The 144,179-nt window shown below is 47.8% G+C and overlaps 1 protein-coding gene and 1 non-coding gene across 2 annotated transcripts; one reads left to right on the top strand and one right to left on the bottom strand.

Moving 5' to 3' along the window:
• Positions 1-33,492: 33,492 nt before the first annotated feature.
• Positions 33,493-33,565, bottom strand: trnak-cuu. Its single transcript has one exon. It is a non-coding gene; the product is annotated as a tRNA-Lys (tRNA).
• Positions 33,566-36,669: 3,104 nt separating this feature from the next.
• fam174c (family with sequence similarity 174 member C) lies at positions 36,670-101,583 on the top strand. The gene is made up of 3 exons (XM_038805191.1): positions 36,670-37,128; positions 46,365-46,499; positions 96,782-101,583. Exons 1-3 carry the CDS (start codon positions 36,827-36,829, stop codon positions 96,783-96,785), a joined length of 441 nt encoding a protein of 146 aa, XP_038661119.1. The 5' UTR covers positions 36,670-36,826; the 3' UTR covers positions 96,786-101,583.
• The last annotated feature ends 42,596 nt before the right edge of the window (positions 101,584-144,179 follow it).

Genomic DNA, 144,179 nt, shown 5'->3' with positions numbered 1-144,179 from the left:
TCAATTCTAACAGAAAATGATACTGTTCGATTCAGACTTCCTGAAGGAGGTTGGTCTGACATTGCTCATATCATTAGGCAATTCTCTCCCAGATCTTATCTGATTAAAACATCAGATGGCAACATCTATAGAAGAAATCATTGTGATCTACTTCAAGTCAAAGATCAAACACAAATTTTTCCTCATCTTGACTTATGTTGCACAATCTCAAAGTAAGTTGAACAACAACTACATTCCAATCTGACAAGCAACAAGGACATTGAAACGTCTTCATCACCTTTGAGATTAAGAAGATCCCCAAAGAGGAGAAGACCAAATTGACTGAATTTGAGAAATTTTACATAACTCTAGCAATTGCTGTACTGTGTAACCACTGCATTTCAAATGTAACATTTTATTTTAATATTTGCAAGAAAATGTTAAGACAAAGGGGATGTAGTGATCTCTGTATATCAATACACATGATCAATATATATAATGTTAGTACAGGCAATTGAACACGAGATGTCACACTATCAGGACCTATATTAATAGCTTTCCCGCTTGAGATACCCTCAATTATGACTCGGGAGAGAAGATTGGTAATTCAAAGGCTTTAATTACCAGAGAACCGGACAGCTGCCAAGAAGTGTGCTCACAGCATGCTGCCCAGTAAGCATCACCTTATATACAGTTTCCTGGGGGCGGAGCCAGAGGCGGAGTCCCCCAGGGTTCCAAGCCCAGTCTTAAAGGGCCAATGTATTAAAGGCAAGGTACAGTTACAGCAGTTATACTGATACCATTCATCACACCGCTCTTACTGAACGAGTGTGTATCAGCAGTGCAGAGAGGACAGATATAGGAAAGCTAGAGAGAGAAGTTATTAGTTACCAAGGCTTTGTATTGTATAATTTAATTAGTTATCTCTACAATTGTTTCTTTGTTTTACTAGTTTGGTATTAAGTAAAAAGATCTCATAATATTTATTTATATTACTCAATAAATTAGTTTATCTTTACAAGAAGACTACTGCTCATTTCAGCTGCTGGTTCAAAAGAGTAATATATGTATTGCACAAAGTAATATAACAGGATGGCTGGGGACAGGGACTGATTACTGTGTGTGAGATGGTAGGGGGAGGGGCTGATTACTGTGTGTGAGATGGTGGGGGGAGAGGCTGATTACTGTGTGTGAGATGGTAGGGGGAGGGGCTGATTACTGTGTGTGGGATGGTAGGGGGAGGGGCTGATTACTGTGTGTGAGATGGTGGGGGGAGGACCTGATTACTGAGTGTGGGATGGTGGGGGGAGGGGCTAATTACTGTGTGTGAGATGGTGGGGGGAGGGGCTGATTACTGTGTGAGATGGTGGGGAGGGGCTGATTGCTGTGTGTGAGATGGTGGGGGGAGGGGCTGATTACTGTGTGAGATGGTGGGGAGGGGCTGATTGCTGTGTGTGAGATGGTGGGGGGAGGGGCTGATTACTGTGTGTGAGATGGTGGGGAGGGGCTGATTGCTGTGTGTGAGATGGTGGGGGGAGGGGCTGATTACTGTGTGTGAGATGGTGGGGGAGGGGCTGATTACTGTGTGTGAGATGGTGGGGAGGGGCTGATTGCTGTGTGTGAGATGGTGGGGGAGGGGCTGATTACTGTGTGTGGGATGGTGGGGGGAGGGGCTAATTACTGTGTGTGAGATGGTGGGGGAGGGGCTGATTACTGTGTGTGAGATGGTGGGGGGAGGGGCTGATTACTGTGTGTGAGATGGCAGGGGGAGGGGCTGATTGCTGTGTGTGAGATGGAGGGGGAGGGGCTGATTACTGTGTGTGGGATTGTGGGGGAGAGGGGCTGATTACTGTGTGTGAGATGGTGGGGAGGGGCTAATTACTGTGTGTGAGATGGTAGGGGAGGGGCTGATTACTGTGTGTGAGATGGTGGGGAGGGGCTGATTGCTGTGTGTGCGATGGTGGGGGAGGGGCTGATTACTGTGTGTGAGATGGTGGGGGGAGAGGCTGATTACTGTGTGTGAGATGGTAGGGGAGGGGCTGATTACTGTGTGTGAGATGGTGGGGAGGGGCTGATTACTGTGTGTGAGATGGTGGGGGGAGGGGCTAATTACTGTGTGTGAGATGGTAGGGGAGGGGCTGATTACTGTGTGTGAGATGGTGGGGGGAGAGGCTGATTGCTGTGTGTGGATGGCAGGGGTGATGCACGATCAATTGTACAAAGACTCAGATTGGGTTCAACTGCAGCTTTATTGCAGTAAGATGCATGGCCTCCTACAGCAGCTGGCGAAATGGCAGTTGGATTGGATTGGATTGGATTGGATTTGTTTATTGTCACGTGTACCGAGGTACAGTGAAAAGTATTTTTCTGCAATCAGCTCAACAGATCATTAGAAAAGGGAATTAAACAAAATTCAAGAAAACACAAGAAAATACATAATAGGGCAACACAAGATATACAATGTAACTACATAAGCATTGGCATCGGTTGAAGCATACAGGGTGTAGTGTTAATGAGGTCAGTCAATAAGAGGGTCATTTAGGAGTCTGGTGACAGTGGGGAAGAAGCTGTTTTTGAGTCTGTTTGTGCGTGTTCTCAGACTTCTGAATCTCCTGCCCGATGGAAGAAGTTGGAAAAGTGAGTAAGCCGGGTGGGAGGGATCCTTGATTATGCTGCCCGCTTTCCCCCGGCAGCGGGAGGTGTAGATGGAATCAATGGATGGGAGGCAGGTTCGTGTGATGGACTGGGCGGTATTCACGACTCTCTGAAGTTCCTTGCAGTCCTGGGCCGAGCAGTTGCCATACCAGGCTGTGATGCAGCCCGATAGGATGCTCTCTATAGTGCATCTGTAAAAGTTGGTAAGGGTTAATGTGGACATGCCGAATTTCCTTAGTTTCCTGAGGAAGTATAGGCGCTGTTGTGCTTTCTTGGTGATAGCGTCGACATGAGTGGACCAGGATAGATTTTTGGTGATGTGCACCCCTAGGAATTTGAAACTGCTAACCATCTCCACCTCGGCTCCGCTGATGCTGACAGGGGTGTGTACAGTACTTTGCTTCCTGAAGTCGATGACCAGCTCTTTAGTTTTGCTGGCATTGAGGGAGAGATTGTTGTCGTTACACCACTCCACTAGGTTCTCTATCTCCCTCCTGTATTCGGTCCCAGCGTTATTCGAGATCCGGCCCACTATGGTCGTATCGTCAGCAAACTTGTAGATGGAGTTGGAACCAAGTTTTGCCATGCAGTCGTGTGTGTACAGGGAGTAGAGTAGGGGGATAAGTACGCAGCCTTGCGGGGCAACGGTATTGAGGACTATTGTGGAGGAGGTGTTGGTGTTCATTCTTACTGACTGTGGTCTGTTGGTCAGAAAGTCAAGGATCCAGTTGCAGACTGGAGAGCCAAGTCCTAGGTTTTGGAGCTTTGATATGAGCTTGGCTGGGATTATGGTGTTGAAGGCGGAGCTGTAGTCAATAAATAGGAGTCTGATGTAGGAGTCCTTGTTTTCGAGATGCTCTATGGATGAGTGTAGGACCAGGGAAATGGCGTCTGATGTGGACCGGTTGCGACGGTATGCGAATTGAAGTGGGTCAAGGCGTTCCGGGAGTATGGAGGTGATGCGCTTCATGATCAGCCTCTCAAAGCACTTCATTACAACTGATGTCAGGGCCACCGGGCGGTAGTCATTGAGGCATGTTGCCTGGTTCTTCTTTGGTACCGGTATGATGGTGGTCTTCTTGAAGCAGGTGGGGACCTCGGAGTGGAGTAGGGATAGGTTAAACATGTCTGTGAATACCTCTGCCAGCTGGTATGCACAGGCTCTGAGTGCATGACCAGGGATCCCGTCCGGGCCCATCGCCTTCCGTGGGTTCACTTTCAGGAAGGCCGATCTAACTTTGGAAACTGTGATGGTGGGTATGGGTGCATTATGGGCTGCTGGGGCACTCGACAGCGGATTGTTGGTTACCTGCTCAAACCGAGCATAGAATGCATTAAGTTCATCGGGGAGGGGTACGCTGCTGCCAGAGATACTGCTCGGCTTCGCTTTGTAGCCCGTTATGTTGTTTAGTCCTTGCCACAACCGCCGAGAGTCTGTCTGTGACTCTAGCTTAGTTTGATATTCTCTCTTGGCATCTCGGATGGCTTTGCGGAGGTCGTACCTGAATTTCTTGTATAGGGCAGGGTCGTTTGCCTTGAACGCTTCAGATCTGTCCTTCAGTAGGGAGTCAATCTCACGGTTGAGCCATGGTTTCCGGTTGGGGAACGTACGTACTGCTTTCTTTGGCACGCAGTCGTCCACACATTTGCTGATGAAGTCTGTGACGGTGGTGGCATACTCATTTAAGTTAGTCGCTGAGTTCTTAAATATGGACCAATCCACTGTCTCTAAGCAGTCACGTAAGAGCTCTTCTGTCTCCTCGGACCAGCACTGCACAACCTTCTTAGCTGGATTCTCCCGCTTGAGTTTCTGCTTGTAAGCCGGGAGAAGGAGCACCGTCTTATGGTCTGATTTCCCAAAGTGCGGTCGGGAGATGGAACGGTAGGCGCCCTTGATTTTTAAGTAGCAGTGGTCAAGAATGTTGTCGCCCCTGGTGGGACAGGAGATGTGCTGGTGGAATTTTGGCAGTACACTCTTGAGGTTGGCTTTGTTGAAGTCTCCGGCCACAATGAACAAGGCCTCTGGGTGTTCTGTTTCATAGTTGTTTATGACTGTGTACAGTTCATCCAGCGCCTTCCTCACTTCTGCCTGGGGTGGGATGTAGACCGCTGTGATAATGGCTGAAGTGAACTCACGTGGAAGATAGTATGGGCGGCACTTTACGGTCAAGTATTCCAGGTCTGGGGAGCAGTAGGTCGCCAGGGTCACCACATCCAAGCACCAGGAGGAGTTGATGAGGAGGCAAACCCCTCCACCCTTCGTTTTGCCTGAAGATGCCGTGCGGTCCGCCCGGTGAATAGAGAAGCCTTCAGGTTGTATGGCACAGTCCGGTGAGGCGGGGGTGAGCCATGTCTCTGTGAAACAGAGCACACAGCAGTCTCTTACTTCCCTCTGAGAGGGACATTAAGTTCATCCAGCTTGTTTTCAATCGCTTGGACGTTTGCCAGGAGTATGCTGAGGAGAGGGGTCTTGAAACCGCGTTGCTTCAGTCTAACCTGCAGACCGCTGCGTTTCCCTTGCTTTCTCGGTTGGCGGCTGCTGCTGGATGATCCTGGGATCCGATGGGAGACGTCAGCCCTTATGGAAGGTAGGTGGTTGCGTCTGGCGGGGTCCAGGGCGCTAGCGAGGTCCAGGGCGCTGTTTACATTTCCGGGGTCGCGTCTAGCAGGGTCCCGGGCGCTGGTTGAGGTAGCGGGGTTGCTGGGGGGGGTGAGTTTGCGATCTGGATGGGTCCCGGCGTTCTGCGGGCGCGGGAATACCTTGCAGCGTGTTTGGGTCATCGCGCGCGGTCTCCATTGTTTCTGGGGTCCTGGGTCGTGAGTAGGGGCTTCCTGGGGCAGATTGGTCTGTTCCCTCCCTGGGCGCTCCTGGGGTCGGATCTTGAAGTCGGCACGGTGGGGCCTCCATGTGGATTTTTTCTTTCTTCAATCACCAGGTTGCTGGGCGGGCCTCTCCGGGTCGGGTCGGGTCGCTGGGCGGGTCTCTCGGGGTCGCGTTGGGCCGTGTCTTGCCATCGGGGGTCGGGTCGGGAGCTCCGGGGACTAGGCCGGGCGATCCGGGGCTTGCGTCGGTTGTTAGGCCGGGTTTGGAGCTCCGAGGCCCGGGTCGGCTCCAAATCGAGGTCGGGGCTTCACTTCCGGTTTGGGCCCGATCTTCTTCCAGGTCACGGTGGTCAGGTCGGGTCGGGTCAAAAGGTCTCCAAGGGCCTTGGGGGATCTTCAAGCCTGCAAGAGAAGATAAAAGAGAGAGGTTAGTAATAATATTAGCTTTAGAATTAATTTTTAAAAGGTTAGAACGAGTATAAGTTAAGTTAAAAGTGGATCTGTTGGGGAGAGCTTGCAGAGAGTCGCCTCGCTCCGGCGCCATCTTGAGACAAGATAGAGGACACACATATTTATACTCCTCTTCCTGGGCGGAGCCAGCAGGTCCAACCTTACATCACCTAATACAGGTGTAACAGTGGTTTACCACAAGGGGGAGGGGCTGATTACTGTGTGTGGGATGGTGGGGAGAGGGGCTGATTACTGTGTGTGGGATGGTAGGGGGAGGGACTGATTACTGTGTGTGAGATGGTGGGGGGAGGGGCTGATTTTTGTGTGTGGGATGGTGGGGGAGGGCTGATTACTGTGTGTGGGATGGTGGGGGAGGGGCTGATTACCGCATGTGAGATGGCAGGGGAGGGGCTGATTACTGTGTGTGAGATGGTGGGGGGAGGGGCTGATTACTGTGAGTGAGATGGTGGGGGAGGGGCTGATTACTGTGTGTGAGATGGAGGGGGAGGGGCTGATTACTGTGTGTGGGATGGCAGGGGAGGGGCTGATTACTGTGTGTGAGATGGAGGGGGAGGGGCTGATTACTGTGTGTGAGATGGTGGGGGAGGGGCTGATTACTGTGTGTGAGATGGTGGGGGGAGGGGCTGATTACTGTGTGTGAGATGGTGGGGGAAGGGTGGCTGATTACTGTGTGTGGAATGGCAGGGGGAGGGGCTGATTACTGTATATGGGATGGCAGGGGGAGGGGGCTGATTACTGTGTGTGGGATGGCAGGGGGCGAGGGGCTGATTACTGTGTGCTAATGGCAGGGGGTGAGGCGCTGATTACTGTATATGGGATGGCAAGGGGAGGGGCTGATTACTGTGTGTGGAATGGCAGGGGGAGGGGCTGATTACTGTGTGTGGAATGGCAGGCGAGAGAGCCAGATTACTGTGTGTGAGATGGCAGGCGAGAAGGTCTGATTACTGTATGTGTGGGAGGGCTGAAGGGTAAATCACTGGGCGTCAATTACTGTGTGGTGTGAAAGGAGCTCATTAGTGTTTGGTGACGTTGAAGGGAGATGGGCTTCACTGTGTTTTCTTTCATTGTGGAATATGCAGAGCTTGTCTGAAACATACATGAGTACATAAAATATTATCATTTTTACAAAGTACTTGAAAACACAGCTCTTCATATAGATTTGATGTGTTTATTAATATTTATTATATTCATAATATGCAAATTTTAATGATAAACTGAATGTTGCTATACATTGATTTTTGTTTTTGCTGACGTCAGGAGTCATGTTAATTTAAAAAACTTAATATTGGATCACATTAGGAAATAATTTGGGATGCACTGTCTTAATATATTAATAGTAATAAAATAGAGACAATTTAATTTTAAAGATAAAAACAAACTGAAGCACACTGTTAGAAACAGCATACTTTGGTTAACAGATTGTCACCACCCTTTCAGAGTATACTCAGACTTGTTTTCAGAACAGTTGCAGAACAGTTTCTGTTATTCTGGATGGGAGTGTTCACAGTCTTAGCAAGGATTGTGGAAGAGGAGGTGGACCCTTTGGTGGCGATATTTGGGGTCTCAGAGAAGCCGGAGCTCATGGAGAGGAGGAGGATATGTTAGCCTTAGCCTCTCTGATTGCACAGCGGCGAATTTGCTGGAGTGGCGGTCGGCATCACCACTGGAGGTAGCGGTTTGTTTGGCTAACCTGTACGACTTCCTGCGATTAGAGAGGATAAAGAATGAGTTAAGGGGTTCCTCAGGGGAGTTTGAGGAAAGGTGGGGGCTGTTCGTCGCGGGGGAGGGGGGGTGAAAGAGGGGAAAAATCTGTACCGACTGTATAGTTGATTGTTGAGAAGCATGTTTCCCGGTGTCCCGGGTGTCTGGCATCTTTGACTTTGTCTATATATGTTTCTGGAACATACCTCTTCATTCACCTGAGGAAGGAGCAGTGCTCCGAAAGCTAGTGTTTGAAACAAACCTGTTGGACTTTAACCTAGTGTTGTAAGACTTCTTACTGTGCTCCCGGGTGTTTGTTCACTGTAACCTGTTTTGATACAAGTTTGTAATAAAATACATTTAAAAAAAAAAACCTTTTCTGTCCTTCAGGCTCTGGCAGTGAGTGTATCAGTTTTGATTGCTGATAACTTAAATTGTGCACTTGTTTTATTAATATTGCATGTAATTTGTATCCTACGACAAATATCGTGAGCTGAAATTTAGCGAGCATTGAAATCCCGGTGAGCAACACTGAGTTAGAGAAGACATCCAACCTTTCTGGGCAAATTGGTTAATGGCTCTAGTGCTGATCATCGTACAGAATATCAAGGAAATGTGCTGCTGTCAAGGTTTAAACGAATGGATGCTGCAAGGAGGGAAACAGAGTGGAGGAAGTTGCAGAGAGAGGATGAGCCAAGGCCAAGAAGCGAAGTAGCGACGGGGAAACCTCAGAGTTAGGGAAGCCTGAGGCCACAAGGACTGACTATCAGGTGAGGATTTTAAAATTGTGCTAAAAGATGTGGAGCTCATCAAGAATTTTGAATTAGTGCTTAGTGGAGTTTTATGCAGAAAGCAATAAGTTTTCAGAATTTTAAAGGAGGTGAAGTTCATGTAAAATGAAGCTCAGGAGGCTAATGTCTGCAAATTTAGTCCAGAAGAAGCAATAGCATAAATGTGGGCTTCATTGCACTGGTATGTGATGAGGTAAAGTCGCCATAGTCCTAGATGACCATGGGCTGCTTTCCCCTTTGAGAGGGAGAGCTGACTGCTGGTGATTTAACCTGAGGATCACCATACCACAGGCGAGGGGCAAAGTTGAGAAGTTCATGAGAAGGATGGCTCCGTTGAAGTTGGAGTAGTCAGCCATGGTAATGCACTGGGGGACAGGTTATGAGTTTGAAGCTCAGTCCAGAGTAAAGCATAAGACCATAAGACATAGGAGTGGAAGTAAGGCCATTCGGCCCATCGAGTCCACTCCGCCATTCAATCATGGCTGATGGGCATTTCAACTCCACCTACCAGCATTCTCCCCGTAGCCCTTAATTCCTCGCGACATCAAGAATTTATCTATCTCTGCCTTGAAGCCATTTAGCGTCCCGGCCTCCACTGCACTCCGCGGCAATGAATTCCACAGGCCCACCACTCTCTGGCTGAAGAAATGTCTCCGCATTTCTGTTCTGAATTTACCCCCTCTAATTCTAAGGCTGTGCCCACGGGTCCTCGTCTCCTCGCCTAACGGAAACAGTTTCTTTGCGTCCACCCTTTCTAAGCCATGTATTATCTTGTAAGTTTCTATTAGATCTCCCCTTAACCTTCTAAACTCCAATGAATACAATCCCAGGATCCTCAGCCGTTCATCATATGTTAGACCCACCATTCCAGGGATCATCCGTGTGAATCTCCGCTGGACATGCTCCAGTGCCAGTATGTCCTTCCTGAGATGTGGGGCCCAAAACTGGACACAGTACTCCAAATGGGGCCTAACCAGAGCCTTATAAAGGCTCAGTAGCACATCGCTGCTTTTATATTCCAACCCTCTTGAGATAAATGACAACATTGCATTCGCTTTCTTAATCACAGATTCAACCTGCATGTTTACCTTTAGGGAATCCTCGACTAGCACTCCCAGATCCCTTTGTACTTTGGCATTATGAATTTTCTCACCGTTTAGAAAGTAGTCTATGCTTGGATTCTTTTTTCCAAAGTGCAAGACCTCACATTTTCTCACGTTGAATTGCATCAGCCATTTCCTGCACCACTCTCCCAAACTGTCTAGATCCTTCTGCAGCCTCCCCACTTCCTCAGCACTACCTGCCTGACCACCTAACTTCGTATCATCGGCAAACTTCGCTAGAATGCCCCCAGTCCCTTCATCCAGATCATTAATATATATGGTGAACAGCTGTGGCCCCAACACTGAACCCTGTGGGACACCGCTGGTCACCGGCTGCCATTCCGAAATGGCATAAAGCAGAACATCAAGCTTGTGCACTTGGAAGGAAGATGGTATCAGGCGATGGGCACAGATATTCTTCAAGCAGTTGAGTGCTTTGTTTTACAATAATGAACTCAAAGAATCCTAATTCTTTCACAACTTAATGTCAGATAAAGAAGTTCACATTTGCATTGTTTGGCTGACCCAATGGACACTGATTAACAGTAACAAGATAGGGTAGCACAATTCTATTGACCCAGTAGCTTTCCCAGAATACAGGAAGCCAGTGGTTGCCCTGATATTGTGATACTAAATCCAGTGTACAATGGATTTTGTTTCAATTGTTACGAGTCCTCCAGCATGCAATCATGCAGATAAATGCCTTTTGCCTTGGGCTCTCTTATTGTGCATTCATTTTTTTGAAAGAGCAGAAGAATTGATGGCTGCATATTGATAGAGAAAAAAAACAAGAACTGGAGTATATATTTGATGAAAAGATGCTGAACGATGTGGATGAATAGAGAGGCTTAGGGGTTCAATTATATGATTCTCTTTAAGTGTGAGTAAAGTGGATAAAACTGCAAAAAAGACAAGAGTATTTTGAACTCTATAAATCGGGAGATTACAAACAAGAGTAAAGAAGTAATAATAAAGTAATGCAAAATATTGATTAGAACACAGCAAGAGTAACTTGTGCAGCTTTAGGTGTATAGTTTGAATTCACCAAGATGATATCGAGAATAAAAAAAGAAGGTCTCTGGGCTCTGATTTGAATTGGTCTGGTAAAGAGCCAACATATATACGATGGGCTGATTTCCTTTATTCTGTAGTTTAAACTTCTATGCCAACCAAAACTAACCTTGCAGATAAAGCTCATATACTTTTTCCAGTCACAAAAGGTAAAAGCAGAGTACAATGAAACGCCTGCTAGAGCTGGGAAAATTATCGAGCATACCATAGGGATCTTAAAACAGTACTTCAGATGTCTTGACTGGAAGTGCCGCAGAGCACAATCTGTCCCAAGGGTCTCACAAATAATTGGTCTCTGGTGCACACTGACTGAATTTGTCCTACAAAGATGTCTCACCACGACTAGAAAAACCAGATGATGAAAGCATAGCAGAACAAGAGGATGAAATTTACAATTGAAAATGCAGCAAGGAAGACCTGTAGCTCAAACATTAATTCTGAATCTCTTCCAATGTCTGCCCCAGTGACACCATTTCTTGAAACTGAAACCCACAACTGCAAAGTAGTTGTCCCAAGTCACATTCACACATGTTTTTGTGTGCATCTCCTCAAAGCATGTGTTGAGTCTTCCTGGTGGGAGTGCAGGTTAAGGAACTGGGCATGGAGTTCAGGGCTCCTGATTTGTTACAGACCTAACATTTCAGCCATTAGAAGTGTGCTGACCAGTTGCCACATTTTACTGACAGAAGAGATTTTAGTAACTGTAGGCTATTTTCTGCTGTGTCATACAAAGGTCCTGCATTTCTATCTGCCACATCCTGTACTGTGGTGGCTACCTGGTTCTACCTGCTTAAATTTCTGGTATCTTCACTGTTACTTCCACAGTGATACTTACTGCCATAGCTTTGGCAATAGTTTGACAGACCGCCTCATTAATGACTAATCAATACATGCCAACATGGCTGGGCACTTCCTCAACATACTGATTTGACTACCGCAGAATTTTAGGCAGTTACAAGATTTGTAGATCCTTTCCTCAAAGTTGTCTGTGCATAACCTTTCAGCGTGTTGAAACAAATCCAGAGAATATTTGTAAATTTGACCACAAAGGCCTGTATGAGGGAAGACTGAGGAGTAATGGGATATACGTTGACAGTGTTCATGACCTGTACCACTACAGACTCTGCAGGTGTCACAGAAGTTGCCAGGGGCTATAGACAGGCTGAGTTCAGACAAATGTTCATCTAAGATTTTGCAGGTTGACGTGATGAACTCTTCTGTGCTCCTCCAATCCTTCCATTGTATATTGTACAGAACAAATAGCAATCCTGTCAGTCAGCAATCTAGAGTTTGTAATCCGGTCTCGTCTGGGCATTGCAGCAGAGGCAGCCTAATTGCTCCTTACTGGTAATTGCTCTACCTCGCCTGTGACTCCACAATGTGACTCCCTATATGTCCTCACTAACTTTGATACTTACATCCTCAGGGAGTGTGGCAGGGAGTTTAATTGTCTTGGTGGCTGGCAAAAGTTCTGAAAGTATGTCATTATGCCTTAATAGCATTTTCGGAGCATAGGTTGTAATATCCATCTGCCCTTCCATTACAGGAAAAGACAAGAAAATAAAATATCAAAATACAGCCTTCCATAACCACCTTAAAAAAACATTTGGTTATATATACTTTCGCTGTATATGTAACAGTTTTTCACTATAATATATAATTTAAACCACAGAAAAAGACCATACAGCCCATACTGGTAGGAACACACAAATATAGGAAATAGGAGCAGGAGTACGCAATTCATTTCTTGAAGCCTGCTCTATCATTCAGTTTGTACGTTCTCCCCGTGTCTACGTGGGTTTTTTCTGGGTGCTTCAGCTTGCTCCTATAGTCTAAAGATGTACAGGTTGGGTGGACTGGCTATGATAAATTGCTCCTAAAAGGTTAACTGGGATTACTGGGTTACAGGGATAGGGTGGGGGCAGCTGTCAAGATAGGGTGCTCTTTCAGAGATCTACGCTGACTCTATGGGTCAAATAGCCTCCTTCTGCACTGTAGATATTCTATGATTCAACAAGATCAAAGCTAATCCTCTACCTTAATTCCATAGTATTCATTGAATTTCAGTGCTGAATTTTGTCAATGAGGTAGTGTTCCTGCCAACACGATGAAAGTCCAGGACCGATCCTACCTCAACCATTTGGGGGAACCCCAGCTGCATTTTACATGTCAGGCAATTAATGAATTGCCATTAGACTCCCATCCCTTTAAAGGTCGGCCTCCCTCATCCATGAGCTGCCAGCCAAACTAAGGGCTGTTAGCTCAATTGGTGGCCACTGCTAAGTCTGCACCACCCCTATCATTTCCAACCAGGCCCTACAGTCAGGCAGTCTCCGACGAGGCATGTAGGAGAGTGTTGGTGAGGGCAGGGATGGCCATTGCTACCAGATGGAATGGCCAAATAGCAGGTCCTCCCCAACCCAATCCCACCAGGAGACCAGCAGGTTTTACCATGGACTCTCCCCAAATAGCAGAGGGTCTATCTGCTGCTGGTAAAATGCCAGCATCTGTAGGAAGAGACCCTTAATTGGCTACATGTGGTTCAATTCATCAGTGGATGGTAGGACCATCCCCGCCACTGGCAAAATAGCATAATGGAGGAAAGGCAATTCATGCTCCACCCTCTGGATTACCTTATGATTTTATGGGTCCCCTCCTCTACGAATCGATTAAGGGCTGGTAAAATCCAGCCACAGAGTCTTTATGGCAGATAAGGAGATAATTCAGTCCATCGTGTCCATGCCAGCTCGTTGTAGAGCAATGCAATCAGTCCTATTCCTCTGCCCCCTCCCCCACATCCGCAGCCCTGCAAGTGTATTTGACTTATGTACCTATCCAGTTTCTTTTTGAACTCATTCTGCATCTCCTTTGGCAGAAAGTCAGATCACTACCGCTCACTGTGTAAAAACATCATCCTCACTTCCCCCTGTATCCCCGTGTCCCTTAGTTGCTGTGCTATCAGCGAATGGGGACAGCATTTCCTTGTCTACCTTACCTAAATCTGTCAGGATCTTATAGACCTCGATCAGATTTCCCCTTGATGCTCAATCAGTGACCCCAGAAGCGAGATTGGACGACAATTTAAGGCTTTATTGGACTAGATGTTTCCCCCAGCAGCACAGGTACAGAATGCAGCTGCTAGGGAGACACAGGCTCTTATACTCCGCCTTACTGGGCGGAACCAGCAGACGGGCTTCACCAATGAACTTGTTGTCTCAGGTACCTCCCACACTAATGGTCTTACAGCATCAACCTGGGTACCGTAATACCTCGAATACCGACTACCACACCCCTCAAACTCCTTTGCTCCAAGGGGAAGACACTCAGCTTCTCCAACATAACCTTGTATATAAATTCCCTCATGCCTGCACCATGCTGGGAAATCTCTTTACCCTCTCAAGGACCCACGCGTCCTTTTTAAACTATGGTGGCCAGAACTGGTTGCAATACAGTAGTATGGCCTAAATAAAGCCTTATAAAGGTTCAGCATAAATGTCTTGCTTTTGCAATCAATATCAATATTCATGAAGCACAGGATCCCACATGTTTTTCTAATTACTCTCAATGTGTCCTGCCACTTTCAAAGATCTATGCACATAAATTGCAAAGTCCGTGTGTCAACGCACACACTATAGAACTGTGCCATTTAGTCTATATTGCTTCTCTCTATTTCTTCTGCCATAATGCAACACCTCTCACTTCTCTGTATTAAATTCTATCAGCCTTCTGTCTGCCTATTCTGTTAGCCTATGTATGTCCTGTTAAAAAGGAACACTCTCATTTATATAGTGCCTTCCATGACACGTCAAAGCACTTTACAGCCAAGAAGTATTTTTTAAGAGTATAGTCACTGGACTTCCGGTTGCGGCTATGCGGAGCTAAGCCACACTTTCGGCGGCTCCCGCCAGGAACGGACTTTTGGGCTCTTTTTAGGGCCCCCAGTGGAACTTTTTTGACGTTTCCCGACGTGGGAAGGAGTCAGCAACATTTCCCCAGTAGTATATGGCCTGGGCCAGGAGTGGGGCGAGTAAGAAAGTGGTTGCAGCGCCAAAGCAGAAGCGAAGGAAGAAGCACAAGATGGCGGCGGGCGGAGACCAGGAGGCATGGAGGCAGTGGCCGCAGGAGCAGCAGGAGGCTCTCCAGTGCTGCTTCAGGGAGCTTAAAGCGGAGCTGCTGGAGCCGTTGAAGGCTTCAATTGACAAACTGCTGGAGACCCAGACGGCCCAGGGGGTGGCGATCCGAGAGATCCAACAAAAGGCCTCCAAAAGAGAGGACGAGACCTTAGGCCTCGCGGTGAAGGTGGAGATGCATGAGGCGCTCCATAAAAAAATGGCAGGAGAGGTTCGAGGAGATGGAGAGCCGGTCGAGACGGAAAAATCTGCAGATCCTGGGCCTTCCGGAAGGGCTGGGAGGGTCAGACATGGGGGCCTACGTGGTCATCATGCTAAATTCGCTGATGAGAGCTGGGTCCTTTCAGGGGCCCCTGGAGCTGGAGGGGGCCCACAGAATATTGGCAAGAAGACACAAGCCGAATGAGCCGCCACGGGTGGTGCTGGTGCGGTTCCAACGGTTTGCTGACCAGGAGTGTGTGCTCAGGTGGGCCAAGAAGGAGCGGAGCAGCAGGTGGGAGAACACGGTGGTACGGATCTACCAGGACTGGAGTGTGGAGGTGGCAAAGAAGAGGGCCGGGTACAATTGGACGAAGGCGGTGCTGCACAGGAAGGGAGTGAAGTTCGGCATGTTGCAGCCGGCGTGTTTGTGGGTCACCTAAAAGGACCGACACTTCTACTTTGAGTCCCCGGAGGAGGCGTGGGCCTTTGTACAGGCCGAGAAGTTGGACTCAAACTGAGGGTTGGGTGCGGGGGTCTGCATGTAACTGTGTTATATTTTGAGGGGGGGGGTCTCTGTTTAATCTTGGTTCTTTGTTGTTTTCAGGGCGGGTGGGGCACTGTTTTCTGCTTGGGTTCGTTGGATGGGCTCGAGGAGGGGGGAAGACCTGCAGTGTGGGGGGCTGATGGTGTGAAGGGGGGTTGGGGCCCCGCAAGGGGACTGGGCCGGTAAAGGGAGCTGCTTTAGAGGAGGTGGGGTCGGGCAGGTGGAAAGTGCGGGCTTTTCCGGGATCACCCCCTGATCTGGCTGATAACCTGTAATGTGAGGGGACTGAATGGGCCGGTCAAACGGGCCCGCGTGTTTGCGCACCTGAAGGGGCTGAAGGCGGATGTGGCCATGCTTCAGGAGACACACCTGAAGGTGGCGGATCAGGTTAGATTAAAGAAGGGATGGGTAGGCCAGGTGTTTCATTCGGGGCTGGATGCAAAAAATCAGGGGTTGGCGATCCTGGTGGGGAAGAGGGTGTCGTTTGAGGTGTCGAATGTGGTGGAAGGAGGTATGTGATGGTAAGCGGCAAGCTGCAGGCAGAGGGGGTGATGCTGGTCAATGTATACGCCCCGAATTGGGAAGATGCAGTTTCATGCGGCGCATGTTGGGCCGGATTCCAGATTTGGAGGCGGGATAACGATAATGGGGGGAGATTTTAACACGGTGCTGGATCCGGCACTGGATCGATCCAGATCCAGGACGGGTAGGAGGCCAGCGGCGGCTAAGGTGTTGAGGGGGTTTATGGACCAGATGGGAGGGATGGATCCATGGAGGTTTGCGAGGCCGAGGGCCAGGGAATTTTCATACTTCTCCCATGTGTATAAAGCCTATTCCCGGATTGATTTTTTTCATTATGAGTAGGGCGCTGGAGGTTCCAGAGGAGGGATTGCTGAGGGAGCGGCGTAGTTTCCAGGCTGAGTTCGACTTGTTGACCACCAGAAAGGCAGAAGCTCAGTGGAGGAATGCACAGGGAGCGGTGTATGAATATGGGGAGAAGGCGAGCAGGATGCTGGCACATCAGCTCCGTTAGCGGGATGCGGCCAGGGAGATTGGTGGAGTTAAGGATAGGGGAGGGAATGTGGTGCGAAGGGGGGTAAACATTAATGGGGTCTTCAGGGACTTTTACGAGGAACTGTATTGGTCCGAACCCCTAGCGGAGGAGGGGGGATGGGGCGCTTTTTGGACCGGCTGAGATTCCCGAGGGTGGAGGAGGGACAGTTGGAGGGACTGGGGGCGCCGGTTGAGCTGGAGGAGCTGGTCAAAGGGATAGGGAGCATGCAGTCGGGGAAGGCGCCGGGACCGGATGGGTTCCCGGTCGAATTCTATAAGATGTATGCAGACCTGTTGGGCCCCCTGTTGGCTAGGACCTTCAACGAGGCAAGGGAAGGGGGGGCTCTGCCTCCGACGATGTCTCGGGCGCTGCTTTCCTTGATCCTTAAGCGGGAGAAGGATCCCCTGCAGTGTGGGTCATACAGGCCGATCTCACTCTTAAATGTGGACGGCAAGCTGTTGGCGAAGATTTTAGCCACGAGGATAGAGGACTATGTGCCGCAGGTTATTCACGAGGATCAAACAGGGTTCGTGAAGGGGAGGCAGCTGAACACTAGCATACGGAGGCTCTTGAATGTTATAATGATGCCGGCGGTCGAAGGGCAGGCGGAGATACTGGTGGCGTTGGACGCAGAGAAGGCCTTTGATAGGGTGGGAGGTGCTGGAAAAGTTCGGGTTTGGGGAGGGGTTTGTCAGGTGGGTGAGGCTGTTATATGAGGCCCCGATGGCGAGTGTGGCCACGAATAGGAGGAGGTCGGAGTATTTTCGGTTATACCGAGGGACGAGGCAGGGGTGTCCCTTGTCTCCCCTGCTTTTTGCGCTGGCAATTGAACCCCTGGCCATGGCACTGAGGGAGTCGAAGAACTGGAGGGGGCTGGTGCGGGGTGGGGAGGAACACTATGTGTTGCTTTATGCGGTGACCTAATGTTGTATGTGGCGGACCTGGTGGGGGGAATGCCGGAGGTGATGAGGATTCTCAGGGAATTTGGGGATTTCTCAGGGTACAAGCTCAACGTGGGGAAGAGCGAACTGTTCGTTGTACACCCGGGGGACCAGGAGGGGGGGATTGGTAGGCTCCCACTAAAAAGGGCGGAAAGGAGCTTCAGGTACTTGGGGGTCCAGGTGGCCAGGAGCTGGAGGGCCTTGCATAAGCTTAACCTCACAAGGCTGGTGGAGCAAATGGAGGAGGAGTTTAAGAGATGGGACATGTTGCCACTGTCTCTGGCGGGTAGGGTGCAATCAGTCAAGATGACGGTGCTCCCAAGATTTCTGTTCCTGTTCCAGTGCCTCCCCATCCTTATCTCGAAGGCCTTTTTCAGGCGGGTTAACAGGAGCATTACGGGGTTTGTGTGGGCGCACAGGACCCCAAGGATGAGAAGGGTGTTCCTGGAGCGGGGCAGGAATAGGGGGGGGCTGGCGCTGCCCAACCTCTGTGGGTATTATTGGGCTGCCAACGCAGCAATGGTGCGTAAGTGGGTGATGGACGGGGCAGGGGCAGCATGGAAGAGGATGGAGATGGCGTCCTGTGTGGGCACGAGCCTGGAGGCGTTGGTAACGGCGCCGCTGCCGCTCCCTCCAATGAGGTATACCACGAGCCCGGTGGTGGCGGCTACCCTCAGAATTTGGGGGCAATGGAAATGGCACAGGGGGGAGGTGGGGGCCTCGATGGGGTCCCCGATACGGGGGAACCACCGGTTTGTCCCGGGGAGAATTGACGGCGGGTTCCTGAGTTGGCACAGGGCAGGTGTTAGAAGATTGAGGGACCTGTTTGTAGACGGGAAGTTTGCGAGCCCGGGTGAGCTGGAAGGGAAGTTCGGGCTCCCCCTGGGGAACACCTTTAAGTACATGCAGGTAAAGGCGTTTGTCAGGCGGCAGGTGGCAGAGTTCCCTCTGTTGCCGCCGGGAGGAGTCCAGGACAGGGTGCTCTCGGGGGTGTGGGTTGGAGAGGGGAGGATCTCGGCAACGTACCAAGTGATGCAGGAGGTAGACGAGTCCTCGGTGGAGGAGCTGAAGGGTAAATGGGAGGAGGAACTGGGTGACGAGATTGAGGAGGGGACGTGGGCGGACGCCCTAAGAAGGGTGAACTCCTCCTGTTCTTGTGCGGGGCTTAGCCTCATACAGTTTAAGGTGCTGCATAGGGCTCACATGACCGGGACAAGGATGAGCCGGTTCTTTGGGAGCGAGGATAGGTGTATTAGATGCTCAGGGACCCCAGCAAACCATGCCCAAATGTTCTGGGCATGCCCAGCGCTGGGGGAATTTTGGAAGGGCGTAGCAAGGACAGTGTCGAGGGTGGTAGGATCCAGGGTCAAACCGGGCTGGGGGCTCGGAATATTTGGGGTTGCAGTGGAGCCGGGAGTGCAGGAGGCGAAAGATGCCGGCATTCTGGCCTTTGCGTCCCTAGTAGCCCGGCGGAGGATTCTTCCTCAGTGAAAGGATGCGAGGCCCCCAAGCGTGGAGGCTTGGATCAACAATATGGCGGGGTTTATTAAATTGGAGAGGGTGAAATTTGCCCTAAGGGGATCAGTGCAGGGGTTCTTCAGGAGGTGGCAACCATTCCTAGATTTCTGGCAGAACGTTAGAAAAAGGCCAGCAGCAGCAGCAACCGGGGGGCGGGAGGGGGGGTTGCTAATGACGGGCGTTAATTTATTTCTTCCTTTTTGTATACACGGGGAGGGGAGTTTGTTCTTTCTTTTCTTAGTATTTTTTGTTATTGATATTTTGTGAAAATTTGAATAAAAATTACTTTTTAAAAAAAGAGTATAGTCACTGTTGTAATTTTGAAAATGTAGCATCTAATTTGCACCATTTGAACTCAGCAATGTTATAATGACCATTTTTATGGCATTGACTGAGGAATAACTATTTTCCAGGACATCAGCAATAATTCCACTGCTGCTCTTTGAACTAGCACCATGGGATCTTTTACATCCAACCGAGCAGACAGAATGGACCACAGTTTAATGTCTCATCTTAAAGATGGCAGCTCCAACAGTGCAGTACTCCCACGGGAGTGTCAGCTGTGATTTTAGTGCTGAAACCCTGGAGTGGGAATTGAACCTAAAATCTCCTGATTCAGAAATGAGCGTGCTACCAGCTGAGACATTGTTGCCGCACCTCTTAAGTTTGGAAACCTGGCAAATTTTACACTGTATTCCAAAATCCAAATCATTTACATCTTTAAAACATGTTCCATATATTACTATCCCAATATCCCTTGATTCCTTCAGTACCCAAAAGACCTATCAAACTCAGTCTTGAATGCACACACTCACCGCACATTTCAAGCTCTCAGGGTATTGAATTCCGAAGATTCACAACCTTTTGAGTAAAGAATTATCTTCTCAATCAGTTTTGAGTGACCAACCCCTCATTCTGAGGCTCTAAAATCCTGTTCCAAATTCTCTATAGCCAGGTTAAACATTTTCTCAGCAACTATTCTGTTAAACCTTTGAATAAATGTACATGCTCAATTAAATCACCTCTCATTCTACGAAATTCCAGGAAATATATCGGCCTTGTCTACTCAACCTCTCCTTGTAATTCAATCCCTTAATTTCAGAAACCAAACCAGTGAACTTCCTTTGTACTTCCCCTTAGCCAAGTATGTCCTGTGGTATCACCTGGGGTTGTGTACTGGAAGGATGGTAATTTTTCCATAAGATTCTCCAATTTCTTGACAGAGGTCACAATCTATTGGCCGCATCCTGGTGGAACCGGGCGCGATGCAGCCAGTCGATCCCAGGGGAGGCCTCCCCTGGGATTCCTGATGGTCATTACATCTCAGGGGATCTAACCAGATCTCGTGAGATGTTGTGATCTGAGTCTCACCCACAATGGGCGGGAGCCAGTCTCGCAAGGATAAATGAGTTGAAGAATGCCCTTAGCCGTGCTCATGCAAATCTAACGGCCTCACTGAGGAGAACCCAGCTGACCACCATTCAGTACTGGCTCCCACAAACGGAGTTCAGGTGGAACGGTACCTGTGGGTGGGTCACCCAGGTGATCGGGGGATCCCGGGTGGTCGGCCTTGGGGCAAGGTACCTTGGTACTTCTGGAGCCACCCAGGCACCTTGGCACTGCCAGCCTGCCACCTTGGCAGTACAACCCGGGTGCCGAGATATAGCACACAGTACTCTAGATGTAACTTCACCAAGGCCCTATGAAATTGTGATACATTTTTACTTTTGTAACTGCACTCCCTTTGTAACAAAGTTGCTGTACCTTCATGTTCACCTTTCGTGATTCATTGTCAAGATCTCTTTGAATGGTCTCTTTGAATGTCAACATTTCCTAGTTTTTTACCATTCAGAAAATATTTTGCTTTTTCATTTTTCTTACCATCCTATCTATCCCTTCATCCAAGTCATTTATATAAATGGTAAACAGACGAGGTTCCAGCATTGATCCCTGTGGCACACTACTTGATAGACCTTGCCAACCTGAAAGTGATCCTTTGGTACCTCCTCGCTGCTTCCTGTTAGCCAATCTCCTACCAATGCCAATATGTTACTTTCATTTTTGGCAATAACCTTTGATGTGGCACTTTTTAAAATACCTTCTGGAAATCCAGGAAATCCCTTATCCACACATCAAACCTAGTAATTTTCATGGAAACGTTTGTCATTAATCTCTCCTGCCCACCATTTTATATGCTGGTCATTTACAGCAACTTCTATTTTGTTTTAGATTTCTAGCATCTGCATCACAGAATCATAGAATTTACAGTGCAAAAGGAGGCCATTTGGCCAGCAAGTCTGCACCGTCTCCTGGAAAGAACACCCCACTTAATCCCACGCTTCTACCCCATCCCCGTAACCCAGTAACCTCACCGATCCTTTTTGCACACTAAGGGCAATTTATCTTGGCTAATGCACTTAACCTGCACATTTTTGGATTATGGGAGGGAACCGGAGCACCCGGAGGAAACCCACGCAGACACGGGAAGAATATGAAGACTCCGCACAGACAGTGACCCAAGCCGGGAATGGAACCTGGCATCGTGGAGCTGCGAAGCAACTCTGCTAACCACTGTGCCACTGTGCTTTTGCGTTTGCTTTTCTATTAATTTCTATTGGTGCTAGTAAATCATCTAATTGGTTCTGATACAAGGCTGCTTTGCACTTCGCACATCGAGAAATAGTGCTTTTAGTTTTTACTTTTTAAAATTTTCCCTCAGGCACATTAGTCACTGGTCCCAATTGTCTTTATTACTTTGTCTTTTCCTGAACCATTCTACTTATTTTTACCTAAATGCTGGTCTGCTCTACTATATTGACTTTCAGCTTTTAAACTTTATCCTTCCCCAAATCCTCCCACTGCATCTTTCCCTGCCAAGTAATTTGAAGCTTTATCTACTGCGCTAGCTATTCAATTTACTGGGACATTGGTCTCAGCTTACTTTAGGTGGTACAAGTTTTTCTTTTTGCAATACATGTGCCAATGCCCATTAAGTAAAACCCCTGGCTCTTACATCACTGTTTCGGACATACATTTAACCTACGGATCTGTTTATTCCTATGACAACTGATGTGTGACTCCGCTAGCAATCCAGGGATTAATACTTTTGAGGTTCTGCTTTAAAGTTGAGACCCTAACTCCACAAACATCCTCAGCAGTGTATTGTCTCTCTCTCTCTCTCTAAGCTCTGCCCAGCTCCTCAAACAAAGGTACTCTGGAGTTTCCAGACTTGAACCTATCATTGTTATCTTGGCTGTTTGATTGTCCACTCCTGTTTATACAAGAGAACAGAGCCATGCTATTGATAAGCAACAACCACCCATTGATGGACAAAGAGGTAATCAGACTCTGTAATGGGCTAATATCTGGTCAAACTGGAGTGTCCCAAAGAACAATGGATCTGGAGGCATCCTGTATATTCCCACTGATGAGTTTAGGTCTGACTGGGACTGGGGCAATGGAACTCAGCCAGGTCTGGGCATATCTCTCTGACTCCTTGTTAGCAGTATTTTCCTTGTTGGTTTAACCACTAAATTGTGTGCAACATCTTCATCCTCATTTTGGACCCAATTTCCTAATATTTCCCTCGCATAACATTTATACATATTTTAAACCTCCGACTGCTCATCTTTTCAAGTCTACATTCAAAACATTCCAAAGATTTACCCCACAAACGGAAACAGAGTTTAAAGAATTATGAATAGAACTTTTTAAAAGTTGTTTTAGTCCATAATCATAATGCCTTAAAGTAAACTTTTTTTTGCCAATTTTCAGGCAATAATTTTTTTTTTTAATTTATTCATAATCATTGCAGTTTTCAGTTCAACATGTGTAAACAATTTGTTTATATTTTCTTGAATGGTCACTTTACTTACAATTCTCATGGCTTTTTTCTGGAACATATAGGTAGGATTAATATTAGTTTTATATGACTTTCCCCAAACCACCAACAATAATTCAAACATGGAAGAAGAATGAGTGAACAATACAAAATGCACAATAATTAAGGAACCAATATACATTTGGTTTCACTCATTATTGAAATATTCTATGATAATTTTGTTTTAATATATGTGGTTTCTAACAAAACCATGGTCTGTTGAAACACCCAAAATATATTTACATATATGCTTTCAAGATTGACATTATTTAATATATTAACCTAAGTATTTGCTTTACCATTATCAAATAATAAATTTAGTTTTACTCGTATTCAATGACAATCTATTTATGGTAAACCATATCCTTAATTTATTGATCTGTAGAATTGGTTGACAAAATTGTTTGCATACTATAACATTAATCTGAATTTACATAGTACCTTTAACATGTAACAAGTGTTTCAAAGGAATATTATAAAGTATGATACCAAGACATATGAGGACATATTAGGCAGAGTGACCAAAAGCTTTGGCAAAGAGGTAGGTTTTAAGGAGTGTCTAAAAAGAGGAAGTCGAGGTAGAGGGGTAGAGTAGCTTACGGAAGGTATTCCACAGCTTGGGGCCAAGACAACTGAAGGAACAGTGAGCAAAGAAAGAAACATTAAAATTGGGGATGCAAAAGAGGCCAAAATTGGAGCAGCGCAGATAACTCGATGGATTCATAGAATTCTTACGGTGCAGAAGGAGGCCATTCAGCCCATTGAGTCATCGCCCCTCTGAAAGAACAACCTACCTCGGCCCACTCCCCTGCCCTATCCTCGTAAGCCACTGAACTTGCACATCTTTTGCACTAAGGGCCAATCCACCTAACCTGCACATCTTTGGACAGTGGGAGGAAACCACAGTACCCGGAGGAAACCCATGCAGAAACATGGAGAAAGTGTAAACTCCAGACGGACAGACTGCGGACTGGAGGAGATTACAGCGATAAGGAGGGATGAGACCAGAGCCTCTTTTCCCGTCAGGATCACTCTTACCTGGTCTGGAAGGTTGTGGATAAGAATTCTCATGAGAGCATAAATTCCAGTCTGCAGTATAGAGAGGTCATAATCACTTGAATCAGCATGGTGCTTAGTGAAATGGGATGGGGTAGGTGGGATTCATGGAATGGGGAGAGAAATGCTTGGCAATGAAATAGGAGTAGGTTAGGGAAAATAGGGAACAGGGGATTCGGAGATGAAAGGGGGAAAAAGAGTGGAGAGAAGCTAAGAATAATGTTTTGAGTTGAGAAAGAATGTTGTTATATTAATTTAGGAGGAGAACATAGTGCCAGTTTGAACAAGGGAGTGGAAAGAAAATACCAATTTGATGCAGGGAAATGTGCTGTTTTAAATTTTGTTAGTCAGAGGAGGAGCGAAACGTAGTGTTAAAGTATAAGGTATTGGACAGGGTCAGAGAGGGGCAGAAAAGGTCTTCAAAGGGCCAAGGAATGATTTAGAAAAGTGACTGAAAGTTATATCAGTTTTGCCTCTTTAACATTTGTATTTCTTCCTTCAAACTCACTATACATTTCTGTTTTTTTGCTCGAACACAAGTGAAAAAATGTGTACATTTGCTTATGTTATTTTTTCTTAATTTTTCTAATTAAGGAGCAATTTTAAGGTAGCCAATCCACCTACCCTGCATATCTTTGGGTTGGGGGGGGTGGGGTGAGACCCATGCAGACACGGGGAAATGTGCAAACTGCACACAGACAGTGACCCGGGGCCGGGATCGAACCCTCGGCACTGTGAAGCAGCAGTGCAAACCACTGCGCCACCGTGCTGCCTCTTCATTTGCTTATGTTATGACCACAGCAGATGTTAACTGATGAGGACACCAAATCCCATTGGGAAACTGGGCTTAATGGCACATACTCTTTGGTTTGTATTTTGAAAACGAGAAGAAAATGCATTAAACTCAGTAGCATGAAATCCAGCAACACTTGTGCAAATTTAAAAATAAAGGGCGAAATTCTCCGCCCCCCACGACGGGTGGGAGAATAGCGGGAGGGCCTTCCCGACATTTTTCCCGCCCTCCCGCTATTCTCCCACCCCCCCGCCGAAGTCCCGACCCGAATCGCTGCCGCCGTTTTTTTACGGCCGGCAGCGATTCACAGCTGTTAGATGGCCCGAAGTCCCAGCCCTTTCCGCCGTTTTCACGAACGGCAAACACACCTGGTCTTGCTGTTCGTAAAAACGGCGTCACCAACTCGCTTTTTATAACCATGGCACCGATTGGCACGGCAGTACCACGGCCGTGCCAAGGGTGCCATGGACCCGCGATCGGTGGGCACCGATCGCGGGCAGCGGGCCTGATGCCCGCGCACTACTTGTCCTTCCGCCGCCCCGCAGTATCCATTCGCGGGGCGGCTGGGGCAACCCGGCCCGCGCATGCGCGGGTTTCGCGCAAAAACGCGCTGACGTCACCCGCGCATGCGCGGGTTGGAGTCGTCCAAACTGCGCATGCGCGGCTGACGTCATATGACGCGTCAGCCGGCGCTAACTCCGGTAAACGGGCTTAACGATTTTCGTTAAGCCCGTCTTGCCGGAGCCTACGGCGTCGGGCTGCTAGCCCCGACCGGGGACCAGAATCGGTCCCCCGTCGGGAAGGGGCGCGCTGCCGTAAAACCCGCCCGGGTTTTACGGCAGCTTTACGATTTCTCCCGTTTTGGGAGAATCTCGCCCAAAATGTTTACCAAGAAGAAAAGAAAACTAAAGCAGACAAGATTACAGTTATACAGTTAAAATTAGTCTTGCAAAATATTCCCCCAAAAGGATTCGCTACTTGGTCAGACCCCGAGTAAACACCATCAAATCATCAATCCCTTATAGATGTTTAACTATAAAATTCTATTGCCCCAAGAAAAATTGGGCTGTTGCTTTGATAAGGCCTACCATACAGCCTCTCAACACCCTTCTTCCTTTTTATTGTGGAAATCCAAAACTTCAAAACAAGACTGCTTTTTGCAGCCTCTAGACTTTTCGGGCTTGACTGAGTAGCTGATTCAACCTGACCTTATCCAGCCCAAAACTGTTTTCAGTAGCTCTGCCACACACAACTAACTCTCAAGTTCTCAACATCTCTCCTTACATATCCTTTTTGCCTTTCATCGATGATTCCATTGTCCTCAGCACCTCATTGAACTTAACTGTTCCAAAATAAATATAAAAATCTTTCATGTTTTCCTATTATTCCCCACTTTTGCGTCAAACAAAATGTAATAATATTCTCTTGATTACTTTTGAAACTTTTGCAAGCTGTAACAACGTTCTTATGTTCCTTTGAAATTTAACAACTCAAAACAGCAGATCCCTAGGTATCTCTGAATGCAAATTGCTAAAACTAGTCTATTTACTTATGGACCACTTGGCCAGGAAAGTCTCATTAAAAATGCATGCATCGAGCACCTTTATTCCTTTTCCTTCAACTCTTCCAGAAAATGGTCTCCATTAATCTTCTCCCAGTTGAACTAAATAATTTACACCCACACAGCCTTATTTATAGAATAACAAAATGTTTCCCAAAAATTTATTTTTCAAAAATCAATTCTTACATCATGTGCAACCTGTTCTTAAATATCATAAAGGCTGTTCATATGCTGTCCACTTTTTTGAATCCATTGGTCAAATTTTGCTGGTTATTTATGTTCCTGGGCTGTAGAGCCAGACAAAACCACAACTTAACAGCATGAATCACATTCCATAATTCACTCTCATTATTCAGAGCAGGAATAATTTTTTTTTTAAATTTCCAATTAAGGGGCATTTTAGCATGGCCTATCCTGCACATCCGTTTGGGTTGTGGGGGTGAGATCCATGCAGGCATGGAGAGAATGTGCAAACTCCACACAGACAGTGACCCGGGGCTGGGATCGAACGCGGGTTTCCGATGACGTGAGGCAGCAGTGCTAACCACTGCACCACCGTGATGCCCCAGAGCAGAATTCATAGCAGAGAATCACATGCCTATACTTGCCTTAACCAAAAGTGAAGGGTCAAGGTCAACAGTTCAGGCCACTCCTAAGAGTTGTGAGGTAACAAGTTTTAGGCATAGTCAGAATAAACCTAAAGCAGGAATTGATCTTTTCTATTCATCTTAATTTAAAAGATTAAATTATCTCAAAATATCTTCATACTTAAAAATAAAGAAAGGGAACAATTCTTGATGCTGAACAGGATACATAATTGTTACGTTGCTGAAGGAGACCATTCGGCCCATTATATCTGCATCGCTCTCCGAATGAGCATTATGGCTTAGTGCCATTCCCCTGCCTTTTACTCGTACCTCGACACATTGTTTCTATTTCAGGAATCATCTAATGCCCACTTGAATACCCTGATCGAACCTGCCTCCACCACACTTCCAGGCAGTGGATTCCAGATCCAGCCCACTTGTGAGAACATTCTTTCACATCACATTTGCTTCTTTTGCAAATCACTTTAAATTTATGCCCTCTCGTTCTTGATCTTTTGACAATGGGAATAATTTCTTCCCATCTACTCTGTCCAGCCTCTCATGAATTTTGAACATCTCAATCAAATCTTCTCTTAGCCTTCTTCTGTCCAAGGAGAACAGTTCCAACTTCGCCAATCTATCCTCATAACTGAAGTTCATCATCACTGGAACCATAATTTTATACCTTTCTGCACTGTCTCTATCATGTAGCACCCAGAACTGTACACAATACTCCAGATGAGGTCTTGTATATGTTGAGGATTACCTCCTTGTTCTTGTCTGTCTGCGTGGATCTCGCCTGCAACCCAAAAGGATGTGCAGGGTAAGTGGATTGCCCCTTAATTGGAAAAAGTAAAAAAGATTATTTCTGCTCTGAATAACAAGAGTGTATCATGTTGTTAACTTGTGGTTTTGTCTGATTATAAAGCCCAGCAACATAAACAACGAGCACAATTTGACCAATGGGTTGAAAAAGATGGACAACATATGATCAGCTTTTATGATATTTAAGAAGGTTGCACAGGTTGTAAGAATTGATGTTTTTAAAAATATATTTTTGGGAAACATTTTGTTATTCTCTAAATAAGGCTGTGTGGGTGTAAATTATTTAATTCAACTGGGGGAAGATTCATGGAGATGGGGCAGCACGATGGTACAGTGATTAGCACTGCTGCCTCACAGCTCCAGGGTCCCAAGTTTAATCCGGCCTCGAGTGACTGTGTGGAGTTTGCACTTTCTCCCCGGGTCTGCTTGGGTTTCCTCTGGGTGCTCCGGTTTCCTCCCACAATCCAAGGATGTGCAGGTTAGGTGGATTGGCCATGCTAAATTGCCCCTTAGTGTCCAAAAAGGTTAGGTGGGGTTACTGGGTTGCGGGGTTCGGGTGGAAGCATGGGCTTAGGTAGGGTGCTGTTCCAAGGGATGGTGCAGACCCGATGGGCCAACTGCACTGTAAATTCTATGATCTTTTTCTGGAAGAGCTGAGGGAAAAGAAATAAAGGTGTTCTACGTACCTATTTATAAAGCCCAGGTTGCAATATCCTTTATTACCTGCTCTTGTCACCTTCAATGGTCTTTGCAATATACACCCAGGTCCCTCTGCTCCTGTACCCCAAGAATTTTACTCCTTATTTTAGTCTGTCCATGTTGATGGAACCATTAATTCAGCGAACACGTGTAGTTGGATCTGAACAGAGGCTTTAATATACTTACAACAGAGCCAGCCTATTCGTCGTTGAACTTCAGATGAACTGGCAGGCTGGCTCTAAGGCACTGATCTTTATACATCGGTCCCAGGGGGAGGAGTCCTGGGCGGAGCCAAGGGAGGAGCCCAGTACAAACTCTTGCGTACTTCCAGAGTGACTCCCCCTGGTGGTCGGATAGTGCAACTGCACTTACAATGGTGGATAGTGAACATATATACACGGAGTTATATTGGCAACTATATACAGCATTGATCTTACAACGGGTAGATAACGAACATATATACATGGAGTGATATTGGCAACTATATATAGTGTGAATCACATTCACCACACATGTTCCAAGTACCAAAATGCATTACCTCGCACTTCTCTACATTGAACTTCATACTTATTAAACCATAAGACATAGAAACAGAATTAGACCATTTGACCCATTGAGTCTGCTCCGCCATTCAATCATGGCTGATATGTTTCTCATTCCCATTCTCCCGCCTTCTCCTCGATCCCCTTCTTAATCAAGATCCTAACTATCTCTGAATTAAAGACACTCAGTGACTTGGCCTCCACAGCCTTCTGCAGCAATGAGTTCCACAGATTCCAGCCTCTGGCGGAAGAAATTCCCTTTCATCTCAGTTTTAAAGGATTGTCCTTGAGTCTTAGTCTCTCCAACCAGTAGAAACATCTTCTCCACGTCCACTCTATCTTGGCCTCTCAGTATTCTGTAAGTTTCAATGAAGTCCCCCCTCATCCTTCTAAACTCCATTGAGTACAGACCCAGAGTCCTCAACCAGTCCTCATATGACAAGCCCTTCAGTCCCGTGATCATTCTTGTGAACCTCCTCTGGACACTCCAAGACCAGCACATCCTTCCTTAGATAATAACAATAATCTTTATTGTCATGAGTAGGCTTATATTAACACTGCAATGAAGTTACTGCGAAAAGCCCCTAGTCGCCACATTCCAGTGCCTGTTTGGGTACACGGAAGGAGAATTCAGAATGTCCAATCCACCTAACGTCTTTCGGGATTTCTTGGAGGAAAGATGATAGATGAGGGAAAGGTGGTAGATGTTGTATACATGATCTTCAGTAAAGCCTTTGATAAGGTACCTCATGGTAGACTGGTACAAAAGGTGAAGTCACATGGGATCAGAGGTGAGCTGGCAAGTTGGATTTAGAACTGGCTTGGGCACAGAAGACAGAGGGCAGCAGTAGAAAGGTGCTTTTCTGAATGGAAGGCTGTGACTAGTGGTGTTCGACAGGGATCAGTTCTGGGACCTTTGTTGTTCGTAGTGTATATAAATGATTTGGAAGAAAATGTAGCTGGTCTGATTAGTAAGTTCGCAGACGACACAAAAATTGGTGGAGTTGCGGATAGTGAAGAGGATTGTCCGAGGATCCAGCAGAATATAAAATGGTTGGAGTCTTGGGCGGAGCAATGGCGGATGGAGTTTAATCCAGGCAAGTGCGAGGTAATGCACTGTGGAAGGTCCAATGCATGTAGGAATTACACAGTAAATGGTAGAACTCTTGTGAATACTGACAGGCAGAGAGATCTCGTCGTGAATGTCCACCGACCACTGAAAGTGGCAACGCATGTGGATAAGATAGTCAAGAAGGCATAGAGATGCAGGCCTTCATCGGTCGGGGCATTGAATATAAAAATTGTCAAGCCGTGTTGCAGCTGTACAGGACCTTAGTGAGGCCTCATTTGGAATATTGTGTACAATTCTGGTCGCCACACTACCCGAAGGATGTGGATGCTTTAGAGAGGGTACTGAAGCGGTTTACTAGGATGTTGCCTGGTATGGAGGGCATTAGGTATGAGGAGAGGTTAGATAAACGCGGTCTGCTCTCACTGGAACGATAGAGGTTGAGAGGCGACCTGATAGAGGTCTACAAGATTATGAGTGGCATGGACAAAGTAGGTAGTCAGATGCTCTTTCCCAGGGTAGGAGAGTCAAGTACAAGGGGATATAGGTTTAAAGTGCATGGGGCAAAGTTTAGAACAGATGTGCGAGGCAAGCTTTTTGTACAGAGGGTGGTAAATATATGAAACACCCTATCTGGGAGGTGGTGGGAGCAGGTATGATAGCAGCATTTAAGGGACATCTAAACAAATATATGAATAGGGTGGGAATTGAATTATATGGACTCTGTAAGTGCATACGGTTTTAGTTTAGGCAGATACCTTGGTCAGCGCAGGCTTGGAGGGCCGAAGGGCCTGTTCCTGTGCTGTATTGTTCTTTGAAATCGGAGCACCCAAAGGAAACTCATGCAGACACAGGGAGAATGTGCAGGCCCCACACAGACAGTGACCCAAGCCGGGAATCGAACCTGGGGCCTTGGCGCTGTGAAGCAACAGTGTTAACTACTGTGCTACCGAGTCGCCAAAAAACGGGGCCCAAAACTGCTCATAATATTCCAAATGGGAATATTTGCCCATTCCACCAACTTGTCTTTGTCTTTTGATGTTCTATATAATCCTCCTCACAGTTTACATTAAAAAATTAAAATTATATTAAAATAAGTACATCACAGACTTTCTACTGGACAGAAATGTATTGCAATATGGCAACCAGTCCTATCCCATTCTGTCTGCGGAACATAAATCATAAAATCACAGAATGGTTACAGGGAAGAAATCCTTCCTCATCTCCATCTTAAATGGGAGACACTTTACTTTGAAATCCTAGTTCTAGATTCCCCCACAATGGAATCAGCATTCTGTGGGCTCACTTCATTTAAATAATATTCTGCTTTACTATTCTTCCTGGCAAAGTAGACAGCTCACATTTCCCTATATTATACTCCCATCTGCCAAATTTATGCCCACTCATCGAACCTATCTATATCCCTTCGCTGACTTTTTGTATCCTTCTCATAACTTGATTTCCTGCCTATTTTTTTGTATCAGCAGCAAATTAGGCTCAAATACAATTGTTTCCTTCATCCAAGTCATTGATTTAAATCGTAAATAGTTGTGGCACCAGATCAATGTAGCACTCAACTAGTTACAGTTTTCCAACCTGAAAATAATTCATTTGTCCCAGTCCACTCTCCCAGACACAAATGTATTGTAATATGGCAGCCTGCCCTGTCTACTCTCGCAGACACAAATGCATTGTAATACGACAGCCTTTGGGGCTGCACGGTGGAACAGTGGTTAGTACTGCTGCCTCAAATTTCCAGGGACCGGCTTCAATTCCACCTTGGGTGACTGTGTGGCATCTGCATGTTCTCCCCGTGTCTGCATGGGTTTCTCGCTGTGTCTGCGTGGGTTTTCTCTGGGTGCTCTGGTTTCCACCCAAAGTCCAAAGAAGGCCAGGTCAGGTGGATTGGCCATGCTAAATTGCCCTTTAATGTCCAAAAGGTTAGATGGGGTTATGGGGATGGGGTGGAAGTGTGGGCTTAAGGAGGATGCGCTTTCCAAGGGCCAGTTCAGACTCGATGGGCCAAATGGCTTCCTTCTGCACTGTAAATTCTGTGATTCCCTGCCCACTCTCCCAGACACAAATGTATTGCAATACACAGCTCGCCCTGTCTACTCTCCCAGACACAAATGTATCGTAATAAAGCAGCCTGTCCAGTCCTCGCTCCCAGTCACATTTTATTGTAATACAGCAGCCTTCCTTGCCCCTTCTCCCAGACTCAACTATATTTAAGATGGCCACAAACGGACACAAAATGGAAGACTGCAAAGAGTGCAGGGTAAACGGACATGTTAAAGAGCAAACAGCTTGCAGAAGCAATTATGCATTGAAACAATTGCAGAAACCAGTTTCCTGGCAGCGGCAGAGAGCAGGCAGCGCTGTCAATGGGAAAGCCGTTAACATAGTAATGAGGTGATACCGGGCAGTCCCAGGTACAATGGATACAATGAAGTATCAATTGATACTTTTAATAGCAGCCCAGACACGATGGAGCCAGAGAAGCCCAGGACAATGAGTCCTAAGAACCGCCCCAGCCATCAAGGAACGGCCCTAGGATTGGGGGGTTCAAACCATATCGATTGGGAAGAGGCCTAATTGATCCCCAGCAGGCGAGGAAGCCCGCCCCAAGGGGCATGGACCCGTGGGACCTATAAAAGAGAGGTCCCACGCATGGTTCAGTCTTCTGATTCTTTCTCCTGTCTCCGGCCTCCGACTCCAGCCTCCAGACCCCGTCTTCTACATCAGCCGTCGAGCAGCAGCCGCCAATACGTAAGTGCCTAAACAACGACCGCTACCTGAAACCGGTATTACTGACACCCTTGCCGACTGATCGTGATCCGAAGCCTGCAGACCAGACCAGAACAAAGGTCTTGTTCCCTGACCTCGCAGTTCATTCTTAGCTAAGTATTAGTTGTTTAGTGGTAGAAGTAAGTTAGTCTTTAGCGTGTGCATGAGTGTTATTATAATTGTGTTATAATAAACTCTAATTGTTTTGGACTTACTAATTGGTGTACAACTGTATTGCCTTGAACTTCACCTTGAACTTGTGACGGTGTCTATACGACACCTGGCAACTCCACAGCATAGAATTTGAAACAGAGCCAAAGGGAGTGTTAAGCACACTCACCCAAAACGAGCAACACCCTGTCTACTCTCCCAGACACAAATGTATCGTAATAAAGCAGCCTGTCCAGTCCTCGCTCCCAGTCACATTTTATTGTAATACAGCAGCCTTCCTTGCCCCTTCTCCCAGACTCAACTATATTGTAATACAGGAGCCTGCCCTGCCCTGTCTCCCAGACACAAATGTACTGCAATACAGGAGTGTCTCCTGAACTCTGTCCCAAACCCAAGCGTATTGTAATACAGCAGTCTGTCCTATCTCCTGGACACACACCAGTATTGTAATACAGCAGCCTGTCCTATCTCCTGGGCACACGCCTGTATTGTAATACAGCAGCCTGTCCTCTCTTCTGGACACACATTTATGGAAACACTCGCCCAACGTGGGGCCCGAACCCACGACCCTGAGATTAAGAGTCTCATGCTCTACCGACTGAGCTAGCCGGGCCTTGGACACACATTTATATTGTAATACAGCAGCCTGTCCTCTCTTCTGGACACACATTTGTATTTAATACAGCAGCCTGTCCCCTCTCCTGCACGCACATTTGTATTGTTATACAGCAGCTTACCATATCTCTTGGACACATGTCTGTATTATAATACAACAGCCTGTCCTCTCTCTTGGACACACATTTGTATTGTAATACAGCAGCCTGTCCTCTCTTCTGGACACACATTTATATTGTAATACAGCAGCCTGTCCTCTCTTCTGGACACAATTTATATTGTAATACAGCAGTTTGTCCTATCTCCTGGACACATGCCTGTGTTGTATTGCAGCTGTCTGTCCTCTCTCCTGGACGCATGCCTGTATTGTAATACATCAGCATGTCCTCCTGGACACTGATGCACGATCAATTGCACGAAAGACTCAGATTGGTACAACTGTGGCTTTATTACAGTCAGATGTGTGGCCTCCAACTGCAGCTGGCGAAATGGCTGATCAGGAGGAGGTTACGCATATTTATACAGCTCCTTGTGGGCGGAGCTAGCCGGCAGGGGCTACCGGTGAACCTGTAGTGCAGGTCCTACCGTACATCCCCTAATACAGGTGCACAGTGGTTCACCACATTAACCCCCTGTTAAAATGAGTCCGGCGGGGGTGGCGTGGAACTATATACAGATTTACAAATAATTTACAGTGGAGAGGTGAAAAAAAATGTCCATTTTGGTAGTCCAGTGCCCGTCAGAGGTTAAGTCGGTCCGGTGGTTTGACGGTTCCCTGGGAGCGACGTAACGGTGGCGGCGATGTCGGTGCTGGCGGTGTTGTTGCTGGGCAGTAGTCGGATGACTCCGGGAGCGTACCGAAATCTTCCTCGTCCTCTTGCGTGGGCAGGGGAAGAAGGGATGGATCTGGTGGGGCTAATGTTGGGATCGCCGGGGGAGGGGAGGGTGGCGCGTGGGTGGGGAACTGTGTGGGAGTGGAACCCGAGGGAGCCAGGTCCCTGAGTGAGACCGTATCCTGGCAGCCGTCGGGGAACTCCACATAGGCATACTGGGGGTTGGCGTGGAGCAAGTGTACCCTGTCCACCAAGGGGTCTGCCTTGTTGAATCGGACATGCCTACATAGAAGGACCGGTCCTGGAGCTGCGAGCAAAGTCGGGAGCGACACCCCGGATGTGGACTTCCTGGGGAAGGTAAAAACACGTTCATGGGGTGTGTTATTTGTGGCGGTTTACATTAGAGACAATATGGAGTGTAGTGCATCAGGGAGAACCTGCTGCCAGCGAGAGGCTGGGAGGTATCTGGACCGTAGGGCCAGCTGGACGGCCCTCCATACCGTCCCGTTCTCCCTCTCTACCTGCCCGTTTCCCCGGGGGTTGTAGCTGGTCATCCTGCTGGAGGCGATACCCCTGCTAAGCAGGAACTGATGCAGCTCATCGCTCATGAATGAGGATCCCCTGTCAGTGTGGATGTAGTCGGGGAAACCGAACGGAGCGAAGATGGTGTTGAGGGCCTTGATGACGGTGGCGGACGTCATATCGGGGCATGGGAAGGCGAAGGGGAACCTGGAGAATTCATCGACCACACTGAGGATATATGTGTTGCGGTCGGTGGAGGGGAGGGGCATGGTGGCTCGTTGAGCTTGCCGGGGTGATACAAAATCTCGTAATTATAGGTGGAGAGCTCGATTCTCACTGCAAGATTTTATCATTTTTGATCTTGCCCCGCTGCGTGTTGTTGAACATGAAAGCTACCGACAGTTGGTCAGTGAGGAGAGTGAATCTCCTGCCGGCCAGGTAATGCCTCCAATGTCTCACAGCTTCAACGATAGCCTGGGCCACTTTTTCAACGGATGAGTGCCGAATTTCAGAGGCATGAAGGGTGCGGGAAAAGAATGCCACGGGTCTGCCTGCCTGGTTTAGAGTGGTGGCAAGGGCGATGTGGCGATATGACTAGGAGGTTTACGGTACCTATCTGCCATTGGTGCAGAACACTCGCTGGCCATTGGCTCAAGGCTGGTCATGTGCCTCTCGGCTGGTTGGTTGAGACTAGTCATGTGACTGCTCACCGATTGGTCGGGAGGTAAGTAGTCCCGCCTACGAGGCGGGGTATAAGAACTCGTAGGACCCGGCAGTCGGCCTTTCTCTGTAAGTCGACTGCCGGGCACACAACTAGTCAATTAAAGCCTAATGTTTGGATCTTCATCTCGACTCGTGTCCAATTGATGGTACATCAGGCGACATCTGAAGCGTCGCTTTCTACTTGAAAGGGCAGTGTCTCATCTACTGCGTGCATCCCAGCCTTGGCTATGTCTGCTCTAATATGGGTGAATGCATGTTGTGCCTCGGCCATGAGGGGAAATTGGGTGGACTGTATGAGTGGGCGAGCCTTGTCCGCGTAGTTTGGGACCCACTGGGCGTAGTAGGAGAAGAACCCAAGGCAGCGTTTGAGGGCCTCGGGGCAGTGGGGGAGGGGGAGCTCAGTGAGGGGGCGTATGCGGTCGGGACCGGGCCCCAGGAGTCCGTTTTGGACTACATAGCCGAGGGTGGCTAGACGGGTCGTCTGGAACACACACTTATTGTTGTATGTAAGATTGAGGAGAGTGGTGGTGCGGAGAAATTTGGAGAGGTTGGCATTGTGGTCCTGCTGGTCCTCTCTCCTGGACACATGTCTGTATTGTAAAACAACAGCCTGTCCTCTCTCCTGGACACATGTCTGTATTGTAATATAGCAGCCTGTCCTCTCTCCTGGACATATGTCTATATTGTAATATAGCAGCCTGTCCTCTCTCCTGGACACATGTCTGTATTGTAATACAGTCCTCTCTCCTGGACATATGTCTATATTGTAATATAGCAGCCTGTCCTCTCTCCTGGACACATGTCTGTATTGTAATACAGCAGCCTGTCCTCTCTCCTAAACACATGTCTTTGTTGTAACACAGCAGCCTGTCCTCTCGCCTGGACATATGTCTGTATTGTAATACAACAGCCTGTCCTTTCTCCTGGACACATGTCTGTATTGTAATAAAGTAGCCTGTCCTCTCTCCTGGACACACGTCTGTACTGTAACACAGCAGCCCAGACTGCCCTGCTCACTGTTCACGTGGCGAATTCTCAGGGGAAACAAACAATCGGAGCCAGTTCCGGGTTGGGTGACATCAGCGCTCGCGCCCTCCTGGTGACGGCGCGTGACCGCCAGGAACGGGAGGCCGAGGCTTCAGTCAGAGGAAGGCCGGCCTCACTCAGGTTCTGTCTGTGTCATGTGGCCGAGGCTGTACGGGAATCGGCTGCTTTGGCTGCTGATGTGGGTCGGAGATACATCCATGGCGTTGGCACCGTTGAGGAAGCGGCAGGGTAACAGGACCGACTCCGTCACGGTCAAGGCCCCGGGGTCCCAAGCCAACAGCAGCACCGGGCTGTCGACGGTAGGCAAGCGCAACAAGGGAGACGAGCACAGTAATGCGTCCCCTGTGGAACAGACCATGATGATCCAGCGAGCGCTCTATGTGCTGGTTGTTGTCACTGCCCTGGTCGTCATCTACTTCGTGGTGAGGACCATCAGGTGAGGGGGAGATAGAGGGGTTTCCAGGTAGAGCAGTGACCCTGGTTAATGATGACAGCCCAGGGTGGGCTGAGGTGAACCAGCAGTCTCCAACAAAACACAGAAATGTTACAGCACAAAGTGATGCCATTCAGCCCATCAACTCTGTGCCAACTCTCCGAATGAGCAATTTGCCAGTACCATTCTCCCATCTTCTCCCCGTAACCCAGCACATTCATTCTTTCGATCCACTTTTGAATGCCTCAATTGAATCTGCTTCCACAACAATCTCAAGACAGCACTTCCAGAACCTAACCTTCAGGTAGACTAGTTCTAGAGTTTCATTGAGAGCTGCCAACATTAGATACTGCAAACTCGAGCTCTTTCTTGAATAACGTTAGGAATATATAGACCGCAAGGACAACCCATAAATAATAGTATCTGCTGTTGGCAATAATAGGAGGAATAATACCAAACATTGACCACTAACTTTAAGCTCACTGTCCCTGAATCATATGGTGTCATGAGGGCTGGCTGCAATTTCAATAGTGACATTGTCATTGCGCCCTCAATCAATGAGTCCGGTCATCTGTGTTGTTGACTGTCGCTTCAAAACAGAATGTGCTGTCCTAATGTTGGATTATTCAGGTCAGTCATTGTGCAGTTGGTGGCACTCTCGCCTGTTGAGTAGGAAATTGTGGGTTCTCAAATCCTACTCATTATTTGAGTACAGTCTGAACTGACCCTTCACCACTCTCTTAGTACTACACTACTGTCAAAAGTATCATCTTTCAGATGAAGCACTCAAATGGGTGTAGAAGATTCCAGGGTACTATTTTGAAGAAGAGCCAGGAGGGTTGTCTCTGGCATCGTGGCCAATATTTATCCCTCAGTTAACATCACAAAAACAGATAATTTTTAATTATTACATTTCTGACATTACATGTTTTCTTGAATGCATATTGTTGCAGCATTCTTACTTTGCTGCAGCGCATTCTTACTTTACTGCATTTCAAAAGTATTTCAGCTGTAAGGACTCTGGGACATCCAGTGGTTGTGTCCAACACAATATAAATCTAAGCTACTTCTTATCCTTTTTGTAAGGAATTAAAAGAAAATAGAACATATAGTGCAGTTCAAGGCCACCGACCCACTTCACCCCCACTTCCAACCTATCCCTGTAACCCAATAACCAATCCCTCCTAACCTTTTTGGTCACGATGGACAATTTATCATGGTCACAAAGGGCAATTTATCATGGCCAATCCACCTAACCGGCACATCTTTGGACTGTGGGAGGAAACTGGAGCAGCCGGAGGAAACCCATGCAGTCACGGGGAGAATGTGCAGACTCCGCACAGAGAGTGACCCAGCAGGGAATCGAACCTGGGACCCTGGCGCTGTGAAGCTATCATGCTGCCCACTGTCATTTTGCCCTATTATGGTGGACACGCAAGATCGTCAATAGATCGCCCTGTGAGCTTATGGAATATGAATTCTCCTATTAAGGAGGCGGTAACTCATCCGGTAGGAAATGTTTGGCAGGAACTTAAAATCTCTGCTCCAACTGGCATAGATTGGGGATATGAATTGTAAGCTGCGGAAGCAATCTTTTTCGTTACTGTAATAAAGGGATTTAGTGTTTGGAAGACTGGCCTTGGAGAAGTGATTACATTGGCGATGATGATGGGATAATTATTTGGGAGTCCCGGGTAGTTGTCCCCACCCGGTGCGGCGGCCAATACTAATGGGATTGCGTAATGGCCAACCAGGGGTTTCTAAAATGGAAAAGTTCTCCAGGTCTCGACTCAGACATCACGGACTTGGTGAAGCAGTGTGATTCCTGCCAGGAGAATCAAAAACCGCCTCCTTCTGTCTCCCTACACTTGTGGGACTGGCCAGGCAGGTCATGGGCACGAGTGTACATGGACTTTGGGCCTTTTATGGGTTCCGTGTTTCTGATCGTGGTAGATGGCACAATCCAAATGGTTGGAGATATGCCGCATGGGCTCCATAACCGCCTATGCTGCGATCGAGAAACTACGGCAGAGATTTTGAACACATGGCACACCAGAGGACCTGGTTTCCAATAATAGCGCTGCCTTCACCAGTGGTGAGTTCAAAAGCTTCATGCAATCCAGTGGCATCAAACAGGTCAGTACAGCATCTTACCACCCGTTGTCAAATGGGCTGGCAGAACCGGTGGTGCAGATATTTTAAATTGGCATGAATAAACAATCTGCATTATCCATAGACACCAAATCAGGGTGACACGGTGATGCAGTGGTTAACACTGCTGCTTCATGGCACCGAGGACCCTGGTTCAATCCCGGCCCTGGGTCACTGTCCGTGTGGTGTTTGCACATTTTCTCCGTGTCTGCATGGGTCTCACCCTCACAACCCAAAGATGTGAAGGGTAGGTGGATTGGCCATGCTAAATTACCCTTAATTGGAAAAAAAGAATTGGGCACTTTGAAAATTTAAAAAAATCGGCACAGTTTTTATTTCATTGTAGGACCACTCCTCGTACTACAACAGTAATCACCCCAGCAGAACTTTTAATGTGACAGCAGCTTCATACGAGACTAAGCCTACTCTTCCCAAACCTGCCGAGGAGGGTGGAGTCTCAACAAGAGAACCAGAAAATAAATTATGACTCTGAGACTCAAAAATATATTCAAGGCAGGTTATCTCGTCTATGTGAGGAACTTGGGAGACAGTCCCAACTGTGTCCCTGGAGACATGGAGAAACCGGGGCAGTCTCCTCCAAAGTGGAGGTCAAGGATAAGGTTGTGAGAAAACACGTGGACCATCTCAGAAGTAGGGAGAATGTCCCTGTCCAAGCCTTGCTCAAGACTACAGATGTTGCCACCACGAGTGTAGGGCGATAGCCTAAAGCGAACCCTGTGTCCATCTCCCCTGATAACAAGGACACAGGGTCCGAAATGAAAGCAGAGGAAGCGGATGTTCCGACTGAAGGAACCCATGTACGTCACCGTTTGACATTCGCTCTAGAAGCGGAGCTCTCCAATTCAGTTCACAGATCCAGTTCAACCCTCGATGGACCTCCGACCGATTGCAAAGTGGCAGAAGAGACCCCCCTCGACGCAGGAGTACTGAGGGAGAAATTGACTTGAGGGAGGAGGGATGTTATGGTGGCCAAGAAGGTCAGAGGGAATCGTCAATAGATCTCCCCTTGAGCTTCGTGGAATATGAATTTCCCTATTAAGCGGGTGGTAGATCGCCCAATGGAAAATGTATGGCATTAACTTAGAACCCACTGCTCTAACCCGGACCGGCATCTCCAGAGGTCCCCGGTTTTGGACATGTATATTGTAAGCTGCGGCAGTGACCTTTTTCGTTATGTAATAAAGGGATTTATTGTTGGAAGACTGGCCTTGGAGAAGTCATCACATGGCTCTTGAGCTGCTCACTAAGCTCATGGCTGATCTGCACCATAACTCCATTTACCTGTTTGAATCTACATCCTTTGATACCTTTACCGAACAACTTATCTCTTCCGGAAGCACTAATTGCCCCAGCATTTACTGTCTTTTGGTAATGAAAGTTTCATATTTCTACTGAAATATTTGGTCTGAAGAATGTCCTTCCTGACTTGTTCCCGAATAACAACATTTTTCTGATTGCAACTTCATGTTCTTTCTTTTATCTCAAGAGGAAGTGGATTCTTTATGTCCACCTGAATAAATCTTTTTTATATTTGAAACACCTTAATATGAAATGTTTGTGGGTGTGATATATGTTGACCTCCAGAAGCATTCACTAAGGTCCCACAGAATGTTAGCAAAACTGAAAGCCCATGAAGTTGGAGATAACCTATTGACATGGATAGGGAATTTATTAGGGAGACAGAGGACAGAGTAGGTATAATGGATGTGTGATCCAATTGGTAGGATGTGGCCAGGCGTCGCCAACAAAAAGTTCAAGAGCTACTTGGTCATTAAGATTAAGATTATCAGTCACTTTCTTCCCTTTCTCTATTTTATCAGCTCAGATTTTCTGTAAGGATGCCCCCTCTCCTATCTGAACTACAATAATTTTTATCTATTTTCTCTTCTATCTCCTCTCAGTTAATTTTGCCCAATAGACTAACGTTTTGTTCCCTCGATACTATTCCCATACAACTTGCCTCCTTGACCCTCAAGTTCACTGATGTTGTCAATGGTTTTCTTGCCTCAGACACTGTCTGCCTCCTGTCGAAATCTGTCGTCTTCACCCATCTCAAAAATTCCTACCCTTGACCCCTCTGTCCTTTCATATATTCTCCCATCACTAAATTTCCCTACTCTCAGTTTGGGGCTGGCTTAGCACAGTGGACTAAACAGCTGGCTTGTAATGCAGAACAGAGTGCGGGTACAATTCTCGTACCAGCCTCCCCGAACAGGCGCCAGAATGTGACGACTCGGTGCTTTTCACAGTCACTTCGTTGAAGCCTACTTGTGACAATAAGCGATTATTAATATTAATAAAATTGCTGTCACCTTCTCAAATCTGTGGCAACTTTCCTGGAACTCTGTTTTTGAATCCTTCCAATCAGGTTGCTGCTCCTGACACAATACTGAAATAACCCTTCTTAAAATCACAATTTACATCCTTTGTAACTGTGATCATGTCTGCATTGCTTTACTGTTCGCTTTGTGAGGTCATCATCTGCCTTCCTCGTGATTTTGATCAAGTTGCTGTATTTGCTCACTAATTGCCCATTAAAAATGCCACAAAGTTAATTTGAATAATTAATGCTGACCTTATTAATAACCTTATTAATAACCTTTCAATTACGTAATTATTAATGACTGCTTTTTAACCTTGCCCAGAAAGTGAACAATTAAAAGCATGCAGTCCTCTTCTCGAAGATTATAATTGGAGATTTTGAAAGAATTAATTAATTGTCTCTTTTTAATGCTATCATACTCCTGTCATTCTTTCCTTCTCTTTAATTTTGTATATGATTGTATATTAAATTTGCCCGCTCTAATTTGTCTTTATTATCTGTCTTTGCCCTGTTTATTTCGAATCTTATAATCTCAATGGTTAAGGAGATCTATGGTTTGACCTGTGTTCATCAAGGTCCCAGATGCCCCTGCTGCACATTTAAAAGCTTGCACTCATATCAACATTAGTGAGTACAAAAACCCTAAACAAATCTAACTGACTGAGATCCCATGCTCCCGACACATCAAGGATACTGTTTATAACTATTTACAGCAGTGTACTAAAATATATATGTACTGTAAAGGTGATGTCGCCAGTCCTAGATGACGATATGCTGCTTTCCCTTTGAGGGGGAGAGCTGATTGGTGGTGATTTAACCTGAGGATCACCACACCTCAGGTGAAGGGCATGGTTGAAGAAGGCGGGGCCTTCATAGATAACCTCAGCCGGTATGGAAATTGAACTTGCGCTGCTGACCTCGCTCTGCAGTGTGAACCAGCTGTCTAGCCAACTGAACTAAATCGGCCCTGTATCTGCTGTTTTTCCCAATATGTCAGTATGCAAAGTACACCTTGCAATATCAGTCAACTCGATCTGTAATATCTCCAAATCTGCTGACATTAAAGGTTAAATTTGCCACATTTGGTTTGCTGAAGCACCTGTTAATTTTGTTATCGAATAGGAGAAATTAAAGGCAGTAATCGAGTCAAAGTATGAAATTATGTTGCATAAAATGACTCAAAGCTTAAACTCTTAAAGTTCAACGTGTCCCTTTCATACATGAGTGACGTAGCTCTAATTTTGAATCACAATTACTGTTGGGGGGAAAGGATGTTGATCAGTGTTAAAGATCCCAAAATCAAAGTTTATTTGTAATGAGGACAGTGAGTGGCTGCATTTTGTTTGCAAAATTAAACTCTTTGTGCAACATTTTTTGCACATTGAACTTTCTTTTTGTGTACTTTTATTTCTTTTCATATCTGATATAGATGAATGTTCAATAACCATGTAATACATCTCATGACCTAAGTGTGGTTTGTTCCATGAGTCAACTGTCTACTTTTGCTCACTTGGGGAATCCCACCCAATTTCGTACTTGCTGTATTTCTGGAGTACTCGTATATCAGTTGGATTATCTAACGTGATCATGTCAGGAAATTCCTAACTAGATGTGGAATCATAGTGTGGTCGTAGTAGGACAGGGGAGATTGAGAGGGATTCTCCCTTCTGGACAGACTCTTTACTTGGACAATGGAGGAAAGTCCTAGCTAGGGGTACAAGCGAAGGGGCTTTTATCGTTTACACTGGGGAGGGTTTGCTAAGACTACATTAAAGGTGGTAGCGAGGGCAGCACGGTGGCGCAGTGGGTTAGCCGTGCTGCCTCAAGGCGTCGAGATCCCAGGTTCGATCGCAGCTCTGGGTCACTGTCCGTGTGGAGTTTGCACATTCTCCCTGTGTTTGCGTGGGTTTCGCCTCAACCTAAAGATGTGCAGGCTAGGTGGATTGGCTACGCTAAAGTTGCACCTTAATTAGAAAAAATGAATTGAGTACTCTAAAAAATTTTTTAAAAGGTGGTAGCGTGGGAGTGGGTCGGCTTTATTAATGTAAGAACCTTGAAGATGTAGCTGGAATGCAAACAACCTTGAAGCTAACAGTGCAAATGGCATTTGAGTTTTGAGACCATGTCCTGGGCCAACTGCATGCACACTTGTTTCGTGCTGTCATTTACCTCCACACACACTCTGCTTCCTGTGGTTTGTGTGCAAATGGCCGGCTGTCTCCAGTCATGCAGGAATTGTGTTCTTTTAGTTATCTTTCTATTAGCCATGGCTTAAATCACATTGCTATAACTCAGTCAGTCCATGTGGATGCTAGAAGGCTGATTTCCAATGACAAAAACCATCTTGCCATTAGGATTGTTAAATCCAAGGGTTTGTTGTAAGCCATGTTTGTTATTATGAATCTTTGCTGTCCTATGTCTGTTTCAAGTCACGTGGAATTCTGCAATTCAAACACAATGGGCGGGATTCTCTCATCCCGCTGCAGAGTGCCCACGCTGTCGTAAACGCCGTCACGTTTTACGACGGCATGAACGGGCTGCTGCCAGGACTAATTCTAGCCCGGGCCAGCACGATACTGGAGCGGTTTGCCCTGCTCCAGCTGCCGATCCCGGCGCGAACTTGACACCGCGGGATCCGCACATGCGCAGTGGCGCCTGCGCCAACATGTACATGCGCAGTGGCCTCTTTCAACGCGCCGGCCCTGACGCAACATGGTGCAGGACTACAGGGGCTGGCTTCTAGGAAAGGAGGCCCCTAGCCAGAGAGGCCGGACCACCGATCAGTGGGCCCGATCGTGAATCAGACCGCATCGGAGCCCCCCCTCTCCACAGGCCGCCACCCGACCCTTCCATGCTGAGGTCCCGCGTGCTGAGAGCAGGTTAGAATGGCGTCAGCGGGACCCAGTGTTTCCATGACGACCGCTCAGTCCATACCGGCTCGAGAATCAGCAGGCTGGCCACGTAGAGCAGGCCGCGACTGGCGCCGCGCCAAACATGCCGACGCCAATGGTGCCGATTTTCCACTCTGTCGAGAACCGCGTGCCGGCATCGGAGCGGTCCGGCCCGGGGTTGAGAGAATTCCACCCGATCAGTGCCAGAATTCCACAAAATTTTTCTCAAATTTTTTTTACATTTCAACAAATATTTTTTAATTCATTTTTTTGTGGGCTGTGACCATCGCAGGCTAGACTAGCATTTATTGCCCATTTCTAACTGCCCTTGAGAAAGTGGCGGTAAGCTTACTTCTTGAACCGCTGCAGTGCATGTGGTGTAGGTATACCGCCAGGTGCTGTTAGGGAGGGTGTTCCAGGATTTTGACTGAGCGCCAGTGAAGGAGCAGGTGCTAGATATATTTCTAAGTTAGGATGTTGAGTGACTTGGAGGGGACTTGCAGTGGAGGCATTATCCTCTGTCTGCTGCCCTTGGCCTTCTAGCTGATAGTGGTTGTGCTTTTGGAAAATGCTTCCTCAGGAACCTTGTTGACTTCCTGCAGTATCTTGTAGATGGTGCACACTGCTGCCACTACTGGTCCATGGTGGAGGGAGTAAATGTTTGTGGAGAGTGTCAATACAGCAGGCTTTTTTGTCCTGGATGGTGTTGAGCTTCTTGTGTTTTTGGAACAGCACTCATCCACGAAAGTGGAGAGTATTTCACCACACTCCTGACTCATGCCTTGTAGATGGTGGCCAGGATTTGGGGAGCCTGGAGGTGAGTTACTTGGCACAGTATTCCCAGCATCTGATCTGCTCTTGTAGCTACAGTATTTATATGGCAAGTCAAGTTCAGTGTCTGATCAATTGTAGCCTCCAGGATGTTGATAGAGGGGGATTGGATTGGATTGGATTTGTTTATTGTCACGTGTACCGAGCAATATTCAGCAATAGTATTGCCATTGAATAGCAATAGATGGTTAGATTCTCTCTTATTAATGATGGTCATTGTCTAGCACTTGTGTGGCATGAATGATACTTGTTCAGGTCTTGCTGCATTTGGACATGGACTGCTTTGGTTACTGAGGACTTGTGAATGGTGGCCCAGAAAATATGTTGATCTAATTTAAAAATGAACATCATATTCAGTTTTCCATTTCTATGCTTAGCAATAAATTTTAAGATAAAAATGCGAGTGAAGGGAATTGAAGCCGCCCACATCAGGAGAATGTGAAAGAAAATGTATAAAGATAGTTTTTATTTTGACCATAACTAAACTTCAAGAAAGCAAGTGAGAGGCCGAGAAAGGTACAGTTTAGCTAAATGGCAGCCCCAAATTACTTATAGTTCCTAGATAACACTCTTATGGACCTCAATGGCAGTTACAAAGGTTTTGACAAGTGTACATATGTAGAAGTTGCATTATATGTTCTTGTTGAAAATCAGACACAAATCAATTTTTTTTTCAATTTCTGACAAAAAAACTATTAAAGATACTACATCAGTATAATGTTTAGTGCCATATTGTTATCAAAAGTACAAAATAGCAGACATTAAAATTGAGCTTAAACTGAGCTGAGTTGCATGCCTAAATTGGCCCCAGAGTACGTTCTGTGCCATTGCTGCAGGCTGTTAGAGAAGTCAAAGCAGTGCCCTGGGTGTGGTGGGGGGTGCTGTTGCTGTAGATATCCAAAATGCTCTGTTGAGTTAAAGGTAGCTTTTCTAATTATTACCGGTGAATGTCTTGTATTATGACATCCATTTGAAACTAGCTAAAATTAACTGCTGTTTTTTAAATTCTTAATTCAATCTAGGATGAGAAGAATTAACAGAAAAAACCGGAAGTATGGTATACTGAATACAAATCTAGGAAATATGGAAATGAAGCCTTTGGATCAGGAAGATGATGATGAGGATGATACATTGTTTGATGCACATCATGCAAGAAGGTGAGTGGTTAATCAAATAAATGCTCTGTTTAATAACAAAACAATCAAATGAAGTTAGTAAATTACTTCTCTTTCTCCAAGATCGCAATGCAAACACAAGAAAGGTTCCAATTAATGGGGGGAAAAAACTGAACACTTATCATTGTTTGCCTAATCAAATAGGTGTACATAAAATGGTACAAATTAAAAAATGCTTCAGCACATTCATGTCACATGGAATAATCAGCAGCAGCAATACTTCAATAGATTTATTCAGTTGAAAACTCCATTCTGGCACTCTAGCATGAAATTGTAAAGTGTGCTCGTGAAATTGTGCAGTAATTTACTAATAGTGTAAAACACTGAGTAATCAAGTAGCATAGCTCACTTCACATGATTGAATAACTAAGTGTATACTCCAGTTGTGACCAGAAATTTAAAATCCCAAATCTATTTCCTATGAACACTTATTATTCATTATAGCAGGGGTGGGCAAACTTTTCCGTGCAAGGGCCACATTCAGAAATTCACAATTTTAAAGGGCCGCATAGTATATTAAATAAAATAATTACTTCACCCGGTTATGATTCTGGGCGCCTCATATAGAATATAGAACAGTACAGCACAGAACAGGCCCTTAGGCCCTCGACGTTGTGCCGAGCAATGATCACCCTACTCAAGTCAACGTATCGATCCTATACCAGTAAGTAACCCAACAGCCCCACCCCCCCCATTAACCTTAAAAAAAATAATTAAAAAATTAAAAAAAAAAAAATCTTTAAAAAAATTTTTTTTAATGACTTGGTGGGCCACATAAAGACCTGCGGCCCGCGGGCCGTAGTTTGCCCACCCCTGCATTATAGGAAATGGAAGAGAATTTCAAAGTACTTTTTTATATTTGAATTTAAAAAAAACTTATGGCAAATCCAATTTTCGAAGTCTGTCTGAAAGCCCAAGTGAATGTAGAATTTCAAGTTAGGTAATCGTGATGTGTGGCATCTGTCTGGGGCTGAACTAAATTTCTCATAACCTTGGTGCAGTATTTGACCTCCAGGTGGGCCACGTCCATGCCAGCTCTAAAACTGCCTATTTCCACTTCCATAAGATTGCCCATCTCCACCCTTGCCTCATTTTATCTGGTGCTGAAACCAATGTCCATGTCATTGTTACCTGGGGATTAAAAAAATTTTTTTTTAGAGTACCCTATTATTTTGGGACCTGTTTAGCACAGTGGGCTGAACAGCTGGCTTGTAATGCAGAACAAGACCAGCAGCGCGGGTTCAATTCCTGTACCGGCCTCCCCGTACAGGCGCCGGAATGTGGCGACTAGGGGCTTTTCACAGTAACTTCATTGAAGCCTACTTGTGACAATAAACGATTATTATTATTATATTTTTATTTTTTTCCAATTAAGGGGCAATTTAGCATAGCCAATCCACCTAGCCGACACATCTTTGGGTTGTGGGGGTGAAACCCATGCAAACACGGCGAGAACGTGCAAACTCCACACAGACAGTGACCCAGGGCCAGGATTCGAACCCGGGTCCTCAGCGGCGTAGGCAGCAATGCAAACCATTTTGCCACATGCCGCCCAGTTATCTGTAGATTTGACTATCTCAGCGCACGCCTGCCCTCCTTAAACTTGAAGCCATCCAAAATTCTGCTGCCCATGTCGTAATTCTCAGCAATTCATGGGACATGGTGTCATTTATTGCCCATGATTCCCTAGTTGCCCTGGAGGGGGCAGTAAGTCAACCACAATGCTGTGGAGTCACATGTAGGCGAGACCAGGTAAGGACATCAGATTTCCTTACCTAAAGGACAGTAGTGAACCAGATGGGATTTTACAACAATCGACAAATGGTTTCAGGGTCATCATTAGACTTTAAATTTGTATTGAATTCAAATTTCACTATCTGGAGTGGCGGGATTTGAATTTGGGTACCCAGAGCATTGCTCTGGTTTTCTCATCCAGTGACACTGGAAGGGGGGGGGGGGGGGGGGGGGGGGGGGAAATCGCTCGGCACTGCCCCATAACATCGGTTGGCATTGCGAGTCTGTGCTAGTGTGCCAGCTTGTGCTGGGGCAGTGCCAGGTTGGGCCTTCTGGGAAGCCCAGTGGGGGTGTTGGGGGGTGGGGTGGGAAGGGAGTGTGCTGAGGCCTTTGAAGGCGGGGTCTTGGCAGTGACAGAGGGAAGGCCCATTGGGAGGAGCTTGCATTAAGCGGGAGACTCTTGCGGGAGAGAAGGCGGGGGGGGGGGTGTGTGGCAATACTACCACTTTGGTTGGGAGGGTGAGGTGGAGCCCGATAATTATGTGGTTGCAGGGGGGAGCCATAGAATCTATAGAACCATAGAATCCCTGCAGTGCAGAAGGAGGACATTTGGCCCATCCAGTCTGCACCAACCCTCTGAAAGAGCATCCTACCTGGGTCCATTCCCCTGCCTAAGGATATTGCGAGGCCTGGATAGAGTGGATGTGGAGAGGATGTTTCCACTAGTAGGAAAAACTAGAACAAAGGGTACAACCACAGATTGAAGGGACAATCTTTTAAAACAGAGATGAGGAGGAATTTCTTCAGCCAGAGGGTGGTGAATCTGTGGAACGCTTTGCCACAGAAGGCTGTATAAGCCAAATCACTGAGTGTCTTTAAGACAGAGATAGATAGGTTCTTGATTAATAAAGGGATCAGGGGTTATGAGGAGAAGGGAGGAGAATGGGGATGAGAAAAATATCAGCCATGATTTAATCGCAGAGCAGACTCGATGGGCCTAATTCTGCTCCTATGTTTTATGATCTTATTAAACCCCACTTAACCCAAACATCCTTTGTACATTAAGAGGAAAATGTGTGTGTATATATGTGTGTGGTGGGGGGTGGGGTCCCCTCCTGTTTTATGATTCAGCAGGATTATTCACTCTGCTTCTACCCACAGTGGGCTAAGCAGCTGGCTTGTAATGCAGAACAAGACCAGCAGCGCGGGTTGAATTCCCGTACTGGCCTCGCTGAACAGGTGCCGGAATGTGGCGACTAGGGGTTTTTCATAGTAATTTCATTAACGCTTACTTGTGACAATGTGATTATTATTATTCTATGTTGGGTGTAAAACCTATTTTAAAATGAGACTTGAATCAAAAAGTAAAAACAAGGCTATTTGCCTATTCAGAGTTGTCTGTTTATGGTAATTAACATCCACCGTTACATGCTCCTGCTTAAAATAAATGGATAGCAATGTCTCCTCTAAAAGAGCTCCCAATTCACTGTTGAAAACACTTTCATATTTTGTCTATGAGCAACACAATAGGTGATCAACAAAAGCAAAATAAATATTTGTGCTTTGATTGGGTGCCGAGGGAGCACATGACCCTCACAGTCAATGTGTGTACAATCAGCACACATCTCCGTTCACTTTACATTGCTTTACGGCATATAATTTCAGTGAAACCAGTAGAACAAAACCCGTGGATGGAAACCAGCAGAATGTGGTAACTCTGCACAAGGGAAGTGGCCAGCAGAATGTTTCATGGGCCACATTCAGAATCCTGATGGACGCATGTGGTCCACAGGCCGCAGATTGACCACTACTGCCTTAGTGCTTTGCCATCTACTTTTTGATATCCAAAGTAGATTACCTCACATTACATGACTGTTCATCTGGTGTCATTCCACTCAATCTGTCTGCCCTTTTTATAGAATCCCTACAGTGCAGAAGGAGGCCACTTGGCCCATCAAGTCTGCACCAACCCTCTGAAAAAGCACCCTACGTGGTCCCACTTCCCTGCCCTATCCCCATAATCCCGTAACCCAACTAATCTGCACATTTTTGGACAATGAGGAATGATTTAGCATGGCAAGAGAATCTAACCGGCACAACTTTAAACTGGGGGAGGTAACCGGAGTACTCGGAGGAAACGCATGCAGACACTGGGAGAACATACAAACTCTACTCAGTCACTCAAAGTCGGAATTGAACCCGCTGTGAGGTAGCATTGATAACCAGTGTGCCACCGTGCCGCCAATCTTCATTGTCCTTTCTAGCATTTGTAGACTTGGATATATTTCCCTCTGCTTTCAAACCAGGTCACTTATTTATGAGCACAAAGCTGAGGCCATGGAATATTGAAACTGAGTTTGAAAGACTTGGTAATGCAGTATCTGAACCAGGCATGCCACAGATCTCTATAGTTTAGATAATTGAGCAGTCTACCTGGCTTAAGGGGTTGGAGGGATAGACCTACTGTAAGCTGAAATTCCTTCCACTCCAATTCTGGTAAGTCAGCACACTGCTATTTTAATGTGATCAGGCTTGACAGATGTTTACTTGCTGGCTAGTATTATTAGGAAACTCTGGTTTTAGCTGGTTAAAATTGCAGCAGTGCTGTTGCACACACTTGAATCTTGCCGCTTGCTATCTGAAACCTGAGCTCTCTGGACCTAGAGAAAGAGGATTTACCTCTGTGATGAAAATGTATATTTTATATTGGGCAAACAAAATTTCTGTAACTTGGTTCTCAGTGGCTTGGTTTCAAGATTTTAAAATAAATTTTTGATCAGTTGTGATCCTTCACTTTCATAACCTGCAACTACATTCCACATCATCCATCTGACATTACACAAGACAGTTTGGACACATCTCAAAGATTTTGCTGATTTTCTTTAAAATAGTCTAAACAATATAATTGGAATGTTGACAGTGACAGCTCTTGTACCTGTGTTTCATAGTTTATACAGAGCTTGTTTCTGTCTGACTTCCTGGCATGTTTAATATTACAACAGTAGGGAGTTCATACTTAGTTTTTGGTTCTCGTTGGCCATTTCATAACCTCTGTTCTCGACCTGTTGCAAGTAATTTTGAATTTCAGTTTAACCCTATTCAAAGATATGTTTCCAGCTCGTCAAAGCCCAAATTGCTAAACTTTATTTGGTCAAATAAGTGGATATTAAATGCAACAAAACTATGAACAGGTTCACCAAATGTGTGCATACTTTCAGTATTCCCCAGCTTCTGGATGGGTAAACTCAGGACTAAAAAATGAATAGCTGAATTATCTGATTTCCGAACATTATGTTAGCTTTTTCACCCTGCACTCCCTGCCCCAACCCTTGCCCAAGGTGAGGTATCAAACAGTTGCACCAAAATATTTTGATCTTTGTAGGGCTGTCAAAAGTTTTCATACCCCACCAGTGTTGCTCGTTGTGCTAAGTGTGCTTTACACTTAATTTGCTCTGTTTAATCACCTTGCCAGTATCGCCAGGTATCTTTATGATACCACCACGAGGTTCAAGTTCAAGTGCTGATCAATAACTCAATACACCAGTTAGTAAGGTTAAAATCAAAACACATTTATTATATACACAGTCAATCTCTACTCATGCATAAAATACTACTCACTAGACTATTTCTAACACTAAAAGGCCAATACTTAGCTTTGGAAACTGGCCCACCAGGTCAGGGGAACAAATGGCTTTTCGTTCGTCTCTGAGTCTGCAGGCTTCCAGCTGGTATGGACTAAGGGTTAGGAGCGCCTATCTCGTAGCGTGCGTTGACTGGACACTTACTTGGTTGGTGCAGCTGCTAGGCAAGTCTCTCCGAGTTGAGAGTCACGGTCGAGTTCTTTGATAGCTGCCAAGAAGCTGTTAGGCCGGTCTCTCCTCTCTGAGAGCCAAGTGCCAAGAAGATCGAACTGAACTTGGGGACTCTATTTTATAGTCCCCAGGGGCTTCGCGTCCTTTTGGGCAGACCCCGTACCTGGTTCCAATTGATTGGACCACGTTCCAATCAATTGATTTGATTTCCCCAATACTGGGGCTGTTCCCTGACCGCTGGGCGGTTCCTAAGTGTCCGTTGGCCTTCCTTTGTCTTGGCTCCCGCTGGCGCCGAGGAGTCTGGCTTGGCCTCGATTATCTTAAATGTTTCCAATTGTTCCCGGGGGATCGATCATCAATATGTAGATGGTTGTCAGTTTCAGTGCTGTCTGGGTTTCTGCAAGTTCTAATATACGGGAGATTTTGCACCTGCTTGCTTTCCTGCGTTTGGCCATTTCTCCCTGCGTTCTTAGCGGATCTCCATTTTAAAGTCGGGAAGTGGCAGACCCAGGTCGCTACACCAGCCCAACAGCCACTCCCTTCTCCTTCTCCAAATTACTCCATGGATAGAGGCATTGTTTGGCAGTAACACTGTATTGAGCAGACCCAGAAAGCATGTAGTCGGATCATTAGTCTGCTGAGTTAGCTGATGTTAGCCATGTTGTGATAAGGGTGCTACAGTCACGTTTTTGGATCACCTGAGTGAGGTTTTCTTTTAAAGTTCAACCTCAATAAGATGGGCAAAGTACTGGATAGCTACTCGTATTGGTGGAAGGAAAGAACCTGCATTTATATAATACATTCATGAACTCGGGGCATCCCAAAATGCTGCACAACCAATACAATATCTTTGAAGTGTAGCTAGTGTTGTAGGGTTATGGAGCAGTCAGTCTGCACCCAACAAAATTCCACAAACAGCAATAAGATAATTGACCATATAACTTGTATTGGGTTTTGTATGTTTTTCAATACATGGTGTAGCTTTACTTGGAACTGGTGTACTTGATCACCGCCTTTGTTCCCTCCGACAAGGCGTGCTTGGCCAGTTCCCTGGGCAGCAGCAGGAACACGGCAGTCTGGATTTCCTAGGAGCTGATGGTGCTGCGCTTGTTGTCATGGGCCAGGCAGGAACACGGCAGTCTGGATTTCCCAGGAGCTGATGGTGCTGCGCTTGTTGTCATGGGCCAGGCGGGAACCCTCACCTGCGATGCACCCGATCATGTCATTGACAAACGAGTTCATGGTGCTCATGGCCTTGGAGGAGATGTTAATGTCACGGTGAACCTGCTTCATTGCTTTGTAGATGTAGATGGAGTAACTTTCCTTCCTGGATCACCTCCTCTTCTTGCTGCCTTTGGCTGGTGCTTTCTTCAGAGCTTTCTTCCTGCCCTTCTTGGGAACTGCCAGCTTCTTTTCATCACCCCCTCGGGTTCAATTTCACAAACGCAATAGTTTTGTTGATTTGAAGGGCTAAATATTGGTAGTATGATTACTGCTCTTTTTAATACATGCCAACGGATATATTGATACCATGCTATTTGAAAGAGCACAGAGGTTCTAGGTTTTAAAATTTTATCTAAAAATGACACCTCGGACAGGGCAGTATTCTCCTAGTCCTGCCATGACTTCTTAATCTCGACTATATACTCAAGTCTCTTGAGTGGAATTTGAAACCAGGATCTTCTTACTGACTGACTGGTCTGAGCTATTGTCCTAGTATTGGTGGAGAGGGCGTGGGAGAGCCCAGTGCCGGGCAAAGAATTCAGCATGGTTGAAGATGTGGAGGTGTCCCGATCTTAAGAGTAAGGCTTCATGAAGTTAATTTTGTGCATACTTAAGCAGATTGACAGCCTGACCAGATGGGAGCAAATATTATCAGCTGGAGGCTGCAGCTGGGGGACATATGAGGGCAAGTCCTGGAGGTTAGTAATGGAGGAAAACTCTAGTTACAAAGATAAATTTGCAAGGAAATTTCATCGAGATATTGAAAATCATGAGTGATCAGGAAAAACCTGTTTCCGGTGATGGAAAGATCAAGAACGAGAGGGCATAGATGAAGGCAATTGGCAAAGGAAACAATGGATGAAGAAAAGCTTTTATGCAGCAAGTGGTTCGGATCTGAAATGCACTGCATGACAATCTGGGAGAGGCTCGTTCAAAGGAGGTATTCAAGGAGGAATTGGATTATGATCTGAAAAGGAAGAATATACAGGGTTACAGGCAGGAGGTGGTACTAGGTGAATTACTTATTCAGAAAGCTAGTACCCACACGATGGGCCAAATGGCCTCCTGTGCTGCAATCATTCTATGATTCTGCCATAACGATTGGAAGGAACAACAAGGTCAGGTTAGAGTTGGATGTCAGAAAAACTGGAGCCGTAATCAGGTGTGGGGAGGTGAAGGCCCTTGGAGATACCTGTTGATATTCCAGTAACTGAAGAGAGCAATTAGTAGAATAGGTAAGGGTGAACCAGTGGATGTTGTGTATTTGGACTTTTGGAAGGCTTTCATTAGGCCCTGCATAAGCAGTCAGTGGGTAAAATTAAAGCTTGTGGCATAGGGGGTAATACATTGGCACGGGTTGAGAATTGGCTGATAGACAGGAATCTGAGGAATACATGGACTTTTTTCCGAGTGGCAGGCAGTGACTAATGGGGAACCGCAGGCATCAATTCCTGGGCTCCAGCTGTTCACAATATATATAAATGACCTGGATGAGGGCACCAAATTTAACATTTCCAAGTTTGCTGATGTCACAAAACTTGGTGGGGTTGTGAGGAGGAAGCGAGGATGGTTCAAGGTGAGTGAGTGAGCAAACACGTGGCAGATGTAGTACAATGTGGCTAAATGTGAAGATCTACAATTTGGTGTGAAAAACAAAAAGGAAGAGTATTATTTGAGTGGTGATATATTAGGAAGTGTGGATGTACAATCGGACCTGGGCATCCTTGGACACCAGTCAGTGAAAGTGAAGAGGCAGGTGTAGCAAGCAAATAGGATGGCAAATGGTAGTTGGCCTTCATTGCAAGAGGATTTGAGTTCAGAAGTAGGGATACCTTACTGCAGTTATACAGGGCCTTATACATGGCATCACAGAAAATACAGTGCAGAAGAGACCCTTCGGCCCATCGAGTCTGCACCAACACATGAAAAACACCTGACCTACCTTCTGAATCCCATTTGGCCCATAGCCTTGAACGTTATGATGTGCCAAGTGTTCATCCAGATACTTTCTAAAGGATCTGAGGCAACCCGCCTCTACCACCTGCCCAGGCAGTGCATTCCAGACCGTCACCACCCTCTGGGTAAAAAAGGTTTTTCTTCACATCCCCCACTAAACCTCCTCCCCCTCATCTTAAACTTGTGTCCCTTCATGACTGACCCTTCAACTGGGGGAACAGCGGTTCCTGGTCCACCCTGTACATGCTCTCATAATTTTGTACCCTCGATCAGGTTGCCCCTCAGTATTTTCTGCTCCAGTGAAATCAACCCAAACCTATCCAATCTCTCTTTATAACTTAAATGTTCCATCCCAGGCAACATCCTGGTGATCTGCACCCCTCAAGTGCACTCACATTCTTCCTACAACGTGGCGACCAGACCTGCACACAGTACTCTAGCTGTGTCCTCACCAAAGTTCTATATAACTCCCAACATGACCTCCCTTCTTTATAATCTATGCCTCGATTGATAAAGGCAAGTGCCCCATATGCCTTTTACACCACCTTATTAACCTGCCCTCCCGCCTTAGGGGATAATGGTGAGATGTGCAGGATGGAGCTTATGAAAGAAATTAGGAGCATTCCTCGGAACTTCCCAGTGTCACGGCATTCATTGAATACTTTGTTGTCAAATTTCTCCTTCCAAAGTGTATCACCTCTCACTTTTCAGGGTTAAATTCCATCTGCCACTTATCCTGCCCATTTGATCATCCCATATATCTTTCTGTAAACCAAGACACTCGAGCTCAATGTTAAACACCAGAAAAATCTTTGTGTCATCCAGAAGGTTACTGATCCTACCCCCCACATAGTCATCTATGTCATTTATATAAATGACGAATAATAGGTGACTCAGCATTGTGGTACCCCATGTAGAGTCTGCGGATCCAGGATTGGACTATTCAGCCACCGCAGAACCCACCTCCCAGGAGTGGAAGCAAGTCATCCTCGATGCTGAAGGACTGGCAAGAAGAAGACACCAGCAAGGCCCACTCGGTGTCTCAGTCCTTAAATTTAAAGTTCCAGCTGTCCTGTTCCCTTGTTCCACGGCAATATCTGCCTTGTTTCTCTCTGCCTGTGTCTCACAAAAATAGCTGTTGTTTTCTGTAGTTACTGTGTAACAGTGGGAAAATTATCATTTGACTTCAGTTACTTCTTCATTGAGTTTTACCCCCATGGCAACCAGAACACACACACGTTTCCAAACTGGAGTGCCTCTGGCATAATAAGGGTTAGTGATAATAACAGCGTCAGTACGTACCGTTGGCAGTAAACCGATTCATTGGTCACTATCCTATTGTTCCATATGGGAGCTTGCTGTATGCAAAATGGCTGCCATGGTTCCTACACCACAACAGTGATAACACTTCAAAAATAACTTCATTTGCTGTAAAGTGCTTTGGAATATCCAGTGCTCGTGAAAGATGCAATATAAATTTGTGGGGATTATTTTCAATAAATAATCTTACTTTGTTGTGTCAGTCAGGTTATAATAGTACTAGATTGCTCTGCATTACAAGCCCTGTGACTGAAGGAATGGAGATTTATACTCCGGTCAGGATGATTTGTAACTTGGAGGGCAGCTTGGGATATGCTGGTGTTCTGTTATCCTTCTTTCCATCATAAGTTCAGGGGTGGGCTATTCACTGATGACTGCACACAATGTTCAGCACTGTTTGCAACTCTTCAAATACGGATGCAGCTCATGTCCATGCGCAGCAAGACCTGGACATTCTTGCTTGGGCTGATAAGTGGCAAGGAACATACAACCCATCTCTAACCGTCTCTACTTGCCATCGCTAAATTCCCCACTATCAACATTCCGACCATTGACCAGAAATTGAACTGGACCAGCCATATAAATACGATGACATAAAGAGCAAGGCAGAGGGTTGGAATTCTACAATGAGTAACTCTCTTCCTGACGCATCAAAGCCTGTCCGCCATCTACAAGTCACAAGTCAGTTGTTTGACAGAATACTCTCCTCCTGCCTTGATGAGTGTAGTTCCAACTAAGTTCTGTAAGGGCTCTTTCTGTTGATTCCCTTATTTTCCTTTCTTTATTTTTGCTGTTATCATTTTGATCCATGGATGCTTAATGGACGTATGTTGAGTTGGGGAAGAAGAGAATTCAAAGGTTACAACATAATACACTCGACTAGCTTTGGACAACTTTAATCAGACCTTGTGGCACCTGAGAGATGGGGTGGGACTCGGTTTGATAGGTTGGCCGGTGGCCAAAGGGCCACATTTTGCTGGTAACAGTTGGTGATTGGATCCTCCCTGAGTGGGATGATTTCCAGAGACCTAAGGAAAGCATAGTTTGAATCCTGAACACTGGACAATCAGGAGAAAGGACCTGCTCTCTCTCTCGCTCTCATGTTTTCTCCAGAACAGCTGTTGTATATCTGAAACTGCAGAGACCTGAATACATCTGCAGCACGGTTGCACTGTTGCTTCACAGCTCCAGGATCCCAGGTTTGATACCCAGCTTGGGTCACTGTCTATGCGGAGTCTTCACATTCTCCCCCATGTCTGCCGGGTTTCATCCGGGTGCACCGGTTTCCTCCCACAAGTCCCGAAAGACGTGCTGTTCGGTAATTTGGACATTCTGAAATCTCCCTGAAATACCCGAACAGGCGCCGGAATGTGGCAACTAGGGGCTTTTCACAGTAACTTCATTGCAGTGTTAATGTACGCCTACTTGTAACAATAAAGATTATTATTATTATAAACGGAAAGAATAGATTGAAGGAAAAAAAGCTACAGGATCTATGAATCTACAGTGAAAACTCGACTGAAACTCTGAATTGAAACAAGGTGTGCTAGAAACAACAATTTGAAACAAAGACTCAACTTTTATTATAATTTTTTTGCATTTCTCTCCCCCTGTGTTTGTCTTGTGTATGTATGTAGAAGATAAAACGAGTTTAAGTGAGGGATTAGGAATTAGATGATAGTTGACCAATTGTCTTTGCTGCGTATTTTGTTAATAGTTCTTGTTATTAATCAAATTAATCGTATTTAAATTTATAAATTCTGTTGTGACTCTGAGCCAAGGTGGCTGGGATTGACCATGCCCCAGACCAGGGTTTAGCACATCCAGGACAAAACAGCCTGCATAAATGATACCTAAACCACCACCTTAAACATTCACTCCCTCCACCAGTGATGCCCTGTGGCAGTCATGAAATGAGCAAGGCCCCTTCAACAGCACTTTCCAAAACCACAACCTCTACAGCCTAGAAGGACAAGGTAAACAGATGTATGAGAAAATGATCACCTGTAGCTTCCTCTCCAATTTGCATACCAATATGACTTGGCACTATATCACTGTTCCTTCACTGTAGCTGGGTCCAAGTCCTGGAACTCCCTGACAACATTGTGGATGTGCCTATGCCACACTTGGTCAAATGCTGCTTCAATGTCAAGGCAGTCACTCCTACCTAACCTCTGGAACTCTGCTCTTATGGGCGGGATTATGCGGCCTCCCAGCCGTATTTCATTCGCTCCCAGCCATTCGCTCCCACTGTGGTCAATGTTGAAGTGACCCCCACCCCGCCGAGGCTGCGGAACCAGAGAAACCCTCCGCCGGCAAGCAGCCAGAAAATTCCGGCTCTTTTGTCCATGTTTGGACGAAGGCTATCATGATGTCTTGAAAAGAGCAATTCTGCAGAACCCAAACAGAATCACTGAGCAGGTTGTTGGCAAATAAACAATACTTGATTGCCTTGCTGACAACCCCTTTTGTCATATGATGGGCCCTGATCCATTAAAGATGCAGGTATTCATGAAGCCTCCTCCCTTTAGTTGTTCAACTGTTTTTGAGTTTTGGTATGATGCATTGGTTATGGGATTGCTTAACTGTACTGTTTAGCATGCATATAGTCCTCTGTTTTAGCTTCTTCAAGTTGGCACCTCATTTTTAGTTATGCCTGGTGTTGCCACTGGCATGTTCTACTCTCCTCATTGTTGGTTCACTAGCTTGAACTAAAGATGTAGGGGCTGCAAGACCATGAGGTTAGAGATTATGATGGAATACAATTCTACTGCTGATGGTCCACAGCTACGGAGTTTTGAGTTGATAGATCAGTTCTGAATCTACCTCACTTGGTATACTGATTGGCACTGGCCACCTCCTGAGTAGATAATATTTGTCCCCGAGGAGCAACCCCTTCAGCCGCTGCTCTCTCATAAAGGGCCTGGATCTGCAAGCACCCCAAGAGATTACTATCATGACTGTTCCCCCTGGGAAACGGGCATACACCTGCATGATGCTAATCACGTAATCACAGATGAGCTGGACATTGAGGGAGTGGTACACCTTGCAGTTCAAAAATGGAGCTCAATGCCATCATGGGGAATGCAGAGTCACATGGGTGCAGTCGATGCCGCCCTGCACCTGGGGCATGCCTGCAATGTAGATGAAGCCCATGGCCCTGGTGTACTGGCTTGTCTTCTGGCCAAAGTTGATGTACATATGTGCTCTTGCAAATAGTACATTTGTGACCTCCCATATGCACTTGTGCGCTGCTGATTGGTAAATGCTACATATGTCACTTGTGAAAATCTGAAACTATCCACTGGCATAGAAGGTCAAAGAGGCAGTAACCTTGAGGGCCACAGGCAATGAGTGACCTCCCAGACATATGGTGCCAACTCTTGCATCACCTAGCACAGTTGGTCAACTGTCCCTTGGGAAAGACACAGGCTTCTCCGACACTGAACCTCTGACATGAAAAATGAAATGAAAATCGCTTATTGTCACAAGTAGGCTTCAATGAAGTTACTGTGAAAAGCCCCTAGTCGCCACATTCCAGCGCCTATCCGGGAGGCTGGTACGGGAATCGAACCGTGCTGCTGGCCTGCTTGGTCTGCTTTAAAAGCCAGCGATTTAGCCCAGTGTGCTAAACCAGACATCAGGGGGTAAGACATTCTATGTCAGAACGCCAGTGACCAGAAATGTCTCCTCTGAGGCTCTGCCCTCTGTTTCCCTTCTCCTGGAAGATCAACAGGCAACGTCTCCTTCTCCTCTGAAGTGCGCTGTTTCTGGCCACATACAGCGGCACTCCGATGTTACAGCTCCTGGTCGATCACAATCAAAATAATTGCTAGGTCGACTGGCTCAATAATTCCCCAGAATCAAAAATAATGTCAAAATGAGCGATGAGTAGAACTGACAATCAGCACCTTTCCACAGAGCCTCATTTCCTCCCCTGTCACACAATAGCCACTTCCCCACAGTTGCCTCCCTCAAGTCCTCTTGAATGACACACTCCGACCCTTGAAAGCCTCAGTGCTCCCTCTTTGGACAAGGAGTGAGGACAGTTGAGTGCATTCAATTGACCTGCGTTCTAACCTCCCGGCGAACAAGATATTATCCCCTGCCGTCAGTCATCCCGAACGGTGTGACTGATGAGCAAATTCATCATAACGCCTTGCATTGGGGGCAGACATTTGTCACCTCTCTCTTATGCAGATATAAGGATTAGCTTTGGAGTTCAATGCTTGGGAGCTAAATTGTGTGCCAATCAATGGTACACTTAAGCATTGCAATGCTAACTAAATTGACCCAATTGACTCATCAAGGAAGGATCAGGGATCTGATTAGGCACTTGCCTTCCCCGTGTGACTGGCGAGGCACACCTGATGCATGTGAAGAACTGCAGATTAAACGAGCCTTCCAACTTGAACAGCCAACCACCTATACACAATCCCTGACAGCCTTGTCCCCATAACCAATGGCCTCAAGAGTCGCCAGGTATCTTTCTGATTCCGCCACAAGGTTCAAAACCGAATACTGATCAATGACTCGATACACCAGTTAGTAAGTTTGAAATCAATGCACATTTATTTACACACACAGTCAATTATTATTCATGCATAAACTCTTCTCGCTAGACTACAACTACGACTAAAAGCCTATACTTAGCTCTGAGTGGCCCACTCAGTCAGAGGAACAATGGGCGAAATTCTCCCAAAACGGGAGAAATCGTCAAACTGCCGTAAAACCCGGGCGGGTTTTACGGCATCGCGCCCCTTCCCGACGGGGGACCGATTCTGGTCCCCCGTCGGGGCTAGCAGCCCGACGTCGGAGGCTCCGACAAGTCGGGCTTAACGAAAATCGTTAAGCCCGCTTGTCGGACTTAGCCCCGGCTGACGCGTCATATGACGTCAGCCGCGCATGCGCAGGTGGGAAGACTCCACCGCGCATGCGCGGGTGACGTCATCGCGTTTTTGCGCGAAATCCGCGCATGCGCGGTCCGGGTTGCCCCTCAGCCGCCCTGCGTATTGATACTGCGGGGCGGCGGAAGGACAAATAGTGCGCGGGCAGCGGGCCCGCTGCCCGCGATCGGTGGGCACCGATCGCGGGCCCATGGCACCCTTGGCACGGCCGTGGTACTGCTGTGCCAATCGGTGCCATGGTTATTTTTTTCCAGGTGGTCACGACGTTTTTACGAACGGCAGGACCAGGTGTGTTTGCCGTTCGTAAAAAGGTCGTAAAGGGCTGGGACTTCGGCCCTTCTAACAGCTGTGAATCGCTGCCGGCCGTAAAAAAACGGCAGCAGCGATTCGTGTCGGGATTTCGGCGGGGGGGGGGGAGAATAGCGGGAGGGCGTCAAAAAAGTCGGGAAGGCCCTCCCGCTATTCTCCCACCCGTCGTGGGGGGGGGAGAATTTCGCCCAATGACCGTTGTCCGGTTCTGATACTGCTGGCTTCGAACTGGTACTGAATAGTAGCTAGGAGCGCCTATCTCGTAGCGTGTGTTGACCTTAGACTTACTTGGTTGATGCTTGGCGGCCTCTCGTTGCTGAGAGCCAAAAGCCAAGGTGAAGGTGAAGAGATCTTCCACGAGCTTCCAAGAGAGTGAACTGACCTTAGGGACTCTGTTTTTAGCCCCCAGGGGTTTTGCGCCCTTCTGGGCGGACCCCGGGCTTGGTCCCAATTAATTGGACCATGACCCAATCGTTCGTATTGATTCTCTCCAATAACGGGTTTGTTCCCTGATCGTTGGGTGGGCCCTATGTAACCATTGGCCTGCCTTTGTTTTAGCTTCAACTGGCGCCGGGAAGTCTGTCCTAGCACCGATTGTTTCAATGTTTCTTTTTGTGCCCGAAGATGGCTCATTACTATGCTAATGGCTAGTAGTTTCAGTTCTGTCTGGGTTCTGCAAGTCCTAATACACAGGAAACCTTGCACCTGCTTGTTTTCTCTAGTGCTGTTCATTTTTCCCTGCACTCTTTGCGAGTATCCATTTTGGAATCGGGACGTGGCCACCCCAGGTGGCTACGAAGGACAATCCCTCAACGGTTATATCGCCACAGGCCCAGCAAGGAGGACACTAAAGCACTGCCTACATACCGGTCACCTGACCCCTTTAAACCTAGAGGCTACCAGCCATGAAGGGCTATTAAGGCCTGGGAGTTACCCCTCTCCCCGAGATGCTGATGCTAAACCCCGGCCTGCCCCAAGGTGAACTTACATGGGCCTTCCACATTCTCTATGCTGCCGCTCTGCGACTGACACCCTGGATAATGGCAACCTGAGCTGTCACCTCCAATAACCCCTTTTGGAGGTGAGGTCGCCAGGTTCTTGTTTTTATACAGCTGTTGTAAATTGTGCCAATGTGCGGCGACCGATGAATATTCAGTGAGTGGGGAGATGTCCCGGCGTGAGTGCTTGCTAATGATATTACAATGTACTTAAATGAGGTTCCTAGCCTTCAATGGCATTATTCTTGTTACGCCCCTAGTCAGGGGCCAGGAAAATTGGAAAATGCAATTGAGAATCGCGTTTTTCGATTCTGGTTGTATTATCTGCCTGTGTCACTGTTCTCACTGAAGGCTAACATGGGCCTAAAATTCCGCCCAATGGTCCAAATGACATTGTTTTGTCTTGTAAATTTCTATAGTCTGCATAATTCGCTTCTATTTATTTGCTGAACTATCAAGAAAACAAAATATTCTTTTAACAATTACTGCCCTTATGAAAGGGGAGAAAGGAAATAAAGGAAAGTGACAATGTTTTTAAAACATTTGGGAAGGAAAAATATTTTGTCCCATTTTGGGTAAGACTTCTATTATGCTCGACCTAATTACGATACATTATTTGTAATTTTTCTTAATGGAACATCTTTTGAGCAAACTATAAATACGAGTATGCAGGCGTTTTCAAGTTCAGGCGATAAAGTCTGACATATCTCTTGAAATTCCATAGATCTATGGCACCATTGATAAATATCAAAGGGTCCCTCTGACCCATGCATCTTCCAGAATTCATGCAGCTAATTATTCAAGAAAAGATAGTTAGGTTTTATTCACTGAAAAATTGCAAACTGCTTCTGCGGCTTGTAATTAAGTTTAATTAACAATTTAGTAACGCTGAAATTACTTTCAGATTACAAATGATTGAATTGTTATACAATTGAATTATAATTGAAGTGAAGATACCGCAGTACTTTGCTTTCTGGCATCAAGCAAGAAGATATAGGGTGCAATCTTCCCAAAAATGCACAGAATGTTGGCTCAGACAAGAAAACCAGTGTGAGGCTTGCAGGATTCACAGCTGGTTTCTCTTGTCATATTGAAAACTTGTGCGACATTCAGATGGTCAGCTGGAGGGGCTAAGCCTAAAGATGCCGGCAATGCCAGGAACCCCGGGATCCAGGTGCTGATCTCTAACATAAATAAAAGCACCCCCAGGAAATCGGGAGCCCTCCCTCTGACCCCCAAGCACCAGATCATTACCCCCACCCACCACAACACCAACATCGTGGCACCACACCCCCCCCCCCCCATCCCCCACAAGAATTGGGGCTCTACCCTCTTCCAGGCCCCTTCACCACCACCAGCGCAGACTCTCCCCTTTTTTACCAAGGGGAACCTCTCCCCCATGAGCCTCCCCAGAGTGCTTGTCTCTGGCAGTGCCAATGCACTACCCGGCCATGTCCCTCAGTGCCCCGGGGTTATATTTACCTTCCGCACCCCCAGTGTGGCCATCATGACTGGTTTTCATTTTAGAAAACTAGTAATGATTCGTGCTAGCATGACTTCCTGCGGAATGGGTGAAAGGATAAGGCGTGGGCAGACACCACAGCGTCAAGGCCAGTAAGTACATATTAATTTATTAAAATGTATTGGAATCAGGTTACATTCTGGGTCTGAACCTGATCACGTCACTGGTGGGTAGCTGGAAAGATCTCAAATTCAGATCTCGTTAGCGCAAATCTTTTTTTTAAGCTCTCTCATGAGATTTAGCGGCTATTGTGGGATTTGGGTCTGTGGCTTATGCGGCTGCTGAATGGCGGCCATAAGATGCAAAAGGTATATGTGATGAAAAGAGTTTTCTCTCAATTAATATGTTTGTGTACTGTTAATGCCTCTTTATCTGGGGAAAAGTTGAATTCAAGTTTCCTTTCTGGAAAGTTTGTTGATCAGCAAGAAGAGACACAGATCAGATTTTATTTAACAAGACATTAATATTTTCTCTAAGAACAGCAAAGACATCCCTGTCTCTCAGCACTGAGATAGCTATGATTTTAATGACGAGATTAGCCTTTTTAGAATTTTTGAGGACGTGTGTACCTTCGTTCTATCTACAGATTATCACAGTTAATGTTTTTTATGCTTAAAGGCCAAATTATCAAATCATTGTAATAAAATAATTGAAATACTGAAGCACAGCAAAGTTTCAATACTAAAAATGTAATTAACTCAGCAATTTGAATGAAGTGACTTTGAATTACAGGATTAGACCTAGTAATCTAGTGCAGCTCAGCTGTGAAAACCAGTCCAAATGCCCAACTTTGATATATATGCTGCAGTAAAAATTCAACATTTTCACTGGGGGAAAATCTTCACCAGAAGCAATGTGTCTGTCTGCAGAAAATACAGATAATCTAATTCATTCCTATTCTACTGTTGTGCAGGTCAAACAATTTATGTAGTTGATAGCTGTGCAGTTTATCTTTATGTTTCAGAAGCCATACTATTGTAGAACCCTTTGTTAAAATTGTGCTCCAGGCCCCACAATTCCTAATGTAATACTTTTGGAAGTGAATCACAAACCTAAATCATAATAGTATTTTGTTTCTTAAAATGTACAGGACTTTTGTCTAGTTGTTATTAGAACATCTGGAACAGCAGGTTATCAACCTTCTGCTCATATTATGTGTGTACGGTGATTCTCATTTAAAACGTTGCATAGAGTAATTATTGAAAGATTTGAACTTGCACATCAGGTCTGCTACACAGAAACATTTCATTCATTCCAACTGGTTTATACCCATGTTTATGCCGTTTTGAGGCATCAGCATATCCTTCCATTTCTTGCTGCCTCGTGTGCTTATATAAATTTCTCCAGAATTTTTCATTTATTCATTGGAACAAAGAAGGAAACCAAGACTGGTTTTGTGGGCGCAAAGCATGCAACTGCTGCTAACATGCTTTCTCTCTGAGAGGCCATATAGATTGAGGTACAGGTAAAACAAATGTCAGACTGGTACATTAGAAGGATGAATAAAACTCAGTGTTGCGGCAACATTTCTCTTGCCTATGCTGTATCTAACCTGACCACATTGTTACTGCACACCGCAAGTGAAAAAAGGACTTAATTGAGGTGTACAAAATTATGAGGGGAAGAGATAGGGTGGACAGGATGAAATTGTTTCCCTTGGTGGAAATTACACTGATTCAAGATAAGTGGCTGTAGGTGTAGAGGGGACATGAAGAACAATCTTTTTACACAGAAGGTAGGGGGAGTTTGGAATTTGCTGACCGAGTTGGTGGTGGAGGCAGAGACCTTAAACTGTTTTAAAAAGCTACAGGGCTATGGACTGGGTGCAGGAAGATGGGATTAGAAAGGGCACCTGGGTGTCCTCAGGCTGGCATGGACAAGATGGGCCAAATGTGATATTGAGCTATATTTCACCGGAAAGATGAGCAAATAATACAGAGGTGATTTGTTCGATTCCACCCCCTCCCATATAACTGAGTCTTTTAATATAGCTACTTCAGATTTCACACTCAAGTATTTAAGTTCATATTACTTTTATCTCCTTTTAATGACTTTATTATGCAGGAATTCCGATTGTGGAAACCTATTGCAAGTCCTATGGTACATGTTACTGTTATAGAGCAGTTGGTGAATTCAGTCGGATGATGGGGTGAGCGCAAATGTAGGCTTTTTAACTGATAACCATCAAGAATTATGCATTGTAGAAAACGCCAGTCAATTACAACTGGAAAATGGCAAAATGTGGGAACATTTTAAAGAGTTGCTAATTTATATGTTTGTGTGTAGCTGCATCCTACAATTTCAGTTGGTGGAATAAATGCTTTGCCAAATGTAATCCACCACTTGGGAAACTGTCAGGACACAGGCATTTCGGAATGTGTGTTTGAATCAGTACAGGCTAACAGGATGAGTCTTAGGTTTTTAGGCTGCATAAACCTATTTGTATAATAGATTTTAGTTAGTTTCAATCCAAGACTGGTTCTGGGGACGCAAAGCATGCAACTGCTGCTAACATGCTTTCTCTCTGAGAGGCCATATAGATTGAGGTACAGGCAAAACAAATGTCACACTGGTACAACAGAGGGATGAATAAAACTCAGTGTTGAGGCAACGTTTCTCTTGCCTATGCTGTATCTAATCTGACCGCATTGTTACTGCACAGCGCAAGTGAAAAAACGTGTGGACATTAGCATTCTTCAGCTTGCTGAAGATTAACAAAAAGAAGTGAATATTAATTATCTCCAGTTTTCTTTATTGGGAGAGAAACAACTTGAAGGTTCAAAGCAGACAGTGATGAGAATCCCCTTGTACAAGATAGAAAATATATAAAGTGCAATTAAAATTTAAACAGGTTCAAATTGAGCTTAATGTAACAATTGTTATGGGAGCGGCGTTTTCAGAACCCCAAAATGTATCATGGAGTTCAACCAACCTTTCCCTTTAATGTATTGTTGCTTTTGAAGCACACAGCGTGGTCTCCAGGTGTGGAATTACAATTATGGACACGTGGGTTTTTAAACACAAAAGAATGTTTATTCCATGAATTCAACTTAACCTTTTTAAATAAACATTGGATCCCTTAACACCTCTTACTTCAAAGATAACCCCGAAAATGATACACTAAATAATCCCTCAAAATGTTCCTGCAAACCTCCAAAAGACTTAACACCGTTAAACAGAAACACATCAGGTTAAAGACATTACTATTATGAGTTCAAATCACCCAAATGATTCAGAGATAGTCTTTCCTGGCAGAGATCACAGCAGATCCAGCTTACTGCAAACACAGACACACCCAAGCTCTTTTTCTTCAGCTGCTCTCTGAAACTGAAACTAAAAGCAGAAGTGAGCTCTACTCAGCTACCCCCGCCCTCTGACATCACTTCAGTAATATGAGCTGCTCCATTTTTAAAGGTACACTGCTTAAACATCCATTTCTTAAAGGTACTCTCACATGACACAATTTTCTTATGAATATCTCATCGATATTGTGATTTAGTGTTTATTTTATTTCATGAAATGCATTATGTTGTATAGCAACAAGGTAAGCTAGCGATAAATGTAATGAGGACTGATATGCTAGCGGTTGGGAATGCAGACTTCAGGAAATTATATTAGATTAGAAACAGGCAAATGACCGACGTCCCACAACTTATTATCTTTGCCAAGTAGTCTGACATACATTTTTGATTCAGCAAATGAGTTCATCCACATTTAAATTTCTCTGTACAAGAAACCCTTTAGATGCTGTTTGGATATAATTCCAGAAAGGAGGAGCAGCATACAAAAATTTGTGGTGGGCATGGGAGTGGCTGCATTTTCCCTGAGCTGCATTGTCTGGTGAAAACCCACCTCTGCACGGTTAAGTTCCTGTTGCATGGCCTGTTGTCCGTGTGAGGAATTGGGGTGAGGAAGAAGGGGAGTTGATGAGGAGCCCGCTCATGCCTGGTGTCTCCAGTAAGGCATTGGAGAAGTTCCGAGCCGAGTTTGAGAACTAGCTGCCAAGGAAATCTTGACCTGGAGGCTGGGCAGCTCAAATTCAATGGAGCACATTCAATCCTGCCTCTGAGGCCTGGTCCCCCTGCTGGAGCCTATGTAGTTGACCCCTTGGGCCCGGTCGAGTCGACATGTTGGAAGTAATCTGATCACTGGAATCTTTGGAAGATCCTGAAAGGTCTCTCTGTCTCAGATCCTGCGTTATCCTGGTTGTTTACTTTCTTTGTGCACTATCGGAGTGGCCGTTATTCTGTTGACTGCCTTGTTTCTCAGTCGTTATCCTGGACTTTACTTCCTGATAATCACACTGTTGTCTGTTAGTTTTGTCAATTTATTTGTTTGCTGTAAAGTAAACATTTTGGGTGTGATGTCCTGCACCGTTGGTTATCCTGATTTAATAAGGTTTTATCATGTTAGGCTGAAGATTGATTTCAGGATTTGTCCAGTTTCTTTCTCCTAATATATCCTGAGAAGGAAGATGATCGTAGACGGATGATGGTACGGTTAGATTTCTCTTCGCTATATCTAAGGAAAGTCCCCCACAGTCAGAGTTTATAATCTTTTTTGGACTGTGCCTTTTTCTTCAGGCCCAGGCGGACTTTATATTTTCCTGTTGAAGACTGGCGTTTATTAGAGTCCCCTTTAGATAAGGGTGCCCTGTTTGACTGTTTAACCGCTGTCAGAACTCATGTGAGTGAGGTCAGTCTGAATATTATTTATTTGGTGGTAGGTGATGTGTCCAGTGGGGTGGTCCCTCCCAAGAGGGTTTCTTTATACTCTTCTGTTGGGGCATGGGGCATTGGTCCTGTTGTTGGTTTGCGTATTGGATGGTTTGAGGAGCAGGGGAAGGAAAGGTCACGTGTCCCATATGGGACAGAACTGGCTTGGCTTTGGATGGGTGTAGGGACAGGGATGCCTTGGAGCTAGTTCCCTGATGTTTTTTTCCATGTGGCAGTGCTGGGCTCAGCCAGGCTCGGGTTAATGGTCCATATCCTGTTGTTCCTTGGATGGGGGTACCTGTCTTGGGGATGTTCTGGGGAAGTGTGATGTGAGTAAGTCCAGATCCAGAGAAGTGATGATTGGGGAAGGCTTTGAATGTTGTGCCCAGTAATTATCCTTATTCTTTTCATCTTGGCAGTTGGAAGGAACTGACTGGGCAGTTGGTGGGCCGGTTCTCACCTAGTTGAAATATCTTAGGAGGTGTTTGTGGGACCAAGGGCTTACTGACGGTTCTTGTTGTTCTTCACTCTTGATTTTGAGTGGTGTTGGGGGCTTTGCTTCTACTTCTCTCTTCGTATTGGTACCTGTGAGGCTGGCTGTGGTGGGGTTGGGTGGTGAACCTTGGTGTCATAGACACTAAGATACAAATTTATGTTGGCTCTGTGATACAAAGAACAATACAGCACAGGAACAGGCCCTTCGGCCCTCCAAGCCTGGACCGGTCTTGATATCACCCTTGGCCAAAACACTCAGCACTTCTCAGTGCCATATCCCTCTATACCCATCTGATCATGTATTTGTCGAAATGCTTTTGGATGCCGTTAATGTATCTGGTTCCACAACCTTCCCTGGCAACACGTTCCAGGCACTCACCACCTGCCTCGCACATCACCTCCACACTTTGCCTCACGGATCTTAAACCTATGCCCCCTGGTGACTTACCCCTCCACTCTGGGAAAGAGTGCCTGCATATCCACTCTATCCATGCCCCTCATAATCTTGTAGACTCCATCGTTTTAATGAAAAGTCTGAAGGCGGAATTCTCCGCTCCCGCGGAAAATCGTGAATGCCGTCGTGAAATCGTCCGACTTTCACAACGGCCCAATACGCCGCGCTCACGAGCTAGTCACGCCCTGGAAATGGGCTAGGACCGGGGCCGCGGACCTCACGTGAAAAATTACGGCATAACCCTGCGACGCCCGAATGACGACCTGACGACGCCCACGTGACGCCGCTGTGCATCGTCAATAGGCGTGAGCGAGCACAGCAACGGGAGGAGAAAGATGTCGGAGCCACGGAGGGCCGCCCCGAGGTTTGGAGAGGCAGATATCAAAGCGCTCCTGGATGAGGTGGAGCGAAGGAGGAGCATCATCTTCCCTAGAAGAGGGCACCGTCACCCTGCCAGCGTAGTGCGACTGGACTGGCATGAGGTGGGCACTACCGTGAGCGCAGTGGGGCAGACCCCTCGGTCTGGGGAGAAATGCAGGAAGAACCTCCACGACCTCACCAGGGCTGTCAGGGTAAGTGCCAAGAGGATGCTCCCTGGTCACAACAATCTTTTCCCCCCCCCCCATGTACTGAATCACCCACCTTCCCCCCTGGCATGAGGGGGAGGGGGGCAGAGTGAGTGGAGGGTGGTTTACCAAGTAGTCACAGACCCACATGAGCACTGCGACCCCCTGCAGAGATGCAATGGTTTAGTTACAACTTGACCCCCCCAACCTTCTCCAATATGCGAATGTCCTGATGATACCTGCCGAATTGATGATCTATCTATACCCCCCCAACAGGACATGACCGCTCACAATACCCGGGAGCGCAACAGGACTGGAGGGGGTTCGCCCATTTTCCACCCCCTGACCATGTTTGAGCAGAGGGCACTGGACCTTGCTGGGGGATCGACCACCCGGGAGGTCTCGCAATGTGAGGTTGGAGGGGCTGAACCAAGTGAGACAACCCTGCATGACAACCCCCCCCCCCCCCCCCCCATCCTCTGTCCCTTCACACTCTGCCCACTGGACCGTCCAACGCCCGGCCGAGCGTTTCTAAATAACCCCGTTTAATTCTCTTCCCAAGGACGTGCTGCCGAACAACCAGGGCCGTCTGCGTCCAGGCAAAGACGAGCACCTGCCACCACCACCGCACCCAGGGCGCACGCCAGGGGGTGCCGGGAGCACAATCAGGGGTGCCATCCTCCCAAACAGATTCTGTGGAGCAAGAGGCGCAGAGGACGGTGACAGAGGGAGAGGGAGAAATGGGCCGCGAACGCCCTGCGGCCACTCATCAGTGGGCCGATGACCCCGACGGCATTTGTACGGACGAGGACCTCGAGCTTGCAGCACTGCTATCTCCCACACCATCCACCATCCCAGAGACACTCACCTCGGTTGGGCAATTCAGTGATGAGGCTCCCGGGTCACGGTCTGGTTCGCGCAACACAGCTCAGCAGGTACAGCAGGTGGAGGTCGGAGCAGCCGAGGGCCTGGACTGTCGGAGGGCAGGCCAGGCCCAGCATCCAGCTGGCTCCCAGACGTTTCCTGGGTTCCAGGATTTACTTGGCCCACCCGCACAGCCGATGCATCTCAAAACCCAGGGACACAATGACGGGATGAGGGCCGTCTTCCAGCAGCTGCAGACGCAGTTAGAGGAGTCGAACCGTGTCCAGCAGCAGGGAGTGGTGCCGCTCATGGCAGCCACCCAGGCCGACACCGCACAGGTGGCATCCACGGTTGAGGCAATGGGTGAAACGGTTTCGGCCATGGGTCAGGTTCTGCAAGGCGTTGGGCTTCATTTGCATGCGTCATCCTCGGCCCTGGACAGGGCTGCCCTCTCACAGGCAGCAATGCGCCAGAGCCAACGTGGCATTGCCGGCGCGCTGCGGGCCTTGGCCGAGTCTCACCAGGCCATGGCCCAGTCGCAGCACACCATGGCATAGTCCCAGCAGGAAATGGCACGGTCCCACCAGTCAGTTGCGGAGAGCATCAACCGCCTGACACACGTGCTGGATGGCGTCGCGCACTCACACGTTGAGGTCGCACAGTCCCTGGCGGGAATGTCTCACTCCCTGGACTCCGTCCCTGCGAACCTTCGGACCCTGGTCGAAACCATTGCAGGCCTCCAGGACTGGCAGCGCCAGGTGTCGGTGGGGCGATGGGGCACCTCCTCGCTCGCACCTCCATCCAAAAGTGAGGCCCGGGGGCCACCGGGCTCCCCGAGGGCGGTGGAGATTTCGGGGCCCGTCCCATTAACTCCATCACGGGACGTCCCGGGACGCTCGGCCTCCCCCCCCCCCCCCCCCCCCCCCCCCGTCCATCCCTGGTGCATCGGGTGGCAGCGGGCAGAGCAGGGTGGCACCACGCCATCAGAAACGCCCGCAGAGCAGCCTGGCCCATCAAGGGCGGGTCGCCCCAGGAAAGGAGTGCCGACGGGGAGACATGTCGAAGGGGGCGATTCGCAGCAGTCCTCCACTCCTGCTGTATCATCTGGGGAATCACTTAGACGTAGTGGTAGGGCCCGTAAGGCAACGAAGAGGGACACAAAGTAAGTTGGCACGGGTGAAGGGCACAGATTAGTTGTAGGGGCTAGGGCATTTGTAAACTATGTTAACCATTAAACTCACTGTTGCACCTAACTTTTAAGACTGCGTGATGTTTCCATTGCCACAGGGATCGTGATGGTGACCGAGTGTCGCTGGGGTTGATGAGCGGGGAAACTTCGGTGCCGGGTGTGCAGTCCCTTCCCCCACCCCCTCCCACAACTACCCCACGCAGGCACGTGATGGAGTGTCCCTGACGAACTCAGCGGCCACCGAGGTGGATGGTTCAGCTATTGCCATGAGTCAGACTTTGTCTAACGATTCTGAGTTCTCAGCTCATCGCAGAGTGGGCTGTCATCATTCAACATGGCACTGATCACACCCGCTGACACAGCCATCAATGTCGTGCCATACCGTTGTGCCGCAGTGGTAAGGGTGATGTAGAACTGGAGCAGAGTACGCAGAGCGGGTGGGGTGGTGGTGGTGGCAGTTGTGTGTTGACCGTCTGCGCGACTGGCGATGCCGGTGGTAGTGTTGGTCTTCAGCGGGGCCGTCACATGCAATGCGTGAATCTGGCTGCCACCCAAGGCGTCGCGTGCCCGCCGTCCTCGCCGGGTCTGACGTGCAGCCTCCTGGGCATCACCAGCAGTCTGTCTGCGTGGTGCGCTCGCCACTCCACCAACCTCCTCCTCCTCCTCCTCCTCTGTGCTGGCACCACTGCCACTGGCTTCTCCCTCCGCCTCCTCCAGCAGGGCATCTCCCTGCTGCATCGCTATGTTGTGCAGCGCACAGCAGACCACAACAATGCGAGCGACCCTGTCGGGCTGGGACTGCAGGGCCCCTCCGGAGCGGTCCAGGCACCTGAATCTCATCTTCAGGAGACCAAAGCAGCGCTCCACCACACCCCTGGTTGCTGCATTAGCCTCGTTGTATCGGGTTTCTGCATTGGTCTGAGGCCTCCGTATAGGCGTCATCAGCCAAGACCTCAGTGGATAACCCCTGTCGCCCAGCAATCAGCCCCTCAGCCGGGGGGGGGGGGGGGGGGGGGGGGGGGGGCGTCCCTCAAACATTGCAGGGATGTACGACTGCGCCAGAATGTAGGTGTCATGCACACTCCCTGGGAACCTTGCACAGACATTCATGATCCTCATGTGGGGGTCGCATACCACCTGAATATTCATGGAGTATGTCCCCCTCCTGTTTGTGAAGACCTCCCTGTCCCCTGCAGGCAGGCGCATGGGGACGTGAACACAATCGAATACCCCCTGCACCATCGTTATCCCGGCCACGCTGGCAAATCCACAAGCTCGTGAATGTTGACTTGCTCGGTCCTCGGGAAAGGTGATGTAGCGGTCCGTGCTGGCATCCGTTGGTCACATCCCGGATGCACCTGTGCACCGATGACTGGGAGATCCCGGAGAGGTCCCCGCTCGGAGGCCCAAGCCTGGATATTGACCAGGTCTTGCTGCATTTGGACATGGAGTGCTTTGTTGTCTGAGGAGTCGGAATGGGGCTGAACATTGTGCAGTCAACCGCAAACAATTCTAACCTGCTGCTTTCTAAAATGCCCTGGCAGGCATTATCATTCAAAGGCAACTGGGGATGGGCAACAGGTGTTGTTCGTACTCGAGATGCACCGGAAAATAAATTTAGAAATCACTCCAGTTCTGAAATTATCCGTAACTTCCTGTCTGTTTTCGGATTTAAATCAATTCTCAATCACACTTGCACTCGGGCTCACACTCTCCCGCGCTCGCCCTCCCACTCTCCCACCCTTCCTGTCTCCTGTGCTCGCACTCCCTCTCTCCAGTGCTCTCGTTCCCTCTCTCAGGTGCTCGCGCTCCCTCTCTCAGGTGCTCGCGCTCCCTCTCTCAGGTGCTCGCGCTCCCTCTCTCAGGTGCTCGCGCTCCCTCTCTCAGGTGCTCGCGCTCCCTCTCTCAGGTGCTCGCGCTCCCTCGCTCCCGTGCTCGCGTTCCCTCTCTCCCGTGCTCGCGTTCCCTCTCTCCCGTGCTCGCGTTCCCTCTCTCCCGTGCTCGCGTTCCCTCTCTCCCGTGCTCGCGTTCCCTCTCTCCCGTGCTCGCGTTCCCTCTCTCCCGTGCTCGCGTTCCCTCTCTCCCGTGCTCGCGTTCCCTCTCTCCCGTGCTCGCGTTCCCTCTCTCCCGTGCTCGCGTTCCCTCTCTCCCGTGCTCGCGTTCCCTCTCTCCCGTGCTCGCGTTCCCTCTCTCCCGTGCTCTCGTTCCGTCTCTCCCCTGCTCGAGTTCCCTTTCTCCCGTGCTCGCGTTCCCTCTCTCCCGTGCGCGCGTTCCCCCTCTCCCGTGCTCGCGTTCCCTCTCTCCCTTGCTCGCGTTCCCTCTCTCAGGTGCTCGCGTTCCCTCTCTCAGGTGCTCGCGTTCCCCCTCTCCCGTGCTCGCGTTCCCTCTCTCCCGTGCTCGCATTCCCTCTCTCCCGTGCTCGCGTTCCCTCTCTCCCGTGCTCGCGTTCCTTCTCTCCCGTGCTCGCGTTCCCTCTCTCCCGTGCTCGGGTTCCCTTTCTCAGGTGCTCGCGCTCCCTCTCTCAGGTGCTCGCGCTCCCTCTCTCAGGTGCTCGCGCTCCCTCTCTCAGGTGCTCGCGCTCCCTTTCTCAGGTGCTCGCGCTCCCTCTCTCAGGTGCTCGCGCTCCCTCTCTCAGGTGCTCGCGCTCCCTCTCTCAGGTGCTCGCGCTCCCTCTCTCAGGTGCTCGCGCTCCCTCTCTCAGGTGCTCGCGCTCCCTCTCTCAGGTGCTCGCGCTCCATCTCTCAGGTGCTCGCGCTCCCTCTCTCAGGTGCTCGCGCTCCCTCTCTCAGGTGCTCGCGCTCCCTCTCTCAGGTGCTCGCGTTCCCTCTCTCAGGTGCTCGCGCTCCCTCTCTCAGGTGCCGCGCTCCCTCTCTCAGGTGCTCGCGCTCCCTCTCTCAGGTGCTCGCGCTCCCTCTCTCAGGTGCTCGCGCTCCCTCTCTCAGGTGCTCGCGCTCCCTCTCTCAGGTGCTCGCGCTCCCTCTCTCAGGTGCTCGCGCTCCCTCTCTCAGGTGCTCGCGCTCCCTCTCTCAGGTGCTCGCGCTCCCTCTCTCAGGTGCTCGCGCTCCCTCTCTCAGGTGCTCGCGCTCCCTCTCTCAGGTGCTCGCGCTCCCTCTCTCAGGTGCTCGCGCTCCCTCTCTCAGGTGCTCGCGCTCCCTCTCTCAGGTGCTCGCGCTCCCTCTCTCAGGTGCTCGCGCTCCCTCTCTCAGGTGCTCGCGCTCCCTCTCTCAGGTGCTCGCGCTCCCTCTCTCAGGTGCTCGCGCTCCCTCTCTCAGGTGCTCGCGCTCCCTCTCTCAGGTGCTCGCGCTCCCTCTCTCAGGTGCTCGCGCTCCCTCTCTCAGGTGCTCGCGCTCCCTCTCTCAGGTGCTCGCGCTCCCTCTCTCAGGTGCTCGCGCTCCCTCTCTCAGGTGCTCGCGCTCCCTCTCTCAGGTGCTCGCGCTCCCTCTCTCAGGTGCTCGCGCTCCCTCTCTCAGGTGCTCGCGCTCCCTCTCTCAGGTGCTCGCGCTCCCTCTCTCAGGTGCTCGCGCTCCCTCTCTCAGGTGCTCGCGCTCCCTCTCTCAGGTGCTCGCGCTCCCTCTCTCAGGTGCTCGCGCTCCCTCTCTCAGGTGCTCGCGCTCCCTCTCTCAGGTGCTCGCGCTCCCTCTCTCAGGTGCTCGCGCTCCCTCTCTCAGGTGCTCGCGCTCCCTCTCTCAGGTGCTCGCGCTCCCTCTCTCAGGTGCTCGCGCTCCCTCTCTCAGGTGCTCGCGCTCCCTCTCTCAGGTGCTCGCGCTCCCTCTCTCAGGTGCTCGCGCTCCCTCTCTCAGGTGCTCGCGCTCCCTCTCTCAGGTGCTCGCGCTCCCTCTCTCAGGTGCTCGCGCTCCCTCTCTCAGGTGCTCGCGCTCCCTCTCTCAGGTGCTCGCGCTCCCTCTCTCAGGTGCTCGCGCTCCCTCTCTCAGGTGCTCGCGCTCCCTCTCTCCCGTGCTCGCGCTCCCTCTCTCCCGTGCTCGCGCTCCCTCTCTCCCGTGCTCGCGCTCCCTCTCTCCCGTGCTCGCGCTCCCTCTCTCCCGTGCTCGCGCTCCCTCTCTCCCGTGCTCGCGTTCCCTCTCTCCCGTGCTCGCGTTCCCTCTCTCCCGTGCTCGCGTTCCTTCTCTCCCGTGCTCGCGTTCCCTCTCTCCCGTGCTCGCGCTCCCTCTCTCCCGTGCTCGCGCTCCCTCTCTCCGGTGCTCGCGCTCCCTCTCTCAGGTGCTCCCGCTCCCTCTCTCAGGTGCTCCCGCTCCCTCTCTCAGGTGCTCCCGCTCCCTCTCTCAGGTGCTCGCGCTCCCTCTCTCAGGTGCTCGCGCTCCCTCTCTCAGGTGCTCGCGCTCCCTCTCTCAGGTGCTCGCGCTCCCTCTCTCAGGTGCTCGCGCTCCCTCTCTCAGCTGCTCGCGCTCCCTCTCTCAGGTGCTCGCGCTCCCTCTCTCAGGTGCTCGCGCTCCCTCTCTCAGGTGCTCGCGCTCCCTCTCTCAGGTGCTCGCGCTCCCTCTCTCAGGTGCTCGCGCTCCCTCTCTCAGGTGCTCGCGCTCCCTCTCTCAGGTGCTCGCGCTCCCTCTCTCAGGTGCTCGCGCTCCCTCTCTCAGGTGCTCGCGCTCCCTCTCTCAGGTGCTCGCGCTCCCTCTCTCAGGTGCTCGCGTTCCCTCTCTCAGGTGCTCGCGCTCCCTCTCTCAGGTGCTCGCGCTCCCTCTCTCAGGTGCTCGCGCTCCCTCTCTCAGGTGCTCGCGCTCCCTCTCTCAGGTGCTCGCGCTCCCTCTCTCAGGTGCTCGCGCTCCCTCTCTCAGGTGCTCGCGCTCCCTCTCTCCCGTGCTCGCTATCCCGCTTTCCCGTGCTCGCACTCCCTCCCACGCTCGCACTCCCTCTCAGGTGTTTGCGCTCCCTCTCTCGCATTCCCTCCCTCTCACGCGCCCTGTCTCCCACGCTCGCGCTCGTGCTCTCTTGCGCTCTCTCTCCCTCTTGCGCTCCCTCTCTCTCTTGCGCTCCCTCTCTCTTGCGCTCCCTCTCTCCCGCGCTCCCTCTTTCCCGCGCTCCCTCTTTCCCGCGCTCCCTCTTTCCCGCGCTCCCTCTTTCCCGCGCTCCCTCTTTCCCGCGCTCCCTCTTTCCCGCGCTCCCTCTTTCCCGCGCTCCCTCTCTCCCGCGCTCCCTCTTTCCCGCGCTCCCTCTTTCCCGCGCTCCCTCTTTCCCGCGCTCCCTCTCTCCCGCGCTCCCTCTCTCCCGCGCTCCCTCTCTCCCGCGCTCCCTCTCTCCCGCGCTCCCTCTCTCCCGCGCTCCCCTCTCTCCCGCGCTCCCTCTCTCCCGCGCTCCCTCTCTCCCGCCTCCCTCTCTCCCGCGCTCCCTCTCTCCCGCGCTCCCTCTCTCCCCGCGCTCCCTCTCTCCCGCGCTCCCTCTCTCCCGCGCTCCCTCTCTCCCGCGCTCCCTCTCTCCCCGCGCTCCCTCTCTCCCGCCGCTCCCTCTCTCCCGCGCTCCCTCTCTCCCGCGCTCCCTCTCTCCCGCGTCTCCCTCTCTCCCGCGCTCCCCCTCTCCCGCGCTCCCCCTCTCCCGCGCTCCCCCTCTCCCGCGCTCCCTCTCTGCGGCATTTGCGCGCTCCCGCTCTGCGGCATTTGCGAGCTCCCGCTCTGCGCAGCGTTGGCGCGCTCCCTCTGCGCAGCGTTGGCGCGCTCCCTCTGCGCAGCTTTGGCGCGCTCCCTCTGCGCTGCGTTGGCGCGCTCCCTCTGCGCAGCGTTGGCGCGCTCCCTCTGCGCAGCGTTGGCGCGCTCCCTCTGCGCAGCGTTGGCGCGCTCCCTCTGCGCAGCGTTGGCGCGCTCCCTCTGCGCAACGTTGGCGCGCTCCCTCTGCGCAGCGTTGGCGCGCTCCCTCTGCGCAGCGTTGGCGCGCTCCCTCTGCGCAGCGTTGGCGCGCTCCCTCTGCGCAGCGTTGGCGCGCTCCCTCTGCGCAGCGTTGGCGCGCTCCCTCTGCGCTCCCTTCGCGCGCTCCCTCTGCGCTCCTTTCGCCTGCCGCCTCTCTGCGGCGTTCAACCCCCCCCCCCCAGCGTTCGCGCGTTTGCGTTCACGGCATTTGCGAGCCCCCTCTCCCCCACTCATGCGCTGCCTCTCTCCCGCTCACCTGCCCCCCATTCGCCATCCCCTATCGCGTTCCTTCTCTAGTATCTGCTTTTCAAAATCAAATGTGGGAGTGGAACGACCTGTGTTAGAGGAACAGTTTCTTTCTGTATCTTTGTTACTCGTTCATTGTATACAATAGGACACTGCAGCAACATTTTGAGAAAAATAATGATCAGCCGCGAGGAGGCCTGCTGCTGGCCTGCATAGTCCCTAACCAATAAATTAACATACACAGTAATATCAATATGTAAAATTTTGTTCAAGTAATAATACTTTCTTTACCATTAAAGTGTTTGATATTGCTATAAAGATAACTTAATTTCTGCCGAAGAAAAGCTTGCAAGTTGAGTGTTGTATGTGCACTGTGATGGTGATAATACAGTACTCTCACTGCAACATTAATTAGCATATAAATGTGTACTTGCATTTTCCACAACCTCTTTCAAAAGAATATGAAAAGCTCACTTCTGCTGCTGGGAGCAATCAATACGGAAGCACACGATAAGACTTAATAGTCTTCATATTTCTTACTGTAATTGTATTTTCCCCAGTCAGTAGAAGTTGCAAATCACCACTTGGTCTTCTCTTTTCGAGAAAGAGACCAGGCCTTTCAGTAGCTCCTGACACTTGTGTCTTCTTGGCTCTGGTATCATATCTGTAAATCTCTTTTCACTTTCTCCAGGCTTTTTTATAATATGGGTACCAGAACTATGAACAGTTCTCTGTTTAGTCTAATGATTCCAAGTCTGTTAACATAACTTTTTAAAGTTGGTTTCCTCTAGAAATTAACCCTAGTGTTTTGGAAATACAGTTTATAGTTTTATTAATCTGTGATAAATCTGCACCCCTCGGTTCCCTGGTTTCAGTGTAAACTGCTTGGAACTATGTAAAATTGGGGTTTCGTTCAGAATCTTTACATCTTCAGGAAATTTCTTAAAATTAGGGCAGTTTTTGAAAATATTTAATTATTTCATAAAACCCATGGAGGATATTCTGCAATGCTAGCAGTCTGGCATCTTTCTTTGACTGCAAATTTTTTTTAAATTTCATTTTTACGGGATGTGGGCTTCATTGGCGAGGCCAGCTTTTGTTGTCTATCCCTCATTGCTATTGTGAAGATGGTGGTGAGTTGTTTTCTTGAACCACTGCAGTCCATGCTGTTAGGGAGGGAGTTCCAGGATTTTGACCCAGCAGCAGTGAAGGAACTGTGATATATTTTCAAGTCAGGGTGGTGAGTGACTTCGAGTGACTTAGTGGGGGTTGCTCCCATGTATCTGCTTGCTGCCTTTGTCCTTCTGGATGGTAGTAGTCATGGGTTTGGAAGGTGCTGCCTAAAGAGCCTTGGTGAGTTCCTGCATCTGACAAGACCATAGGGCCATAAGACACAGGAGTGGAATTAGGCCACTCGGCCCATCGAGTCTCTTCCACCATTCAATCATGGCTGATATTTTTCTCATCCCCCTTCTGTCTTTACCCCATAATCCCTGATCCCCTTGTGCTTTGGCCTCCACAGCCTTCTGCAGCAAAGACTTCCACAGATTCACCACCCTCTGGCTGAAAAAATTCATCCTCATTAAGTTTTAAAGGATTGTCCCTTTAGTCTGATATTGTCTCTTTTGGTTCTAGTTTGTCCCACAAGTGGAAACATCCTCTGCATGTCCATGGTACACACGCCTGCCACTGTTTGTTAGCGGTGGAGGAAGTGAATGTTTGTGGAAGGGGTGCCAATCATGTGGGCTGCTTTGTTCTGAATGGTCTTGAGCTTCTTGAGTGTTGTTGGAGCTGTACGCATGCAGGCAAGTGGGAAGTATTCCATCACACGCCTGATTTGTGCCTTGAGGTGGTGGACAGGCTTTGGGGAGTCGGGAGGAATGTGGTGGTTATGCCTTTGAATATCAAGAACGTTGGTTTGATTCTCTCTTATTGGAGGTGGTCATTGCCTGGCCCTTATGTGGCTTGAATGTTACTTGTCACTTGTCAGCCCAAGCCTGCATGTTGTCCGAGCCTTGCTGCATTTGGACATGAAATACTTTAGTGTCGAAGGAGTCGCAAATGGTGCTGAATATTGTGCAATCATCAGTGAATGTCTCCACGTGTGATATTATGTTGGAAAGAAGGTAATTAATGAAGCAACTAAAGATAGTTTGGCCTATGACACTACCCTGAGGTATTCCTGAGTGATGTCCCAGGATTGAGATGACTGACCTCCAACCGCCACAACCATGGGGGGCATCTCGGTTAAATCGAAATGTTGTTTCATTTGGCTCCATGTTCTCAACGTGGCCAGCACTAGTGGGCTGGATGTGTATTTTGCCGGAGGGGATGGGACCACTGCATGGCGAGGGCTCGAAGAGTCATTCCCTGCAGGATGACTCCTCCAGCCTCACCCAAACTATTTTTGGTTCTCTTATCCATCCCCCACTCACTTGGCTGTGGCTGCCCAGTGGTAGTATTGCAAGTTTGGAAGAGCCAGGCCGCCCATGTTTTTTCTCCTCTGCAGTGAAGTCTTGGGAATTCTTGTGTTCTTGCACACACACATACTCACACTCATTCTCTGCACCGACCCTCTGAAAGAGCACCCTACCGAGGCCCACGGCCCCCCACCCCATCCCCGTAATCCAGTAACCTTACCTAACCTTTCTGGACACCTAAGAGTCCCCAACGGGGACTCGGAGGTGTACAGTCTCAAATACTTGGTTGACCTTTTGTGGTTCAGCTACCAGTCCGCTTCTGCTGTCTTGCACCTGTGTTATCTCTCTCGTGACTGCCTGCTTTCTCAGCTGGTGAGCCAAAAGGCGGGCTAACCTTCTCTCCGTGTTCGTGGATGATCCCCCGTGTCTGACGAAGTTGGCGCACTGCCTTCCTGGTTGATAGGTTAAAATCCATTTGCAGCTTTTTCCTCTGTGCCAGCAGCTCTATGATCGGGGCCTCGGAGTATTTCCTGTGGACCTCCAGGATGAAGTTGATCATTTATTGCCTGGCCTCCCTCTCTTCCCGATCTCTACGAGCCTTGTAGGCTATAATCTCTCCCCTAATCTCTACCTTCAGTGCCTCCAGTGGTCAGACTTCCCCGTTCTGTTTGTTAGTGAGATATTTTTTGGCAGAAGACCTTGTTTGCCAAGAAGTCCGTGTCCAACCTCCATGTGGGGGCATTGGGCACGCCCCATCTCCAGCCTCACATTCATGTAATGTGTAGCGTGGTCGGAGATGACTATCGCAGAGCATTCAGCTCTGACTATTTCTGGAGGCACCTATTTCCCCACTGCAAAGAAGGGTGTGTACTTTGTGCACCGGTAAAAAGAAGGAGAATTCTTTCTCACTGGAGTGTAGGAACCACCAAGGGTCCACAGTCACCCCTCTGCTCCATGAATGCTCCCAGTTCCCTGGCCATGTCTGTCCTTTCCCTGTTCTGGTGTTCGATCGGTATGTCAATGGGTCCTGAACACAGTTAAAGTACTCGCCCATGATCAGGTGTGTGTCGAGGATTTCCGCGATGGTCTTTTTTTGTGAAGTCTGTGTCATCCCAATTTGGAGCGCACACGTTTACCAGAACTACCGGTGCCCCGTCCAGGACACCGCTGACCATGACGTACCGTTCCCCTGGATCCGTAACCAACCATGTCGCCGTAAACACCGTCCTCTTATTAATCAATATTTCTACCCCCCCCAGTCCTTGTCCCATAGCATGAATGGTACGTCTGTCTCATCCAGCCCTTCCTTACCCGCAGTCAGTCCTTCTCCCTCTAGATCATCTCTTGCAGGAAGTCTGTGTCTGCTTTCAAACTTCTGAAATGGGCAAACGCTCTGCAGCTCTTCACTGGGCCGTTAAGTTCCCTGACATTCCAGCTGATAATCCTGGTTGGGGTTTTCTGTCAGCCCCTTCCTGCGGGATCAACCGTACGTACCTGATGGACATGCCCCTGCATACCAGGACCGTCCAAAATGGCCGCAGTCTCTGTTCTCACCATGAGACCAGGCCCCTGCACTCCGGAGCTTCCCTTGGTCCAGGGATCTCCCATCATGACTGCCAACTGTACATCCGCCACGTGGTGTGCCCCTGCCCACCGGAGTTTCCCTTTGTTTAGGCACCCTCCACAGTGGCTGCTGGCAGCGCCATCTTGTATCCTCAACCTGCCCTTTACCTGCCAAAACTAATCCAAAGCCCTGCCCTTCTCTTCGTGTTCACCCTGTGTTCCACCTCCACCCCTCGTTCCCCCCTACTATCTCCCCCCCCCCCCCCCCCCCCCCCCCCCACACACACCACACACACACACTTTTTGCTCCCTGTCCCCTGTGCTCCCACCTCCCCCTTCAGGCGCTGCCTCCCTGGCGGGATATGCGGCGTGGCCCCACCTTGCTATCACACTTCCTGCTCTAGCTTTCCCCGCTCGTGTGATGGCCCCCTCCCGGGGCTGGTCCTACCCCTGTCTCATGCCCGCTGTTTGTCCGCTGCCTATGCCTCACCCTCTCCTGCATGCAGCTGCCCTCGCCCTTCCCTGTGATCTGACCTTTCTGATCAAAGCGAGGCAGCACTGTCCCACGCAAACATATTGTGTGTTTATCACAGTTATTTCTTCCCCTCTTTCCTCCTCTACTTCACCTTCAGAGTTGCCTTGCCTGACCCTTGTCCAGGCTGTTCGTCCAAATAAACTCGTTCGCCTCCGCTGGGGTGTTGAAGTAGTGTTCCTTATTTTGCAACGTGACCGAGAACCTGGCAGGGAACAGCATCAGCATGGGTTGCGAAGGTGGACATAGGTACCAAAGTTGGCCGATTGGTAAAAGTGCCTTCTAGGAAAAAAAGTTGGAAAAACACTGCTTTAAGCCCCTTTACAGCACTAGTTTTCACATTTGGTAGACCACACCCAGATCCACCTCATTACCACTACCACCATTGCTTGTTTAATATACAGTACTGGGATGAGAAAGTTCTGTCAGTTAAAAATTGGGAGGACCGAAGCCATTGCTTTCATTCATTCCTACAGTCTCCGTTGCTTGGCTCCTGCTTCCATCCCCCTCTCCCTGGCAACTGTCTGATGCTGAACCAGAAAAAGGAATCTTGGTGTCAAATGTGACCCCAAAATGAGCGTCCAACCACATATCCGCATCATTACTAAGACAATCCATTTACACCTAATAACACCATCTGACTCTGCCCCTGCCTCAACGCATCTTCTAAAATCTTCACCTTGCCTCTAGGCCTTCCTGTCCCAATATCTTCCACATTCTACCACCATAAACCTGAGATAGTCCAAGACCATGCTGCCTGTATCCTTACTTGCACCAGGTCCCAGTCATCTCACTCCCCGATGTTCGGTGACCAACGCAAGCTCTCTCAACCTTTATTTCAAATCTGTCCATTGCCCTCCCTCTACTCTGTAATCTCCTCCAGCCTCACAACTTTGCCACGATAATTGCGTTCATATAATTCTGGCCTCTTGAGAATCCCTAATTTTATTTGATCTGCCCATTGGTGATTATGTCTTCAACTGCCTCGTTCCTAAGCGCTGGAATTTCTTTCTTAAACTTCTTCGCCTCATTACTTCTTCTTTCACGATGTTCCTTAAAAACATCTTTGGCCAAACTTTTTACCACCTCCTAATTTTGTCTCACATTATTTAGTGGCAGAATATGCTTTGTAATGCATTTTGGGTGGTTTTATTTAATTCAAGGCACTTTGTAAGTACAAGATGTTGATTTTGCATGTGTCCCCTATAAATTTGGATTAGCACATTGATCTGTCTGAAGTCAGGAGCCAGCTGTCCACAGTTTTCTGTGGGGGTGTTCCAAATGTCACTGAACAACCTAACAAGAGGTGGAGGCCCAAAACCCTGCACCTCTCAGCTGGAGAATTTTTTCCCCTGAAGATGTATTTTCGCAAATATAAAATGGAAGAGCCCACTGAGGGAAAGTATTGACCACAGAAATACTTTCCCTTCAATTGGGCTACATGCTGAGCAACTTCAGATGTAAAAGAAGAAAATACAACACAGGCTACTTTATGGAGCTTGTCACTCAGATGATAAAATTTATGCAGCAACTTTATTTAACGGAGATAAATTAATTTATCTTGACTGAAAAAATACTCTTCGATTTTTATCATTATAACTTAAAGGGTCAGCCTGAGAGTCAGTACGTAACGCGCCCCCACCGACTCTCAGAAGCCCACTGCCATTTAATGCTGAGTTGAGCGTTGATTGGCACTGGGAGGACTTCCATCTGCCCTTGGCATTTGATTGGCTGACAGCTTTCCAACTCTTCCAGGTTGAAGTGGCCAGAAGAGGTACTGCAGCACTCTGCTTTGAACTAAATTCTGGGACCATTCACAAGGTAACTCTGGAGGTGGGATGATTGAGGATGTCCTGGGGGATCGGAACCGAGGGGGGGGGGCGGAGTACAGGGTGCGGACACGGCATTCGAGGGGGTAGGGTGGGGGGGGGGGGGAAGCAGGTGGGACCAGCGCCTCTAATCTGGAGGAGACTTCAGATTGAGGCCTGCTCCCCTCACCACCCAACCTTCCATTCCGTGATTGAGCAAAGTTGAAAAACTGATTGCCCGCCTGCCTTTGTGATGACTTAAAAATCGCATAGGCAACATAATATTCTGGGCAATAGGGCAGAGAATACCCTCAATTGGCTCCATAATTGTCGGCAGGTTGGGCTGCCTATCTACGCCTGAGCCCGCAAACCAAAATATCGCACGAGTGCGGGATGATGTCGGGATGTGTAGCTGACATAATCATGCGCAATTTTACGCTCTTCCTGATCGATTGCACACCTGGCCGGGACACGTAAAAGTTTGCCCATGGAAGCCATTGATTAATTCATAAAATTTATCATTTTAAAATATATCTTATTAGATCAAATACATTTCCAATTAAAATGAAAGAGAAAATGTTGGAAAATCTCAGCAGGTCTGGCAGCATCTGTAGGGAGAGAAAAGAACTAACGTTTTGAGTCTGATGACTTTTTGTCAAAGCTAACAGACAGAGAAAGTGGGAAATATTTCTACTGTGGAGTGAGAATGAAAGTTGAGTCGTAGCCACAGAAGCCCAGGGAAACAGGGTGCTAATAGCCACAGAAACCAAGGGAAAGAGTGCAGTACCCAGAGAGAACAAAAGGTGTGAGAGGCCAAACAGCAGAGAAACTAACATCAGAGGGTAAACTGTGACAGATGTAGGTCTGGGGGAAGGGGAAGGGGGAAGCAAAGGGGAGAAGGGGGAGGAAAAGATGGGGGGGGGGGCGATTAATACATATCAAGAAAGACAAGAAAGAAACAAATGATAAAATACAGTTGAAATGAAATGGGATGAAGGTTTCCAGTGATTCCAGGAGTGTAGAGGATGTAGCATCACACTATATGTAATAAATAGTATGATGATTTGCAGGTAATAACTTTCAGACAATACCCTTGTATGTACTAGTGTTGGGCTGTGATAATCATTTGTTAAATACCACTCAAATGTACTAATCTATTTTCAGAATGATTTAGAGATGCTGGCGTTTGACTGGGGTGAGCACAGTAAGAAGTCTTACAACACCAGGTTAAAGTCCAACAGGTTTGTTTTAAACACTAGCTTTCGGAACTAGATTCACCTGAGGAAGGAGCAGTGCTCTGAAAGCTAGTTCTTGAAACAAACCTGTTGGACTTTAACCTGGTGTGGTAAGACTTCTTACTATTTTCAGAATGTTAATCAATCAAACTGAAAATCTTGTGTAGAAGTTCATCTTTATGTGTTTAATTAGATATTGATTTGATGAGTGTCTCAGTCATGTCACTAGACTAGGACCAGAGATGTATAATCTGTATAAGTCATGATGACTTGACTAATGCAATCATATTTTTCCTGTGATCGTCATAAATATGACACCAAAAATGCTTGTGATCCTGACATTTGACGTTTCTGAATAGCCGGTAATGGTGTTACGTGTCAGACTTCTCTTTTTCTCCATTCCTTTTTGTTTGTTGTTTATATCACAAAGGATGATTTATGTGGAAAGTATTGGGTTCCTGCAGCAATCACAGCTGAGAATGTTGAGTGAGATGTCTTTGTGACAACTAACTTTGTCAAAGGTGGAAAAAGATTGATGACCTGGTAGTGTCGCTATTGGCATTTGTATTCATGTTCAAACTATGTTTAAATGCCTACCCTGTGTATTGCCTTTTAAAAGTAGAAAAAATTATTGATTTCACACTGAGAAATCTCAATATGATGGCTTCAGAAAGTTATTAGATGTAGAAATTATTAGTCTATAAAATGCGAACCGCACACATTAAAAAAAATATGAAATAATATTTGCAGCTTTTTTTATTTGATTTGTTTTATTTTCACGAGTAGCAAAGTACAGTGAAAAGTATTGTTCTGCGTGAAGTCCAGGCAGATTGCTCCATACATGAATACATAGAACATTGGATAAAAGCAAATTACTGCGGATGCTGGAATCTGAAGCCGAAAAGAAAATGCTGGAAAATCTCAGCAGGCCTGGCAGCATCTGTCGGGAGAGAAAAGAGATAACGTTTCGAGTCCAGATGACCCTTTGTCAAAGCTATCCGGCAGAGAAAGTGGGAAATATTTATACTGTGGAGTGAGATCGAAAGATGTGTCATAGCCACAGAGGGGCTGGTTTTACACAAGGGGCTGGTTTAGCTCACTGGGTTAAATCGCTGGCTTTTAAAGCAGACCAAGCAGGCCAGCAGCACTGATCGATTCCCGTACCAGCCTCCCCGTACAGGTGCCGGAATGTGGTGACTAGGGGCTTTTCACAGTAACTTCATTGAAGCCTACTCGTGACAATAAGCGATTTTCATTTTCAGAGAAGTGGGGTGCTAATAGCCACAGAAAACACGGGGAAAGAGTGCTAATGGCAGTCCCCAGAGAGAACAAAAGTTGTGAAAAGCCAAACAGCAGAGAAACTAACATCAGAGGGTAAACTGTGATAGATGTAGATGTGGGAGGAGGGGACCTGTTCTGCATCACAAACCAGCTGTGTAGCCCACTGAGCTAAACCAGATCGGGTGCGGTGTAGGGAGTATAGTGCTACAATTGTCAAGAAGTTGTCATCAGAGAATTTGCAGTGCAGAAGGAGGCCAATCGGCCCATCGAGTATTAAGGACTATCGTGGAGGAGTTGTCATTGCCTATTCTTACTGCTTGTGATCTGTGGTCAGGAGGCCTTGTTGTCAAGATGCTCCTGGTATCAGTGTAGTGCCAGGGAGATAGCATCTGTTGTTGAGTGGTTGTGGTAGGCGAATTGCAGTGAATCAAGGCAATCTGGAAGGTTGGAGGTGATGTATCTCCCTGACTAACCTCAAAGCAGTTCATAATAATAGTTGTCAGGGCCACCAGGTGGTAGTCATTGAGGCACGTCGCCTAGTTCTTCTTTGACACCGGTATGATAGTGGTCTTTCTGAAGCAGGTAAGAACCTCAGAACGGAGTAGGGTGAGGTTAAAGATGTTTGCGAATACACCCGACAGCTGGATCTGAATGCACAATCTTTTTTTCCATGTTTGCATCCATTTTTTACATGTATGTATCCTCAAGTGCAAAGTCACTGAATCAAGCTGGGGTACAATTCCACAGGAATTTTCAGCATTTGTGCCTGAAATTTACTTTGTCTATGTTCAACTTTAATAAGGAGTTGGATGCTAGATATCTTCATCCAGATTGCTTTTAAAAAGCTGGGTTTTGTATTTTCATTCACATGCTGCCAATTCATATGTGCTGGATCTTGTGCTCCCCTCGCCTGCGGGTCTGCGGGTTTGATGGTGGAGAGATACTTAAAATCCAGCAGGTGGCCATGAATGGGCTACTTTCAGGGCCTCACCAGGCCTAAGGACAAACAGGCAGGCAGATGGCCCGACATCTACCCTTGCTATGCATAAAATGTTAGACAGGTCGGGAGCAGGATGGCCATTCGCTGGATTTTACATATTCCTCGCCTTCGGAGTACCTGAATATCCCGTTGGCGTGAGCAGCCGGTAAATCCCACCATTATTTCACATTTTCATATTTTTTAATCTTGTTACCATTTTATACACAAATAATTTCTACATCTAATAACTTTTTGAATGCATCATATTAATTGGTTATTTAAGGGTATCATCCTGTCACCTTCAGTATTTTACCTGTGTTGAGGGAGGCTGGGGTTGGGGGATACTTTTTGGAGACCTTTTGAAGTGACTCAACCTGACCCCCACGACCTGGAAGCGGATCGGGCCCAAACCGGAAGTGAAGCCCCGATCTCGATTTGGATCCGACCTGGACCTCGGAGCTCCCAACCCAGCCTAACAACCAACGCCAGATCGCCTCGCCCAGTCCCCAGAGCTCCCGACGACGAGACCCGGCCCAACTCCACCCCGAGCGACCCGCCCAGCGACCCGAGCCAGAGAGGTCCGCCCAGCAGCCTGACCTACCTGGAGATGGAAGAAAGAAAAATCCATGTGGAGGCCCGACCGGGCCTACTTCAAGACCGGACCCCTGGAGCGCCCAGGGAGGGAACAGACCACGGGACTCAGTCCAACCTGCCTCAGGAAGGCTCTACCCAGGACCCACAAAATGGCGGAGACCCCGCGCGAGGACTCAAACGCGCCGCAAGGTATTCCCGTGCCCACAGAACTCCAGGGCCCATCCGGATCGCAAACATGTCCCCCAGCAACCCCCCACCCTCAACCAGTGCCTGCAACCCTGCCAGACACGATCCCGGAAACATAACTAGCGCCCCGGTTCCAGCCAGCGCCCTGGACCCCGCCAGATGCAACCATCTACCTTCCACAAGGGCTGACGTCTCCCATCGGATCCCAGCACCATTTAGCTGCAGCCGCTGACTGAGGAAGCAAGGGAAACGCTGCAGGTTGCAGGTGAGACTGAGGCAATGTGGTTTCAAGACCCCTCTCCCCAGCATACTCCTGGCAAACGTCCAAGAGATCGAAAACAAGCATGAATGAACTTAATGCTAAACTTACCTCTCAGAAGGAAGTAAGAGACTGCTGTGTGCTCTGTTTCACAGAGACATGGCTCACCCCCGCCTCACCGGACTGTGCCATACAACCTGAAGGTTTCTCAATTCACCGGGCGGACCGCACCGCGTCATCAGGCAAAGCGAAGGGTGGAGGGGTTTGCCTCCTCATCAACTCCTCCTGGGGCTTGGATGTGGCGACCCTGGCGACCTACTGCTCCCCCGACCTGGAATACCTGACCGTAAAGTGCCGCCCATACTATCTTCCACGTGAGTTCACTTCAGCCATTATCACAGTGGTCTATATCCCACCCCAGGCAGAAGTGAAGAGGCGCTGGACGAACTGTACACAGTTATAAACAACTACAAAATAGAACACCCGGAGGCGTTGTTCGTCGTGGCCGGGGACTTCAACAAGGATAACCTGAAGAGTGTACTGCCAAAATTCCGCCAGCACAACCCCTGTCCCACCAGGGGCGACAACACTCTTGACCACTGCTGCTCAAAAATCAAGGGCGCCTACCGTTCCATCCCCCGTCCGCACTTTGGGAAATCAGACCATAAGATGGTGCTCCTTCTCCCGGCACACAAGCAGAAACTCAAACGGGAGAATCCAGCTAAGAAGGTCGTGCAGTGCTGATCTGAGGAAGCAGAAGATCTCCTCCGTGACTGCTTAGAGACAGTGGACTGGTCCATATTTAAGAACTCAGCGGCCAACGTAAATGAGTATGCAACCACAGATTTCATCAGCAAATGTGTGGACGACTGCGTGCCAAAGAAAGCAGTACATACGTTACCCAACCGGAAACAATGGCTCCCTACTGAAGGACAGGTCTGAAGCGTTCAAGTCAGCCAACACTTACCTATACAAGAAATCCAGGTATGACCTCGGCAAAGCCATCCGAGATGCCAAGAGGGAATATCAAACCGAGCTAGAGTCACGGATAGACTCTCGGTGGTTGTGGCAAAGGACTAAACAACATAACTGGCTACAAAGCGAAGCCGAGCAGTATCTCCAGCAGCAGCGCACCCCTCCCTGATAAACTCAATGCATTCTATGCTTGGTTCAAGCAGGAAACCAACAATCCGCTGTCGAGTGCCCCAGCAGCCCGTAACTCACCCATACCCACCATCACAGCTTCCAAAGTCAGATTGGCCTTCCTGAAAGTGAACCCTCGTAAGGCGACGGACCTGGACGGGATCCCTGGTCGTGCACTCCGAGCCTGCGCGGACCAGCTGGCAGATGTGTTCGCGGACATCTTTAACCTGTCCCTACTCCACTCCAAGGTCCCCACCTGCTTCAAGAAGACCACCATCATACTGGTGCCAAAGAAGAACCAGGCAACGTGCCTCAATAACTACGGTCTGGTGGCCCTGACTTCAGTCGTAATGAAGTGCTTCGAGAGGTTGGTCATGAAGTGCATCACCTCCATACTTCCAGAATGCCTTGATCCACTGCAATTCGCATACCACAGCAGACACCATTTCCCTGGCCCTACACTCATCCCTAGAGCATCTCGACAACAAGGACTCCTGCATCAGACTCTTATTTATTGTCTACAGCTCCAACTTTGACACCATAATCCCAGCCAAGCTCATATCAAAGCTCCAAAACCTCGGACTTGGCTCCTCACTCTGCAACTGGATCCTCGATTATCTGACCAACAGACCACAATCAGTAGGAATAAACAACAACACCTCCTCCACAATAGCCCTCAATACCGGAGCCCCGCAAGGCTGCATACGTAGCCCCCTACTCTACTCCCTGTACATTCATGACTTGAGTGGCAAAATTTGGTTCCAATTCCATCTACAAGTTTGCTGACGATATGACCATCGTGGGCCGGATCTCGAATAACTACAAGTCAGAATACAGGAGGGAGATAGTGAACCTAGTGGAGTGGTGCAGCGACAACAATCTCTCCCTCAATGCCAGCAAACCTAAAGAGCTGGTTATTGACTTCAGGAAGCAAAGTACTGTACACACCCCTGTCAGCATCAACGGGTCCGAGGTGGAGATGGTTAGCAGTTTCACATTCTTAGGGGTGCACATCACCAGCAATCTGTCCTGGTCCACCCACGTAGACGCTACCACCAAGAAAGCACAACAGTGCCTATATTTCCTCAGGAAACTAAAGAAATTCTGCACGTCCACATTAACTCTTATCAACTTTTACAGATGCACCATAGAAAGCATCCTATCTGGCTGCATTACAGCCTGGTATGGCAAACTGCTCGGCCCAGGACTGCAAGAAACTTCAGAAAGTCGTGAACACAGCCCAGTCCATCACACAAACCTGCCTCCCATCCATTGACTCCATCTAGACCTCCCGCTGCCTGTGAAAGCGGGCAGCATAATCAAAGACTCCTCCCACCCGGCTTACTCACTCTTCCAACTTCTTCCATCGGGCAGGAGATACAGAAGTCTGAGAACACTCACAAAAAGACTCAAAAACAGCTTCTTCCCCGCACGATCCTCTTATGGACTGACCTCATTAACACTGCACCCTGTATGCTTCATCTGATGCCGGTACTTATGTAGTTACATTGTGTACCTTGTGTTGCCCTATTATGTATTTTCTTTTATGTATTTTCTTTTATTTCTTTTTCTTTTCATGTACTTAATGATCTGTTGAGCTGCCCGCAGAAATATATTTTTCACCCCCTTTGCCAGAACAGATTGGCGGGGGAGGACACCCTTTGCCAGAACAGATTGGCAGGCCTAAGTAAAATACAAGACCCTCCCATCATCTCAGACTTATCTGGCTCCATGGCATGGTCGGACTGCCTGTGGTCCCAGCCGTGGCCACCATTCCAAGGGGCGCTATTGGAACTACTGGGCTTCTGGACATCAGGGGCGAAATTCTCCAACCCCACGCAGGGTCGGAGAATCGCCTGGGGGCGCCAAAAATCCCGCCCACACAGGGTCGGAGATTCTCCGCCACCCGGGAAATGGCGGGGGCAGGAATCTTGCCCCGCCGATCGGAGAGGCCCCTGCGGCGATTCTCCGGCCCGGATGGGCCGAGGACCCGCCGCTGGGAGGCCTCTCCCGCTGCCGAGGTTTAAACCACCTCCGGAACGGCGGGCTCAGCGGCGCGAGCAGGCCCCCGGGGTCCTGGGGGGGCGGGGGGCGATTGGACCCCGGGGGGTGCCCCCACGGTGGCCTGGCCCGCGATCGGGGGCCCCCTCTCAGACTGCGCGCCAGTGCCCTGGCTGCACTCTTTCTCCTTCCGCGCCGCCACGGCCTCCGCCATGGCGAAAGTGGAAGAGAACCCCGCATCGCGCATGCGCGGACCGGCGAAAGCCTTTTGGCCAGCCCTGCTGGCGGGGGCGTCGGGTGTTTGCGCCAGTCTTCTGGTGCAAACCGCTCCAGCGCGGGGCTGGCCCCCAAAGGTGGGGAGAATTCCCCACCTTTGGGGAGGCGTGACCCCTGAGTGGTTGGCGCCACTCCCCTACTCCGGCACCCTCCGTCACGCCGGGTAGGGGAGAATGCCGCCCCTGATTAGCTAACAGTTCTCTCAAGCGAGAAGTCTCACCTTAAAGTATTTAAAGCTGCTCCCAACATCAAATTGGGCTTGGTTTATCACAGGGCGAAATCACTGGCTTTTAAAGCAGACCAAGGCAGGCCAGCAGCACGGTTCAATTCCCGTGCCAGCCTCCCCGAATAGGCGCCAGAATGTGGTGACTCAGGGCTTTTCACAGTAACTTCATTTGAAGCCTACTTGTGACAATAAGCGATTTTCATTTTATTTTTCATTTCATTTCAAATTAGTTTGAAAGAGCAGGTGGGATTGTGGTTGGGTTCTCCTAGCATTTTAGCCATGGAGGCCGGAACCATGGCACCCCATAAAATCCAGTCCATGGTTTTTATATTCAACAGGCTCAAAGAATGCCACAACAGGGGAACAGACTATTTAACTCAACTCATCTACACTGTTTTTCTTTATGAACTCCTTGGTCTAATACTGCTCCTTGTACCCTTAAAACCCATAATTGACATGTTATATTTCATGTAATTAAACAAAAGTTACTACTGCATTAAGGAGAAATGATGGCATCGTGGGACTCGTAATCTAGAGGTCCAGGCTAATTTCTGGCAGCTGGTGGAAATTGGATTCTGTGAATAAATCTAGAATCTAAAGCTCGTCTCAGTAATGGTGATGTGAAACTATCATTAATTATTATATAAATCCACCTGGCTTACTAATGTCCTTTTAGAGTCCGGCGTACATATGATTCCTGATCCTCAGCAATTTGATTGACTCCTAACTGTCCCCTGAAATGATGTTGCAAACCATTCAGTTCAAAGAAAATTAGGAAGGGGCAACAAATACTGGCCTTGCTGTATTCAAATACTCGCATCCCATGAAAATTACAAAAATTGAATTCCACATAAGTTATTTGAAAGGCTTCAACAGTTTGCACCATTTTTTACAGTTTATCCTTTTAATTCTTAATTTGCATTCTATTAAGATGGAAGTGGTATATCAGTTTCTTATCATTTTACCCCTTTTTTGAATTACCCTTCACTCCAATGAAGGGAAATCCTAAATTTTAAGTATCACACCATTCCCAGAGTCCTTCATCCCTGGTATCAATAAATGTCCGTTGGGGGAGAATGGGGTCTTAACTTTCATTTTGAGTTCAGGGCACCCTTTAAAAGCGGTGTTCTGATACCTGTGAAGCCGGGTTTACTGGCATGTTTAGGCCTCGCCCCTCACAACAATGACGCAAAGACCACCCCCATCCCCTGTCAAAAAAATGGCAAAATGCGGGAAGGTCTAGTTGGGAAACCTGCCTCCTTCATGCCAGTTTTCTGACTGAACTTGGACCACTTGGCCATCTTTTGTTCAAATTCCACTGAAGTGTCTCGTCAAGTGCCAATCTATTTATACCTTTCTTCTGCTCAAGAAAGTATCTCATCTAATTGCTGGGCTTCAATTTTTAATAATAATAATAATCTTTATCAGTGTCACAAGTAGGCTTACATATGCACTGCAACAAAGTTACAGTGAAAATTCACTAGTCGCCACATTCCGGCACCTGTTCGGGTACACTGAGGGAGAATTCAGAATGTCCAGTTCGCCTAAAGTCTGTCGGGACTTGTGGGAGGAACTGGAGCTCCCGGAGGAAACCCATGCAGCACGTGAAAATGTGCAGATGCCGCAGAGACAGTGACGCAAGCTGGGAATCGAACCCAGGTCCCTGGAGCTGTGAAGCAACTGTGCTACCGAGCCGTCCATTCAGAAGAATAACTTCCCAAACTTTACTCAACCATCATATCTAAAGAACTGTGATAGGTGCCTTTACAAGGCTAAAGTGAACGCAGTGCTGTTGCCACGCTGTAAGGATCCTCCTGTTTGTCCTTTGTTTTTCCTTTTAATTTCTATTATTCTGCTATTTCAATTTTTGTACCTGGACAATTAATGGGATTTATGCCTTTAAAATGGACTTCACCTTTAATTCGAGTGGCTGGTAATCTGAGGATTTATGTTGTCTGGCAAGACAGGTTGCAAAGAGCTGTTTATAATTCAGATTAGCAGATTCAGGGAGATCAGTGCTGACACATTGTGATGGACTTGGCTGGCGGCCATTGAGCTGGCTCAAATTGCTGGGCCTTTGCTGATACTCGATGCTGATTGGTACTGACCTTTCTGGAATGTTCTGCAGAGCTGGAAGGATTCATCGTGCTTTCAGTTTTGAAAGTCCAGTGACAGAGCAACACCTCTGTTGCAGCTCTCTCCAAGAAAACTGATCCAGCCAGCTTTTCCTCTCTATCCAGTCTATTTGTGTTTTAATTCCTGAAGTCAGAGCTGTAGGGAACTCTTTGGGTTTCTCTCCCTGAAATCTTAACAGACTTTTCTAAAATCTTGAGGAAGCTGCTTCTCTGATATTCTGTTCTCCTCAGTAAAGCTGGGGAATATTCTGGTGATCCAGGAAACCAGTTAAATTTAAAACACAGGCTGGACCTGGGGAGAAAGTGAGACCGAGAGTCTGAGGCTGTTCTTTTGAGTAAGGCCCAGGGTAAGTGATTCCCCCAGAGGAAACCCTGCAGCCAGGAAGCACTAAATGCATGTTACTCACAGAAGAACCTCATTAGTCGGTGGCTTTGATCGTTAAACTTCCTGGGAAGACGGCCTCCTGCAACAACGTCAATATCACAAGCAAGGACACTCATCTCACTTATTTTAATCCCTGTTATTTCATCCCTACCTCTCCCTATGTGTGTGTCTGTCTTGTGTGTGTTTGAATTAGAGGGTGGGATGGTAAAATGGGAAATAGTAAAATAGCTGACCATTATTTTGTTACAATTGCTGCATGTTTCAACTCTATTTCTGTTATAAATAAACAGTTGTTGTGTTTCACTTAAAAATCTGGTGGCTGTAAGTCATTAGAGCAGTCGAGGGCCAAAGATCTCAGACATTTAATACAAATTATTGGTTAATTCACTTGTGTTGGGACTCCGGGGCCTTTGGGGCTGGAATTGACCGCGAACTCGCCGAGGGTAATAATTCAATTTTTTTTTTTGCTAACTGAGCTTTGCTAACAAGAAGTCACTTAAAAGCTGAAATTAATATACTAATTTAATTTTCTGTAATGCAACAAAAAGATGAATGTGAATATGTAGATATCCTTCAACAACATTTGTCAGTTTTCCAAATTTGTTTTCTAGTTGAATAAAATCTGACAGTTACTCTATTAGAAAAAGGTACAGAGCTATTTTTATTCAAATTATCTAAAACATAGTGGACTTCTTTTAGATTTATAATAGCTTTATATCGATTTTTCATATTCATTTATGGGATGTGGGAAAACCTGGTTAGGCCAGCATTTGTTGTCCATTCCTAGTGATGCAGATGTGGCACTAAAATCTTCAACTGACAAATACAATTTACATCTTGTGACTGACTTAAACTTACTTTGAGTTTCTGCTTTCATTGGGGTGAAGGTTAGCCAGAGAATGGAGCACTTTTCTACTTTTAGTACCCAATCTAAGAATCAAGTAATCCCTCATTAGTCTTATTCTGTACAAAGGCATCTTCTATCTGCGTACAAAGGCATCTCATTATTTAGGGAACAAAGTGCTCTTTACATTTGCAATTAGAAGGCACAAAAAACTTTTTTTTGTTTTATTTACAGGTAAAAGCAGTCAATCTGGAAGAGTATACACTGCAAGAAAACCAAAACTATAGAGCAATATCAAGAAACTACCTGCATCGTGCTATACCAGAATGAACTCTAAATCTATGTATTGTTTACAGCTGTACTATATGTTACTGTACAGTTGTTTTGATGTTCTATCATCTTATTGAAAAATGCACTATTTTAATAAAGTAGCTATTTGTTTCTATATTAAGTTAAATGAAAATGGAGAATGTATTTTTTTAATTCTTTGTCAAACCTGAGAATTATGAAGTATTTTTAAGGTTGAAAAAGCAAAGCAAAATTTTTCCCAGCTCTTTTTGTAGAGATGAACATTAATCTGGTTTGGACTGCAACAAATGGGAGTTATTTCAGCTTAAAAAATATATCAGAGATCTGTATTTTCTGAGTCAAACTTTGGCTCCTTTTTAAAATTAGAATCCGAGCCAGAGAATAAAGATGGTTCAGTCACAGGAATGTTTTTAAAAACGTGTGATTAATGTGGGATCCTTGGGTAGGAAGACTTCAATATCCTCGGAACTATATAAATGATTACTGCAGCTTGCAGCACTAATACTCTATATTAGTATTTTACAGTCTGTTTAAAAATGTTTTGCAGAAGCGTTGATATTGTAGAAATATTGCATGTCAATGCATTATATAAAGGTTCAAAATTCTGTCATATTGTACAGAATATACATTGGTGTGCACAAATTCGGTAAGTGTTTACAAACTAACTAGCTGAAACGAATGCTGTGATGATTTGTTTGATTTTGTTTTCCTGTTTTTGCAAAGCAGAGTAGGCATCGGAACTTTGAAAGAATGTTTATCAATGTTTTTCAATTTAATTTCTGTAAAATATTTGCTTTTATGGAGTTTTTTGGGCAAATGAAAGTGATCTTGATAAGCTAAATTACAAGGATTTTTGAGTTGTAGCACTATTTCAAAATATGGTTCTGAGTAACATCAGTTACTACAGTACTGCTATTTCTTAATTGAATGCAAACCTATATGAGGCTTCAACTCTTGTAAATAAAAAGCACAGCCTTCATTTTGTATCCTCTACATTCCATGTCTCAAGTCCAGGTTAAGTTGTGTTTGAGGCTATTTTAAAAAAAAATCACTTTCTCTTAAATTTTGAGGGCAGTTTTCTTGTGTCAAGACAAATTCCAATCCCTCATCGTCTAGACAAATAATCTAGCTACATGTGAAGTTTGTTTTGTCTATGTAGAAAGAACTTGGGAAAGGCCAGTAGTTAACAATGAAAGCATCCCTAATCACTTGGTGTAAGTTAAGTGTGATTCAGTGCATTTTTCCAAGCTTCCTCATTCTACTGATGCTGAGACCTTCAAGTTAATAGTTCTAGAGCTTGTAACAATGTGCTACTACCTGTTGGCTGTACAAACGGTAGATCTATTAAAGGGCTTCCTAGTGCAGATCATTCTGTTCCTTCACCCCCTAACCTCAGTCTTGCTCAAGTTCAAAGTCACAAATTGCTAATTTCCTCGATCATTGGATTGTGGCAGCATTTAATTATTGTGGCATTTAAACAACATCTCTGGAAAACCATCTAAATCTCTCCAGAGCTCAGAGGAGTTCTCCCAGTTAAGCACAAAGTCTCGAACCTTGGTTGCTGTTGAATAAACTCAATCACGTTTAATGGAACAGATCTCTCTCGGTTGGGAGAAGCCAGGAGCTGGATTCTCTGGTTTTGGGAATATGTCCCCACACCGTCGTAAAAACTGTGGACTTTCGAGCCAGAAAGACTGGCGTGAAAGGGCTACATATTCCTAGCCCTCCAGCGGCCGCGCTGTGCTCCATGGCAGACTTGGACCACGGAGCTGGACCCTGAACATAGTGCTCCCGACTGGCTGTGTGCCGGACCCTGACCGCCTGCCCAAACATTGCCCGGCTGCGTATAAGGCTCCCTGCCCTCCCATCGAGCCGCCCCCGACCAGGACTGCGTCTCAGTCCGCAGCCGCCACGCTAGTATCCTGACCGGCAGGACCATGTTAGATCCACGCCGTCGGGACTTCGGCCGGTCGGGGGCGGAGAATGGCGCGGCGAGCCTCCAGCAATGGCCGCAGGTACGTGATATGCGTGTGCAATACTCTCCCAGTACGCCACTTTTCGGAGCCCCGAGAATCAGGGAACCGGCGGCGGTCATGATTTTGTGCACCAAAATGGATTCTCCACCTCGGCACCAGCCGCGATTTCGGCATCAGGGTTCGGAGAATCCAGCCCCAAGTTTCTACTTTGAGTGCTTTGTTTATCTAGCAATTCACTATCTCATACCTGATCTGCACTTTGAGAAGAAATTCAGAAGAATTCTTGATTGTTTAATTGACATTGTGTTCAGCAACTGTTTTACCTGAATAATCACACTCCGGTGTTCTGTGTCACAGACTCAGTTCATCCCTAACATGAGGACTTTTTAATTACCTGTTCATGTAGCTAATATGTCAATTGCATAAACATCCTCTGATTCATATCCAAAATAAAAAATAACAATTACTGACACTTGCCTTTGGACTCATGTGGCTGTCAGGATATTAGCCAATTGCTCTTTCATCATCACAGTCTCATTAAACATCTGAACCTTTATCTATCTATACTTGAGTTTGACAGTTTTTCAAAAGTTAGCTCTCTGGAATTTGAATTTCCTAATTAAATGAGAACATGAAAAAGGAGAACCATTCACAGGATCTGATTCTCATTAGAAACATATTCTAAAAGACGATGTTGCAAACTCAAGCTGAAATCATTTCTCAACCGTTTAGAATACTTATACTGTCTTTTTAACCCAGGAATCAGACACAAATCAATTCTGTTTTGATGGTTTTAGCTAATTATGATGTAAACGTCTTATGATGCTCATTATTAGTTTTGGTAGAGCTAGGCACTGTTCACTACATTGCCAGAACAGTTTCTCTCCATCCACCCTGTCCATGATCATGAAACTCCTTCAACATACCTCCTTCCAATCCTCTCCCCTCCAAGGAAACAGTTTCACCTTCTGTAATCCATCCATGCAATGAAAATCCCCTATTCCTGGAAACATTTTCGTAAATTCCCCCTGCTTCCTCTCCAGTGCCTCTCCTTCCCCAAAATGTGTGGTGACCAGAATTGGACACATTGCTCTGTTTGAGATCAAATCTATGTTTTATAAAGGTGCACCATAGCTTCTTTGCTTTTGCTCTTCATGCATCCATTTATGAAGCATAGGATCCTTTATATCATTTTTCTCAATCAGGACTGACACTTTCAAAGATTTATGTACATGTACCCCCAAGTCCCTCTACTCCTGACCCCCTGGTCAGCACCGGCCTTTCTTTTCACTGACTGAGTAGTCTTGATTGACTTCTTTTTCTGAGAACCAAGAATCCATCTCCCAGGCAATGGATATATTATTGTTCGATGAAAAGGATCATGCTCTGATTCTGTTGCTGAACCAAAATCTCTCCTATCTAAGTGGTAGGACTTGTCATATGGCTTTCCCCTCCTATCTACAGTAAAATGGAGAGGTTAAGCCTCTGCTCATCCCATTCCACCGAGTGGAGTAATTTATACTCTTTCTTGGCCAGGTTAGGCAACTTTTTTCATCTTGGATTTCAGCCAAGCATGTAACATCACAAGGAGCAATGTTTATCAGTTAAGTCAATATCCCTATAGCATCTACGGCACGGAGACAGGCCCTTCGGCCAAAGCTGGTCCGTGCCAATCATCTAAGTTAACTCTATTTGCCTGCTTTTCAGATTTCACTTGTTTAGCATGCATTCTCCTTTCTAACTACTTTATTTATATAGGTGTTAGAGATGCCTGTAAGGTGTTCCTGTGTAATAAACTCAGTGGTAGGAAATGGATTCTATCCCTTTGAAAAACAAAGCGTATCTACACAAGACTGATAATTTATTTTAATTTGTGCGGAAGACTTCTACATTGTGCCATGAAGATACCTAACTAGCTGAAGTCCTAAATATTTCTTGTCCTGATCAATGCTTATTCCTCAACCAACTTCACTATAAACTGATGTGGAGTTTACTGTTTGCAAACTGACTGTTGCATTCCCCACATTACAATAATAACTACACTTCGAAAAGTAGTTAATTGATGATTAATTGGGGTCCTGAAAGGTGCTATACAAATGCAAGTAAGTGCATCTCTCCCTCCAAGCATACCATCTTGGCAGCTATACTTTTAGGAAATAAAGCAAGAAAGGATCCAGACTTGAAGTCTCAAAATGAGCATCATTGTGGTTTCACTGATTCTTCCTACTCAACCTAGCTTATCCTAGTTAAATAAAAAGGGAGGACTTCATAAAAATTACAACATATCTATTGAATTCGTAATTCTTTTGTGTGAGCTGGTTGTTAAAAATAAGTTAAGCTTTGAATTCTCAATTAAAATGTTTGTAGCAAACTACTGAATATATTTTATAGCTAGATTTACAATTAACAAATGAAAATGTTAGTAGCAGGCTAATGTCACTTCTAATTCTGTTTTACTAACCTGATGGGTAACATTTACAAGAATTTTAATGTCAATGGATTGTTGTACCATTGGTCTTGGTAAAGAATTGTTTTTCTCCATATTAAATGGATATTTAAATTTTCTTTTGTGCTATCTACAAAACATAGTTTCTGTAATTTCGTAATGCTGTATAGCATTTAGAGAAATGTACTAAACTGAACATTTGGACAATAAATCAAATATATATGAATATTTATAGATTTTTGTGTAACAATACTACTATGCTAAATTAATCTCCTTTTATCTCTATTAAAAATCAAATGTGCCCTGATTCTGTGAATGATGTATTGAGGAATGAACGGTTGAGACAAACCACTGCTAGTTTATAAAATGATGATCTGCAGTTGACTACTGGAAAATTACTGTCATTGAAATAATTAAATTGCAGTGATTATGGGTAGCCATTCATTCTGTTGTAAAAACAGAAATTGCCAATGTGTAGCAAGAAAGAAAAAGATGGTTATTATTTCCAGTTGGACTTCACTTTTGACTTCACACTTCAAGATTCTAAGGTTTTATATATTAATTTTTTTAAGTGTATGTATAAATTAAATTTCTATTGACGATTTGAAAAAACAAAAAGGCTATATGGTTGAGAACCAAAAACTAAAGTACTGGTGTGGAGTTCCTGCTTTCAAATATGGTTGAAGTAGCACTGGTTAGGATAAAGTTCAAATTTATGCTAAAATTAATTTTCACAATCACAAATGGAATAACTCCCATGAATCAGTACAAGCACATAGGGTAATAGAATGTAAAAATATTCTTACCATATAAAAAAAACTTGTTGATATAGTGAAGGATGGTAGTCTGGAGCTGGTTTATTAATCATGTGAAAATTGAGTTATTAGCAAAAATAGAGATTTTATAATAGTTTCATTGGTGTGTCTTAACAGCGCCAGGACCTGGGTTTGATTCCGGGCTTGGGTCACTGACTGTATGGAGTCTGCACGTTCTCCCCGTGTCTGCAATTATAGTAACTGTAGTTTAAAGCCAAAACCCACGGGGTTTCTGCCGAGTGCTCCGATTTTGAAATATTTTGAAAATTAGTGCAATTTAAAGAGGCTTACCCAAAACTACGCAGCAGAATCTCAATTTTGGCCTCTGGCTGTGGGCACTTTTTTGGGGCAAGTGGGAGTTGTTTTGAGCAAGTTGAAATTTGAACCTATGTAATGTATTATGAAACATAGGAGTGTAACTCCTATTTTGAGCATAACTAATCATATTTTAAATGTCCAGATTCTATATATACACTGGTTAGGCCGATGCTACCCAACATGTTATGATATTTCAAATGGAAACTGGACCCATTTTAGTTTAGCCATCCTACACCTGAAATAATTCTTTTGATTCGGAACTGGTCCAACATGACCAGATTTTTGAATGAAAGAGATGGTAACCATTTTTATGTAGAAAGAATAAATATTTAAAGTAAATATGATTTAAAATAGCAAACAATTTCCTTCAGGAATAAAATTTATTGTTCATGTTAGTTCAAGTCTAAATTGTCTCGATTTCAAGAGCACAGCATTAATCATTGTATTCAAGCTATTATTTGTCATTAAACCTATTCATGCAATAAAGGTTAAAGTAAAACCTAAATTATAATTGTGATAGAATTTAGCACTTAACATTTAAGTACAACATGGATAAAAAAAGTGCCTTAAGCTTAGTGAAACGTGAATTTAATAACATAATTGTAAGTGTTGATGAGCAACAATTATACTGCTTATTATAATTGGAAAATAATTATAGTAATTGTAGTTTAAAGCCAAAATGCCAGAGGTACAGATGAAAAGCAACCACAGATATTAGTATTTGAACTTTGATAAAAACAGTAAATACAGGAGATGTTTGCACCTTGGACATTGTGATGTCCTTAATTATGAATTTGTAAATTAAATAATTTTACTATACTAATTACAATATGATTTTTTTCAAAAATTCAAGCAATATTTTACCTAGCTCATAAAATACAGAAGTTTATGATACATTGAATTAGATTTATACATTTTAAAAATAAATTTAGAATACCCAATTTATTATTTACAATTAAGGGCAATTTAGCGTGGCCAATCCACCTAGCCTGCACATCTTTGGGTTGTGGGGGCGAAACCCACGTAAACATGAGAATGTGCAAACTCCACATGGACAGAGCCGGGTTAGAACCTGAGACCTCGGCGCCATGAGGCAGCAGGGCAAACCCAAGGTGCCATGAGGCAGCAGGGCTAACCCACTGTGCCACCGTGCTGCCCCAAGATCTAAATTTTGCGGTGTAAATGGCTTGAATGGAATGAGCTATAACTTAAACATGCATGTTTGACCGACTGTGGATTAATAACTTTACACATAGCTTGAGCTCACATGGAAACTTCCAGAAGTATATTTTAGTTGTTTAAGATGGACAGCTGCGAAATATTAAGATGGCTGCCAAAGAGTCACATGACATATTCTTATTCTGCACTGACTATTAAACTTCTGGAAAGTTCCAAATTGAATAACTATGGGTGTGTACTGCCCCCTGGCATGGATAGAGGACAAATGTTTTTTGTGGAATTCACACCTGCTATTGTTTGGAGATTACCCAAAACACTAAGTCAGTGGACTCTTGGGCTGAGATTCTCCAGAACCCCAGCGGGAAAATCAAAGTGAATTGTGCTGGGCACGAGGAGCGGCCCACCATGCTATGCCATGCTGTGGTACTTGGGATGTTTTTTAGCTGTATCAGCTTTTCCGTGCCATTGCACAGCACATTGGGTCCATGCTGCAACTGAGAGGGGCGGGACCAAATCTCTTGACAGGTCACGCTCTAAAGGGGACAGCTGCACTTTCTAGGAACAGAGGCAGACTCATTTAAAAAAACTGTGATTAGGAAAATACCTGCTACCGTGAGATAATGGATCCTTGCATAGATGTGAAAATAAACAATTTGAATCTCTCCTTTGAAACTACCTCAACTTGTCAATCAGTAACCTTTCAGCAGGCAAAGGGGCATGAAATTGAATGCAAACAATGCAGATCAAAGTTTTCACCCTTCTAGGAATACACTTTAAAGGGCAATGACATTGAATGCGTGAACAAAGGACAAAGGAAAGTACAGCACGGGAACAAGCCCTCTGGTCCTCCAAGCCTGTGTCGACCATGCTGCCCGCCTAAACTAAAATCTTCTACACTTCCTGGGTCCGTATCCCTCTATTCACATCCTATTCATGTATTTGTCAAGATGCCCCTTAAATGTCACTATCGTCCCTGCTTCCACCACCTCTTCCGGCAGCGTGTTCCAGGCACCCATGACCCTCTGTGTAAAAAATACTTGCCCCGTACATTTCCTCTAAACCTTGCCCCTCGCACCTTAAACCTAGACCCCTAGTAATTGATCCCTCTACCCTGGGAAAAAGTATCTGACTATGCACTCTGTCTATGCCCCTCATAATTTTGTAGACCTCTATCAGGTCGCTGCTCAACCTCTGTCATTCCAGTGAGAACAAACAGAGTTTATTCAACCGCTCCTCATAGCTAATGCCCTCCATACCAGGCAACATCCTGGTAAATCTCTTCTGCACCCTCTCTAAAGCCTCCACATCCTTCTGGTAGTGTGGCGACCAGAATTGAACACTATACTCAGTGTGGCCTAACTAAGGTTCTATACAGCTTCAACATGACTTGCCAATTCTTGTAATCGATGCCCCGGCCGAAGAAGGCAAGCATGCTGTATGCCTTCTTGACTACGTTCTCCACTTGTGTTGCCCCTTTCAGTGACCTGTGGACCTGTACACCTAGATCTCTCTGACTGTCAATACTCTTGAGAGTTCTACCATTCACTGTATATTCCCTACCTGTATTAGACCTTCCAAAAAGCATTACCTCACATTTGGCCAGATTAAACTCCATCTGCCATCTCTCCACCCAAACTATCTAAATCCTGCTGTATCCTCTGACAGTCCTCATCGTCATCCGCAATTCCACCAACCTTTGTGTCGTCTGCAAACTTACTAATCAGGCCAGTTACATCTTCCTCCAAATCATTTGTATACTACAAACAGCAAAGGTCCCAGTACTGATCCCTGCGGAACACCACTAGTCACAGCCCTCCAATCAGAAAAGCACCCTTCCATTGCTACTCTCTGCCTTCTATGACCTAGCCAGTTCTGTATCCATCTTGCCAGCTCACCCCTAATCCCGTGTGACTTCACCTTTTGTACCAGTCTGCCATGAGGGACCTTGTCAAAGGTCTCACTGAAGTCCATATAGAAAACATCCACTGCCCTACCTGCATTATTCACCTGAAAGTGAAAGTGAAAATCACTTATTGTCACGAGTAGGCTTCAAATGAAGTTACTGTGAAAAGCCCCTAGTCGCCACATTCCGGCACCTGTTCAGTGAGGCTGTTATGGGAATCGAACCGTGCTGCTGGCCCATTTGGTCTGCTTTCAAAGCCAGCGGTTTAGCCCTGGGCTAAACAGCCCCTTTGTGACCTCTTCGAAAAACTCATCAAGTTGGTGAGACATGACCTCCCCTTCGCAAAACCGTGCTGCCTCTCGTTTATACAATTGTGTGACAATTGCTTCAAAGGTTTTCACCACTTTAAAGGGATTACTATTACCTTCATCTCACGGACCTTTACACTTGGAGTACTGACAGACTTTTTAATGGGTTTAGAGGTACAGTTGAGAACACTCACTTTATTATGAGGGATGTCTACTTTTGAGGTGCAGAGTGACTAAATGGTATAGGGGTGCAGATGAGAACTTTAATTTTTGCATACCTACTGTTTTAATGGTTTAAAGGCTGCATGTGGGGAGAGAAGCCAAATGAGTCCCAATCCCGAAATGACTCCTGACCTAATCGACTCCAGCCCAGCATATGCCCTCTGGTCCCCCACCTCCCATGCATGCCCCCCCACTCCCATCAGCACCTTGGTGGCAATTGTTCAGAGGGTGTTTACTATCTTGCCACCCCTCGGACTGCAAGCCACCAGGTCCACATTCCTCAATACTTGCACCAATTCACGCCAGCAGGACTCTCAACTGGGAGGAGCTGGAGCATCCCAGCTAGCCTGTGAGTCGGGTGTCCTGTCCATCAATGAGATATAAAATAGCTCTAATGTACGATTTGCATGGTCCTGCTGGGTCGGGGTGCAAAGCTCGACAGGGACGTCAGGACACTTGCTATGGCCAATGGGGAATTGGCCCAATGTGGGATTCTGCACGCCATTGCGAATTCTACGTGCAGTGGGTGGCTCCAGAAAATCCCGGTTTTAGACTTGTGTCTCCAGACTCTCAATTTAGTCAAAGAAAGCTGACAATACCAGTTATCCACTAACTATTGTGAAAGACCACCAGCTATATCCTATTATATGTGATAACTTTGGATGATTACCACTATTGGTCATGTGATCAAAATTGGCTTGAGATGCTGAGTTTTATCCAAAGACTCAGATAGACCATGGTAATCTGCAGAGTAACACCAAAGAGCTAGCAAAGGCAGTGCCATCTTTGCCTTTTAAAAACCATCAGTTGTCAGCCAGTTTGAGAACCAGACTCTGAAACTAGCTGCTCATCTTCAAGCAGCCGAAGCACTTAACATGTCCCAGTTTCAAGGTTCAACTGAGAACCAACCTAGATATTCAACTGCAAGAAACCTCACAACCTGCTGTGAATCCTTCACTTTCTAAAACCCTCGCTTCAACTTCAAATCATCAAATCCATTCAGGAACCAACAGGCTTTCTATTTGGGGGACTGGGAATCCTAAATCAGAGTTGAATTAACTAATCTGCAAACAAGTGCATTATCTTTATATGTATACAGTGGGGGTGTTTACAAACATAAGACCATGGGCAGGATTCTCGGGCCGCACCCGCCGGTGACCGGAAATTCCCACCCGAGGTCAATGGAACTTTTCATGGTCCTGTCCCACCCGTGGCGATCTTGCAACGGGCGGGTTGGAAGAATCCAGCTCAAGTGTGTGACGTTGCTTGAATTGATTTTCTAAAACTTATGGAAGCCTGCTGGTAAATTATTTAATTGGAATATAAACTCCACGGGTAAAAAAATGTACACCTCTTTCCATACCAAAATATACTGATCATGAGCAATAAGAGAGAAATAAATTCTGTCTGTGACAATGTTTCACTACCATTTATAAGTATGGTAACACTCATAATGTGCATTCCCTAGATGGTGCACTTTCAATGCAAAGTTTAAAAAAAAAATCATTCATGGGATATTGACGTTGCTGGCTAGGCCAGCATTTATTGCCCATCCTTAATTGCCCTTGAAAGGTGGTGCTGAGCTGTCTTTTTGAACTGCTGCAGTCCCTATGGTGTAGGTACACCCATAGAGCTGTTAGGGAGGGAGTTCCAAGATTTTGACCTATTATCGGAAATGTACCGTCGATATATTTCCAAGTCAGGATGATGAGTGACTTGGAAGTGGATGGTACACACTGCTGCCACTGTACAATGGTGGTGGAGAGAGAGAATGTTCATGGATGAGGTGCCAATCAAGTGGGCTGTTTCGTCCTGAATGGTGTCAAGCTTCTTAAATGTTGGAGCTTCATTAATCCAAAGAAATGGAAAGTATTCCATTACACTTACAACTTTTGACTTGTAGATGGGGGCAGGCATTTGGGAGTCAGGAGGTGAGTTAATCACTGCAGGATCCCTAGCCTCTGACCTGTTCTGGTAGCCACAATATTTATATGGCTAGTCCAATTGAGCTTCTGGTCAATGGTAACCCCCAGTTTGTTGATAGTGGGGGATTCAACAATGGTAATGCCATTAAATGTCATGGGCAATGGTCAGATTCTCTCTTCTTGTAGATGGTCATTGCCTGGCACCTGTGGGGTGAAAATGTTACATGGTCAGACCAAGTCTGGATATTGTCCAGGTCGTGCTGCATTTGAACATAGACTGTTTCTATATCTCACCCATTGTGTATTTCTGAGAGGTTTTTGATGAGTCCGTCTGTAGCAGCCACTGTTTCAATATCTCTTCCTTGGGCCTTTACGAGTTTTGATGAGTGGCAGGATTATAGGAAATGTCTCTCTCTTCACACTCCCCTGTGGGTGATTTGCTGCTTTCTCACCTTCCTAAGAATGCATTTTAAGCAGTTCGCTCTGAGTCAGTTCAAATTGCTAAAATTCCAAACATTTGAAAAATCATATTTTTAAAAATAGAGGAGCGTAGTGTCGTAACGAGATGCCGTATTGGGAATGCTAACCCACTCTCAAAGTCAGTCCTTAGATTAATAAATAAAGTAGCCACAGTCCCAGAATACCATAGGCTGCTTTCCCCTTTGAGGGGGAGAAGCAACTGGTGGTGAGTTAACCTGAGGATTACCACATCTCAGGTGAGAGATAAGGCCTTCCTGAATAACCTCAGCTGGCATGAGAATTGAACCTGTGCCGTTAGCCTTTTAGCCTTACTCTGCATCACAAACCAGCTATCCAGCCAACTGAGCTAAACCAGCCCCCTTAGGTCATGACACTGATAAATTAACTAAACTGCAATATCCTTCCTGGATGAAGTAAGGTAATCGTAGTTGTCAATAATTTAGTGAAACCTAAATGGTTCAGATTCAAGGTTATTCACAGAAAAGGTCAGTAAAATTCACAAATAGATGTATTATGTTTTGGCTATGGAATCCATGTACATATCGGCAGAGGCTAGATATTGAAGTAATCCATTTTCAGTGTGGGGTGGTGGAAGGGAAAGGTACATTATTACAAATTCATTCATATACAAAGAAATAAAATCAGAGCACGATCATAGAAAGAGGCTATTCAGCCCATTGTGCCTCTTTGGAAGAGCTTTCCAACTAGTCCCAATCCCTTGCTCTTCCTCCATAGTCCCGCAAAGCTTTCCAGCTCAAGTATTTACCCAATGTTTGGGACGTTATGTGATTCTGCTTCACCCTTTCAGGCAGTGCAGTCTAGATCATAATAACTCTGTGCATAATATTATTTTTCCTTATTTTGTCTCAGGTTGCCAAATAACTCTGCTTACCGACCCTTGCAGCACTGGGAATAGTTTCTCCCATGTGCTCGAACAAAGGCTTTTGTAAATTTGAACCTTTCTATTATCAGATCTCTACTTAACCTTCTCTGCTCTTAGGAGTACAACCCCAGCTTCTCTAAGCTCTCCACATAACTGAAGTCTTTCATTCCTGGTACCTTTCTAGTGATTTACCTCTGCTCCCTTTTGAAGGCCTTATATTCTTCCTGACGTGCGGTGCCAAGAATTAGCCAAAATACTCCAGCTGAGACCTAACCAAGGCTTTATAAAGGGTCAATTAGCATAATTTCCTTGCTTTAATGCTCTAGTCCTTTATTATAAAGCCAAGAGTCTTGTATGCCATGATGTATGATCGGTTCATTCTATTTAGAAATCCTGCACATTTAAGTGTTAGCATTAGATTAAGTAAGAAAAGACAGAACTCATTTTCTGCTTGAGCAAGTTAAGAATTGTGCACTCTAATCATGGACTATACAGAAAACAGAATGTGTTCAACAAATTAATATCACATCCATCATAATGCAATCATTTATCAATGTGCCGGAATGCATGATTGGGATTGCAGTATTGCTGAAGAATGAAAAAAAAAAGAAAATTATGAACCATCCTGGCATCCATAGCACCGATGAAACAAACTCTTTAAATGGCTGGTGTTGTGTTCTGTGGTTCTGTGTGTATCTTTACCATTGATAAAGATACACACAGAAAATACATGTGTTCAACTAGAATAATAATTTATTGTCAAACATGTGGAAATATAACTAAATATACACAGACAAAGTTACTTGAATTCGTAGGGAGCTACTCTTTTATAATAATAATAATCTTTATTGTCACAGGTAGGCTTACATTGCAATGAAGTTAATGTGAAAAGCCCCGAGTCACCACATTCCGGCGCCTTTTTCTTTTTTTTTAATCGCTTATTGTCACAAATAGGCTTCAATGAAGTTCTAGGTTTTGGAACTTTGATACGAGCTTGGCTGGGATTATGGTGTTGAGGTTGGACCCGTAATCAATAAATTAGAGTCTGACGTAGTAATCCTTGTTGTCGAGATACTCTAGGGATGAGTGTAGAGCCAGGGAGATAGCGTCTGCTATGGACCTGTTGTGGCGGTATGCGAATTGCAGTGGATCTAGGCGTTCTGGGAGTATGGAGTTGATGCATTTCATTATGACTGAAGTCAGGGTCACCAGAAGGTAGCCATTGAGGCACATTATCTGGTTCTTCTTTGGCACCGGTATGATGGTGGACTTCTTGAAGCAGAGTAGGGACAGGTTAAAGATGTCTGTGAATACCTCTGCCAGCTGGTCAGCGCTGGCTCTGAATGCACGACCAGGGCTCCTGTCCGGACCTGTCGCCTTCCAAGGGTTCACTTTCAGGAAGGCCGATCTGACTTTGGAAGCTGTGACGGTGGGTCTTGATATGTTGTGGGCTGCTGGGTCACTTAGTGGATCTGTGGTTTCCTGCTCATTCTTTGTAACTCAGCCTTCAGTTTATCCCTCAGTGGAACAAGCACACATCTGGGTGTATGCACCACTGGCTTCGCACTCTCCTTCAGCTGAATGCAATATGTAAAGGGTAGGGAGCCAAATCCTTGAAACACCTCTGGATAGCTCTTCATGATCAATTCAACTGATACATATTGGCGGGGTGCCATGTTTTCTGCTGTGTACACTCTCTTGATGAGCAAAGCTCTCCATACGCCTTCGCTCCAATGAGCAATTCATTCTCTGTCTCCGCTACAGAAAATATTATTCTGTACAATTTCTCGTTGACAGTGACTTCGAGCTTGCAACTCCTAAGGTCGTGTTGTGATGACTGCTGTAACCCTTCAGGAGCACTGATCTTGGGATAATTTATAGCCTGACTTTTCATCATCCCACTGTGGCTGCAAATTTCGAGAAAATATCTTTTGCTTTAGCTGGTCGAACTGCTTGTGTCCCTTTCCCAGATGACATTCACATCAGCCCGGTTGTCAATGCATTTATCCTGATTCACACTCATCGATTGTTCGTACATCTGTCAGACGCAAGGTGCATCTCCTGGCAAAATGACCCATTCTGCCACACTTGTGACAATCTTTTATTACCGTAGGACATCTTTGTGACAAACGTCTATTGCCGCATTGCTGGCACAAAATGGAGGATCAGGTCTGGTGCCCAAAATGGCCGGCCACACTGAGACCACGTTTCTTTTTCGGCTGTGTCACAGTGCTCTTACAATGGCCGCCTCCACTGAGACCACGTTTCTTTTTTGACTGTGTTACAGTGCTTATGGCGCCAGGATCTTCTTCATGATTGGCGCCAACATTTACTAAACTGAACACACAGATCTGCTGTGCAGCCAACTCACTTGCCTGGCAGATTTAGTTGCCATTTGCTAATGTGAGGTTGTCTTCCCACAATCAAATAATTTATCACCTCATTGTAGTTCCAGCTTTCCTCTTCGCTATTGCTTGAGGACCTGCTACCATGAGCAGCAACACAATGTGCCTCTCGTCAGGCTGTATCTGGAGGCTAACGGCTAATACATAGAGTCCAAACTGTTGTTTGAAAACGTGCCAGTTTTCATCTACGTTACCCGAGACTTGAAGCTGGTGGGATGCCTTTAAACCTTCCATTTTTTTAACTTCACCGTCATAAGTTGCATTGAGTTTCAAATAGCCGTAATTCGCTAGGTCAGAGAAAGAATCTTCTCTTTATCGTTCTTTGGCTACTTCACCTCATCTCTTCTGTTATTACCTTTAAATGTCCGTCATTCCTGGTACGGTGGACCCATGTTGTGTTCTGTGGTTCCATTGTTGATAAAGATACACGCAGAACATACATGTATTCAACTGGAACGATGATTGATTGTCAAACAAGTGGAAAGATAACTAACAGATTTATATACAGACAAAGTTACTTGAATTCCTCGGGAGCTACTCTAAATGTGACTATCCTGTTCCAAGTCCGACTACCAACTGGTAGGTCACTCCAGTCATGTGATGCATGTGTGATGCCACCCCATGTACGGAGGTCATAACTATGATTACTTGTACTGGTATGCAACTTTATACATCTATACAACGATGTACATTTATGTGTGCATGCATATCACCACAGCTGGGTATTGCTTTTATTAGTGCTGAAGGAAAAGTAGTCACAAATTTCCAAGTAGGGCAAAGGGTTACACTGCCTCACATCACCAGGGACCCAGGTTCGATTTCAATTCTGTGTGTCAGTGTGGAGTTTGCATGTTCTCACGTGCCTGTGTGGGTTTTTTTCCTGGTGCTCCGGTTTGCTACTACAGTTCCAAGATTTGCAGGTGGATTGGTCATGCTAAATTGCCTCCAGAGGTTAAATGGGGTTGCAGGGTTTTGGGGATAGGGTGGGGGAGTGGGGCCTTGGTAGGATGCTCCTTTGGAGGATCAATGCAGATGTAATTATTACTGTTTGATGGCATTTTGGGTATGTAGCCGGCCAGTGCGAGGAATCTAACACATGAGATGTGCCCAATGTTGACAACTCTGATCATAAGGCTGTTGTTAAGTCAGACAAATTCATACTGAATGAAAACTAGATTGCCAATCCATGTGGCAATAGCAAATCCACTAATGCTGTGTGCTCACAGTTGACATTCCCCTATCATTATGAGTCTGCTTACACTGTGCATTTTCCCCTTCTAGTCCCACAGCAAATCCTGGGGCCAGGTTTGTGTGGGTATTGGCAGAATAGACTGAACGGAAATGATGTGGTCAATAATTTTCTTGCCTCTAAGGCTGAAATGTCAAACAAATTATTTTTAATCCTGATGGCTGCTAATCCATTAAACAGCATCCAGTTAAATCAACTTTAAACAGAAGGTTAGAGCTGTTATGCAAAAGCTGGATACCTTTAATTTGATATTTACAGACTTTCCCATGCAATCAATGACTGCCGCAAAGGTACATTATGGTGTTGTGCATTGTGAGGTCAGAGAGCTCTTAAGAAAATTAAGCAAGGTCAAAAGATTGTGAATGTCCACAAAGATGCACAATAACGATCTCACGACCACAACCCAAAGATGCGCAGGGTAGGTGGATTGGCCATGCTAAATTGCCCCTTAATTGGAAACATTAATTTTTTTTAAAATGCACATAAGCACAAAAATAACTGTGAATAATTTTTCTGTAATCCGACATCTGTTTATCATCATCAAAATGGCTCACCTGAGCCGGTAGCAATGACTGCCAAGTCAGAGGAGCCTTGGGCTGGAGACAGTGTTATACCAAATTAGTGTCTGTTGATCAACAGACTGTTGGAAGCACCCATCCGCATGAAGGGTTGGAAAGCTAGTGAAGTGTGCTAAGCAGATGGAATGTCTTAATAAACCAGTTAGAAAGGAGTTCTGTAATTACTCACAAGCGGTAGGATGGTAGGCATGGGCAGTGTTCATGCTGAATGCTTAAAAACAATTGCAGGAGAGTGTTATCAAGTCAACACGTAGAAACTCCTACAAGAGAGGGGGCGATACTTGGCCTAATTTTAGAGAATGAAGCCAGGCAGATGGTTATTATTATTTTATTATTATTATTATGTCAGTGGGGGAGCATTTTGGTGATACTGACCATAACTCAGTAAGATTTAAGATAATTATGAAAAGGACAACAATAGACCAGAAATAAAAGTACTGAACTGGGAAAAGGCCAATTTTAATAGGATAAAACAGAATCTGGCCAAAGTGGACTGGGAGCAGCTCCTTGTAGTAAAATCCACATCAGAGCATTGGGAGTCATTCAAAAAGGAAATAAGAGTACAAAGCTAACATGTTCTCATAAAGGTTAAAGAATGGGACCAACAAGTCCGGAGAAGCCTGGATGTCAAGGGACATACACCACTGGAAAAGGAAAAAAAGGGAAGCTTATGGAAGATACTAGGGACTCAAGACAGGGGATGCCGTAGATGAGTATAGAAAATACCAAGGGGTACTTAAAAAAGAAATTAGGAGAGTGAAGAGAAGGAATAAAAAGCACTGGTGGGAAAAGTAAAGGAAAATCCAAAGATGTTTTATAAGTATATTGAGGGCAAGAGGTTAACCAGGGAAAGAATAGGGCCCATTAGGGGTCAAAGTGCAATCCGAAAGATGAAGCTGGGGTATTAAATTAGTATTTTGCACCTGCATTCACTATGGAACAGGTCAATGTAGGTATAGAAAGTTGGGAGGGGGCTGTGATATATTTGAATAGATCAGCATTGAGAGATAGGAAGTATTAGAGGTTTAGCAGGCTTAAAAATTGATAAATTCTTCGGCCCAAATGAAAAGTATCCTAAATTGCTGTGAGAGGCAAGAGAGGAGATTTTAGGGGGTCTGACATTAATTTTGAAATCCTCTCTGGCCACAGGTGAAGTGCAAGAGGACTGAAGGCAGCTAATGTGTTATCAGATAGGAAGTAGGAAAAAACTGATCAGTGAGTCTAACATCAGTGGTCGGAAAGTTATTGGGAAAAGTTCAGAGGAAAAGAATTAATCTTCACTTGTAGAAATAAGGATTAAATAAGGATGTTCAGCATGTATAACAAATTTGATTGAATTTTCCGAGGCGGTGACAAGGTGTGTAGATGAGGATATAGAACACTACAGCGCAGTACGGGCCCTTCGGCCCTCAATGTTGCGCCGACCTGTGAAACCATCTGAAGCCTATCTGACCTACACTATTCCATTTTCATCCATATGTCTATCCAGTGACCACTTAAATGCCCTTAAAGTTGGCGAGTCTACTACTGTTGCAGGCAGGGCGTTCCACACCCCTACTACTCTCTGAGTAAAGAAACTGCCTCTGACATCTGTCCTATATCTACTACCCCTCAATTTAAAGCTATGTCCCCTCATGTTGGTCATCATCATCCGAGGAAAGAGACTCTCACTGTCCACCCTATCTAACCCTCTGACTATCTTAGTCTAGGATAGTGTGGTTGATGTAGTCTACATGGACTTCAGTAAGGCTTTTGACAAGGTTCCGCATGGGAGACTAATCAAGAAGGTAAGAACCCATGGGATCCAGGGCAATTTGGCAAATTGGATCCAAAATTTGCTTAGTAGCTGAGGCAGAGGGTGATGGTCGAAGGTTGTGACTGGAAGCCTGTGTCCAGTGCTGTACCACAGTGATTGATGCTGAATCCCTTGCTGTTTGCAGAGTACATTAATGATCTAAATGTGAATAAATAAAATTTTAAAAATAAATAATGTAGGGGGTATGATCTGTAATTTCACAGATGACACCAAAATTGCTAGGGTGGTAAATAGCGTGGAAGAAAACCATAGATTAGAGGCTGATAATTATGGGCAGGTCAGATAGGCATAAGAGTGGCCAATGGAATTTATCCCTGAAAAGTGTGAGGTGATGTATTTTGAAAGGACTAGCAAGTCAAGGGAATACACAGTGAATGGTACGAAGCTAGGAAGTACAGCGGATCAGAGAGACATTGGGGTGCATGTCCAAAGATCGCTGAAGGCAGTAGGAGAGGTAGATGAGGTGGTTAAGAAGGCGTATGAGATGTTTGCCTTTATTAGCCGAGGCACCGTATATAAAAGGAGGGAGGTTATGATGGAGCTGTATAAAATGCTCGTTAGACCACAGCTAGAGATTTGTGTGCAGTTGTGGTCACCACACGTTAGGAAGGATGTGATTGCACCAGAAAGGGTGCAGAGGAGATTCACCAGGACGTTGCCTGGGCTGGGGCATTTCAGAGAGGCTGGTTAGGTTGGGGTTGTTTTCTTTAGAGCAGACTTTTTTTTTAAAAATTTGTTCATGGGACGTGGGCTGGGTCAGCATTTATTGCAGTTAAGAGTCAATTACATTGCTGTGGGTCTGGAGTCACATGTAGGCCAGACCAGGTGAGGATGGCAGATTTCCTTCCCTAAAGGACATTAGTGAATCAGATGGGTTTTCCTGACAATCGACAATGGTTTCATGGTCATCATTAGATTTTAATTCCAGATATTGCCGTGGTGGGATCCGAACCCAGGTTCCCAGATCATTATTCTGGGTCTCTGGATTACCAGTCCAGTAATGATACCACTATGCCACAGCCTCCCCGGTGAGATGGCTGTGAGGGGACCTAATTGAGATTTGCAAAATTATGAGGGACATAGGGTAGATAGGAAGAAACCTTTCCACTTAGTAGAAGGGTCAATAACCGATGGGTAAGAGGCAGGAGATTTAGAGGGGTTTTGAGGAAAATCATTTTAACCCACAGATGGTGGACATCTGGAACTAACTGGGAACACTCACAATATTTAAGTAGCATTTAGATGAGCTCTTGAACTGCCATGGCATACAAGACTAGATCAAGTGCTGGAAAATGAGAATGGAATAGATAGGTCCGTGATGGCACAGACCCGATGGGCTGAAGAGTCTCTTGCTGTGCTGTAAAACTCTATGACTCTACATGACGTGGTTTCCGATCAACCTCCGCAGCAGGAAACACTCCCCATTCCCGCCCACCACAGGACTTAGTCCCAGATGAGACAATCTTCCTGCCTCAGAGAGCTCCTGGAAATCCATCTTCTTTCTCAGGAGGTTCATCTTCTATCTTCAATGGTAGCTCAGTGATGTTGGATGCCTTTTCAATACGGCATCCAGATATGATGGTGGGACATGGCCATCATGTCGCCCGCCACGGCCTATGACACTAAATACCTGGGTGCATTATTAATGTGATTTGGGCTGGAAGAGGTGGTGTGGTTTTCCACTAGCCCTCCCAGCAGGAAACACTCCCCATTCCCACCTGGTCTGTTTCACTTGAGTCAGTGTTGGTTTGTCGATGCTCCCCATCTGGAGTCATAGCAGATTCATTGGAGTCGGCTGAGATTTCTTGATGCTCCATGTCTGGAGTCAAAACATTCAGGAATGCATTTACTTGTGGAGAGGCTCGAGCGAATGAGGTTGGAAGTAAGGTGGTGTCACTGGAATCACCAGTGGTCTCACTGTGATCGTCGAGTGCCTCTGTACACACTAGCTGAAGTCTATCACATTGCACATCTTGCATGGGAAGTGGGATGCTGTCATCACTTGTCTCACATACAGTGGGTAGAGCCTCAGTAGCTTCTTGTTGTTCACTTGTGCTGGGTAGTCTGTCGGAGTCTTCTTCTGGTGGCTCACACAATGTGGGTGGACTGTCATAGTCTTCTTGCTGTGCACTTGAGTCACATTCTGTGTGGTGACGTGCAGTTGTCTCGCTGTGGAGTCTTTCATCGCTTCCTGCGTAGAGGCTGGGACCTTTGTGGTGCGTGGACCACTCTGTGTGGCATTAGGAACCCTGTGGTAGTGTCACCTCTGTGTATCGTGAATGCCCATTGGTCATGTCCTGTCTTACTGACCTATTGGTTGAGTGTCTGTGTGTCATGTCTCTGGTGCTCCCTCTAATGTCTAGCTAGTCTACGTGTACTTACATTAACCCCTTGTGTATTTACAGTAATGCATATCACGACACTCCCTTCAATCTCCCTGGCTTTTAGGACCCCCATTTTTAGCCCCTCCCGCAACGTTTTCTGGGACCCTCGGACCCTTCCCCTCACCCCCAATCTTATGGACAAGGCCCCTCCTGAGCCCAACTCCTTGCACTGCCAACCTGGCATCCGGGCGCCTTGGCACTGCTAGCCCAGAACCCTACCAGTCCACCCGGGTACCCTGGTTGCAGTGTCAGGCTGGCAGTGCCAGGTGCCTGGGGATGTGCCAGGGTTCTACCCTGCCCTGTCCTCAATGACAAGGGCGAGATCCAGATTGAGCCAAGCCTCGCAAGTCTGGTAACTCTAGTGAGGTTTTTCACCCAGCGCAAAGGTCGATTTTGGCCTCTTTCAGGATTCAACCATGGTGAGCCTGTTGAATCGCGCCCAATATTTCTAAGCTTCCTAGACATTGGAATGGTCCATTAGATTGGAAGTGAGGGAGAAGAAAGTAGGAAACTATAGGCCAGTTAACCTAACTTCTGTCATTCGAATATGCTGGAATCCAGTATTATGGATGTAGTAGCAGGACATTTGAATCTATTGGTAAGGCGGTTATAGCGGGACACTTAGAAAATATCTGTGCAATTAGGCATGGTTTTGTGAAAGAGAAATTATGTTTGATTAATTCACTAGAGTTCGGACTTCCGGTTGCGGTGATGCGGAGCTCAGCCGCACGGTCGGTAGCTCCCGCTATTTTCGGACTTTTGGGCTCTTTTAAGGGCCCGTAGCGGTGCTGGTTGGACTTTTCCCTGTGTGGGAACACTTCTTCTAAGATTTTCCACCGGTGGATGGCCTGGACCAGGAGCGGAACGGTCAAAAAATCGGCTTTGGAGCAGAGGAAGGTGCGAGGCAGGAAAGGCAAGATGGCGGCGGGTGGGGAATCAGCAGCGTGGCAGCAGTGGGCGCGAGAGCAGCAGGAGCTGCTTCAGCGCTCCTTCAGCGAGCTGAAGGCAGAGATCCTGGAACCGCTTAAGGCCTCCCTGGACAAGCTCATGGTGACCCAGACGGCTCAGGGTGCGGAGATCCGGGAGCTTCGGCAAAAGGCCCCGGAGAGCGAGGACGAAATCCTGGGCCTGGCAGTGAAGGTGGAGTCGCACGAGGCGCTCCGTGGTCAGCGAGGATGGAGGAGATGGAGAACCGCGCCCGTCGGAAGAACCTGCGGATTCTAGGCCTCCCAGAGGGGCTGGATGGTTCGGATTTGGGGGCCTATGTGTCTATGATGATGAACTCGCTAATGGGCGTGGGGTCGTTCCAGGGACCCTTGGAGCTGGAGGGTGCCAATCGGGGGCTGCTGAGGAAACCCAGGCCAAATGAGCCGCCTCGGGCGGTGCTGGTCCGTTTCCACCGCTTCGCCGACCGTGAGTGTGTGCTGAGATGGGCGAAGAAGGAGAGGAGTAGCAAGTGGGAGAATGCGGAGATCAGGATCTATCAGGACTGGAGTGTGGAGGTGGCAAAGAGAAGGGCTGGTTTTAATCGGATGAAGGCAGTGCTCCACAAGAAGGGAATGAAGTTTGGCCTGTTACAACCGGCACGCCTCTGGGTCACTTATAAGGACCACCAGCTCTACTTTGACTCTCCGGAGGAGGCCTGGGCTTTTGTCCAGGCAGAGAAGCTGGACTTGAACTGAGGACAGTGGGCTGGGGAACGGTGTACACAGCCCGGAGGCTCTGTCCTCCTTGGTATCCTTTCGCTTGTATCGGTTCTATTTGATGATGTCTTTTTGCTGTTCTGCTTTTTCGCTTTTTGGGACTGTTATCTGTTTACTTTGGCGTTTTGTCACATCTGTTTGTTTTTCACTGGTTGAGAGTATGGGAGTGGTTCGCGGTCCTGTTGGGTCATGTGCCCGTCTTTTCCCGCGTGTTGGGTCGGGGGGCGGGGCTCTGGATTGAAGCGCGGGCTTCTCTCCCGCGCTGGAGGAGCAGTGGGCGGGGCCGGCACTGGGGGGGGAGGGCGCGGTGGTTGTGTTGAACTGGGGAGGGTCATTGGGGTGGCGGGAGCAGCCGGGGTCAGCAGGAGTCGGCTGACTTACGGAAGTACATTGGAAGGGGTTACGCAGCTGGGGGGGGGGGGGGGGGTGAATAGCGGGGGGAGTACCGGGTTGCTGCTGGAATGGCCGAGAAGGAGCTGGAGCATGTAGAGGGAGTCGGGATGGGGGTCTGTCGCCGTGGGGAACGGGCTGAGCAGGGGGCACAGGCACGTGGTGGACTGAGGAAGGGTAATGGCTAGTCAACGGGGGAGGAGGGCAGGTAGCACCCTGATCCGGCTGATAACCTGGAATGTGAGGGGACTGAATGGGCCGGTCAAACGGGCCCGCGTGTTTGCGCACCTGAAGAGGCTTAAGGCAGATGTGGCCATGCTTCAGGAGACGCACCTGAAGGTGGCGGATCAGGTTAGATTGAGGAAGGGATGGGTAGGCCAAGTGTTTCATTCAGGGGGTGGCAGGTGGCACAGTGGTTAGCATTGCTGCCTACGGCGCTGAGGACCCGGCCCTGGGTCACTGTCCGTGTGGAGTTTGCACATTCTCCTCGGTCTGCGTGGCGTGGGTTTCACCCCCACAACCCAAAGGTGTGCAGGTTAGGTGGATTGGCCACGCTAAATTGCCCCTTAATTGGAAAAGAAAATATTTGGGTACTCTAAATTTAAAAAAAAAGTGTTTCATTCGGGGCTGGATGCAAAAAATCAGGGGGTGGTGATCCTGGTGGGGAAGAGGGTGTCGTCTGAGGCGTCGAATGTGGTGGTAGACAGCGGCGGGAGGTATGTGATGGTAAGCGGCAAGCTGCAGGGGGAGCGGGTGGTGCTGGTCAATGTATACGCCCCGAATTGGGATGATGCGGGTTTCATGCGGCGCATGTTGGGCCGGATTCCAGATTTGGAGGCAGGGGGCCTGATAATGGGGGGGGGGGTGGTTTCAACACGGTGCTGGATCCGCCACTGGATCGATCCAGTTCCAGGACGGGTAGGAGGCCAGCAGCGGCTAAGGTGTTGAGGGGGTTTATGGACCAGATGGGAGGGATGGATCCATGGAGGTTTGCGAGGCCGAGGGCCAGGGAATTTTCATACTTCTCCCATGTGCATAAGGCCTATTCCCGGATTGATTTTTTCGTTATGAGTAGGGCGCTGATTGCGAGGGTGGAGGATGCTGAGTATTCGGCGATAGCCATTTCTGACCATGCCCCACACTGGGTGGACCTCGAGCTGGGGGAGGAGAGGAACCAGCGCCCGCTTTGGTGCTTGGAGGTGGGGCTGCTAGCGGACGAGGAGGTGTGCGGGTGGGTTCGAGGATGTATCGAGAGATACCTGGAGGCCAATGACAACGGGGAGGTCCGAGTGGGGACGGTCTGGGAGGCGCTGAAAGCGGTGGTTAGGGGGGAGTTGATCTCCATTCGGGCCCACAGGCAGACAGGGGAGCAGAGAGAGAGGGAGAGATTGGTAGGGGAGATGGTGAGGGTGGACAGGAGATACGCGGAGGCCCCAGAGGAGGGATTGCTGAGGGAGCGGCGTAGTTTCCAGGCTGAGTCGACTTGTTGACCACCAGAAAGGCTGAAGCTCAGTGGAGGAATGCACAGGGAGCGGTGTATGAATATGGGGAGAAGGCAAGCAGGATGCTGGCGCACCAGCTCCGCAAGCGGGATGCGGCCAGGGAGATTGGTGGAGTTAAGGATCGGGGAGGAAATGTGGTGCAAAGTGGGGTTGACATTAATGGGGTCAACAAGGACTTTTATGAGGAATAGTATCGGTCCGAACCCCCAGCGGAGGAGGCGGGGATGGGGCGCTTTTCGGACCGGCTGAGATTCCCGAGGGTGGAGGAGGGACAGGTGGAGGGACTGGGGGCGCCGGTTGAGCTGGAGGAGCTGGTCAAAGGGATAGGGAGCATGCAGTCGGGGAAGGCGTCGGGGCCGGATGGGTTCCCGGTCGAATTTTATAAGATGTATGCAGACCTGTTGGGCCCCCTGTTGGTTAGTACCTTCAACGAGGCAAGGGAAGGGGGGGCTTTGCCTCCGACGATGTCCCGGGCGCTGATCTCCCTGATTCTTAAGCAGGACAAGGATCCCCTGCAGTGTGGGTCGTACAGGCCGATCTCACTCTTAAATGTAGACGCCAAGCTGTTGGCGAAGATTTTAGCCACGAGGATAGAGGACTGTGTGCCGCAGGTTATCCACGAGGATCAAACGGGGTTCATGAAGGGGAGGCAGCTGAACACTAACATACGGAGGCTCTTGAATGTTATAATGATGCCGGCAGTAGAAGGGGAGGCGGAGATAGTGGTGGCGTTTGACGCGGAGAAAACCTTCGATAGGGTTGAGTGGGGGTACTTGTGGGAGGTGCTGGAAAGGTTCAGGTTTGGGGAGGGGTTTGTCAGGTGGGTGAGGCTGTTATATGAGGCCCCGATGGCGAGTGTGGCCACGAATAGGAGGAGGTCAGTGTATTTTTGGTTATACGTCCCTTGTCGCCCCTGCTTTTTGCGTTGGCAATTGAACCCCTGGCCATGGTGCTGAGGGAGTCAAGGAACTGGAGGGGGCTGGTGCGGGGTGGGGAGGAACACCGAGTGTCGCTCTATGCGGATGACTTATTGTCATACGTGGCGGACCCGGTGGGGGAAATGCCGGAGGTGATGAGGATTCTGAGGGAATTTGGGGATTTCTCAGGGTCCAGGCTCAACTTGGGGAAGAGCGAGCTGTTCGTTGTACACCCGGGGGACCAGGAGGGGGGGATTGGTAGGCTCCCACTAAAAAGGGCGGAAAGGAGCTTCAGGTACTTGGGGGTCCAGGTGGCCAGGAGCTGGAGGGCCTTGCATAAGCTTAACCTCACAAGGCTGATGGAGCAAATGGAGGAGGAGTTTAAGAGATGGGACCTGTTGCCACTGTCTCTGGCGGGTAGGGTGCAATCAGTCAAGATGACGGTGCTCCCAAGATTTCTGTTCCTGTTCCAGTGCCTCCCCATCCTTATCCCGAATGCCTTTTTCAGGCGGGTTAACAGGAGCATTACGGGGTTTGTGTGGGCGCACAGGACCCCAAGGATGAGAAGGGTGTTCCTGGAGCGGGGCAGGGATAGGGGGGGCTGCCGCTGCCCAACCTCTGTGGGTATTATTGGGCTGCCAACGCAGCGATGGTGCGTAAGTGGGTAATGGACGGGGAAGGGGTAGCATGGAAGAGGATGGCGATGGCGTCTTGTGTGGGCACGAGCCTGGAGGCGCTGGTACCGGCGCCGCTGCCGCTCCCTCCAACGAGGTATACCACGAGCCCGGTGGTGGCAGCTACCCTCAAGATTTGGGGGCAATGGAGACGGCACAGGGGGAAAGTGGGGACCTCGATGGGGTCGCCGATACGGGGGAACCACCGGTTTGTCCCGGGGAGAATTGATGGCGGGTTCCTGAGTTGGCACAGGGCAGTTGTTAGGAGGTTGAGGGACCTGTTGTAGACGGAAAGTTTGCGAGCCTGGGTGAGCTGGAAGGGAAGTTCGGGTTCCCCCGGGGAACACCTTTAGGTACATGCAGGTAAGGGCGTTTGTCAGGCGGCAGGTGGCTGAGTTCCCTCTGCTGCCGCCACGTGGGGTTCACGACAGGGTGTTCTCGGGGGTGTGGGTTGGAGAGGGGAGGATCTCGGCAACGTACCAAGTGATGCAGGAAGCAGATGAGGCCTCTATGGAGGAGCTGAAGGGTAAATGGGAGGAGGAACTGGGTGAGGAGATTGAGGAGGGGACGTGGGCAGACGCCCTAAGAAGGGTGAACTCCTCCTCTTCTTGTGCGAGGCTTAGCCTCATACAGTTTAAGCTGCTGCATAGGGCTCACATGACCGGGACAAGGATGAGTCGGTTCTTCGGGAGTGAGGACAGGTGTATTAGGTGCTCAGGGAGCCCAGCAAACCATGCCCATATGTTCTGGGCATGCCCAGCGCTGGGGGAATTTTGGAAGGGCGTAGCAAGGACAGTGTCGAGGGTGGTAGGATTCAGGGTCAAACCGGGCTGGGGGCTCGCAATATTTGGGGTTGCAGTGGAGCCGGGAGTGCAGGAGGCGAAAGAGGTCGGAATTCTGGCCTTTGCGTCCCTAGTAGCCCGACGGAGGATTCTTCTTCAGTGGAAGGATGCGAGGCCCCCAAGCGTGGAGTCCTGGGTCAACGATATGGCGGGGTTTATTAAATTGGAGAGGGTGAAATTTGCCCTAAGGGGATCAGTGCAGGGGTTCTTTAGGAGGTGGCAACCATTCCTAGATTTCCTGGCAGAATGGTAGAAAAAGGCCAGCAGCAGCAACCGGGGGGGGGGGGGGGGTTCGTCTCTCTGTTTTGGGCTGAAGGGACGTGTATATTTGTTCTTTGCTAATGACGGCCGTTAATTTATTTCTTCTTTTTTGTACACGGGGGGGGGGGGGGGGGGGGGGGGGGGGGTTGTTCTTTCTGTTCTTAGTATTTTCTGTTATTGATATTTTGTGAAAATTTGAATAAAAATTATTTTAAAAAATTTCACTGGAGTTCTTTGAAGAAGTAATAAACAGCGAGGATGAAAGAGAACCTGTGAATGTGTCCAGAAGGCATTTGAGAAGATGCTACATTAAAGGTTACTACACAATATATGAGCTCATGCTGTAGCTAGATAGAGGGAGGGAGCACACTGGCATGGAGAGAGGATTGGTTAGTTAACAGGAAACAGAGAATAGGCATCAATAGTTCATTCTCAGGTTGGTCCACTGTAACAAGTGTAGTGCCACAGGGATGCGTGCTGAGTCCTCAAATATATATAATCTATATCACGACTTGGATGAAGGGACTTAATATACAGTTACCAACTTTGCTTATGACACAAAGATAGGAAAGTAAATTGTGAAGTAGACAAGGATAGTTAAGTAACTGGCCACAATGATGGCAGATGGAAATGTGGGAAAATGTGAACTTGCCCATTTTGGCAAGATTAATAAAAAAGCAACATATTATTTAAATGAATAGCGATTGCAGAATTCTGAGGGATCGGGCTGCCTTGGTACACAAATCACAAAAAGTTAGTTTGCAGGTTCAGCAAGTGATTAGGAACACAAATGGAATATTGTCGTTCATTACAAGGGAAATGGAACAGAAATGTAGGCATGTTTTGCTCCAGTTGTACAAGGCATTGGTAAGACCACATCTGGAGCACTGTATATAGTTTTGGTTTCCTTATTTAAGAATGGACATAATAGCATTAGGAGCAATTCAGCAGAGGTTAACTTGGCTGATTCCTGCAATGAGGGGTTATCCTTTGAGGAAAGGTTGGACAGGTTGGGTCTGTACCAATTGAAATGTATAAGAATGAGGGGTGATCTTATTGAAACACAAAAGGTCCTGAGGGGACTTGACAGGGTGGATGCCGAAAGGATGTTTTGCCTTGTGAGACAGACGAGAACCAGAGGACACAGTTTAAAAGAAAGGGAGTTCTCATTCAAGACTGAAATGAAAAGAAATGTAACTCTATCAGAGTCATTAGTCTGTGCAATCCTCTTCTCTGCGGAAGCTGGGTCATTCAATATTTGTAAGGCTCAGTTAGATAAATTTTTGATTGACAAGGGAGCCAAAATGGGGGTAGGAACGGAAGTTGAGTTGAGGTCACGATCAGATCAGCCATGGTCTTATCAAATAGCAGAGCAGGCTTCAGGGACCAAATGATTTACTTCTGCTCCTGATTATAACGCTGGTATGTACATTTAGTAAATCATAATGCAAGCAAAGTCAACATGGTTTTATGACAGGGAAATCGTGTTTGACAGACTTATTAGAGTTCTGTAAGGCTGTAACAGTGTGGATAAAACCTGTAGATGTAGTGCATTTAGATTTAGAACAAGCATTTGATAAGGTGGTGCATACACAACTTAAGAGCTCATGGTGTTTGGGGTGATATATTGGGATTGAGAGAGAATTGGCTGACTAACAAGAAACAGAGGGCTGGATCTTTCCCACACCACGGGTGTGTTTTTTTGGGTAGGAGGGGCATGTAAAATACGAGGGTTGATAAGGCCATCATGTTGCCACCCCACCCTCAAGCTATCCCATGATATGATAGGTGGGGAGATGCTGAAATCAGCAGCCTGTCTGACATTTTAAAATAAATAAATAAGGGTCAATTGAGGTTAATTGGATTAATAATATGCTGGCCGTGCCATAACATGATTAGTGTGAGCAGGCAGGCGAGAATGGGCAGGCCATTTCTTTTACGCAAAATGCTTAAAAGGCAGAAAGCAAGGTCAGGGGGCGATGGGAGAGGAAGGGGGAACATCCTTCAGGACGGTGCCGTGTGTGCATTTGAGGTACCTCCCCACAATGATACCCCTTCTTTGCTTCTCCCTGCTTGGCCTGCAAAGCCACCTTCTATCCCTTTCCACCTTTTCCCTCGGCTGCCCAAACCTCCCCCAAACAAAACTGTGCAGTTACCTCTCTCCTCCAGTGGCCATGTCCTCTTCATCAATGGGTCTGCTTGTAGTCCCAGCATTGCTGACTTCTGGGTTCTGGTGCTGTTGGGACTGCAAGAGCTGCTGGCCAATCAGATTGGCCGGGAGCTCTTAAGGGTAGGATTTCCTCCAGTTGAGGAGCAGAAAGCCCACTCTCACCTCATATTATTGCGGCAGGGCAGCCTTGTTTTTTTTTAGAGTACTCAATTCATTTTTTCCAATTAAGGGGCAATGTAGCGTGGCCAATCCACCTACCCTGCACATCTATGGGTTGTGGGGGTGAAACCCACGCAAACACGGGGAGAATGTTCAAACTCCGCACGGACAGTGAACCGGAGCCGGGATCAAACCTGGGACCTCGGCGCCGTGAGGCTTCAGTGCTAACCCACTGAGCCACCTTGCTGCCCTTGCAGCCTTGTTTAACATGGATTTGCTGGTGTCCTACATCTCTTTGGGATGATGAGAGCGAAGCAATTTCCACCCCTGGAAAATTCAACCAAGGGAGTCAGGATAAATGGGTCCTTTTCTGGTTAGCAAACTAGATGGAAGGGGGTTGGGGTGCACAGGAAACAATGGTGGGAACCTCAACTATTTCCAACGTAGATTAATGACTTGGGTGAAGGGACTGAGCATATTGTGGTCACATTTGCTGCACATACAAATATAGGCAGGAAAGCAAGTTGTGAGGAGGACACAAAGAGTCTGCAAGGAGATATAGATAGGTTCAATGAATGGGCAAAAATTTGGCAGATGGAGTAAAATATGGGAATGTGAACATGTCCACTTAATTGGCAAGAGTGGGAAAGCACTAAAATATTATTTTAGTAGGGAAGGCTTATTCCAGCTGCACAAAGAATTGATGAGACACACCTAGAGTACCTCATTCAGTTTTGAATCTCCTTATTTAAGAAGGGATATACTTATCTTGGAATGTGTTCAGCGAAGGTTCCTCAGGTTGATTTCTGGGACAAAGGCTTGTATTATGAGGACATGCCAGACCGGGCATGCCATTGAAGACTCCAGTTGAGCAGGGAGACATATCGGCCAGATGATGGCACACCTGGCATTGCGAGGGAATGGGGGAGGGCACCCGTCCCGGAGGCCGTCAAGGTAACGATCACCCTGAACGTTTACACCACAGGGTCCTTCCAGGCCCCACAAGAGGACCCCTCTGGGAGTTCACAGAACTTGGTGCACAGGTGCATCCACCGCGTCATGAAGGCCCTGTATGTCCGGGCGGCACAATACATCTATTTCAATGTGGACCGAACCCACCAGGATGCCAGGGCAGCGGAGTTCACCGGCATCGATGGGATGCCTCAGATCCAGGGGATTATCGATGGGATGCATCACAACCTATGAGCACCACAGATGACAGGCCGCTCTACACCAACCGTAAGGTGTTCCACTTAAAGAATTGGCAGCTGATATGTGACCATCACCTTCGCATGATGCAGGTCAGTGCCCGATACCCAGGCAGTGTGCACGACACCTTCATCCTGGCACACTCGACGATTCCCGGCCACTTTGAGACACTCCCCCATCTGGGGGGTGGATCTTTGGCTGCAGGAGTTATCCTTTGTGGTCATGGATGGCAATGCCTATCCGGACTGGCGCAGAGACCCACTACAACGATGCTCATGCCGCAAGTAGGGGTGTGATCGAGCGATGCTTCAGCATCCTGAAGATGCGGTTCAGGTGCCCGGATGATCTGGAGGGGCCCTCCAGTATGACGCTGAGAAGGTAGCCCCCATTGTGGCAGCCTGCTGCGTCCTCCGCAATATCGCCCAGTAGAGGGGGCGATGTGCTGGAGGAGGATGAACGGCAAGCATCGTCTGACGAGGAGGATGTGGAGAAGGGCAAGGATGGACAGAACATGGGGTCTGGGCAGTCTCGGGAGGCCACATGAAGTTTGCGCCAGGGCCAAGGCACACGGGATGCTCTAATCGCCTCCAAGTGTCCGACTGGAGTGGGACAGGACACCGCATCTCACCCCCACACCTCCCCACCTTCTCCCCTCCTGCCCACCCCCCCTCTGCCTGCAACCCCTTCCATCATACATACTTGCCGCACCACAGGGGTGTGGGCCCTGGGTTGGCAGTAACAGCGGGTCAGGTCCATGGGATGGAGGATGATGGCAACCCATTCTGGGCTGAGTTCTGCTGCTCTGCATCATTTGGCAATGTCTGACTCCTGCCCATGGTAGCATTCCCACCATCCACCTGGGTGATCCTTGCATGCGAGCTGGTCATTCGATCACACCATGCCATTGAATCCCTGGGGTGGTGATGGTGGGGACGGTGGGGAGGGGGGGGGGGGGGGTGGGTCGAGGAGAGCTTAGCTCACCCACAACGTCTGCCCATTCCCAACGTCCCACCCCATCTCTGCCCAGTCTACCCTCACACCCATCTTTCGGAGCACTGGGGCAGGTTTCAAAAGTGTGAACGGGTGTTTGATGTCAACAAATATATACATATACATGCCCTAGTCCTATGGCACCCATGGCAACTAAATTGGTGTCTAACTTTCTGGCCTTACGGGCCATAACGCTACTCCTAGATGAATCCCCAAACAGTACATCAGGAGTGGAGGCGACCTGCTGTAATTCCTGCCGTGAGACCTGGGTCCTTGTTGCCAGCCATCTTCTGGGGCGCCCGGACCTGGATGACTGTGCCATCACCTTCTAGGTCTGCGTCACATCATCTAGTGGCTGCGCCATCTCCCTCTGGGACTGACCCACCTCCCGCTGTGTCTGTGCCATGTCTGCCAGCGCCTGGGCAATGCCGCCGACATCCTCAGCCAAGGCCTGCTGTGACTGGGCCATGCTCCGAAGCGCTGCTGCAGTGTCACCAGGTGGTTCTGACACATGGCTGCCTGGGAATGCCCCAGGCCTTGGACATACTGACCCATAGCCAACACCGTCGCCCCCTCCCAATGCCTCCACTGTGGACACCACCCGTGCGTGTTGGCCAGGGCAGAACGCATGTTTGGCACCACCTCCTGCATGCAGTTGGACTCTGTAAGGGCATCTAGGTGGTCATGAGGGGTCTCGTTCCTGGCTGTGCAAAGGAGTGACCTGCAGGTGCTGAATGCTCGCCGAAAACCCTTCATGTATCCCTGACTCTGCGACTGCATCTCCACTGCAAATGGTACTGTCCATTCCAGAAGCCCGAAACACATCTGGACGGCCCCTAGTCCCTTTGGGGTTCCTACCTCTACCTGATGTGTGATGCACACCAGACTGAGTCCCAGGAGCCTGCTCACTAAAGTACCCAATCAAGTTGAGTTTCTCTGGGATGATGGAGGGTGTTGGAGGTGTTGGCGACAGCTGTGACGGGAAATCAGTGTCATCCCCGGACTCGGGCTCTGGCCCCATCACCAGCAAGTCCTGCAAGACACAAGACAAGATGTATGATTAGACTGCAGGCTGGGGAGGGAGGAGGTGAGGGTGGTGTGAGGGTGAAGTCGGGTGGGGGTGAGGGTGGTGTGGGGGTAAGGTCGGGTGGGAGTGGAGGATGGTGCGGGGGTGGGGGTGGAGGATGGTGGTGGTGGTGGGGTTGAGGGTGGTGGTGGTGGTGTTCGGGGGATGTTGTCACACATGTCACGGGAAACCGCAAGAAGTGGGGTCTCATTTCCTCGCCCGCGGCCACCTCCTCCCCGCCAACGTTCCTTTCCTCAGGGCTGCCAATCACGCCCGCGTCCATTGCTCTGCCAAGGTGATGGGCCGCAGGTACAGCGGTTCCCCTCTAGTTTGCTCCAGCTCCCAACGGTTATGGGCGGTCTTCTCCTGGAGAGGGGGAAAGCAGAAAACTAGTGTTAAGCAGTCCGATGCACGCAGCCCAGGGGGTGGGTAGTGTTGTGTTCTGTGATCCCACCGTTGTAATGATACACACTGTTTTTAACATAAACGACGATTTATTGGCAAACATGTGGAAAGATTACTCTACAGACAAAGTTACTGAAATTCTCTGGGAGCTACTCTAAGTGCGACTCTCCTGTTGTAAATCCTGCTATTAACTGGCGTGTCACGCCGGTCAAATGATGGATGTCTGACACCACCTGCTGGCCGGAGGTCATACTGATAGTTATGTGCACTGATAAGCAACTATGTGCATTAATAGAACTATATATACTTATGTGTGCGTGCATATCACCGCAGGTAGTTGGTGGCCTCAATGGCCAGGGCACCCAGCCATGGTGACCGGTATGGGTGCCGGCATGTGGTGTAGGGTGGGGATTCAGCCACCCTCCTTGTAGGGTGGGTTAAGGGTGTGTGGGACAGGGGTTGGTATCAGGGTCACGGTGCTGCCTACTCACCCTGGCCACACTGAGGAGGTCATGCAGTTTTTTCCTGCACCGCTGGACTGTCCAGATCGTGTTACTGGTGGCGCAGACAGCCTCTGCCACCTGCACCCAGGCATGGGGAATGGTGCCGGCTGGCAGCCCCCTTCCCGGGCCAGCGTACAGGATGGCCCGCCTTGCCCCCCTGGCATCCAGGAGGGTCCAGCAAATATAGTGCCGCTCTCCTTGCTGCCATATTGTTGGCTGGAATAATAATAGTCATAATAATCTTTATTAGTGTCACAAGTAGACTTATATTAACACTGCAAGGAAGTTACTGTGAAAAGCTCCTAGTCGCCTCATTCTGGCACCTGTCTGGGTACACTGATGGGTAATTCAAAATGTCTAATTCACCTAACAGCAAGTTTTTCGGGACTTGGAGGAGGAAACCGGACCATCCAGAGGAAACCCACACGGACATGGGGAGAACATGCAGACTCCGCATAGACAGCGACCCAAGCCAGGAATCGAACCTGGGACCCTGGCGCTGTGAAGCAACAGTGCTACCCACTGTGCTACTGTGCCGCCCCGGATGGTGTGAGTGGGGAGTGAAGTGTGGGGAGTTGTCAGCATCCCGAGTGTCAATCCCGAATCTGGCGAATCCGGTACCGTTTCTCACTGGAATCGATTGTGTTCCATGTGGCGCCGGTGCTAGCCCCTCAACAGTCACGGAATCAGTCCAGGTGCGCCGCCAGTTTTGCTGTCATGGTTGTCCACGAATCCTGCCTGGCAACAACATAGTCTCAGAAACAGAGAATCCTGCCGGTGGTCCCTCATTTAAGACTGAGAGGATGAGATGGTTCTTCTCTCAGAGAGCTGTTAATCTTTAGAATTCAGTACTCCAGAGAGCTGTGAATGATGGGTCATTGCATGTATTCAAGGGTGAGTTCGACAGATTTTTGATCAACAAGAGAGTCAAGGGTTATGGAGAGCAGGCAGACAAGTGGAGCTAAGGCCACAATCAGATCCTTATTGAATGGTGGAGCAGGCTTGAGGGGCCAAATGGTCCACTCTTCCTCCTATTTCTTATCTTCTTATAATTCTCCACATCACCAACTGGTGGCATCACAACATTACAATTCATTTGTTTCTTCATGCTGTGATCAGATGGATGGTGCCACTGGCAGCACAGAATTTTGATGAGTTGTGTTGCTTACTACCCCATGAGTAGGGAACTTCTGGTCCTGTATCTGATGCATTGCTAATGACACAATGACATCAGATCGATTTAGGTCATGGTGGGGTGAAGCGTGTGGCAGATTCAACAGAACAAAGTGGAGTTGCGAAAGGAGGAGGAGGATGAGAAATTGTACAATACTTGATGTGCATTGCAAGACAGTAAGTAATTAGATTAGGGAAAGAGATCTGCAAGAAATTCAGAGGAAACAAGACAATAATAGTGGATAATTTTAACTATCTGCATGACATAATGGCACAATGCAAACACACGATTCACCATTAATTCTGTTCCCCAGCCACTGACTCTATCCTCTTCCTGGCCACTGTCTGAGACTTATCCAGCCTGTTCAAAATCTTCCGCACTTCATAAACTTTAACTCATCCACCTGTATCCTAACTCACTTGACGTAAATCCTGTTCAGTCATTAGCTCTGTGCTCGCTGACTTACATTGGCTCCTCGTCTGACCATGCCTCAATTTCAAAATTCACATCCTACTTTTCAAATCATTCCATGGGCCTATGGCATTTTGTGGGATCTCCTCCAGCACTAAAAATCTCTGAAAATAGTTGTCCTCCTCCAATTCTGGCCTCTTGCAGCTGTACCTCCAGTTGCCAAGACCCTTTGCAATTCTCTCTTTAATTATCTCCACATCTCTCTCCCCCTTTAACATGCTTCTTTCAAACTTACCTGTTTGAGCAAGCTTTGGTCATCTGTCTGAATAACTCCTGCATAACTTGGCATAAAGCACTTGGGAGATTTTACATGCTGAACAGACAATATAAGTGCAAGGTTTTATTGATTTTTTTAACTGTTATATGTTTTGGGGATATGTGTGACTCTGTCAAACTGGAATTTTCATATTGTCCCAAACCTAATGTCAACAGGTGATGCGACCATCAATCCACATGAGACGGAGAGTTGAAGTGAACGGTGACTTTAATCAGCTAGAACTGTGTCTGCCTGTGACTGCTCTGTACTGAGAGCTGCCTGCAGGGCAGTAGCTCTATATACCTCCCCTCAAGGGGGCGGAGCCCACAAGGGCACCAACATGATACAAAGTGGTGTAAGACAATACAATGGTCCATAGGTGGAGCCCACAAGGGCAACAACATAGTACAATGCAATACAATGGTGAATGGCTGTCATAATACATTCACCACATTCCCCCCCTGTTGAAAAATTGAAGTCCAGCGAGGGTGAAGTGGCTCACAGGTTGAGTCTGCTGATTGTGCGCTGAGATCGCTGGAGTTCTGGTTATGCTGGGGGCATGGGTGTCGAACTCATCGATGCGGGCACAGGTATGGACTCCGGGAGCGTGTCTTCTGGAGCTTCATCCCTGCAGGTTGGCGATGGGGGGAGGGGGGGGGGGGGGGGGTGGAGGCCATGTAGGGACAGGAGTGCTGTTCAATGTAGATTGGGGGGATAGATGATGGTCATAGGGGATCCTGCGGATGCCAGGTCCCGGAGGGAGACTGTACCTTGTCGGCCGTCGTGGTGTGCCACGTAGGCATACCGGGTGTTGGCGTGAAGGATCTGGACCCTTTCGACCAGGGGGTTGGACTTATGGCTCCTCACATGTTTTTGGAGGAGTACGGGCCCCGGGGTCGTCAGCCAGGCTGGAAGCGAGACCCCGGAGGTGGATTTCCTGGGGAAAACAAATAGGAGGTGCTGAGGGGTCTCGTTCGTGGCTGTGCAAAGGAGTGACCTAATGGAGTGGAACACGTCAGGGAGGACCTCCTGCCAGCTGGCAACTGGGAGACTCCTAGACCGTAGGGCCAGAAGGACGGCCTTCCATACTGTCACGTTCTCCTTTCCACCTGTCCGTTTCCCCGGGGTCTGTAACTGGTAGTCCTGCTGGAGGCGATGCCCTTACTGAGCTGGTACTGACGTAGTTTGTCGCTCATAAACGAGGAGCCCCGGTCACTGTGGACGTAAGTGGGGAAACTGAACAAGGTGAAGATACTATGTAGGGCCTTAATGACAGTGGCCGCGGTCATATCGGGCAAGGGTTTGCAAAGGAGAAACGGGAGTACTCGTCAACGACGTTAAGAAAATACGCGTTGCGGTTGGTAGAGGGGAGTGGCCCTTTGAAGTCGATACTGAGGCGCTCAAAGGGCCGGGATGTCTTCACCAGGTGGGCCTTATCTGGTCGATAGAAGTGTGGCTTACTCTCGGCGCAGATTTGGCAGTCCCTGGTCATGGCCCTGACCTCCTCGATGGAGTAGGGCAGGTTGCGGGCCTTGATGTAGTGGAGAAGCCGGGTGGCAGAGGTCATTGTGGATAGCCCGGACTCAGTCACCTTGCGCGCTGGCGCATGTGCCGCGGGACAGGGCATCTGGGGGCTCATTGAGCTTCCCAGGACGATACACAATATCGTAATTATAGGTGGAGTGTTCGATCCTCCACCTCAAGATTTTATCATTCTTGATCTTGCCCCGCTGTGTATTGTCGAACATAGATAGAAACATAGAACAGTACAGCACAGAACAGGCCCTTCGGCCCTCGATGTTGTGCCGAACAATGATCACCCCACTTAAACCCACGTAACCCGTATACCCGTAACCCAACAATCCCCCCATTAACCTTACACTACGGGCAATTTAGCATGGCCAATCCACCTAACCCGCACATCTTTGGACTGTGGGAGGAAACCGGAGCACCCGGAGGAAACCCACGCGCACACGGGGAGGACGTGCAGACTCCACACAGACAGTGACCCAGCCGGGAATCGAACCTGGGACCCTGGAGCTGTGAAGCATTGATGCTAACCACCATGCTACCGTGAGGCCCCGATACATGAAGGCTATCGACCGTTGGTAAACCTCCTACCAGCGAGGTAGTGCCTCCAGTGCCGTACGGCTTCCACGATGGCTTGAGCTTCTTTTTCGACTGAGGAGTGTCGAATCTCGGAGGCGTTGAGGGTTCAGGAGAAAAAGACTACAGGTCTGCCTGCCTGTCTGATTAAGGGTAGTGGCGAGGGCGTCCTCTGACGCGTCACTCTCCACCTGGAGGGGATGGACTTGTCTACCGCGTGCATCACAGCTGTGACAATATCTGCCTCGATGTGGCTGAAGGTCTGGCGGGCTTCAGCCGCCAGTGGCAAAATTGTAGCATTGATCAGTGGGCGAGCTTTGTCCGCATAGTTGGGGACCCACTGGGTAGAATATGAAAAAAAAACTGAGGCGTCTTTTCAGGGATTTGGGGCAGTGGGGGAGGGGGAGTTGCAGGAGGGGGTGCATACGTTCGGGGTCGGGCCCTTGGACATCATTTTCCACGACATAGCCGAGTTAGCTAGTTTGGTTGTGCGCAAAACGAATTTCTCCTTGTTATAAGTGAGGTTGAGGGCTTTGGCGGTTTGGAGAAACTTCTGAAGGTTGGCGTCGTGGTCCTTCTGGTTGTGGCCGCAGATGGTGACGTTGTCCAAGTCCGGAAATGTGGCCCGCAGCCCTTCCTGGTCCACCATTCAGTCCATCGTTCTTTGGAAAACCGAGACCCCGTTGGTGACGCGAAGGGGACCCGGAGGAAGTGGAAGAGCTGGCCGTCTGCCTCAAAAGCCATGTAGTGGCGGTCCTCCAGGCGGATTGGGAGCTGGTGGTATTCAGACTTCAGATCTACCGTGGAGAACACCCGGTAGTGTGCGATCTGATTCACCATGTCCACTATCCAGGGAGGGGGTACGCATCGAGTTGCATGTACCGGTTTATGGTTTGGCTGTAGTCTACAACCATCCGGTTCTTTTCCCCGGTCCTGACGACCACCACCTGAGTTCTCCAGGGGCTATTACTGGCCTCGATGATCCCTTCCTCCAAGAGTCGCTGGACCTCGGACCTGAGAAAAGTCCTGTCCTGTACAGGATACTGTATCACCTACTCCTGGTGGCGTCGGGTTTACAGTCGGTGGTGAGATTTGCGAAAAGCAGGAGAGCGTCAATCTTCAGGGTCGCGATGCTACAAACGGTGAGAAGGGGTAGGGGCCCACCGAACTTTAGGGTCAGGCTCCTGAAGTTGCTCTGGAAGCCCAGTCCCAACAGGAGAGCAGCGCAGAGATCGGGGAGTACATATAGTTTAAAGTTTGCGTATTCAACGCCCTGTATTGCGAGGTTCGCGACAGTGTACCCCCGGATCTGCACTGAGTGCGACCCGGAAGCGAGGGAGATTGTTTGAAGTGGGGGAGATTTGGCGAGAACAGCGCCTTACCGTGTCTGGGATTACGAAGCTCTCCGTGCTCCCAGAGTCAAACAGGCAAGGCGTTTTGTGCCCATTGACCCGGACGGTCATCATGGAGTTCCGGACGTGCTTTGGGCGTGACTGGTCGAGGGTGACCGCGCCGAGTTGCGGGTAGCCGGCGTGGTCAGAGGTGGTGGTGTGGTCCCAAGATGGCGGCCCCCATCGGTCTCACATGTCGGGTGGCATTGAAGATAGCGGGCCAAGATGGTGGCCCCCATGAGTCGCACATGGCGGGCCACGTGAGAGACAGCGGCCAAGATGGTGGCCCCCATGAGTGTTGTGTGGAGTCGGAGATGGCTGCCCCCACGGGCAACACGAGCCGGGTGACGCGTCTGAAGGGGGCGGAGCTGGCAGGCACGCAGCCACACTGCGGGGTCTGCGGGCCTGTGAGTCTGAGAGTCGGGCCTGTGATTTGGAGGACTTGGACCTGGCCAGGCAAACTTTGGCAAAGTATACTTTCTTGCCGCGTTCTGAGCCGGGCAATGCTGCCTGGGGTGCTAGCCCCAGAAATAGCAGGGTAGCCCTACCCGCGGGTTGGGCGGGCAGCCGCACAGCACAGGCCTGGGGTACTCTCTGGTCGGGTGTCCACGAGGGGTCGCGTGGTCGGAGGAGAAAGCGTTGAGGCTCTGAAACGCTATTCTAGAGAGGTGGCTAGTTTTACCGTTTCTTCTAGGTCGAGGGCGCCCTTCTCGAGCAGGCGCTGTCTGACGTAGCTGGACCGGACTCCAGTCACATAGGCGCCCGGATGGCGAGTTCCATGTGTTGTGAGGCTGTGACGGGCTTGTAGTTCCAGCTTCGTGCGAGTACTTTCAGGTCGCGTAGGTACTCCTCCAGCGATTCCCCAGGGCGAGTGGTGAGGCGATGCCGCGCATACACTTGGTTCACCGGCCTCGCGTCTGGCCGCATCAGGACCGCGACTGCGTCTGCGTATGTGATCGCTTCCTCGATTTGCACAGAGATTTGATGGCTCACCCGGGCTTGGAGTAGGCTCAGCATCTGTTTGTCGGTGACGGGGGGCGAGGAGGAGGCGGCGAGCTGGGTCTCGAAACATTGGAGCCAGTGCCGAAAAATCCCTTTGGCTTCAGCTGCCTGTGGGTCGAGTTCCAGTCGGTCAGGTTTGAGGGCTGCTTCCATCGCGATGTTGCAGCTGATTAAATTGCTGTGACCATCAATTCACACGAGGCGGAGATTTAAAGTGAACTGTGGCTTTAATCAGCTAGAACAGTGCCTGCCTGCGACTGCTCTGCACTGAGAGCCGCCTAAAGGGCAGCTGCTCTATATACTTCCCCTCAAGGGAGCGGAGCCAGGGGCGGAGCCCACAAAGGCACCAACATGATACAAAGTGGTGTAATACTATACAATGGTCCATAGGTGGAGCCCACAAGGGCAGCAACATAGTACAATGCAATACAATGGTGAATGGCTGTCATAATACATTCACCACATTCCCCCCCTGTTAAAAAATTGAAGTCCAGCGAGGGTGAAGTGGCTCATAATACATTCACAACAACAGGTCAGCTGTACCAGTGGTCCCTTTAAGCACATGGGCCCCGAACCACATGAATTTTGAATTCTATTTTCCTTCACTTATCAATTAGAGAAAGAAACCTGAGGTTAACATCCAAATGTTGGCCCATCGGGGGCGGAGCATCGAGGGAGGGCCTCAAAGCGACGTGCTGACACAGGCGGCTCTGAAGGAGCGAGGGCAGGGACCATGGCCGGTCAAGTGATGATGTTGGATGGGTAGCAGACATTTGAGTTAATGCTGGCTGCTGGAGGCTCTGTCGGACTGACAGCTTCCAGTGCAAGTATGATAAGGGATGTTGGGAGGGTTTTATTGTAATGGGATGGAACTCCTATCTGACTTTTTCTCATCCCTCCCTGACTACCGATTTGTTTTGGGATGGAGCCAGTGGAATTGGCAATCATTTTCATTCCAATGCTGGAGGAGGACAGACTCCAGCGGCTCAGAGTTGCCTAAGCCAGGGAGGGTCCAGCGCCAGGAGGCCAGGGGGTTGCTCGGCAGGCACAAAGGCCAGCCACCTATCAGGCCGATGAGGGGGCTTGAAGGCATCGAAGGAGAAGGAGAACCTAGGGTTTACAGGATCCTTCATTGAGCAGCCAGAAACCTTGTGCCACAGGAGCGTCCACCTCACAAAGGACACTATGCGGTACCTGTGCCATGTTTTAGCAAGCCTCGTGCTATGTTGTGGAGACATCCAGTCCCTGTGGCTGTGAAGGTCATGGCAGCCTGAAGATTTATGCGACTGGTTCATTCCAGGGCTCAACAGTCTCAATAAGATATCTCAGTCATCAGCCCACAAATGCATCTGCGAGGTCATGGATGCTCTGTATGCTTGGTCCTCTGATCACATAAGTGGCACGGTAGCACAGTGGTTAGCACTGTTGCTTCACAGCACCAGGGTTTCAGGTTCGATTCCCGGCTTGGGTCAGTGTCTGTGCGGAGTCTGCACGTTCTCCCCATGTATGCTTGGGTTTCCTCTGGATGCTCCGGTTTCCTCCCACAAGTCCCAAACGACGTGCTGTTAGAACACAAATGGATTTAAGAGTACCATGGCATCAGGGTGTTCCCTTTATCAATCACAAGGGGTTTCACTCCCTTAATGCTCAGCTTGCACGTGATCACCGCAGGACGTCTCTGTGCATGGATCCCTGGGAGTGTGCGTAGCAGCTTCCTTCTGGGGCAGTCGCAAATCCCCATGGTTCTTGAAGACAACCCGAGCCTGCTGGGATGGCTTGTAGGAAACAAATGCTACCTATTATGGTCTTGGCTGATGACACCAGTGCAGAGACTTGAGAGTGATGTGTAGTCCTGTTATAATGAGGCACACACTGCCACCCAGTCGGTTATAGAGCAGTGCATTGATGTTCTGAAGATGCGCTTCTGCCTCAACCAGTCTGGTGGGGCACTTCAGTAGAGCCCCCTTGGGTCTCCCGTATTGTCGTGGTGTGCCGTGCCCTCCACAACCTGGCACAGCAGCAGGGCAACATGTTGGAGGAGGACAAGGAGAAATAGGTCACGTCCTCTAATGGGGAGGGGGACCAGATGGGAGTGAAGGGAGAGCCAGAGGAGGCTGAAGGAAGGAGGATAGCTGACGGTCAGGGTGCGCCAGGGAAGGAGGGCCAAGGATGCCCTCATCGCTTCCAGGTTCTCCCAGTGGGAGACTTGTTGTATGGCAGATCTTATGATGCTCCCCACCCCCCCCCTCCTCCACTGCCTACCGCACCCGCCCCGAAGGGTTCATTGAAATCTGAACAGGGTGATGGGTCTGAATTGTCCATGTGTTTGAGTCGCTTGTCAAGCAGGAGGGTGATGAGGACTCGCTGTGAGGAAAGCTCTGAAGCTCCTCTGGTTCTGCTTGTGTCTGACTCCTGATGGTCTGTTGACTGCACACTGATTCCCAGGCTCATGTCTGAGTGAGGGTCAGGGGCACATTCCTTAGTTTTACAAAGGGAGAACACAGGGGATGGCGAAGGGTTCAATGAGTGATTGCATCATCATTCCAGGATGTCTGTCATTTTGGGTTTCTTTGGGTCTCAGTGTTGGTATTGCTTGGAGGGCCTATGGGTGGAGCTGAGTTTACATGGGATGAGAATCTTCCCCTTTGGGAGAAGGGTCAAAGACAATGAGGCTTTAAAGCTTTGAATAAGAAATAAAATGAATTTGCTGAATAGTGATAGTGTCATGTAGTTTAAAACTTAACTACTGGTGTCTAACTTCACCCATGCCCACTCTGTGCCCTAAACTCCTTAATCTTACAAGGCCTATTACTACTTCTAGGTCTGTTACCAGGACGCACATCAGAGGTAGAGGTCGCCTACTGCCTTCCATGGCCTGTAGCTTGAGATGTCTCCCTTGCCGTGTTGGCCTGGGTGCCACGCAATGCGGGCAACATCCCCTGCGACTGAAGGCCTTGCTGTTGCATGAATGTCACTGACAACATCACCTGGAATTCCCAGCTCTGCCTTTGCATCTATAGTTGCTGATGGACAAGCGTGGCCAAAGGCATGGCACCTGGCTGGGCTACAGCGGAGTCCTGGGATCCAGCAGACCTCCGAATGCCCACTCCCTGTCTCCATCCGTCCGATGTGCATCCGAAGCAGTGCGGTGCTCACCAGATGGTGACCCAGATGCCTGTCTGCTAAAATTGCCCATTGAGGTACATGTCTCTCTGATGGTGGATGTTGCAAGTGATAGCTCTGACGCATCTTTGCTGTCTTGCCCGGGGATCTCCTTCGAGGTGCTGTCCAAGGTTGAAAGGGGGGCTCTGCTCATGGAAAGCCTGGGCTCACTGGTTGATGTTCCTGCAAGGCAAAGGACTTAGTAAATGACGAGGTTTGGCCACCTATCAACTCAATTGACAGGGTCATGTGGATGAAGGTGCAGTGATTCCTCACTTCGCTGCCGCAGGCCAGTCTCACTGTCAGTACAGGCCCACTCCTGGCTCTCCCCTGTGAGCTCCATTGCCCTTTTCTGGAAGGGAGTCAAAAAGTGCAGCTCAGACATGCCCCCACCTATCTTCTCCCTCTTGCGCTTGTTATGGGCTATCTTCTACTGGAAAACAAAGGGTACACTGTAGGTTAGATGCCTGGTGGGTCGGAGGTTGGGGAGTACTGGCATTTCTGGGCACCGCACCTAGGCAGAAAGGGATTGGGAAGAAAACTGCCGGGGGGGGGTGGTTTGAGGATGCTGCTGGGAGGTTGAGTTCTGAGAGCCTGTAAGGTGGTGGCAAGTGGATTAATGGTGACAATCTGGGGGTAGCGGAAGGGACAATTGCCAAGAGGAGACAACAGGCACTCAAACCTGCAGCTCTCAGCAGGTCATTCATCTTTCTGCAACATTGAACCCCCCATCCTCCTATTCATACTGCTGGTGCTAAACACTGCTGTCACTGCTTCCCAGGCAGGATTTGTCTCTTAGCTCGAGGGCTTCTGCCAACATGTGGGTAGATGGTTAGCTACCTCCTCTACCGCATCCAATAGTCTTGTCAGGCCCCCCAGAGAATTTTGGGATTGGTCTGCAAGTGGCCATCTTTCTGCCTTGAATGAGAATGAGTGCTGTGGAGCTGCTAAATGCAGCACCCGCTTGATTGCAATGCTGAGCTGACCCCCAGGGTGGGCAAACTAGACACATGGCAACTCAGGCTCAGTATGTTACACGAGTCGGCAGGAGTCACACCATTTTCTTACCCGACATGCCACATTTTGGGGGAAAATTCCGCCCCATATTTTGATATGTGTCCTTCTCTTCCATTTCCTTGCAGCCTCATTTCCTCTCCCAACCCCTTGGCATCCATTTCCAATCCCAGTCGTGTATTTACCAAGTCCATTGAGTAATGCACCTGACAGTCCCCATTCCTCCTCGCTGCACTGTTCCCTGAACAGGGAATCTTTTCTCTACACCCTGGTTATGACTGTAACATTACATTCTGCAGTCGCTTCTTCCTTCCCTATGTACGGTATGCGTTGTCTGTATAGCATGCAAGAAACAATACTTATCACTGTATACTCATACATGTGACAATAATAAATCAAATCAAATCAAACAAGTCCCCTTGATTGATACTTCTATTTTACAGGAGATGAGAATCCCAATCGCCTGCAAGTTCCAGCCTACGCTGCACACATATGGTAAGCTGAGCTGTTGTGTTGAAAGTGCATGGAATAGAGCAGCATCTGTCACTTGCAATATCCACTAGACTGAGGAGGAGTCGGGCCAGTTACTCTAGTTTGTGGCAGCAAATGTTGACACACCAAAAAAAACACCCAAAATGCCGATGACTGTTTGAACTATGTTCACCGTTGTAATATACATTAAGGAAAGAACTGAGCAAAGAACAGATACTGTTGCAATGACTTTAAGAAGTAAACAGATAAAATGAAAAAATTAAGAAAGTTACATCCTGTTTAAAACGTGCATTACAAAATGTAGCACATCATTATCAACTAAAACTATCTTTCATCATCTGACCCTCTTCTGAAAGAACCGCATTCTAACACTATAATATGCCTCTATTTCCTGTCAATCTTTAGATATGAGAGCAGTAGCTATCTCACTATGTAGCTTGATGAAGATGTTGCATCAGGAGTCTGAGCAAAGCTATAGAAAAGAAGAGAAGAGGATACAAGTGTTACACGTTTGAACAGACTCACAGTGTCCTCAAAAATTTATCAAACATTTGGGCTCTACTATTTTATTGGAGAACTGCCCTATAATGTGTTCTTACATGTGTTTTGTTTTTGTATGAACATAAAGCAACCATTTTTATAAATTCATTCATGGGATATGGGCATTGCTGACCAGGCCAGCATTTATTGCTTATTGAGAAAGTGGTGGTGAGCCTCCTTCTTGAACTGCTGCAGTCCATGTGGTGTAGGTACACCCACAGTGCTGTTAGGGAGCTCCAGGATTTTGACCCAGTGACAGTGAAGGAACAGTGATATAGTTCCAAGTCAGGATGGGACATAGCTGGGATGAGAACTGGGGTTTGCAATATCCTGCACCTAAGGGGTGGGAATGCTTGTGTTCCCTGTGCTCCTTGCGGAGTATGGGCTCCCCCACCAGGGGCGGGGTATCTCAATGATGCAGTGTATATAACGTCTGTCAGTAAGGCACTGACCAGAAAAGACCCAGTAGGTACCTACTGGGAAGTGTATGGATATAATCTGCAAATAAAACTTTATTCAAGGAGGAGGAAACATGCTGAAGGGAGGACGAGGCATCCATAACTGAGGAGGGAAGTCAAGGACAGCATAAAAGCAAAAGAAAAAGCATACCAGGCGGCAAGGATTAGTGGGAGGCCTGAGGATTGGGAAGCCTTTAAGAGCGAGCAGAGGAGAACTAAAAATGCAATAAGGGGGGAGAAGATGAAATATGAGTTTAAGCTAACTAGTAATATCAAAGAAGATAGCAAGAGTTTTTTTCAATATATAAGAGGCAAGAGAGAGGCAAGAATTGATATTGTACCATTGGAAAATTAGGCTGGGGAAGTAGTAATAGGAAACAAAAAAATGGCAGAGGAACTGAAAAATTACTGTGCATCAGTCTTCACAGTGGAAGACACCAGTGGGGTACCAGAACTTCAGGAGAATTAGGGGACAGAGGTGAGTGTAGTGACCATCATAAGGAGAAGATTCTGGGAAAACTGAAAGGTCTGAAGGTGGGTTAATCACCTGGACTGGATGGACTACACCCCAGCGTTCTGAAGGAGAGAGCTGAGGAGATTGTGGAGGCATTGGCAGTGATCTTTCAGGAATCACTGGAGGCAGTGAGGGTCCCAGAGGTGTTAAATGGCTAATTAACACCCCTGTTTAAGAAGGGAGGGAAGCAGAAGACAGGAAATTATAGGCCGGTTAACCTGACTTTGGTTATTGATAAGGCTTTCAGAGTATATTATTAAAGATGAGTTTGCGGAGTACTTGGAATTGCATGGTAAAATAGGACTGAGTCAGCACGGCTTCATCAAGGGGAGGTCATGTCTGACAAATCTGTTAGAATTCTTTGAGGTAACAAGGAAGTTAGACAAAGGAGAACCAGTGGACATGATTCATTTAGATTTCCAGGCCTTTGACAAGGTGCCATAGAGGAGGCTGTTAAATAAGTTAAGAGCCCTTCGTATTCAGGGTTAGATATTGGCATGGATAGAGGATTGGCTGACTGGCAGAACGCAGAGGGTGGGGATAAATGGGTCTTTTTCAGTATTGTAGCCAGTGACGAGTGGTGTGCCTCAGGGATCGGTGTTCGGACCACAACCTTTCACAATATACATTAACGATCTGGAAGAAGGAACTGAGGGCACTGTTGCTAAGTTTGCAGATGATATGAAAATATGCAGAGGGACAGGTAGTATTGAGGAAGCAGTGGAGCTGCAGAAGGACTTGTTTAGGCTAGGAGAGTGGGGAAAGAAGTGGCAGATGGAATAATGTGGAAAAGTGTGAGTTTATGCACTTTGGTAGGAAGAATGGAGGCATAGACTATTTTCTAAATGGGGAAAGGCATAGGAAATTAGAAGCACAAAGGGACCTAGGAATCCTAGTTCAAGATTATTTTAAAATTAACTTGCAATTTCAGTTGGCAGTTAAGAAGGCAAATGCAATATTAGAATTCATGTTAAGAGGACTAGAATACAAGAGCAGGGATGTACTGCTGAAGCTGTATAAAGCTCTGGTTAGACCACAGTTAGAGTATTTGAGCAGTTTTGGGCC

The sequence above is a fragment of the Scyliorhinus canicula genome, chromosome 8 (assembly GCF_902713615.1).
Source record: "Scyliorhinus canicula chromosome 8, sScyCan1.1, whole genome shotgun sequence".
Classification (NCBI taxonomy): domain Eukaryota; kingdom Metazoa; phylum Chordata; class Chondrichthyes; order Carcharhiniformes; family Scyliorhinidae; genus Scyliorhinus; species Scyliorhinus canicula.
The sequence above is the reverse complement of the archived record's forward strand: the minus strand, read 5'-3'. Positions and strand labels throughout refer to the sequence as shown.

Bases quoted from the DNA above. Each gene is read 5' to 3' on its own strand.
- fam174c (XM_038805191.1), top strand. From the start codon at position 36,827: ATGTGGCCGAGGCTGTACGGGAATCGGCTGCTTTGGCTGCTGATGTGG. The intron at 37,129-46,364 runs GTGAGGGGGAGA...AATTCAATCTAG, and splicing joins TTCGTGGTGAGGACCATCAG to GATGAGAAGAATTAACAGAA.